We start from the raw sequence: 144,179 nt of genomic DNA, 5'->3' as shown, positions 1-144,179 counted from the left end.
CTCCTCCAAATGCAGCTGACACATGTGTCCTTCCACCCCTGAGAAATCAAGGCTCCAACGGGTGGATCGTTCTCGGACAACCTATCCCAGGATTCATTGTGCTTCAGTCACAAACAGATTTTCCAAAAGGTAATGGCGCCGACCAGTTAAAGTGACAAAACGCTTTAATTCAACCGAACAGCTGTAAAATACCAAGGGGCTTTAAAACTTTCACGTCGTGTCCAACTGTGGCTTTGTTGCTAGGTGACAGCAGTTAGTGACGCCTATCATAGAAATCCCTTGTAGACCAGACGTCTCATTTCAGCCTCTGCCTATCATGGCCCACAAAGGAGGCGGTCTTCATGGGCCGTGTCCTCCGAAGGGTCCAGGTATCATCTACTGGTCATAGTGAAGCTCCTCTCCTGTCATGGATGCTGGGTTTAGAAGAAGGCCTCCTGCTGCTCCTGATGGCTCATACATAATCATCAGATCTGGGATCAGGTTCCTTTGAACCCCTCTTAACCTCAGCCAGGGGAGGGCATGGAAAAAAATCGCTGAGTAAATATCAGTGGATATTAGCAATGGGGGCTTGTGTCTTATGCCACTTCAGGGGTCAGACCCGTGCATCTGCCTGCTGGGCAGAACAGCACGACAGAGTGCAGTGACTTTTGAACGTAAAGGCTGTAGAGCAAGAGCTGCAACTCCCAGCGAGAGAGAGAGAGAGAGAGAGAGAGAGAGAGAGAGAGAGAGAGAGAGAGACGAGAAAGGATATCATCTGTTCTTATTTTACCTTTTGTCAAGCAGCATGTGGAAAATGATCTTCACTGTGAGTTATTTGCAGAGCTGGATTCCGTGTTATTTCATTCCCTAGCAGAGACATAACAGAGAGGGTCTCCTCTTTCACGCAGGTGGTCCTCCGGTCTTGTTCAAGGGCGCTGTGTGCGCTGGGGAGGGGGTGGGAGGGTGCGCAGAGGGAGGGGGTGGGGGTGGGGGTGGGGGGACACACAGACAGATGCATGCGAATTTAGGTAATGGTGTAACATTTCAGAGCCTGCTTTCCTTGGCCACCACCATGTAAAGATAGTGTTAATTAATTTGTTTGCTTTGCTTTCAACCACTAACAAATGGAGGCCTGCATGTTTTTTTTTTGAGAAAGCCACTAGTATGCAAGGAACACAGTCTAAAACCAACATTTGTTGTACAAATTGCTCGCACATGTTCTTGGGAGAGGAAAAAGGATCCTTGTCATGACACTCCAGCGGAGATGTCCCGCTATTTTTTCTCGACTCGATGGGAAAACCTCGGTAGGAATATTTTAAGTTCGTCTCCAACATTCTGGTTTAGCAGTTAATTATCCGTACTCCAAACTTGTGGCTTTGCAGTTTTCATCAGACAGCTGACTTAAATATAAACTGGAACCCTAAACGCTGTACTTCTCTGTGTAAACTTCCTACTTATCCAGGAGGTTTTAAACGTCTCACCCCCTGACTCTCCTGCTCACCGACACTGATTCATTAATAAATGGATGTTTTTGGGATGCTAGTCTCACATGAGTCTGCTCCTGCTTCATGAATGAGCTCCCACTATCCGAGCAATGTTCCACCTGTCCGTTCATGCTGATGACTGAGGTGCGGTGTAATAACAGCATTAACAGCTCGACTCGCTCTGCAGGCCTGCGGTCTGTCGTTAGTGAGTGTGTATGCGTGATCATGATCCCGTCTGATGAGGGAACGGGCCCTCAGAGCGAGACTATTATTCTTACTACAACACAGAGCAGGAATCTACCCTCAAACAGATGTTAGGAGCCCTTTGTAGAGCCTTTGGCACCGAGCCCAACCCTACCTATCTGCACAGCTATTTACATGGCAATCCAGCTGCTCAGTCTCTCTCTCTGTCTCTCTTTTTCTCCCTCGCTTTTGCCTCTCACTCTGCCTCTATCTGTACATTCACATTCCACCTCTCCCCCTTCTCTCCCCTCGCCGTTTGAAATCAAATACTCGCTCTCGTATAAACTTTGATCAATCAAACATACTAATTTGTTTAGCTGAGGAGACAGTGACATACCGATGCGGGCTCAGTTACGCCGACATGAAAAAGGCCAGGCGTCCCGTATCTGAGAATATCTGAGTGCTGACGCAAGACTTTTCCCCTGCACTTTATATTTAGTCATTCTCTCTCACAGAGGAGCCAAATATATCCCAAAAGGTTCTTACCTGCTACTCTGACTTATTGTCCCCCTCTCGTCCAGGCAGATGTGGGAGAGGAGGATTTATAATGATAACTCTTCCTGGAATCAGAGTTTATATTTGCTTTCTCACCAATCTTAGAGTGAGATAAAAAATGCTTTGCCCTTTTTTATCTTTTAGCTATATGGCTCTTGATATGTGTATAGCAGGAGTAAAGCCATTTATAAGGTGAGTTTTTTAATTCAGAGTAACTCATCAATCAGGTTCAGAGAACTTACAGGCGAAGTGGTGAAGACTCAAACATTTTACTTCAATAAAAATAAACTTGTTTAAGTAAAAGTAAAAGTACCACATTGAGTTTTCCATCTGAGTAAAAGTAAGTACTTGCTTTTAAACATAGCCTACTGATAGTATTAAAGGTTAAAATAACTTGCTGAATTTAGCCGATTCTCTAATTCAACAGTAATATATCACGATGGAGTCTCGGCCTCTTCTGAATCTATTGTAAGTGCTTTCTTCACCAGTGATGCTGCTGCTGCAGGAGGCGGGGTCTAATGTTACCTGCCCACACTGATTGGATCGGTGGACTAATTCTGCTCTTGGTTACTTTTAAAAATATATTGTACATATGAAAAAACACTGTAACACAATACATTGTAAAAAATGTATGCAGTAGAAGGTACAGATATTTGCTGATATATAGTCGGTTAAAGTAATTGGGTAGTATTTATATAGATTACTTTTTGTATTGTACTAAGTCAATATATACACCACTGCTTACAGATGAGAGTTGGGTACCCAAACCTCACAAATAAAACAACATAAAAACGGCACAAACTTTCAAGAGCGAGTGCATCAGGACTTTAAGTTGTTGTAACTTGTTCAAGTGTTAAAGGAACAGTCGTTTTCACATAGCCACCAAATTGCCAAAATTATGAAAGGAGTGTTGTCATGTGGCCAAATGTTTCTGGCGTGTGGCGCACACAAAAAAACGTCCTAATGGGTCTATTTCTTTTTAATGCTTGGTGTAAATCTCACATGGGAAGAATAAAATAAAATATAAACCTTGGATGAGAAAAAGTCAGCAATTAGCTCATCATTTTTCTACAGTCTCTATGAACAGGAGCCAACTTCGGCTGTTGGAACCAGTGAGAGAAGTGAGGACAGATTACTCGACTTATTTAACAGCAACTCTTCAGCTCGGGCTCTGACACTTCACTGTTTTATTGTCATTGTCATTTAAATGCGGGGTTTTCCAGCTCATTAGCAGGCGGCATTAGTGGCAGCATTATCATAAAGCTGATAATTAGACAAACAACCTTCATTTAAAAGAAATTAAATCAAAGTCCGCCGGGGCCCTGAAGCTGGCCCGCTCGTCAGTAGAGGGTGCTGATGTTTTCCCCTCTCGGAGCCGCAGCCAACATCTCAGATTGCCTCAGAATGATGACATGTCACGCTATGACAAATGGAGATACATTAGTTAATTAAAGTGGAGTTCAGAGCGGGGTGACGCAGGTTGTCCTGTCTTTTTTTTTTTTGTTGCTTTCATTCTTTAACATTCCTCCGTGTCACGATGCAAGCGCAGAGCTGGGTCCAACTCGCTGACTCTCCTGGCGTGATTGGATGAGTTATTTCTCAGTTTCTGCAATCAAGGCCGCTTCAAGCTCCTGACGTCATTTTGCTGTTATCCCCCCCCCCCATTGTTGACTTAAGTGAACACCCAGATCTGGTATATTAGTGGAGGTAATGTACTGTCCAGAGTGATTTACAGTTTGGGGTGATCGTGTGGGCCTTTGCATGAGAATTCCTCAAGTTTGTTTACCAAATAGGATTAACAGGAGTCATGTCTTTCGCGTGCTCATTGACATTAAACAGTTCCTCCACCAGAGATGTTTTAAATGACTTAAAGTGATTTTTGGCAAATGGGAAAACACCAAACGAAATAATGGGGCCAGCGGGTTCACTGGTGATGATTTGTATTGGGAGGTAAAATGGAAAAGAAAGCACAAAAACCCACTGTTTTCATCTGAAGCCTTCGATGTCTCCGTCTTTGATGTTGTGGTTGTTAGGGCCGAGATCATCTCCCCGCTGCCAGAAACAAGGCTGGAGGCTGAGACAGGTGCACTGCGTTCATCACATCCTGATGGAGGAGACCGAGGGCCAAGATGTTGTTCTCAACATATTGGAAGTGTTTGTTAACAGATGGAGACATGTGCTGGCAAACGTTACCTCACTTTGTACAGGGAGAGGGGAGAGAAAAGGGATGGGGTGGAAAAGAAAATTTAATTTGCAATGGCACGAAAGACATCGACACATGAAGGAAGAGAAAGATAATGTCAGAAGAAGAGTTATTTGTTTTAATTTGCGTGTCTAGGATTTCAGGTGGAGATAATAAATAAAAGTTAGAATAAGCAGTAAAACCACTTTGTTTATAAATGTCAAATGTCAAACATAAAGTCAGAGAAAAAATGTTGTTTACAACCAGAAATCCAACCAAAATATTCCACCAAAATATTCAGCTACAAATTATGTGTGGCACCACAGGCAGGTTAAAGATTTTCCTTGAGGAAATCTTAAAAAAAAATCAAATGTCTCTCATAATTTTCAAGTATGTCTTTGTCACATATGTTCCTCCCTTGTCTGTTCCTCTATCTGTGTTTGTATCACAGCTTTACTTCTCTTGTAAGGTCATGCAGCTACAGCTGGCATCAATATGGCAGGGCCTTTTCTTTTTTTCTTCTGTCTAGTCCAGCGCTGGAAAGTTATATTCATAGGGCTAATCAGTTTAAAAGATAATGAAAACAGAGATTGTTTACAGAGATTAGGTCCTTGGAAATGGAGTAATCAGTGCTCCGAAAAGGGCACTGACAGCGGCGGGCTGGATTACTGTCTGTAGAAACCGAGCAACGCCGCTCTAACCCTCCATCTCTAACAGGCAGCTCTGCGAGCCCTGATGTCATCACAGATAGAAGATAGAGTACCTTATCCCACACTCCTCTCTGTTTGCTCCTCTTTGCTGGAATGAAATTACTCAACGTTTAACAGACGGGGCACCTGTCAGCCAGATGTGTTTGAGTAATGAACAAAGTATAGGATGAAGTAAGCGTTTTGACAAAAATGTCCAGAGAAAAATTAATCATTGGCTTAATTTCTTCTCAACCCCATTGTTTAATATGCTGCATGATTTATGTGGCAGTGGGTTGATTTATTTCATTTATTGCTGGATTTCTGTGCTGAAACTCAACACATGCTGAAATATTGGTAACGTTTCACACTTACATAAGCAAAGGGATTATAAACTTATTTTGACATAAACTCCAACAACTAGACAGCAACTTTTTCTGAGGGTGAGTTTTCATGTGTTGTTTGTTGGCCGAACGATTGGATCCCATTTTATTGATTGGACAGACCCATGGGGCCTTGGTTTAATTGGGGAGGGGGCCATGAAAGTAATTATCAGCATCTCAGATCTCATCCAGCGACAGGAACATATGTTTGGGATTTGGTCGTAAACCAGGTTGCCCCCCGTCACCAGCCAAACACAACTTGCATCCTTTTGCTAACTGGGCGCTCAGTGCACGTACATATGAAGTAACATGTCTCCAACGTCTCCAAAAGTGAGGGTCTAATGTTCCAAGGCTCAAGATTTCAAACAACATTTGGTTTTTCTTAACCCTTTCCTACAGAACAACCAAATATTGGAAACTCCATCCCTCCATCCTTATGTTTCTTGCCTCAATATGATGTTTGATTATTTAGATAATTTAGGAACAAGCACAAAAGGCTGTGTATCTGGTGGCTCTCTTCTCCCTGTGACTAACCATAAAGACTTTAGGGGAGGGATCCTTCTGGAGAGAAGAGGATGGGTGTGAATCTTTTGTCTCGGTCTGAGTCCACTCTTGGCCACAGCTTACTTGTCAGTTGAGCTGCCCAGCGAGGCAAACCCCCGGCCCTCCGCCTCTGACCAATGGCTCTGGTATCCTCAGCTCTGGCACTGTGATGTCCTGGGGGAATCTTTATTCTGATCAGAATACAAGGGCAGAAACCTCTGATTTGGTCCCACGATAAAGTCAAACAGAGACACCGTGGGACAGATCACCATAAAAATGTTGTTTGTCTTCAGAGATCCTTCTTTTACTGATCTCACTGTCCTATTTATTCCTGCAAGATACTTTTCTTTACTCGAACAAAGAGAACTTAACTGTTTTTCCTCTGTCAAAGCTACTGCTGTCACGTTTTCAACCATTTTGAGAAAGTGATGTAAGGGTTTGTAAAGCCCTGCATGTATTTCAGAGGTATCCATTAGTGTAATGCTGGCTCTTTGATTGTGAGGGAGACCCTGACAGTGTACTTGACAAACAGTCGGCTGATCCATTTCCTTCCCAAAGGAGAATGACAGGGGGCTGCCTTTGCAGCGAGTGGCCCCACTGTGCGCCTATAAGAGCTGAGAGATGGGTGGTCTGTCCATCAACGGCAGATTTGGGGTTAGGCCTGAGAAAAGCAGCTCACCCATATCAGTTTCAAAGAGTGAAACCCAAAGCGCCGGCCACTCTGCCCGCTGCAGCCTTACATGCACAAAGACACCTGTTGTTTGACTCTCATGCAAAGACTTAATCAATCTAGGTGTTTGCAGCCAAACAAACACAAATGCCATCTTGTATTCAGTTTTGTAGTGTTTCATGTGATTAAAAAAAACTGTACGTTCTGTTTTGCACTCAGCCAGTTGGAGTGATTGGATGCCAAAACACTGATTACACACAATTTTTAACATCAGGCCTCGGGCCCTCTAGTGTTTTGAAGCTATTTGAACCAGATATGATTTTCCAGTTACTCTCAGTCTGCAACATGAATGAGACAGTAATGCAGTGCTAAGCCGCAGGTGGCTTGTAGTAAGGCAGTAAATTTTCCAAGCAAGATGAACTTTCAGCCGTTCCGGACACGAGGATGAACGCACTGTCTTCAAACACAGGAACTCCCACAGAAAAAGAACCTCACAAAGGACAAGTCGAGGATGTGCCAAAGTTTAAAAAATGACAACAACTTAATGAGATGCACCGGCTGGATAAATTTTTCCATCTGAAATGATTTGGTCCCAACCAATTTTATTTTTCTCATAACACAGTGCGAGGCCAGTCTGAGGCGGCAAGCGAAGCCGAGCTGAGATGATGTTTGCTTGTTGCAATTGTAGAGACACTGCGAAGCCTGGCTCATGGCTACTTGTCTGTTTTACTTCATACTCGTTATGAGTAATTTCATTGATTATCTCTGGACAACACTGTCTGATCAGGTTCCTTGTCTGGGGAGCAGCAGAGTAGCATCGTCAGCTCTGAAGGCCAGAAATAAAATTCTAATTCAACAGTTTTGTAACAAATTGAACCCATATTTGATCATATTTGAATAAATTCTAATTGGTTTTACAATTTCATAGCATGAAATGCAAATCATGTTAAATAGGTTTTCAGCATCTGGTCTCTAAAATAATAAATAGTTTTTGTAAGTCAATTCTTTTTTCTTCTTCCATTAGAAACATTCCTCTCAATAAACAAGGTAAAATTTTGTGCACTTGGATCCAAATCTGTTTTCCCCTTTCTGGCTGCAAAGTATGGAGAGATTAAAACAAAGAGACAAAGCGTTTGAGACAAAATTCAAGTGTGAAGTTTTAATCGAGAGAAAATGAAAAAGTAAAATATCTGAGAATGTTGCATTTTTATGTTATTTTACATGAAGTAACCTTGATTTCACTCCCGCTGGCTGTATGTCTGATGCTATTTAATCCAGTAGTGGACAATTATAAGAGACTGATGATTGCTGAGGAAAGATGGGATTGGTTTCCAGTTAAATCTTTCCAGTAGAGGGGAGACAGATATGAATAGCTGTGGTAATTTGATGAGGCGCTGCCTCTCTTTGGGATAACACACTGAGAGGAGGCTTTGTTTACGTGCCAAAAGGATTTATGGAATCAAACAGAAGTTTTCATTTCCTTGTTTGAGTCGACATGCACAGGATTAGAGGGGGAAAAATGTGGGCAAAGATAAAAAGTAGTTATCAGACACACCGTGGTGAAACAAAGGCTCTTTGGTTACCTGCTGGTTATGCTCTGATTTTCCATTTCACTTTGAACAGTGTCTTTATGTTGCCCCTCCAGGTACGCAGATAATTCAAAAGGATTAGAGTGGAATTTAGCATCAAGAAATTAAAAAGTTGAATCATCTAAAATTCCTGCAGAAAGTTTGGTTAAGTCAATTTATTTGCAAGAAAACATAACACAGTACAGAGACAACTAACCGAAACAGATCACATTTAAAAAAACAATGACAAAACAACTCAAGATACATAATGAGCAAAATTAAGGTTGTTTTTCAAATGTAATAAATCATTTACCATGACAGGTTTGGTGAGAGAGAGTGAAACATGAATTCTGCCATAATAACAAGAACTTACTCAAAGTCTGCAGAACATAACTGATTACATATATTCACACTGCAGCAATAAAAGCTAGTTTCTAATTTCAGTGTTATATTCTAATGGAATATGATTTTTTATCTGAAGCAGAATTCTCTCACATGAATAAACGGGTGAAGTATTAAAAGGTAAACTGAATATATTTGTGATATACATTTTTTCCACTGTCAGTATACGATCAATACCACTCGCGGTTTTCCTGCAGAGTATGTGGATCATAAATTTGATGACATGACTGTTCCCCAAAACTGAAACCAAAATTTCCTGGTAGCTACCTGGTGGCTGTTTTCTGTATTATAATGTCATGATTGACGGCTGATACTGACTCGTGATTGGTTGAACCAGTGTATCCATGCTACCTCTCTACCATTGGTCTATTCCCCGATCGCTACTTACACAGATTCTTGTTTCACATGTACAAGATGGCAGCGTTCATATCCAGGATATTTGGCTTAATTTCTGGATAGTGGGACAAAGTGGAAACACGTTGTGCATCTTTATATAAAGTCCATGTGCTTGACATGTCGCTTTGACGCTTTGTTTGTTTGATTTAACAATTGAAATAAATATAGAGCAAGGTCAGCTGCTTCCCGTGTCTTCAGTTCTTGCACTAAGCTAACACTGTCCAGTAGCCAGTCAGATTGACAAATAGACTTTTAACATTATTGCGATTAAAAGGCAGAAACACCTGATGACACCAAGGTATAACTGAAGATTATTATTTTCATTATAGCAACAAGTCTTTTTTTTGTGAAGCACTTTGTAACCTTGTTCAGATAAGTGCTATACAAATAAAGTTCTTATTTTATTTTTTTGTATGGCTGTAGCTTCAGACCAGACATAAGAGCTGGTCTCATCTGACTCTCAGCAAGAAAGCAAAAAAAAAAGTATTTCATGCTTCATGTAGCAGGTTAGCTGTTTTCCTTTGCTTAGGCTAAGCTAAGATAAGCAGCTTCTGGCTTCAGCAACATATTTACCAAAGAGTGAGAGTGGTTTCAAAAATATCCTTTAATTCTCAGTATTTGCAAAATTGTCTGAGTACTAAAGTGCAACTTGACAGATGTGTGATTCTAGTCGGCAAATATCTGGGACTATTAAGTACTGGATGGCTGATTTAAACAGCTATGCCCTCTTGGCCCCCTCTCTGTGGTTAAAGGACTCATGTTCACATCTTTAGTCTATTTTACAATCCAGAGTTGGAATCAAACGCTCACTCTGACTGCCCTATGTGGTTTCAGGCGGCACAGTTTCAAATCCGTCAGTGGGAAAAGACAGCAGCCGGTTTCTTTGAACAAGTATTCACACTCTAATTTAAGGCACAGAGATGAGGTATGTTTTCTGCTTTTTGTGCGCTTGTGTGTATGTGTGCGCATTTGTTTTTTTTCCAAACTTGAAAAGGACGATCCAGTCCACAAGTGGTTTGGTCTTTCTCCGCCCTTTTTACATTCTAACAGTCTGACAACATCTCCCTTAAATCACCCTCTGATATCATCAACTTCCTTTTACGTTTCCAAAAAGTTAGAGCAAATCAATATCACGATGTACACAACGATATGAGACTCATCGCTGGCCAAAAACAGCCACTTCACAGACATAATATGGATCAATTGTCATGGTATTGGGTGTATTTTTGACTTTAAACATGCAGTTATTGGCTTTTGCGTGTGAGGCACAAGTGAGGTTATTAATTATCACAGTCTCTCAGCTCTAGTAAAGGCAGCAGCTGCATTTCATAGAGGACATGCAGTCTGTTTTATACATAAAGAGAGGGACAGAAATAGACCTTTGCTCTTCACAGTGATTTGTTACTCACAAACCATTTCATCAGAGAGCTGAAGTGATTAAAAGGTCAATATGAATGTTGATGCACCTGTGTCATTGATATTTTCCGTTTTTCTCTTAAATCAATCATTGTGTATAATATCTTTCCCAACCAGAACTCATTGTACTGACAGGTTACAACGATGAGACTGAATGTAAAGATGAACAACGCATCTCCACTTCCTCCCACTATCCAGAAACGAAGCCAAAATATCATGGATATAAACACTGCAGATTTGCGCTTTATCACTTAAGCATGGGAAAACAGCTAACCTGGTACATGAAAATAATTTAATTGCTTTCTTGACAAATAGATGAGATGATAACTTTCTGTTCTTCTGTCGATTAGCCTTGTGCAAGGACCAGAAAACATAAGTAGTATAAATATCCAAATATCCCAGATACAAATGCTGCCATCTTGCTCATTTGGAGCCTGTGCAGTAGGTTACACCACAGCATCGAGGTCCTGTCAATACATGCGCTGGACCAATCACACGTCACCGTTTGTATAGCATCAAATAATTTAACAAAACCAAACTTAGGAAAATGAACACAATGAAACAATGCAATCATTGTGAAAATGAACTCTGACAGCATCCAGGACCATGTTTCCACAAAGTGATGAAATATGACACTGAAGATCTGCTTGTTGTGAATCTGACATTTTCTTTTCTCTTGCTCACCAAATATCATGTCACCCACTTTAATGATGTGGTTCATAAGGCCATGGAAGTAATGAATTGTATTATAGCAGTTAGCTGGACATGATAATGATTGCAGCTTATGTTCAATTAATTCCACTGACTTTAAATCTTGTGTTATTGAGATTGGAAAGACTCCAACTCTTTAAATGTTAAGATTTCATCTTATCACAGTTCTGTGCACACATCCTCACGCAGAAAAATCCAAAGCTCGACAGGCCTTCCGCACAGTCGCCGTAACTACAGTCACCAATCGAAGGAGGGGTTTCAGTTTGCACTAAAGAGTGTGGGCGACTTTAACATGTTGTGTGCAGCAGGGGAAATAGGCCCGGTGGTCTCAGTTTTTGGTAATAAGTTCATTTCCTTCTGGTGAATTCAGTATCAGAACAACGGAGACAGAACACACACAGCGGCAGCTTCTTCGGAATATATGAGTATAACCTTTGAAGCGACTTGTGACAGTAGTTCATATATCTGGCAATGGTTTTGTCAGGTGGACAGACGTCCATAAACACATTCCAGAGGTCCAGACATAAGCCATTTTCCAGAGAAGGGGGAGAGTATTTGGTGTTAAAATCACAAACTTGTTTAGGTTTTGCCAAGCGATCGCTGCATTATGAAACTTTACATCTCTGACCCCGGGGTCTGGAAATGCCCACGTGGACACATGGCTTTTTCATTGTCCTCACAAAGCCTGTCTATTGTCTGAATCCTCTCCCTGTGTCTCAATCAGAGACTCTGACGCTGCTCTGCGGATGCACCTGGCCCATAAGGTTTCACTCATACGTCCTCCGCCTCGGAATATTAAAATGCTGACAAAAAGTTAAACTGAGGGGTGCTGTCATCTTTTAGCAGACTGCTCTGTGGTGCAATATTAGGTGCTATTGTCTGGACAGGCGACCTGTACGTTTTAAAAACTGAATAGTCGTTTTTGGGGGATATTATTCTTGCAGGTGATGAATGCAGGATTATTGGAACTGGGATGAGGAAGCGAGGTATATGAGGTCTGAAGGTGGCTCTGACTGTTGCTTTCTGTCTTTGCTCCCGTGTAGGGGCACAGACTCAGTGTAGGTCGGCCCAGTCATGAGCCTAACAGATGTGGCCGTCTCTCTGTTCCTCGTCCAGGCTGCCATGGCAGTCATTCAGTTATTCTCTGTCAGAGGTTCAGTGTGGGGAGTACAGGTTCTGGCTTTTTCTGTGCCCTCCCCAGTGTCTTATTCTGTCAGCATGACTGGATACTGGATAAAAACGGCCAGCAGCTGATGATGTCCAGGACTGATAAAGAGTATCTGCTTTCATTAAGGAAGACTCTATTAGCCAATGGTGTGAATGTAACATTCGTTCTTCAAGGCCAAGCCTCAAATAAATGAAGGGTTATCTATAGCTCTTTAATTGGAACCACCTTGACTCTCTCCCTCCATCCCTCCCCGTCTCTCTAGTGAGTGATTTCATGACTTTTGTCCATCGGCGTCACAAGAAACAGATGTGAACAGAGATTCCTGCTGGTTTCTGTTTTTGATCGAAAACCTGGTAGATGGTTGGATTGATGACATTTTGTTTGCCTGTGAACATGTTCTTCATTGGATTTATGGAGTGTCTCTCCGCTTTCAAAACACCTGCTGCGCCGGGGCAGATGTCAAATCAAAGTAGATACTCTCACGTCTCCAACATAAGAGAGCCAACCAAAAAACAAATATAGTGAAAGCATGCAAAATGGAAAAAATTACTTTCGGTTGACATTTGTGAATATTTTTTGATCATCTTAAAGCAGATCAATGTGTGTCACAGAAGATACATTAAAGCTGAAGGAGAAGCAGCTTTCACCATTAAAATGATGCCCTGTAAAAAGTATTATCGAGACAGTATGACATACAAGTACAACAAAACAGAGGGACAACACTGAAGCTTCAGTACAATGGAAGAATTTGAGGTAATTACTAGGTGCAACATCTTCTTAACAAGAGAAAGTTTAGGCGATCAGATGATTAGGTGTTTCAAAAGTGATCAATAAGTGCTAGTTAGGCATCCAATGGTGTCTGAGTGTTAGAAGCAGAGGTGCTTTCAGAACAGAAGAGTCTTTAAGAAGATAGAGAACCTGCTCTGATAGCATTTGGCAGCTTACTCCACTATTGGGTAACCATAAATGAGAACAGTCTGGACTGTAATTGCCTTATTTGCAGGGATGGACATGCCAAACAACATTCCTTGAATGATCCAGCAGATGCAACAGATAGAGAGCGATAGTTGGCCATCAAACATGACACCCAGGTTTCTTGAGACCTTGATCGGAGCAGGAGATGAAGAGACAATATTAATGTAGATATTGTGAGGTGATTGAGTGATTGTTTGGCCGGGATCACTAAGAGTTCAGCCTAGAGAGGTTTAGTAGAAGGTGATATTCTCTCGTCCATGTGGATGTCTGCAACAAGACAAGATTCAAACCAAGACCCAGGTACAGTTGGGTGTCGTCTGCATAGAGAAGTCATGTGAGGGGCTAATTGTACCATGGAAGTAGTTTATACTGTGAAGAGAGTTAGGCCCTTGCTATACAGATGAAGCAATGCATAATGATTTACTTTCATTTTAGCCATGTAACCTCAATAATATAATTACTCTAACACATAACAATGAAAGGAACACAACCATTCGATTAATTGCACTTGAACTTGTCAAGGATGAAATCAATTAATATTGGATGTGAGTGTTTTCTCTGATTTATGTTTAACCTGTGGTTAACCTGATAATTCTTAGAGCAGCTCTGGAAAGTAGAATGATCCTCTATTTTTCCCCCTGGCTTCACAGGCCTTGTCACTTCACATTAGCGCTAACAGTCAGCTGCACCCCGGCCCGCTCTCTCTGGCAATCAGCTCGAGAGTGAAACACCTGCTCATGTTAGGCAGTTTCCATGGAATAACGCAGTAATTCCATCAGGAATTGATTGGGATCGGGAAGAAAGGGGAAGAAGGGAAAACAAATATGCACATACACATACAGTAGACTCGATTGGAAAGAATGCCACTGTTTGTTTTCTCAAGCTAAGGAAAGACCTCTTTTTTTACTACAGGACATCTCGGAGGTTTTGAGATATGAGATGGTGTGCATGCACCATTTCAAAGTGAATTACACCCCCCACATTCCCTTGGTGCATTGCGAATAAAAGTGAGGCGTTATAGCTGCTTTCCACGGATATCTTTCTTTATGTCTGTGAAACAAAGTTAAAGTTCACATTTGAGCTTTAGCTCTATATTCAGATTTTTTTTAAAGCTACTTGCTGCATGGGATTCATACATATCCCAGAACGTTAAATCAAAAATGGTACATCGACAAGCAGAGCAAATTATACATGAAGCCTCTCAGCTCCTCTCACAACTCTATGTCTTTGTGGTATTTCCTGGATCATACTCTTAGCTGTTTTTGGAGGACATGATTCCTATTTAATTCCTCCCAAAGCCCAAAGAACTCCCTCCTTCTTCAGACACTTTTACGATCCAGCAGGATTTGTTCTGTTCCTCAGACACTAACTGTTTTTCGTCTGTGGTATCTTTATTGACACGCAAATATACACACACACGTCCATACGGTTCAGTCCTGCTCTCGGGTTTTAGCTGTTGCAGGAGCGTTTCATCAATGTTGCGTCTCAAATCTGTGGGAATGATTCTCACTCCTGCTCCCACTCCTTCCAGAGAGGAGGTGTTGGTATTCTTGCCAGGGTTCGAATATGCTACAAGGGAGACATGCTATCAAAGGGCTGGGGAGGATTTGGAGAGTGAAGAAGCACACCTCTTGGGCTCTGGAGATACACAACTCTTCACACATCCATCATAATGTCGTCCTTCCCCAAGCAGAAGCATCTCGCCCAAGCTGGATCTCTCTCTCTCCCTGAACATGCAATCGGAATTCCTTCCCTCCTTCACAACATTTCTCTCATAACCTTGTCCTGGGCGTGTGGTATTTAGTTAGATAAATTGTACTTCAGGGCAAACAACAGCCTCTAGTGGTTTGCCAGAAAACACAATTTGACATTTGACTGAAAAGTTGATACAAGCTCCATGCCTTTTCAGCAGTTACATGCAAAAAGAGATGCTCCAATGCATTGTAATTCAGTTTTCTGCTGATTTCTCCAATGCTTAGCATTTTCTATATCAAGCCCAGTGATACAATTCAACCTTTTCTGGAAGTGAAATGTAGATCCTGATGGAAAACGATGTGTGTGCTATGGAACTTTCCGTCTGATCGTGGAACAGGTCGTTTTGTTCCTCCTGCGCTTACTAGATGTTTACTTTGTCTCCTCTACCTGCTAAGACATGAGATATTGTCTCAGGAGCTGTCTCTCCTGAGCCTGCACACACACACACACACACACACACACACACACACACACATACACACACACGTGCACAAACAATTTCCCCCTGTGTTGATGGGTGAGCGAGAAAAACATTCCTCAGTCAGGAGGTGGAGGTGCCCTGAAGGACTGTGTGTGTGTGTGTGTGTGTGTGTGTGAGAGAGAGAGAGAGTGAGAGAGAGAGAAAGAGAGAGAGAAGAAAGAGAGGGAGAGAGACAAAGAAGCCATTTCACAGCAGTTTCCCTCCTGACAATACAGCGGACAAAATAAGTTGTAATCCCTCCTGTTGCATTGCAGGAGACACATTCACACACAAAATGTCATTCACAAACACACACAAACACACTGCAGAGCGAAGGCCAGGTGAATTACATCAGGAGTTGGGTATTACTTCAGGTGATGCCCTGTCATCTGCAGGGTGTTGGTGTTGTACGTGAAGCTATGCAGCGAACTCCAGGGAGAGGCATTTTGTGGAGGTGAAGGCAAAACAGCAGAGAAATAAGCATGTTGTCAAGGCAATATCAAGCAGGTTCCCTCACGCCTGCGACTGGCAGTGGGAGTATTTCTGAAAACCTCACCGCTGTTTCTGTACTTAAACACCTGTGACACATGATATGAGCAAAGCCTGGGAAAAGCATGGTTGTGGTTCCCTTGGGGAGGTTGGGGGAACAAGGGCGAGGATGTGTGTGAGGCCTGAAGAAGTGCGTGTTCCTGGGGTGTCTGCCATGCAGCCCGGTGTGTGGAGCTGAGGGCTGCCGGGGACTCCGGTGTGTGTGTTCAGCTGGACCTGCAGGATGTTTTTATAAGGGAGGCGATTACACACACACACACACACACACACACACACACACACACACACAGGTGCTTACAGCTTTAGTTGTAAGGGCACAGGGTTAGGTGGTGCACCATGCGTCACTGTGCAATATGTCGGTATGCGGTGCATAGGTCGGCCTCAGTGCAGCGGCGGGGCCTTTCCTGTAGCCCCTGTCTGATGTCTGCTTCATGGCAACCAGGCTCGTACCCCTTCTCCTCCGTGCTGTCAGTCTGTCAGAGGGCTTGTTCTAAAATGTGGAGGGTTGATGTGCCCCGCCAGGCCTCAGAGGGACCTCCACTCACACGTTTCCCACAGGAAGCAGCAGCAGCAGGAGGAGGAGGCCTGGCGCTTGCAGTCAGTTCTGTGTAGTTACAGTAACCGTCTGGCTATTCCCTGCCTGGAGGAATAAATAAATAAATAAAAGGAACTCCACTTCATAACATTTTAATTGGCTTTGGAGGCTTAGCTGTGGCTCGCCTGTGGTTAGCGCGGTCAGGCAAGTATGGAGTGCAGCAGCGAGTGGATGTTTTAAACTCTCAAACACACAAACGCTCTCTGAGAAACACGCACACACACACACGCACGCACGCACGCACGCACGCACGCACACACACACACACACACACACACACACACACACACACACACACACACACACACTCAGCAACTACACTCTCTGTCTCTCTCCAAAGAGAGTACCGGAGAGGTTGGCATTTCCTTTGACAAAACCACTTGTCAAAATCCAAACCATTCATTACACAGTGTTAGAATTACTGCACGTAGCAGCGAAACATCCCTGTGAACCCACCAATAGCCCAAACTTAACTTCCAAACAAGTCACATCAGACTGTAAACACACTGAGCTTGTTTCTGTCCAACCTCCCGTTCTGCTGCCTGTGTGTGTATATGTGTGTGTGTGTGCCGACTGCTTGTTTTGAAATGTTTTGATTTGAGGCTTTTGCGGTGTGTGTGGTTCCCTTGCTGCTTCGAGCTGCAGTGGATAAGATCCTGTCAGCATGAAGCCTGGCTGCGATGAAGCCTGCAAGTGGCATCTGATGATTTCATTACCTGCAGGAGCTTATAGGAGACGTGTGTCAGTGCTTGTGTGTGTGCATGTGCACCTGCATATGTGCCTGTGGTGTGTCTATTCCTCGTGTTTGGTTATAGCAGGGATTAAGTGGTGTTTCAGAGTGGCCCCTCAGTTCAGATGAGATGATATGAAGGTATGTACGAGAGGATGTCTTGTGTTTCTCCTGCGCAGACCTTCCCTGCAACTCTGACTGATAGAAAAGTCTCCAATTAGAGTCTGAGCCCATGTCACACATCTGCTGATCCCATCCACCCAGCTCCAGGAGTTTCCTACCTATTTATGAGAAAGCCATCCATCCGCCTTCACGCCTTCTAATCCCCCAGCCTCCATTATTCCTGGGAAATACACTGTCGCCATAGAAATAAGGAGCAAGAAACAGAAAAACAACACAACAGACAGGGAGGTGAAAAAAACTATAATGGGGGAAAGTGTAGAGGAAGAAAACAGGGAGTAAGACAGGAAACAATTGTGAAAATTCTCCAAAGCACTGGTAAAAAAATGTATACAAAAAGAAAGAAAAATGAAAAGAAAAAGGAATCAGCCATGAAAGTGTCAATGTGGAGTTTGTGACGCATTGTCGGTGCAGGGTTTGCCTGCTCAGGCGAATGGGTCTCAGGGGCTCTTTATTTTTGAAGCTTGACTGCAATTTGGATAAGAGAGCCAGAGGTCCCAGGGAAGGAGCCGCCAACCCTGACAAGCTGCTGGAGGAGCCCTGCACAGGGTCATCGAGCGAACCCCATCTGCTGGAAGACAACACACACACAAGCACCTTATACACGTGCACACACCCCTGCATGCATGCAACTTCATCAGTGGGTTATTGTCTTCTTTCCACCGCTGCTGCCAGCCTCTCCACTTGTTTCTGTCTTCTTCAGTCTCCTCCTCCACCTTAAAACAAAGTAAGACACTCACTGATTACCCTGACAAGAAATGTCTCAAATAATCTGTAGCCATAGAAACAAAAAATAATAGGAAAAGCACAAGGCTGTGAAAAAAATCTGAGCCCTGTAAGACAACAAAAATCTATTTTCCAATTATTTTCCTGTTCAAATGCGTTCAGATAAGACAGATTAATTTTCTCCGTACTGGTCCATACATGTGCTAATTTGACAGACTGCTGCTTGATATATTGTAATAAGGGAAGCGAGGGTGAGAGAGAGGAGCCTGACACCCCTGTTTTGATCGGGAGATTCCAGTTTAACTGCAAAGGTTAAGCTTGCGGAAGGCTGGCTGCTGACTGGTTGATGGGATTAGAGAATACATAATTGTTTGCCAGTCACATGTGTCATAAAAAGAGACGCCAAGCCCTTTGTAATGAGGATTATGTGTCTTTTCCATGGATTCATTTCCCCACTCTGTCACATTATCGTGCGCTTGGTGAGCTGTGACGGCCTGTGCATCTCTCCCATCCTGACTGTCTTTGTCTACTCGCGCACACGGGCCAACTACCTTGACTTTCCACTGTGCACTCGGAGACTTTAACGGGTCATTGTGGACACAGGGCACCACTGGCCAAAACCTGTAAAACTAGACAAGCATGTTTCATTGCACTACAAGGTGTGAACTAACAGAGTCCTAGTGTCTGGCAGCAGAGAGGATGGGAAGTGAATCCTTGGACCTTGACTAACCTCAGCAGATATTTCTCTGCGACTTTGCTTTCAGTCAGAAGTGGTTTATGAAACCTAATGTTTTGGTGTTTTATATGTGTTGGAGCGATGGAGGTCATTGACGTAGTCATCTTTGAAATGCCTGCGTGAAGCTGTTTATTGTTCAGTATATTAATTGACTTTGAGTGCTCCCACAGGCACAGTGAAGTCAAATGAAACAGCCACAGTTGTATAAATCCTTCATCATGAGGCGAATACAAAGGGACAAAAAAGAAACCGCAGGTTCAGGCTGTTTTCTTTTTTGGGTTTGTGCGCACAAGTCTGTCTGTGTGTGTGTGTGTGTGTGTGTGTGTGTGTGTGTGTGTGTGAGAAAGAAAAAATGGAATAGGCTGAGAGAATGAATTAGTGTGTTTCCATGAAAACCTTTTATATGCAGTCGATATGATTTTCACATTTTGTATTTAAAAAAAAGATTTCATGGCTGTTGGAATGAGATGAAGAAGGAGGTAGAGGGGGTCATCCACTAACCAGAAAGTTGGTAGTTTGATTCCCAGCACCTCCGGTCTGCATTACAAACTGTACTTCAGAATGCCCCAAAATGCTCCAAACAGCCAGAGTTCTGTTGAAGTGCTGACTGAATTTGTGTGTGAATGTGACTTATACTGTAAAACACGATGTGTAAATACGATCCACTTCCAATTTTAAAACACACACATTTTATTGTTAGCATGTTAAAACAAGTTAATCTTTGGTTCCACTTTCTAACAAGTAAACAGTTTATAAAGGCTTTATAATCTTTAAATAATTATTTCATTAACAATCAGTACCTCTTTATTTTCTACTTCATATATTAGGTAAATTAGATTATCATTATAATATATGGGTCATATCAAAGAACATGTTTTGGGTTGCCAGATAGCCTAACATTATTTTCTAGCGTCACCACCAGAATCCAGAACACAGATTTATTAAATAAATGCCTACAGTGCCCACTGTAGGCACTGTAGGCATTTATTATTGATGAATTGAAATGCCAGCTCAAAGAGTTTCAAGTACTAATAAGGTAATTGATCAATCAAGTGCGGACAAGCACAAAGCGGTGCTCCTGGAGGAAACAAGCTGTAAAACCTCTTCTTGTTTGTCCTTGTGTGGTTGTGGTTGTATTCGTTTTGGGGAAGACTGCACCAAGTCACAGTTTTTGCTTATATTGACCAATCTGTCAGGCGTAACCACAGCTTTAGACAGTGATACTCCATATTTGATTTACTTATCTTTGATTTTGTTCAATATAACAACTCTCTGCTGCTTTTACCTGTTGATTCCACTGTTTTCCTCCCTCTTTACTTTTGCTGCAAACTGTCTGTCTCCCTCTGCTAAGTCAATCACAGAGGACACAGATAATTCTGGATGTGTGTCTGTGTTTTGAACAAAGTGAACAAACTGTGAGTGTAAATGCACAGCGGTCAGTGGAGCATGCTGTGAAATAAAGCTTGGCTTAAGAGGAAACATTATGTCCTGCGCTGAAAAGAAAACGTCAGAAAATAAAGTTAAACATCACAGTAATGTTTCAGTTTTATAGCCTGTTTTGGTGTCACTCATGACTCTAATGTTTGAGTGAGACAATCAGCGTGCATGACGCTCAGAATTTGGATGTGCACATTTGTGTAATGAGTTTTCTTCATGGCAGGCATGCAGTTAAATTGTGGGAACCGGTGGAGAGAGCGAGTCCACACGGCCCATCAAGCTGTCTGAGGTGTTTTCAGGCCCAGCTGTCAGAGGCCTGCTGCTGGACAGACCTGACTGCTGCTGAACGCACCAGAGCTGCAGCAGTCATGGAAAAGAAAAGTGTGTCACTGATCTCTGAACAGTGATGACAGTCGAAACAGCTGGTTCCCTGAACAATCCTTTAACCGTTGTCAACTGGAAATTACTAAAATATGTGATGCTTGCTGTAATGTCATTTTAAACTCTTCCTAAAGTTCATCTCTCTCAGACTTTAGAGGGTGGACTTAAAGCCAGTGTGATCAACAATGAATCACATGACTATGCGTAATGTAAAAGAAACTGAAAAGATGACGCCCCAAAGATTTGTCCCCTGACTCCACAGTTCTCCTCAGCTCTAAGGCAGTGGTGTGCAGTGACTTTTACAGATAGGCATTCACCGTCTCAATGTGTGAGTCAGCTGTTTACTACACCAACAATAAAATAAAGACCAGACAACAACACGACAGTAATAATAAATCATCAATTCAGGGCCTGTCTCATGATTTTGTGCTGCCTGTCATTCTCCTGCATCTCCCTGCGCACTGCCTGACATCTTCATCATTAGTATTATAATTATTACTGTTATTATATTACTGTAAACTGACAGTAAACATAACCAATGTCCAGTAAAGTGATCATATGTGATATAGTGCAGAATATCATAGATATCAGTTCCCTGAATAAATATAAATGCCCTTTATCGCAGCCTTAAAGAAAGTTAAAAAATGAAATATCCCGGATCCGCACCATAATTGAATGTGTACTCTGCGGACCCATATTCCATCTTTCCACAAAGTTTTGTGGTAATCCGTCCTGTAGTTTTTGCATAAGCCTGCTAAATAACAAACAGACAAACGCACGTCAAAACATAACCTCCTCGGCGAGGTTATGACATTGCTCTGCTACATTAGCATTTATTCTGCGAACTTCTAACTTCTGATCTAGTCACACACCCTCTGTCTACATTTACACTGAACTATATCTTTAGGGAGCTGGGCTACTTCATTAAGACAAAAATCATCAATGCAGCAACAGGCAGTTCACTTAGCATCCAGAGACAATAGCCTACTATGACCACAAGAGAGCAGTAACTTACAAAAGGGACTCAAACGAGGCATATGAGAACCTTTACGGGAAGTAACGCTGTTCTGAGATGTAAGGAGTGATATCTCATCCACAGTATCGTTCTGATCGATTTTTTAGCTTTAGCTAGTCAGGCAATGCTCTATGATCTATAATGTCTGATGTCTCTAAATATTTAAAACGTCACTGTGCAACATGTGCCCAGGGCCAAGTGGTCAAGTTAGCATAGTTCTGCAATCGGCTGTTGGTGAGCACAACGGAGCTTAATGAAGAGTGAATATCAGATTTAATGCTATCTGCAGTATATCTCTACGTGATGTCATAAACACTGCTCGACAACAAGTTACACTAGTCAACAGAAAGTTGATAATATGTCGGTGTTAAAAGACAGATGTAACTGGTTTAAAGAGTAACTAAACTCGAGGCAGAAGGCTTTGACTACCCTTTTAAAAGTTTGAAGCCTGTTTCACCTCTGATCAATCAGCATCACTGACGTGAGGTGAGACCTGTGCTTTGTAATACCTGTAATTACATGCAGTGGTGACGTCACAGGGTCCTGAAGTACACCTGCAAGCTGAAACAGTAAACCACTGGAGGTTATAAAGAACAAGACTTTGAGGGGGTGTTAAGTTTCTCTTTAAAGATTAATTTGAAATGCTGTGTTGAGCACATGTTAATGCTGTCTTTGATTTCCTTTAGAGTTTGGACAGTATCTGCATGAGAATCATACAGATGTGTGTGTGGGTGTGCGTGCGTGTGTGTGTGTGTGTGTGTGCGGTCCTGCTAGTGTACTTCTCCAACACCCTGAAAAATGTAAAATGGCTCTCAGTGGAGCAGGCCTCCACACTGCCTACCACTCCATTACCAGCCGTGTTGCTTGACTCAGACCAATGTGCAAAACATCTGTGGAAAAGGCCTCATGCCTTTTCTTTAATAGAGTGTCCCCTTAGAAATGTTTTTCCTACTCTCCTCATTTTTATCAGAAGTATAGAAATACCCACCCATTCCTGTCATGTAAGATTGGGTCCCCTCCAAGTATGACATGATGGAGCTCATCTGGATTGAGTTAGGGTGGGGCACCCTGTGGAGATAGAGTCCACGGCATTGTCATAACTGAATCGATAAAGGCTTGTGAGGATGTTTGGGCTCGTTGTGCGCAACAAACACCCAATTCAGCAGGATGCCTAACGCTGTGTTCACGGGAAGTTGCTGTACCATGACGGTGCACCATTTTGCTTTTAGTGAGCGTCTGCCTTTCCCCTCCACCCCCGCCCCTGCATCTGTTTCTGGTATGTTACTTGTGAACCACATGTTGCAAAAATTTCAGCACCATTTATGTGCTTTCTGTTGCCACTCAGGCCGTAAAGCACAGATCATTCTGGCAGGAAGCTGCAGATTTGGTCGTCCCAGATAGTTACTACAAAATTACTCTCTTACATGATTGTGTCTTTCAGAACTAATTGAGTACCTTTATTTCTTATGTGAATATAAATGAACAGAGAAAAAGTCGAAAATGAGTGGACAAAAGAGAGAAACTCTACAGAAAGTCTTCCCTTCATAAAGTCCCCACCTCCTGTGTTCACACAGCAAACATGTTCCCTGGTCTTATCCAACAAAGCCAATAGAAACAGCTCATGAGCCATGTGCTGCAGCTCGTGTGCTAAGGTAATTCAGTTTAATTGGTTGCACATTACAGAAGCAAAATCTCTGATGAGAGTCTCTGTGAAGTCGTATCAAGTAATGAGAAGCAACAGAGATTGGTAAACAAAATATTAGTGAGGGATAAAAAGAGAGAAGTGATCAAAAGGAGAAAAGAATATGCGAAAAGTGACAGTGAGATTGAAATGCACTTTTCCATGAAATGTGACAAATATAATCATGTCAGGGATGAAAAGATGTGGTAACCCTAAACCTGGCTGCAGTAAATGGAAAAATTTGTTTTGTTAACCTGCTCTGCTCTGTGCTGCTCCGAGAAATGCATATATTGTAAGGTAAGTCCACTTCCATGCAGTGTGTGGTATACAGAGAGTACCAGTATTTGTTGGTACTCACTTTCTACAAGTGAGTTTCGGTGTTGGCTTTGCTATGAGGAGAGAAAAAGCTGGGTAGGAGACATAATTTTCTACAAAGTGATGAATCTGTATGATCATGTATTAAGTCATCATGTAGCAAAGACTGGGGTCATAATCAAGCATCAAGTCATATTTGGTTTCCCCAGCTTGTGTAATATTGTTCCACAACATTCATGTTCATTACAAACTTTAATGAAGACAAATTCTGCTCATATTCAGGTTCCTAATTGTATTTGGGTTATTACTTGAAAAGGTTTTAGAGCTCCAATGCTCAGAAAACTCATCACTTTCCTCATACAGTCCATTGCTGCAGCTCCTCATTTCAGCCTCCGTCTAAAACACTTGGTTTTAGGTCCTTTCCCACTCTGTTGTGATTGGTCAATTGCTTCCAGGACATGCCAGCATCTGCTCTCGCTTTACCTTGGTTGTTTTTTCTTTGGAATAGACATCATTTCTTGCACAATCTTTTCAAAGTCCTCGTAGACATGTTAATGTGGTGCTGATTAATCTTTAAGTAATTTGTTATTTGAGAAATCTATGAAGTATAACTCATCAAGACACTCCACATTCCTCATTTCAATGACTGATCTTCTCCCTGTAAATTGACATGTAGAGTAAATTCGTGACTTTATTCTCAAAATCTGCAGATTTCTTTTTTTCAAAATATTCCACCATATCCCTCAAACTGAATATAGCAGGAAAATGATGCATGGAAGACAGAGTGTACCTGTATCAGGTGTCCTGTGAAGGCTGAAAGAAGAAGAATGCTGTTAGTGTCTGTGATTCATTGGTCAGCCTTTTCCTGGCTCAGACACCGTTGTTTCCACTTGTCCTAGTGCTGCATCTGTAAATCACATGTCAAATTCATTTTTTTTAATAACATTTTTCCAATGAATTAGTTAATTATGAAAAAAAAATTTCATTATCCATAATCTCCCAATCCCAATCACTCACAGTAGAGTTGAATTTGCATAATGAAAGGTGATTTGTGAGACACCTTTATTCACAGCATTTTCATACTTCTGCCACTGGGAGCTTTTTCCTCTCCAAACCCCCTGGAGGCTATTTAGGGCAGACTTTAGTCCTTGTAACCATTTATGCAAGAACGTGTAATAGCATAGTTGAAATAGGTGATACAAGTCGTGTTTGATTATGTAAGATATGTTCTAATTAGAGCCATCAGGCTTGTTTTCCAGTCCTTCTTGAGCAAGTCAAACACTCAGCCCAGGACCCATCAGGTCGGTTCTCCCAGCCACTCTTTGATGCCAGCGCAGAGCAATCAGACTAATTGGCCATGGCAACACTGATGAAACATTTCAGAAGGAGAGAAGGAGAAAAACACAGGCTTGGAAAACTGAATCAATATCATTAATCACGGGCAGGAATCTGCTATTAATGGTGTCTGTTTTCTATTAGGGGCCGAACACAGACGTTAGGCGTGCGCAGGGATGAGGGTTATCTGGGCGGTGCTGCAACCCCAGCTGTCCTCGACATGACCAGACACAAAAGTTCACAGCAGAGTGTGGACCAGAGTTCACAGCACCCTCTGTCACCCACGAAAAACAAACAGCCTCGTCTCTATCAGTCAAGGTTACAGTGGTTACAAAGCTGCAGGTGCAACAAAACTGAGAATGTCAGTCAGACAACTTACATAACCGATGTGTATGATTTGATATTTCTTTGCTGTATTATATGTATCAGGAGGAGTTGCAGATATTATGTGTGTCCTCTTATTCTTTAGACACAGCACAAGTGTCGTCTCTGAAGGACAGAAGATATGAGTGTCTATCAATTTCCAAACATGAATTGTCATCCTTCCCTTGAGCAAGGTTGTCTGGACAGCTGTCACTGTTGCTCTTTTCTTCTTGACTTCTACTAAACTTACATTGACTCAGTTACAACAGTAACAAATTGTAAACCCAACACAGATGTTATAACCATCAAACATCATACAAATCAAAGCAAAAGTCCAACATTTACTTTCTTGTTTAGCTCTGATTTTGGTCTCCACCATCTCATGAGATAAACATCAGGCTCTGAAGCTGTTTAAAGGCTCTGTCTAATCTGTTTACTTAAAAATATTTTTAAAAAAGCTCTGTGGAACTGAGAAGATCTGCAGCATTTGATGATAATCATCTATGGTTTTGTCTTAACAATCATCTTTCACATACAAGAAGTTAAGAGATCCATATAATTATGAAAATATTAATAACAGCAGCTTTACTATAATTTCACAGTGTTAACTTGAGAGTGATGATTTTTTTTATTTAAGATATAATATGTAACAGTTCTTAATTGAAATGATGATGTTTTAAATATTTTGTTGACATGTGTTCTAACATTGTCCAAAATACTTTCAATGATTTTCAAACCTAGAGAAATACCCAATTTGGTTTTGGGTCATTTTTGGTCACCTTTTATTTGTGTCATGTCTGCCTTACCTGTGGCTTTGCCCATCTCTACAATAACTTCCGGGGCAAACAACATACGAGGAAGCAAAAACACACAGCTAGCCAGGAAGGTAGTCGACTGTGTTTTCCTCCCACTGTTTGTATTGGTCACTTGTAATTGAATACGATTATTCATTGCCGTTTGCTGGTAACAGGAATAAAACTTAAACATACCTTTAATGTACCTAATTCATATTTTTTCATTGGCAATAGTGGTAAAGACAACAAGTCCCACGTTCCCACACTGCTTCGGGATGTCATCAAACTAGGTCTTTCTTTATTGTTTTGATTGAGAGACGCCTAGTGGTCAAAGTTTCATATTGTATGTTAAAAAGAGATTCTAAATAAAGAAACACTGGGTCTTGTATTAGAGCATAATGACATGAACATGAAAGATCTACTGAGCACTGCTCTGAGCCAGGTAACATGAAAGGCCCTTTCACAAGCCGTTAAGACTTTATGAGAGTGCTTCAGAAAGGAGGCCTGGCCTCCAGTGACACATATGGACCATAGTGGCTGTCCCATCAGCAGCCATTTATCCACCAGTAAAAGGACCCTGCTTAACCAGAGAGAACTATGAGAGAACTACTACGAGTGGAAAATTTGTTATGCTAATGTGCTGAGAGACGGCCGGGAGAAGGGTGTATAGTTGCAGAGGATAAATAGTTAGGCTGCCGTCCCAGCTCATAGCTTCAGCACTGGTGCACTGAGGCAGTGCGTGCATGTTACTTGCCAGAGGGAGGGAAGAGCAAGTGAGGTACACAGGAGCAGTATGAAGCATACCCCTCCTCCCTCTCAGCCACTTTCTCTTTCCCTCTCCTCCCTTTGCAATCCCCGACTTTGATGTAGCACTGCTGCTTATGCCATATTTTTCTTGGCTATTGAATCCAAATGGAAAATACAATGTAACAAAGTTCTCGTCGCTGCCCAAGTGCATAGATTTAACTTTTTATGTGACTTTAAAGGATGGAAGAACTATTTAGAGGTGACACTGGCACTCTAATTCCCCCCTAATCCTTAACCCAACACAGAGCTCTTTTGCGAATGAGAAGTCTCTTCCACACTCCATTTAATGCTCGAGCTCTCCTTTGTATGTAGGTAGTGACATCATCACTACAGGACGTGTCCATTATCAGCCACCTGATGACATGTGGGCAAGTTGTATTTGTTGTCATGGAGACAGAAACACTGCTATACATATATATATATATATATATATATATGTATAGCAGTGTTTCTATATATATATGTATATAATGCATATCTCTATCTTCATAGTAACATCCCCTGGCAGTGTGATTTTATATGGATTTTTCACAAATGTATGGATTCTCCATCGGGTAACACTATAACTAATGTCAAAAATCAGCTGTATATTAACAGAAGCAAAACTACAGTAGTACCAATCTTATTAGTCTAAGCTCACTCCAAGCCAGACATTCAACAGTTGCTCATAATATTAATTTCACATGACTATCCAAGAGAAACATGTTTCCACCCGTCCAGCTAACGTTTCCCATCGATGAATCATACACACATTAAGAAGTATTTGTGTTTGCACTCTATCGACAGCGATTACTTATGTTGTCAAGTTTAAAAAAGTCTCTAGAATGGCATGCTATAGTAGGTGTTGGGGTCTTTGCAGGTGTAGTCTGCTTTCTGTGGGAGTAAATGTATCTGTGTCTGGGAACAATGGGATTTTACCGACTGGATGAAGATTTACAGTCACGCTGAGAAACAAAGGACCCCAACTAAGGTTCTGTTTGGACCCACGAGATCTCTTTCCAGGCAGCTGTCAGCCTGGCTGGTGGCTCCTGACAGCAGTGGGACTATAACACTGGATCCAGCACAGGGGAGACAAAGTCATCTGCCAGGGTTTACATGACACTGCCAATGGAAAGATGGAGTGTTTAAAATACATCAGTGGAAAGAGCTTCAATGAAACCAGCTTTCCCCTGCTGATAAAAGAAGCTGTTGACAAAAAAATCTCTTTGCACTTACTGAAAGAATGGGATTAACTGACTTTCTCATTCATTAGCATTCCTGAGCCAATGTAAGTCAATTACTGATTAAATTAATTCTAACAACAGCAATCATTCATGCTCTGATACACCTTTTCATCTTTACACAGTTTCAACTGGACCAGCGGCTTGGTAGTATGGCCACTTTCATCTCGACTTAGATACGTCAAGAACCACCTGATAAATTGTCATGAAATTTATTCTCAGATAGCATACAGATCTGGACCACTTAAGGCAGCGATGCGGCACTTCTGACCTTCTTGTGGTCCGGACAAAATGGTTCGGCAAAGTGTAATCTGGATGTGAACCTACAGTGGGCCATGTGGTACGGCACAAATGCTGTACATAGGTAATATTTGGCTTTTACGAGTATCGTAATGATACCGGTGGTTAATCCCTGGTGTTTCTTCAAACACTACCATTAGGATGGCATCTATTCAGTGAATTGATATGAAATTCATTCCCTTCTGGATGAACTTAAATAACTTTTCATCGGGTTTAAAAATATTTTTCCAAAACTCTAATACTGTTCTCCAAAACTACTATACAAAAACTAGAAAAACTAACCCATCAGCATACTTTGTACTTTGTGTTCAGTGTTTCAAGTAAATTCTACTAACACAACAGCATGTTAGCTAGTTAAAGAATGAATGCTCATGCATACCATGGTCATCTTGTATGGTGAATATTACACCAGCTAAACATCATCATGTTAGAATTGTCATTGTGAGTATGTTGATGTTAGCACTTAAAGCACCACCACTGTATATAAAGATGGACGATGCGTCTTCACAACCTCCCACCATCCAGAGGTGAGCCAAGATACCCTGCATACCAATGCCGCCATCTTGCGCATGTGAAGCCACAGTCTGTGCAGTGGTTTTTCGAAGATTGAGCTGCTGTGGTGAGGTCCCGTTGATACATGCACTCGACCAATCATGAATCTCATCCGTCAACTGTTTACTAATGAAATCAACTTACTAACTTTTTTGGTTTAATCCATTTCTCATCGGCTAACATGGTGAAGGCGGGGCTTAGGATCCAAACTGCAGCCAACCACCAGGTGACGAACAAGACACTTCAGCTTTACTTTTCGGGGGCAGTCATGTCGTCCATCCTTATATACAGTCTCAGTTGTAGCCTCACACAGCTGAATGCGTGACAGACTTTTTGTTTGATTTCTCCACGGCTTTCATTTTCTGAAAAACCCATCTACCTGAATGCACTTGCCTTTTTTTTCAAGGGTAGAAAAAGTCCCAGCAGTCAAAAATTGCACCAAATGAATCCAAGTTGTTGTTTGTATTGGCAATGGGCACGTTTTTGTTAGTGTTCGTTTACATGATCACAACTGATTACACAATGTCAGCCCTCAGGCGTCAGGCATCATCATACAAATTGGGATTCAATTTCATTACAGGACTAACAGCTTGTGAGACACATGGTTTATGTATTATTTTCTATTTTTATAAGCACTGTCAGCTAATGAAGTGCTTTTGCTGGCACATGTGCCCTGTTTCTATGGCTGCTTGTCTATCTGTCTGTCTGTCTGTCTGTCTGTCTGTCTGACTGTCTGCACTTCAAAGGCCTGTATGTATCAGCCCAGGTTTCTTGGGGGTGCAGACAAGGTCAACAACATGTGCTATGACTACCAACCAGACCCCTGCGGCTTCAGACTGCATCTGTTGCATTCCTTGCAAAACAGAGCAAAACCCGGTCACCCCGTTTGTTTTGGTAACCTGGAGCACGAAAACACATTAGTGCCTACATCAGGGGGCTTTAAATGCAGAGGTTGGGATTCCATAATGTGGTTTACAACCAACTCAGTGACTGTGCAACATTTGGTTGCCTCTGGCTGTCTCACTAACACAATAAGCCCCTTTCCATCCCTGTACCTGGAAGCTCTGTTTACCATCTCGTCTACTCCTCACTCTTATTACTGCTCAGCCTTTTTCTCCATCTCTCTCCCACCCACATTTCATCTCCCCCTATTCTATTCATCCCACTCTTGCAGTCTGCCTCTCTAACTCTCTGCCCCTGTGTATTAAACTGGAGCATGGAAACAGATTCCCTTAAGTACCTGCTCTGGAATCTCCTCCGCGATGATAACTCCAGACCCTTTCCATGCAGAACTGGGAAAACAGTCAACCCAAACTTGAATTTTCAGAGGGAAAGAGAAAAAATCCAAGCCATTAAAATGTTTTTGCAACCTTTTGAAATGTAAATTACTGTCATTGATGGGGTCACCTCTTCACTCAAGGCATTCGTCAGAATATTTATGAGCATGTAATCTTGGAAAGCATTCATTTGTGTATGGTTCAAATGGGGGTGCTCATAAATTACCGTAAGCTGCCGTAGCAAGAGACAGATGAGCTGTTGTCACCCAGATTTTCTTTATGCCACATTACTGCTCTGTCAGAGCTCAGGTCTTTGCATGATCTGGCTTTGATAGAGTTGCACACATCTGGTCACAGAGTTTTTGGTGCTGACACTTTTTCCTCTCAACAACCAAAGCCATCCCCTGAGGGGAAATGTGCAACAATGCAAAATAAAGAACAGGTACAAAATAAGATTATTGCTAAGTGCCACCTGGATTTCCCATTATTTCCTTTTAAACAGTAAGCAGTACGTCTTTAAAGTTTATTTATGCTGAAATAACTCCATGTTGTTAATCCTGAGATCGAGTGACTGATATATAGTGGTCATTAAATGTGTGTATATAGGCACAGGCGTGTGTAATCATGAGGATGAGTGACAGATGCCGAAGGCGGAAGAAGACTGTTCCCATGTGAAGCTGACGTGGTTGCATCAGCAGGACTGGATCATCTGAACCAAATGAAGCCTTCCACTGTCTACCTCGGCCTATTCCCTACTGCACCATCAGTGAGTAATCTGTTTTCTGAGGCAGTATGGGAAAAAGGAATGTTCACATATTTGTGCTCTGGTTATTGCTGTTATGTGTTCTCACTACTTGCTCTATCTCGATAAAAAGTTGGAGAGAAAATAATTGTATTTCTCCATCACGGACTTTAATCCATCACCTGCAGCCAAACATCCTAATGCGTGGGGGTTGCACTCGTTGCTACATTTTCCTTCTGTGTGGTTCTTTGTATGTTGTGACTGCGTCTTTGTTGCATGGAAAGAGTGCGCAGATAAGCGTCCTTCGGGGACACTGAAGGCTGGAGTACAATACAAGGCAAACAGCATCTAATCCTGTGAAATGATAGACTTTCCAGCTGCCATCTATGTCCACTGCTCTCTTCTCCCCGGCCTCTGTTTGTATCTCACCAGCAGCACCTAACAACCACTTCCTTTTCACTCAGTAAAATAACACATATTGATACATGGGGTGATGAAAATGAGTTTATTAAGTAAGAGGACTGTCTTTTGTCCTCCCTATCTCTGATTAGACAAGGCTAAACTCTGGATCAGATTTTCCACAAGGTATTTTCAGTGGAAAAGAGGTGGTTTAGTTTAGACAGAGCTCAGAGTTTCAGCTTTCAAAGCGGCTCTTGAAAGCGACAAAGCTGCTACAATTACCCTTTGATGTTCCACACCAAATATTATCATGTGGTTAGACACAATGTAGGACTTTATCACTTAGCAAAATGCAATTAGTCTGTTGGATGACAAGTGCAGAGATTGAGAACAATGACACCGATGAAACATGTTTTCAGATGAGATCCTGTTGGAATCAAGGCAATGAAAAGAGCTCTGTGCAGGTTTTCATTGTGATTCAGGAATCGCCCACGAGTGCATGACTCGCACACGGCGTAATGAAATGCCTTTAATGAAACGCACACAGTCCTCCTCCGTGGCGTGGCCATTGAAATTTCCATGATTGCTGAAGACACACAGGTCTCCACCCTTGAGCAGATTTATTTTCACACATGCTGGGTGAGGTGTCTGCAATTCCTCCCCGCCCTGTCATTGTTTGTTCTGCTGTTAAATGTGAATATGAGCAGAAGCCAGGCAGAAATATAAAGCCTCATTTAAGGGCTTCTCCTGCTCCGCCGAGTGCCGTTTGCTGATGTCACACTGGCCAGCAGCTTTCCAGACGTCTGCAGTCCGCTGTGTCCATCAGTGGGGTGAGAACCAGACCTTGAGGCTCTGTAGTCTTCCTCACACTCAGACCATTTGGCTGCATGATGTAAAAAATGCAGAAAAGGCATGCATAATTCTCCCTGGTTCCAACATTACTTATTCATACATGCATATTGCACCACGAGAAGTTTCTAGTTACTTTCTTGGTGCAATGCATTGGTGTTAATATGTTAATGATAGAATACATTAAGTCTTTTTCTGCCTTGTGTTAAGTTAAATTGCAAATGACGTGTGAGACTGTGCTCTGTAAAGTCATAGCTGTGTTTTCTTGCACTGGTCTGTCTCTCTAATTACTCCTGTGCTTGTGTCTGATTTTTGCACACATACCTTTTGTTTAAATGTGGGCAACTCGTGCAGTGACTCTTTGATCACCTGGACACACACCAATAGAAATATGTGACATTGAATGCAGACTTTCCAATATGTGCTCCATATTGACTTCAAACGGATGTACACACGATGAATTCCCTGTCCAGACACTGAAGCATGCAGGGAATGAAATGGAAATCCTATCAAAGTCAATGTTGCATCATTGTGCCGTATTGCAAAAAATAGACGTACAAAAACAAGCAATATATCCACTCCCTTTCCTCACACACACACACACACAAACACACAAACACACACACACATACACACATACACACACACATTCACATGCACACCTCCCCAAATGAATCACCCTCCCAAGTGCTTAGCATCATCAGCTTTCCCTGAACCAACCGTGACTGCAGAGCACAATTGCGTGACATGAGAGTCTCAGGGGTCAAATGAAATGCACACTCAAAGTGCCACTTCATCTTCAAGGCATAACAGTGAGCAGCAGCCCAAGTGCAAACTCAAATAACATTGGATTGCATCTGCCATTGTGCTCTCGCTGGTTAAAAACCCTGCATGGTGGTGCAGTGTAAACTTGGTTACTTTTGCACTATTCCGCAGCCACGCATGACTTCTCTTCAAACGGGCTCTGCTCCAGCCCCACTGTCTGTTTGCAGACTACCACCAGGGCGGCATGGAATGCCTCCAACACTCTAGACTTACACACACATACACACACACGCACCTCTTAGACGAGGATTCTGCCTCGACCTGCTGATATGAGCTGTTTGTGTTTTATTTTTACACGGGGTAAATGTTTTGATTAAAAGGCCGTTACTATTTTGCTAGTCACAATGGCTTTGTAGTGGAGGGGTTTGCTGCCGTGCTGATGGATGGATAGCCGCTCCCTGCCTCTAGTGAGCGGTTGAATGAGAGAGGAGCTGTCATCGCCCGGCTGCCGACACTGAGGCCTGAAGAGAAAGGAAGGAGGGGGGGGGGGCAAAGAGAGCAGGAGCTGGATGGAGAGTCAGCGGCTGACGATGTGAGGTGGGAGAAGATGTCAGGGAAAGGAGTAGGCCAACAGACAGAGGGGAGAGAACACATGTGATGGAGGAGAGGAGGTCAGTGTTAGGTGCTGATCACCTCACACCCCTGTCCCAGAAGAGGGTCTGCATTACGTAAAGAGGAGTGGGGGTGTACAGTGAAGCACACTGAACCTCTCTAAGCAGCGTGTGATGGACAGGCCTGCTGGGCTGTCGGAGTCCACGGTTAAATGCTAGAGTGACTCGCAGGTCCCTTGACATGATGAAAGGTTTCACAGGTTTCAGTAATGGGGAGACGATAACAGTGGTTTCTATGCAATGTGTTGGACGGCCACGTCAGAGGATGACGCCGTGCCATAAATCTGCAGAACAAATGAAGTGAACTTGTGAAACAGCATCTCTCTGAAGGGTTGGGGGGAGAAATTGATGTGTTTCATTATAAATGAGAGTTGTTCTTTAGCAGAAATCGGTGCTGATAGTGACATCAGATGTGTTGGTCCTCCTAGAATAAAATCAGTGTCTCTCTTTTGTTCCTATTAAACAGAAAGGAGAGTTATGTTGAGACAAACCAAATTGGAAACCTTGATGTTCAACACTCATTAGATGCAGGTATCAAAACTAGTGCTGGCCTTTAGTTGTATTATGTTTAACTTTAAGATTGAAAGCTGATTAGATGATTGTTTGAGATGGAAAGTACGCACATCATTGAGTTTTGCAATCTCACACTGCCTTCTACTGGTGGTGTCAGCACAGTGCATGCATTGTTGATTTTGTTTGTCCCAGAGGTGAACACAGACACAAGAATAGTGCTCAGAGAACTGAGAAATTTAAATTCACAAGATTATTCACTTATTTGGATCTACACCAAATCAAACACTCATAGATATCAGTCCCCTAAATATGATATATATATGTATATATGAAAATGTTACAAAAAATTTGAAAACTGTAATGAAATCTACGTAGTGACATCCCAACATAGTTGAACGCTCCTCCAAATAAAATGATAACACATGACCACAACACTGTGGCACTGAGAACAAGAAGCTGGAACAGGCAGTGGCTGCAGTACAATGTCATCAGTTGGTCCTCGAGTATCATTAGCTTTGGTGTTCAGAGGAGGTAGTATGGAGACTGGGGGGACAACAGGATAAACAGACTATTGAGAAGGCTGGTGGAACCTGACACCCTGCTGGCAGGAACACATGATCTTTTTTACCTCCGCTGTGATGAGCTGATGCATGGAGCACCTGCAGCCTCCAACTCAGACCTCGAAGGTGTGACAGAAAGCCATTGTGCAAATATCAATCACAGCTTCAGCCCTCTCCGACCAAACAGCCTCACCCGGAGTCTGACAGGGAACAGGAGCCGCTGATACTGGAGATACAAACACTGCTTTGCACTGCAATACACAGCTCATGTGCAGAACACTGTCGTTAACACATCTCTGTCCAATACATTGATGGAAACGTCATTTTTTCTTGTGAACGCGATATCTCAATAATGCCTTGCAGGATTTTCTTCAAATTTGATAAACACGCTCATTTGGACTCGAAGATTAGAGTCGGTTGGTCAAATGTCACTGGAACCTTACAGAACAATTTTTGGTCTTGTGAAGGGAACATCGCAGTAACACCTTGAGGGAATGTCTTCAGGTTTGGTACAACCGTTCACGTGGCCTCCACAATAACCTGATTCGATTCAGGGTCACGGTGACCTCATTTTCTTGTTAACGTGATATATCAGGAACACTAGAAGGGAATTTCATTACATCTTTGCCTCTTGAACATAAAGTCTTAAGAATGTCTGGAGAAAGTCCTTTCAAATTCAGCACAAATGTTTACTTAGACTCACAGATGAACTGATTAGGTCTGGGTGGTCAAATGTCAGGGTCACAGCAGCCTTACAAAACATGTTTTTGTCTTCTTCATATCTGAAGTCTACCTTTAGGAGATGTCTTCAAAATTGCCCAGTCTTCAGTTTAACTCAAAAATGAATTTATCTTATTTCAAGAGTCAAATGTCAAAGGTGACAGTGTCCTCGTATGAGTCTGAAGAAATTGTATATAACTTCTGTGATGTATTTCTAGTTTAAAATAATGTACAAATGACAATTGTGATGTCAGTGATACTACTACTGTTGCTTTACACATCTTCACTAGAGTACAGATGGGTCATATAAAGTCCTGTAATGTCAAAGTGCTGAATTTGTCACTTGTGTGGTAACTACTTTCTCTTCTTTTCTTTTTAAATTCTATTTTCCTCTGGTGTATCGAGTTACTGTTTGTTGCTGCAGAACCATGAACCCATAGAATCTGAAGAGTTTATTTGAATCCACTCAAATCTGAACGTTTTTGCCAGCAATCTGTGGAAATTGAGGAGGTCCGGGATGTACGTCTGTGCTAAATTATCACATTAAACTCAAATGCAAAACAACCCCAGATGATGTCATTGACTGAGCGACAGGGTGAACTTTATTCTTTATGTTAAAGAGCTGATTAACTGCAGCAGCGTTCCAGGCTCACTTTAAAAGAATTCTGACCTAATTTAGCTCTTGGGAGGTCAAAACAATTATGCAATGTCTTGTTTGTGTGTGTGGCCTGCAGAGGTTTTGCAGAGAAATATGCAGCTGGTCATGTAACCTACACATCAAGCGCACGAGTAAACAAGAGCTCTTAATTGAAAAAATAGCTCTGTTAAAATTAAATCAATCCCTGGTTCAGGTCCAGTTGGTGACCTATGTTGCTCATCAGCTCTTATTCATATTGAATCAATATCATAAATATCTTGTACGACTGAAATATTATGTGACAAGAAAATCTTCATGTGACTCTTCTGTGGGTGTTTTCCTGCATTTTCAAATCACTCACCTGCTTTTTGTCTTTTCCTGCCAAGTTTCAGTGTCACCTGTGTCACACTGTGTCACATTACTAGTTAATCAAGCTATTCCTGCTTTTCTTGTTGAGTTTGTGTCTAACTTCTTACTTGCTCCTTGTCCTTGCTAAGATGACTGACATGACTTGCGTGCATTTGAAGTGAATGTAATGATTAGATATTGTTTCCTATGGGCTGGAGCATGTAGGACTCATGTGACTATAGCCTCACTTCGGAGGCTGAAGCTTTCGCCATTATTTGTAGGGTTTGTGTTTCAATCCCTAGCTCCCCCTGACACCAATAGACAACCATTCCTCCAAACCCCCAATTACTCCCTCCTTCCCTCCCATCGTCCATCCATCCATATTTCTAATGGCTCTAATCTAAACAGTAGTGTATGTGATATTTTATATATTGAGCTCTTTTGCTTTATTTAGATTTTCAAAGTTCTTCCCTCTTTTTCTGACTTTATATTCTCTATAAGACATTCCTCTTATTGCATTGCCAAGCTGAGTTCAATAAAACTTGAAACTGAACTGAAACAATGCTTTGAAAAAATGGAGTGGAGAGTACAGATATATGCTGATATACATCATGGGAAAAAATACCTAAAAAAGAAACATTTTTCTTGTATCTGCACTTTACTAAAGTACAGTAACTGCTCACAATAGAGAATTCACATCTTATAGAAACACACATAATTGAATTGATTGAACAGGATTTTTCTTGTTTAATAATTGCATCACATTGTTGTCAATAAACCAAACTCTACAGTCAATACTTAATAAATAATATTATAATAATATATATAATGATAAATCCATAACATTAAAAGTCTTCTTGCTTTCACACTGTAATAAAATCACTCATAATAAATTACTCATCGTGTCCCACCAGGAGGGCGGTCTATTTGCGGTCAGTGCGGTGAATCGCTCCCAGAAGCGGCTGACGGATGAATCCCAGGCCTGGCAGTCGATGTCAGATGCGCGCGGCGGTGAGATGGAACATGGCTCTGTCCAGAGGTCTGAGATGCTGTCAGAGGGTTTTCTCCTGGATTCCTGTGCTTATCATCGCCTCCGTGGTGCTGTGGTCTTACTACGCCTACGTCTTTGAGCTTTGTCTGTGTAAGTGCGCGAAGCTGCGGGTGTCTGTTGGACGTTGTTGTGGTTTTACAGTGGACGCCGCATCTTGCCGCACAGCAGTGTTGACATACAACTACGTTGTAGACAGCGGGGGGCTAGCTAAGCAGGCGGAAGTGAAGTCCAGGGTGTGTGCTCGTAAATGCTTTATCGTGAGCTTTAGCTTTTTGAAAGTGACCCTATCGTCACCGCTGTTATGTCGGCGTTGACTGTTTATTCATAGAAAGGCCGGTTGTTTGGTTTCTGAGCCTTTAAATCTAGCTAGTCGTGTTAGCCACTAAATGTTGTTCTCTTTTGAATAAACTATTGTTAACAAAGACACATAGCTTCGCTGTATCTTGTCTCGGACATCTACCCCGTGCCTTTACCTTGTCATGTGCTTGGTTTCTTACAGTTACATTAACCAACACAGTGGAAAAAGGTGAGACACTCGCTATTTGTGCTTCAAGCTCAGAAGGAAGTTGACAACCAGTGAACTTTTATGCTGCAGTGACATATGTGTGCATGATTGTGACTGGTGTTTTATTGCTTGCAGTGGTCTATCTACTGGTATTTCATGTTTGCTTCGTGATGTTCTCCTGGACCTACTGGAAGTCCATCTTTACCCCTCCTGCTTCACCATGCAAAAAGGTAGCCTGGACTAAATGTGATTTAGCTGTTGAGCAGTGAGTAAAGTCTGTATGTGCTGTTTATCATGGTTAAATATTTGCTGCTCTAGTTCCAGCTCTCGTACTCGGACAAGCAACGATACGAGATGGAGGAGAGGCCGGACGCTCAGAAGCAAATCCTGGTTGAAATTGCTAAGAAACTGCCCATCTTCACCCGAGCGCAATCCGGAGGTAGACTATCCCGTCCAATGGTCTATATTTTACTGCCACATTATTCACTTTTCTGTCATATCTCCAAACCACTGGGGTCACAGGGCAGGTGCATTAGCAACAGTCTGTTATTTTGCACGTAATCTGTGTTCAATGAAAGCAAGTAGGAGAGAACAATTAGCTTTGTGTGAGTGTATGTGCCTGTGTCCCTGAGCATCCCCATCCAGAGTAATCAGTCAATGTATCTCTTTCATTAGCGCTGATTGCTAAGACCAAGATTGAGGCTGCAGGAAGTAAGTGGAGGGTAAGCTCAGCTCAAATGTCATTCTTTCAACTGACCATCCTCTTGTCTCCAGCTATCAGGTTCTGCGACCGCTGCCAGGTACTGAAGCCTGACCGCTGTCACCACTGCTCGGTTTGTGAAACGTAAGTCACCCTCTCCTCCCCAATCCACTTGCTGAGAGAGATTAGCCCAGGCAATGAGATATTTGTTGGCCAGGGACTTCTGTGATAATTAGAAGGTGTTGCTTTGCTCACATGCAATCTCTGAGAAAGAATATTCCTATTCCTTCCATCAATCAGAACAATCAGAGTGGTTTACCAAAAGGAATTAGCAGACACTGTAAAGATGGATCAGTTGAAAGTCAAAATGAAAGAAGAGATTTTTGATGTGCAAAATTGTATCGAGATATTAGTCCTTAGCATTTTTGAACCAGTGTTTAATGTTTTTCTTTTATAGATGCGTTCTGAAGATGGACCACCACTGTCCCTGGTAAGAACTGAGCCTGTATTTCTTTCTTATGATTAGAGCTGGGCAATATGACCCAAAATTATACCTAAACAAAAATGTTCATATCAGTTGATCATGATGTTTATCAAAATAAATGTCACATTTTAATATATATTAAGTTTAAAGACTGATTATTGCTCCTGGGTGAAGGTTGTGGGTTTAAGCTCTTTTTTATGATCAGAGAATGACAAATACTTTGAAAAAAATCTAAACATTTTAAAAATTGTTGCATAAACATTATATATATGATGTATTGGACTTTTGTTATATTGCTATGTATGAAAATTATAATGCGATAATTATTTATATTTTTGTATTGCTCAGCCCTAGTTAGGATATATTCATGTATTAACTTTGCTCTGACACCAAACTTAATTTGTCTTTCAGGGTTAACAACTGTGTGGGCTTTTCCAACTACAAGTTTTTCCTGCTCTTCCTCTCCTACTCCATGGTGTACTGTGTATTCATTGCAGCGACAGTCTTTCAGTATTTCCTCAAATTCTGGGGGGTGAGTGTCATTAGTCTCATGCTCAGCATCAGATAAAGCAATCATATGACACATTGTGGTTGTACATGATCACCACGATGGCACTTGCACAAGAACAGACAACAACTTCACACTCTGTCATGAGTTACACCCTTTTTATTTATTTTTTTAAAAACAACCATTTTCTCAAGTTTTTACTTGTGTGTCTCTCCTTCAGGGGGACTTGCCAAACAGGCCCGCAAAGTTCCATGTCCTCTTCCTAATGTTTGTGGCGCTCATGTTTTTCGTCAGTCTCATGTTTCTCTTTGGCTACCACTGTTGGTTGGTGGCCAAGAACAGATCAACTCTAGGTGAGGGTTAACATATTTACCTGAATTAAGGTCTTTAGATTCTGCTGAGTAAGTTGTTCACATGTGAATTATCTGCTGAAGCTCTCTTTTTGTTGTTTGTTCTTTGTAAAAGCAGATGAGGAGAATTGAAGCATTCAAACATAATGTGACCCACGGTTGTTTCTCCTTTTTCTAGAGGCCTTCTCAGCTCCAGTTTTTGTCAATGGACCAGACAGAAATGGTTTTAATGTCAGCATACGCAAAAACCTGCTGCAGGTATTTGGAGAGGATCGGAGACTGTGGTTCATCCCTGTCTTCACAAGGTGAGCTAAGATGCATAATCACCTGATTCTCCTTTCCCTTCTCATTTTTCATTTGGTATCCACTTGTACTTTAGACTTACTTTATGAGTGAACAGAAATATATAAAAATATCAGATAAAATAAAAAATGCCCATAATAATTAAAACCATCAAAACAGTGTTGGCACTAATGAACTAGATGTAGACTGAGGTGTTGGTCATAGCTGTTTAACTAACCTCCATATTCTTTTGCACAATGTACATGGCAGCCAAGGGAACGGCCACTACTTCCCCTTGAAGAATCGGAGTTCTGAATCCCAGAATCCCCTATTAGCTAGTGAGGACATGTGGGAGGAGTCAGATGATGGCTCTGAGGAAGTAAGCTTGGGTGAGTCACTTTAAATTTGCCATATCTTCTTCTTCCACACACTTGTTTTAATACCTGTAATACAAATACTTACTAAACACACGTTATTGCTCATTCAAGTCATAAGGTTGAACAGTATTTGCAATATCAACCAGGACGTGTGCCTGAACCAAATTTGTCAGTAGCATCTGAGTCTGAAGAGAGTTTGACCTCTGTAAATTTGACAGTTAAATGTTTTACTACAAGATATTATCCATTCAAAATATGGAAGATTGCTGAGCGGTCTTGACTCACCATAGACAGTATGAAACAAAATGCATTTCCTGATTAAACAAGTGCTGCCATGATTTTGATCGAGTAGAATCCAGATTAAATAATTCATCAAGCAAGAACGTGTAAATAATTGCTCTGTTTTTATATCATTGTACATTCTGTAGTGGTTTAGGATCTCTGATGATCGAAAACGGAAGACATGACTTTATCATTACCTGCTAAGATATTTGAACATGAAGAGTTTACTTCACTTATTAAGTGAATTGAATGTTCTACACTAGTCAAACCAAACATCTGCACAGTGAGCTGTGTAACAGTTAGCCTCGTTTAGACTCCAACAATAACATTCTGCTACCACCTGGTGGTTAACTACTAAATGAGCTGAATCAGTGACAAACAAGCTCTGAAAGAAAATAATCATTTACATGCTGAAATTTCTTGTGTCTCATTCCAGTTGATGACCAAGACCCCTCTGTTACCATAGAGATGGAGGAATAGTTATTCAACAAAAGGACGATTTACACTGGTACGGAGCATGTAGATATACAGTATATTGTGCACTGTACCACATGGTAAATGCATTCCAAATGATATGGATGCACAACACTGGAAAAAACAAAAATCTGACGAGGTCTAAATGAGTGGATAAAACTGTCCGTGGCCACTCGTACCTTGGTTATTTTGCAAAATGAAGAACAGAGGAACTCACTGGATGAATGGATCACCTCTGCTCTCCTGTCTGGAAACACATCAGTTTGATTCAGAGAAAAAAAAACATCTCGTCAAATATTACCTCGCATACAAGAAGGCATCTGTTGATCATCATAGGTTGTATATTTGCCTTTGTTCATCTCAAGGCTCCGGCCTCTGTTAATTAGGAAGCTTCTGTCCGACACTGTGATGTTTTATATGCCCCTGTTTCAGTGTTGAGCTGAGTTTACAGTGTTGTACCTTAGAGTTTGATCTGTGCAGGGACCTCACACCCTTGATGCTCCAGAGGTCTCTTGTTGTGACTTAGTTATCATATCTATACCAGTTTGGGTCTTGCGGAATAAAATGTTAATTGATTATCTTTTCAATGAACATAAACATATTAGAATACCTGACCTAACCTGCGCCTTATAACTATTTTTATTCCTGTGTTTTGGGAGTTTCTCTTCTCCTAAGAATGTATCCAGCTTCCTGCTCGTTAGTACATTGTGCCATTTTAGGCACCTATTTTCAGAATACATGTTTTTCATCATTAATAATTGAGTTGTGATCCCATTATCAATGTCTGATCACACCAGTGATGGTAATTAAAACACAACAATCTTATATCTGTTGCTTTATACATGAGTGTTGTTAAAAACATGATATTCACCACTAAATGCTAACTAAAAAAAAGTACAGAATTTTTATGTTGAAGTCTACGATGAACATAAAAACATACAAATCTTTTTCAAATAAAAATGTCATAATCTTATTTTCTAGTATATCAGTCATCCCTGTGTAAGATAACACTTCTATGTGGAGGCAAAGTGATGAGAAAGTAAAGTGAAAATAGTTTTAATCACACAGGGGAGGATATAGATTCTCCTGTTTTCTTTTTCTTAATTTTAATCTTTTTAAACATGCAGTTTACTGTACATATATAAATGATAACTGACACTCATCCACTGGCTGGCAGAGGTCAGTGATGTTCTGTTTTCTTTTTTACTCCCTGTGTTTATCTATTTGGAATATTTAATACCGTTGTAACAGATTCTTCTCATCAAGGCCATTGGGCTCATGGACATGACCACTGTACTCGGTTGACAACCATTTCTGTAAGTGAGTGAGTCGGGCCTTTATCAAACCTTGATGCTGTTTGATTTTTAATCTTTAACTGTGCTGGGTAAGCCAAATGAAATGCTGCTCATGTCTGAGAAATAGATTGAGTAAAACTGTTTGTCATTCTGTGCATGTGTAAAACATTAGGATGTGGCTGTTGAGTGCTTCATGTCGTCTTGTGTCTATTTATTGTTCTAATGTTCAGTTTTTTTTTCCTGTTTATTGATTCTGAACTGCTGCGGGCGGTGTCTGTTTATTTTGCTCTATCAATTGATACTTTTAAGCAATGTGCTTTAATCTGATAGTACGATATTTATCAAAAACAAAATGATAACATTATTTCCATTATGCAAACGTCAGTATTGCTTAAGCACACCTGGTCCCTTTTTGAATTGTCTTTGGAGTATGTGAATGTGGTACTTCCCCTTTTAAACACCTGAATCACCAGAAATACTGACACTGATTCTTTTTCTGTTCCGTTAACAAATATAAATTCTTTATTGATCCATCACTTGTTGTAACATGCAAAATAAAATGATCCAAGTTGAAATGTATTTTTCTTTTTTAATCATGAGTATACACCGCAAAAAAACAAGCAAAATAAATACAATCGCTATCAATTTTGTATCAATCTGGGAACTTTGAAGATCACGTTGCAGTATTTGGCACAACGAGGAGAACACGGGGAATATTTGAATAGATGTCAAAACCGGTCGCTGACCATGTTCCTCAGGTTTAGTCGGTGCCAAAATACCGCTGCCCAAAATGTGTCGGAGCCACTTGATGAACCTCTGTGGTCAAAATGGTGATGTCTGGGAACTCCTGGATTATAGATTTGGCTCCTAAAGGAATAATAAAGTAACATATGAGTTTTCAAACCATTACTACAATATGTAAGAATTAGTAATCGGTTGTTGAAATTGTAGGAAATTTAAAGAAACCTTCTATTGTTCGTCTTTTTTCTGAAAATGAGAAAATACTCATAATGGATGTCATGCTCATGTCTAAAGGATTTCTACCAGGTGACATTATTCTCTCAACATGCAAACACTGCAGTGACCACTAGGAGGCTTTTGATAGATACATATCTGAACACCTCATTTGTTCGATCTCAGTAAAGTCTGTGGGATTAATAAAATCAACAAACTTCATCCTCTTAAGAGAATAAAAGGACTTAGAAAACGTATGGTTACATGAACATCAGATTTCAATATGGTGTTAAAATGGAAAGTTGGTCTCGGTGGCAGTAATGGAAAGGTCAAGGGCTTAAAAATCCCTCTCTGGGAAACCATAAATATCCACATTAAATGTCATCGTATTCTCGTCTATAGTTAACAAAGAGACAACTACCAAAGTCCACAAATTACTACATAATATTACATTCAAATCATTAAAGAAGGATTTTCTCAGGAAAATGATTTTTATTTAAAAACAAAAGTAAAACTACAAGTGCACTCTGAGGGCGCATACCTCCACCTAACTTCCTGTTAAAGAAAGTGGATAAAAAAAACTCTGTAAGCTGTTTTTCTTTTTCTGGATCTGCTAAAAAAGATGAATGGGTTCTTCCTCGGGTAATGCTCAATGTAAGATAATGGGCATAAATAAAAGTTAATTGTTAGTTGATGAGCTGCAGTTGCAGTGTGTTGCTTGGGTTTGTTTACCATGAGGTGTGGAGAAGAGGCTGAGGAGGATAATGTGTCTGGGCTGAACTCCATGCTCTATCAACACCCTCACTGCTTCAATCACCGTGTTCCCTGTACCTGCAGACAGAGAAAATTCAAGGTTCGAAATTTGAATCACGTTCCACCTTTTATACTCGATAACTTGTCATTACATTTACACTAATAACAAAAAACTTTCAGACTCCTTTTACAATAGATTAGGTTAATGAAAAAAGGATTAAATGCAAAACTTTCCAAATTAAAAATCTGACTGCCTGCAACTGATGCATTATGTTAGCATCAGAAAAAATACACTTGTGTGCTGCTGGATCTGCCCATTAGTCTAGGCACTTGGCAGGCTTTCATTTCTGACCTTGTTAGCACACGTCACTGTAACCCATCATTCCATCATTCTGTCATTATAAAACACACCTTCAAACTGGCATGGTTGCAATCATATTCTTTCAGAAACCGAGAGCAGAAAAATACTGCTTTTTGACATTGGGAAGCCAGGGCTATTAGGATACTATTTTTGTTGGCTTTTATTATGCTATTCAGCAGCTTGGTGGCTATCTACCAGGCAGTGTATAATTTCCCCCATGAGAGCTATAATTATCAGAACATTGTGAATGGACCTCTATCATGTGGAAATGCAGAGTCGGTGTGAAGGTCAACTCAACGGCGATTTCTCAAAATGAATAAATACATGGAAATGTTTTTACATTTGCACAAAAATGGAGCTCTCTTGACATTTACAAGCAACTGAAGGAGATAAACTGGAGTCATCAGCAGGATAAACTGAGCGCAGCCCTCTGTTACTTACTGAGAATGGGATACATGAGCAGCACCTTTCTTCTGTACACATCTGGTGGGAACTTGGCATAGTAGACCTTGGCTTTCTGTGTCTCTTCATCGCTCTGGATGAGGATCTTGCCAATGCGGATGGAGCGGCAGCAGTCCCGAAGACCCTGCTCCATGGCCTCACCTGTGGGCAGACACAGAGAATACAACTGGGATCAAAATGTTGGCCATTCAAATATATATGTGTTGTTTGGATCAAATTATACAGTGACATTTTTTCATCAGAACTGATTTGACTCTGACTAGTCCCGTGGCAGTATGGTGGTAGTTTATGCCCAAAACCAGCCAGATAGGAATCAGGGTCAAAGATACTGTATGTTATCCTGATAATTGATCGATGGTACAGTTCTGTAAAACCCAATTAGAAATCCTGACATGATGCACATCAACCCATGTGGACATGTGGTAAGATGCCACGGCTGTCAGGACTTGAATAGAAAACAATACGTGCAAGTATTTTTTTAAAGATATTTTGGGGCACTATGGTCTCTGTTGATGTTGAACCAAACCTGTGGCTGCTGAAGAGGACTTACACCTCAGCACATGGGGCGTCTGATTAACCAGGTGAACTATGGGGCTCCTGTGCAAGTGTTTCAACTTGTATCATGTTGCCATTGTCAGGGATTTCAACATTGATACGCAAGCAGCACAGCCAGCCATTGGAAAAAAATACCCAGCTAACGCATCACAGGGCCTGCATATTTTAATGAGTTTGCCTTTCCGATTGCAAATGTAGTGAATCGTTGTGAAGGAGAAGGCTTCTTGTGTGTTTTAGCCAACAGAGTCTATAAATAGATAAGATAAGATAATCCTTCATTAGTTCCACTAAGGGGATATTTGTCGTAAAGGGGAGAGTAAAAATAGAAACTCAGTAAAGGTAGAAAATAATGAAACATATAATAGAAACACAATGAAATATAATAAAACATTTAAATTACATATGCAATTTAGAACAAATACAGTGTAAAAGGATTGCGATTATGTGATACTGAGATACTAGAACATGGGTATTGGACAGTTAGGTTAGTTAGACCTGAGTGAGTTTGTTGTGTAGTTCCAGAATAAATAAAAAAATATGTATTATTTATTATTATTTCAGAATCATTAGACATTATTTTATTTATTCATTGGCCTGAGACCTTGACAGCATTGACTATTTGAGTTAGTTTGTTTTGTAGTGAAGTCTACATTGATTTTTTTTTTTTATATTTATTTGCTATTTGCTAATCACTGAAGACATCTATCCTCTCTCTTCCCTGCAGTTCCTTCCCCTACCACAGAATTGTATGGGTCTTATTCCCCATGTAACATGCTTCTGTTATATCACTTAGTATTCTAATAATCTATAAGTTTCACTGAGATAAAAGATCTGACTGCTGATAAAAAGTATTTAAGTGTCAGCGCTCACAATAGCCAAGTCTTGTGATTAAGTGCAGAGCCGAATGTACAGCATGACTATACAGTTGGTATAAATCACATATGCATGGAGATAGACTTTATTATACCCTTATAGAAGAAACGGTTTAACTCACCACTCCTCATTATGCTGACTCCACAGTTGCCTCTTTCAAACTTGACACCTTCATACTTGTACCCTGTGGGGAAAAATACAGTTCACAAACGTCGCTGTTCTGAACAAGACCACTCAGTCATAGAAAATGCTGAAGGTAGACTGCTTAATGGTTGCAGACCTGCATTTATGTATCCATTTACATTATTGCATTCAGTCTGCTCTGTCAAGAATGGTTCAGAAGAACCAGATTCTGAGTCCAACCTTTAAACCACTGACTTGTTGTTAGAGGGACATCCTCACCTGTGGGTGTGGTCACAGTGCACTCTGAGTAGGGGAGCTGATTCAAGCCCTCTTCAACTACCAGTCTGATCTGTTGAAAAAAAAAAGCGAGAAGCTTATTATAAATGTATAAATACATATTTACACTGTGAAGTAATGAAGAGTGATCTTACCAGACGGTCGGCACAAAACACGAAATCTCCTCTGCTGGTTGTCCTGAAAATACAATTATTAGCATGATAATATCAGTTTAGGATACTGACCAACATTGAACATGGCTCCAATACTATAGATCTCATTTCTCTCTTAATTTAAAATCTTTACCGTACAGTGGGGAACTAACTAAGCCTTTAATTTTAATATCCTAATGCACTGATGTATAATAGAAATACTCATTGAATGTGGCAGGGGCATCAGACTGATATTTATGAGTGTGTGCAATTCTGTGCAGAGCCAAATAAAATGAATTTAAATGTGGTTTCATAAGGGGACTGTCCTTGTCGGGTGTATGCACTCTACTGAGGGCCATTAGTCAAATTTACTTTACCCTTATTTTGTCCAAACGTTTTGACTGTATCACAATGCTGATAGTTCGCTAGTTTACACTTCCCGTTGTATCAGGTCTTTGTTTTAGATATGTTGTGCTCTTACAATCAAATATTAAAACCCATCACATGTAAATGTCAAAATTCAGCCGGATGAATCTGGCATTTTTGCAAACCCTGCAGCTTCCCCTGGAAACTGAAAGAGGAAGAAAAGAGTTTCTGTGGGTTCGACCACTGTTGGTCTGCAGAGTGTGAGCTTATAGTAAAGTAGGTGTTATTGTTAATCAGTCAATACCCTGAATGATCTGTGCTGTTGAATCATTAGGCAGCGATGACGCATCAGAGTGATCATGGTGAGACTGGTGCATCATGACTTCACCCAACATAAATTTAACTCTAGAAGACCTTCTACTATACAGTTATATGAGATCTGACTTAATGACACTTAAGTTGTTTTTAAGCTTGAATGTTTTCTTCAATTTTAACTTTGTTTATCTTTTAATTACATGCTTCCTAAAATAAACCTAGATTATATGATTCGTTTGGCTTTTGTGACTAGTTGAGGGAAGTATACAGTTATTAATTTTTCTTCTGCTTAACCATCATATTCATATTGAGGATCTTTTTTGTAGAGACCATAAACTCACAGATAAGATTCACATCTCTACATGAGCACTTTGAAGATTGGACTTCAAACCGAACTGCTGAACTGATTTCTGAACAGATAGCAACACTTTGAATGCGCACACGTGACTTGTTGTGGTCTCGATGTGAGCTTGGAAGATTGGGGACTCACTTGTCTCTGATTATTGTCTGTAATTCTCGGATCTGGTCGTTGAGAGGGAGCAGTTTGAGCTGAGGTCCCAGGTTTTCCTGACTGTGCGGTTCGGTGACATCGCCGGGCTCAGCGCCGCTCGGCACCGCGGGGACACTGCTGCTGCTGTTGCTGTTGTTGTTGTTGTTAGCGAACCGGACCTGCTTCACCGGGTGGTCCTGGCCACTGGTGACACTGTTCATTGGCTGGTTGTGGCACGGCATCCTGCAAAGGAGATCAGCGAGGCTGAGAGGGCCCAGACAGCTTTTCCTGACCGAGCGACCCACTTACCAACACTTTATCTGACAAAGACGAGCGGCCACACAACGTGTTCAGACTTTAGCTCTGACCCTTGTTTTACAGTGAGATGTATCCGGCTCACGCTAACAACACTCGGACACTGGCCATAAGTAGCACACTCACTAACCTCCAGACACCCAGCGACGTCGTGTTAAACCACACCAGCTCTAGATCCCCCCCCCCCTGGAGTGGAGCAGCTACTAGCCTGCTAGCTTGCTAGCCTTGAAAGTGACAGCCCATTGGTGACGTCCCGGATGTGACGTAGCCGGCGTGCTGACTTACCGCCTTCCTCCTTCGTCCAACATGGCGCCGATGTTGGCATCGCTGAAATGCGGCTTTCACTTCCAAAGACGAAAACTTGCGCTTCTCCTTCGACAGACGAGCTCGTACCACGTTTGGAATAAAAGCAGCAGCGTGAAGGGCACCGAGCACAAGCACCACAGCGGCTGCGCGGTGAGTGGAGGGCCGCTGGGAGGCGGGTTGTCCGGAGAGGACACGGTGTTTTTGGGGGGCGACCATAGGCGACACAGTCACCACGCAAGGGCAGAGATGGGACAGTAGTGGAAACTAACTTTGAGAGAAGTTCTGTGTTGTGCTTCTGTCACAGTCTGTCGTCTGTTCGCAAGAGGGGCTGTGAGGTGGAATGTGAGGACAGTGTCAGTGGAGTTAGCCGGGACTGTTAGCATGTCACCTCGCTATAATGGTACCTGGTAGCGTTGTTTGGGTAAACCTCGCTACAAGGGTTCGACGACATAACGTACGATGACACGATCTGTTTTTAACGTATGACGTCATGTCAAGTGATTGTTGTTCGTGTCAGAGCTCCTGGGAGAGTTTCCCATGTTCATGTGAGTGGTCCCAGTCACGTGTGGACTGAGGGGGTCAGGGATGTTAGATAAGTGACAGACACCGAGGAGCCAATATCACTGCTGATGTAACTCGTCACGCGATCACTGATTATTGATTGTTCAACAAACACTCGTTTCCTGTTTTTTAGGCACATTTAGCCCAAAAATATATGACATCGTGCTTCGGCCAACTCCAAAATGTTCACTGTTTGTTGAAACTATTTTCATATGGTGCAGATTTACCTTCACGTTCATTATGAAGACTGTTATATCTAAATAAAACATTTCGTATAATTATCAAAATAGATGAAGCAACATTATTTTCTTCATGTCTAGAAACTCAAGACTGATTTCTGCTTCTGAGTGAAGGTTGTGGTTTTAACAACAAATGTTTGCAAAACAGAAAAAACACTGAGTTGAATCAGTGATGTCTTATAACTTATTCCCATAATCATTATATTAATATATAGTGAACATTTGTGATATTGCCGTTGATGAAATTTTGTTGCAATAATAATTGATGTAAATTTATTGCCCAGGTGAACTGAGGTGAACTTTGTAAACGGGCAACTCTCTTATACAGTTACATTAACTAAAGTTATAAACAACTGAGGCGACCGACCGAAAAATTATCTGCAACTATTTTAATAATTGATTAATAATTTCTGTACATTTTCTACTGAAATACTGATAATATCCCACATTGTGTAATTCCAGTCTTTGAGGTGTTATGTTTTGCTTTTTTGTCACATATCATTGTTAAATAGTATTTTTGTGTAGTTGAGATTTGATGCTCCAAAGCTGTACTGAGTAATTGATAAATTTTACCCAATTTTATGTGTTTTTGAAGTCTTACTACAAATGTAGCTGCTGTGCAAGTTAAGTTTCGGTCCTGCATGCTTATCTTTAACCGTCCATGGTGTATTATCAAGCAGCAGCAGTTTGGAGTTGTTTTTGTCATTCATAAACAGTGACAGAGATGAAATAGGTTTTTCAGAGCTTCACAAAATATGGTAACAACCACAAGCTTTGGAAATATTTTTGAAATTTGTGAAATGTTGTGACCTTCTGTTGCCTGCTCTGATTTAATGTGGGTTAAAGTTAATTATGTTGATCACATACTCATCTTCTGCTCTGCTCATATGTTTGTGCAGTACGTCGCTAACCTTTGCATGAACTTTGAACTGTGACTTTGGTGACATTTAACTGTAATGACGTCTTCAAATGCTCTTAGAGAAGAAACATTTGACTTTGTTTGCATCTGAATCAAATGCTTTTATTGTGTATTTGACCTTTTGGTATATTATCTGTTAATTCTGATCTTTCAGTTGGGTTTAAGTGTTTGTGATTTTTATAACACATTCATTAGAGCACATCCCTCTGCCAAGGCACCTGTTTAATTCAAGCTGCACTGAATAGCACAAACTCACAGATATGAGTAGCCTAAATATCCCTGTTTTTTTTCATCAAGATTCATGAATTATTTCCTGAGAAATTGTTGAAAATGTAAAAAAATGCACTGTTTCTCAATGTTAAGAAACGAAAATCTTGATTCCCCCTCCAACACCTAGTCGGTTCTTTCTTTACCCATCACCCACTCAGTCACCAAGTTTCATGGAAATTTGTTCAGAAAAACAAAGACATAGACATGGGAGAAAAATGTACTTTCTTGGTGGAGGTAAAAATTGCAGTAGAAACTTCAGTTAAATGAACCATCTCCTGTGTTTCAGCTGAGTTCCCCCCTACACTCACGAACAGCGACATGGAACACAAACAGAAGCGAAAACAGTCGTCGGATTTTGGAGGCAGCAAAAGTAAGTATTTGTGAGGATGATTGTGAATCAGTGTTTGTTATTAAAATCCAGCCAAGAATAACATGGTATGTTGTTTGCACAGCATTTGCAGGTGACTGAGAAACGGACATGTTGGCATGGAAATGCGGGGGGAGGGCTGAATGCTGATCCAAAAAATGTGGTGAGAACATATCCTCTTTTAGGATTAGATTATTGAAAATGACTTTGATGAAATGATTTTTTGGGAGTTGTTCTTCACATGCACACTTAAATTAAGAGCACATATGAACTGAAAATAACGCAGTGGACACGACAGTGGATTTGAAGTATTATGAAAATTTCAAAAATGCTGACAAATGTTATTCTCAAGATTCCAAAGCTAAAAGAGGTGTCTTTCCATGTTGAGCAATCCGGTGTTTTTCAGTCTTGGGTTTAGGGAGTTATCTGGGAAGTTTGTTCTGCTGAAGGAAATATATAAGATATATAAGGCTGATATATATCTGTGTACAGTATGTATTCATATATTCTCATTAAAGAATTTTGTAGGGTTGAAGTGCTTTATAATGTCTCAATGACTGTCTCATGGCAGAAGTTTTAGACCTCGATTTAACACCAATTATGTTCTTTGATAAGATTAGTCTGTCTACACATAATGAACAACTTTAACTTTAAAAGGCAACATTTGCTATTTTTACAAATTAACAACTGAAATCTCTTATTCACATTCTTAAGAGTATTAAGCGTTTTTCTTTAAAAGCTGCATCAGACTTAAAATAAACTATCACTGAGTAAGACAGCCTTTTTTATTTATTAACTGGCCTTCAACACATATGGTACATAAACCTTCAGTGGTTCACTCAGCTGCTAATGTTTGTCTTCTCTTTGCAGTGAAATGCTTAGCTTGATTGTCTGTGGTTAAAGGCAGGTTTTGGGCACAGTTTCACAGTTATATGATAAGAGGTGCTGCCTTATAGCAGTGCTGTAACATGATGCCACCATATTGTGTGGATTAGAGTAATTACTGCATATTCGTTGGCCTGTGCAGAGTCCCCATGGCAGGTGTGCGGTAGAGTTTGGGTAAACAGCCATGTTGGCACCATTGGGCTCTCAACCTCAGCTGAGATGACAGCTCAGGTGTCTCTCAGGACTTGTAGTGTCACTCTGGATACCCATGTCCACCTGGAGTCTGCTGTCGTAGCTTCTCCTGGATCCCCCCGAGGGAATCTCATTGACATTTGATGTACCAGGTGTCTGCCCAGAGAGCCATGTTTAGGTGATTGCAACTGTCACGCTGAACACAAAATGCAAGTTAGTTGTGATAATTAGTGAACATAAGGAAGGTTAGAAAATAAACATTAGAGTAAATAGCCTCCTGATCTCTGCTTTACAGGACAAATGAGTGGATCAAACTTGGGGGACTATGATCTCATCACATACTAGTCTTTTGTTTTCTTCTCTACAGCTGAAGGAGGTGAATTCAGCCAAGATCCTGTCGGCAATGTTCTCTTATGTGTGGCCAAAGGACAGACCTGACCTGCGGGCCCGTGTTGCCATTTCTCTGGGCCTGCTCGTTGGAACCAAGGTAAGGTTATCGTCAGCAACATGGGTATCAGAGATGTACTTTCCTTTTGTACTTCTTTGTTGGTTTTTGTTGTATAATGTCAATCTGCTACTCCAATCAGTGCTAAGTAGTTTTATTCATCCATATCCTGTAGGGCTGTCAACGAATATTCTAAATTTGAATATATATTCGAATATTTAAAAAAAACGAATATTCGATTGTGAAAATTAATATTCGACTTTGGAAAAAAAACACATCAGCGGCTGTTTTGTGAGTGGGCGCACTGCATGACAGGTCAGGCCACAGGAGTTGCACTTGGACAGCGTCACTCACTGCTGGTGAAAGTGAGATGCGACCACGGTTTCCAAGCGGGTGGATACAAATTTGGGCTGTTTTCGGATTGGTTCGGCGGGGTTTTGTAGCCGAAACACGGGCACTTCAGATCCTTCTTCCTGCGACCCGCTGTTCAGCAGGCAGCAGTCTCACTCACTCACTCACTCACTCACTCACTCACTCACTCACATACACACACACTACAGCTCTGGCTGACGTGCCCCCTAAACCTGCAACATACACTCCCACTACCTTCAGCTCACCTCACCCACAGAGACCTGTTATTACCTTTACAGACTATGGTTATTACCGACCGTTATTAACAGATTGTTTATTTAAATCAGTATGCGCATTGTACATAGAGAGAGAGAGAGGGGCGAGAGACGGAGCGGTCTTTTTTTTATGGGAACTGAGAGAAAAAATACCTATACAATTAGTTATGCCTCGTATTAGTTTGTCCTCCTGTTATTGACATAATGCACATTGCGCATGTGTTTTTTTAAAGCAAATATTCGAACGTCATTTTGGAGCAATTTTGACAGCCCTAATATCCTGCAGTTGCAGATATTGAAATTTTTAGTCCAGCCACTTAACACTGAAGATGACCTTGGTTTATATTTATATTTTTTTAACACTTCTGCTGTTTTACCTTCACACTGAAATAAAAAATAATTGCAGTCAATGTTGTCTTTGATTACATAAGACTCAAATTTCCAAATACAACTTGGTAAAACCGAAAAAACTTAGTTGGACTCAAATTCTCTTCTCTGTTTCTTTGAGCTACATCATAATGTGTAAATAAGGACAAGAGGAATACTGCAAATACTCATAACACAATAATAGCACTGATCTGAATGATGTAAAATGAATAGTAAAGCAGAAAGAAATCACAACCCCCCCCACCCATAATACCATATTGCTCACATCTGTGTTTATGACGTTGATGATGGTTGATGGTTTTGACAGTGTTACAGAAATGTGGACAATGTGTGAAATTATTGTAGACAGTGCAGTTATTATCTCCAGCATTTGTGATGTGATGCATAATGGAAGAAGTTTTCATGAATTTTTCCATGCGAAGAGATGTCGTGCAGTCAGGTAAACAACACACACAGTCATAATAAGAATAATAGATTGTCGAAGTGGCTGCCGAGGTTATGGAAATAAATTCACAACCCTCATCTTCTTTTTTAGCTTTAGTATTTTGTTAGTCCTTAGTGTCAAGAACAAAGAAAGAATATGAGGGTTCTCCATCGAAGTCTGAGGTTTGAAATTTGTCCAATAATTCCAGAGATCTCTGTCTGTCTTGGCGCTCGCATATCTCGAGAGGTGTTCATCTTCTCTTCACACACTTATTGGAAGTCGCTTTGGATGAAAGCATCAGCTAAATGATATGTAATGTAATGTAATGGACATGCAATGTGTTCAGTATCAGTAAACGTGTAAGAAAAATCTGTAGAATTTTATTTGAAGTAAATTCCAACCACAGTTAAGTAGTGTTGCATTTTCTCAAGCAGCATGACTGCTCACTATAATTATACTGTGTCAAAAACACTGTGCATTAAAAACAGATACTATTTTTTTTAATAATGAACTGCCAGCATCAATCAGTGCATAATGTATCTCCTCTTCCTTTGTTGATGGTCTCAAATTTACACCCTGGAAAACAATCATACTCTCTCAGCTCCTCAATAAGCATGTCCTGCTGCCCTCAGCATGGCTCCCTCTAGTGTATTTCTACCATTTTCCTGCTTGGCTGTGGTAAGACTCAATTTCTCCAGTTTGCCTGTTTGAGACAAAGCCACCAGCGGTGTAGAGGCAATTTTTAAATCAGCTAAATAATTATGTGGTTTGCAGCGCATCACCCCTCCGCACTCCACATTATCAGTGACATTTTCATTCCAAATAACTGATTATGTAGAAGCTCTTGTTTTTGTTGGCCTCAAACGTTGCCCTCTCCGTCGGTGTGTCATGCTATAGGATGAAGCTAATTCATGACAGCGTGGAGCCTCTTCTCCATTACTTGACACAATATCTCTCCTATGAGAAGACATATCTCTAGGTACAGATTGGCATGGTGTCGATTTAATCTGTGGTGTTGAACGGTAATGGATTAAAATAGAGCACATCCAACCTTATTGTGTGATAGTGGTAAAATTGAGGTATTGAGTTGTTGTTTTTTGCCATGCTCCGTTGTCTTGGTAGCAAAGTGGCAGGAGTTTTTTCCTCTTGAAGGGTTCCTATTGTTTGTCCATTGTATAATACCCATGTGTATAGAGCAAGATCCCTGGAGATGTTGCCTCTGCAGTACTGGTAACTGGTGCATTATTCGGTGCCTTTTTATACAGTCCTAGCAAGGTCGACGTGCTTTCCCTGAACTCTTGTTTTTATCTAATTATTTCAACTGTTTTTGTCAGAATTATATCCTGCAGAATTTGACAGGGATAATGGAACAAAAAGAAAAGTTTAAAAAAAAAAGCTCTCCCGTGTGTAAGGGGTTGAGAGGTTCAGATGAAATGGGTTTCAGATGAAAATGCTTTGGTGTGCTGCTGTGTTCTCTGGCTGCCCTAATGCACTGCAGACTGCCTATCCTGAGTCACACAGCTGTCCCTGTGCTTTTAATTAGCCCTAATAACCATTTCAATTCCATTAGCAGGAAGCACCAGCAGAGCTAGTCGGGAAGAATCAGCACTTGCACAGCATACCATACATTTAGGCAGTGAATCCTACACAACCTATTCAGGTGCATTCCAGGATCCGTATGAATGCATATATGTGCAGAACATACATGCACATACATAATGTAATGTACAGAGGACTAATGGCAAAAAATGGCTCTGGACTATATTTAGCATGTATCTATCTAAGGGGCTATTTGGAACTATTTGCCCTCTCTCTTTTTCTTCTCGTCCTCCCGTCTGAATGTGTCTTCCTTCCCTCTCTGCCTCCCCAGGTCACCAATGTGACGGTGCCCTTCATGTTTAAGTATGCAGTGGACGAGCTTAACCAGATGTCGGGACACATGCTGAACCTGAATGACGCGCCAAGCACAGTGGCTACCATGGCAACGGCCGTGCTGATTGGCTGTGAGTCCCAGACTTGTATTTCACTGGCAGGTGCCGCGCTCATCAGAGGGGACTGTGGGACGGCCTGTTATCTACAGGATGACCTTTCCGAACACATTCATATCAATGCCACTCCGCAATCTCTGCCTCCCCCTCACATTATTTACATTATGTGCTCTGCTCAGTCTGAGTTCACTTCTATTAATCCTCACGGCCCTCTCTTGAATGCTGATGACTTTTCAGTATGATACCCATGTGCTCCTCAGGCAAACAGAGCTGGATACATTTTCAAAGCAGTGGGGAAGAAATTACTAATATCCTTTTGAAAGTGGCCAAGAGGCCAGGGATATTTCTTTCACTTCTTCCCTTTAGAGTGACTCCCTTTCAAGGCTGAGATGCAAGAGTGTGAATTTGAATGATTAGAGGATTTTTTTTCTCTGAGTTGCTGATGAAAAGCAAAAATAAAAAATGATATTGTGAACCTGACACCCTCTGCAAGTCACTCCGGCCTTGAGTGAGATCAGCTTGGATGCAATGTACACTTAGCCCTGTAGCCACTTATTTTAATGAGCCCATTTAGGTCTTGCACATTAATGCTGTGTGTGGAATAACTGGAGCACAGGAACAGGACCCCAGACAGACAAATTAGGATGACTAGAAAGAATGAAGGGGATGCTTTTAAAGAAAGAAATTGTAATTTTTTGGTCCTTCGTTGCGACATTCGGGGCCTGGTACTTTAAGCCGGTGGTGCCGAGGGTAATTCTGATGAAAAGGTTGTATAGTACTCATCCTACCTTGTCAGATGTGGACACATTGTTTATTAGATTAGCAATACTATTTAACGCCACATTACAGCCCTATGAAGACCGGCAGACAAAGCAATTATTAACCTGACTCCTGGTCTCAGCAGAAAAGTCGTGTATTTACACAGCTCTGTGAAATCACCACAAAAAGGCCATATGTCATTTAAACACAGACTAAAATTAATTTCTGACAGCCATGCTCGCCATCTGCTTATTTAACAGTTTGAAAAATGAAAGAAATCAAATAAGAGTAATTTCTTGGATTTGATTAAATTGGTGTTATCATTTAATTGAAACTCCCATGTAGATTCTTTAAAAAAACTCAAATTTTACAATAATAAAAAACACTTTATGGGAAGACTGTGTGGCATCTACCCTCATCAGTGCTGATCAGCCAGAGAGTGTGTGTTGACGCAGACAGTGGTGAAATCAAGCCTATTCATTGACAGCTCATTGTCACATCTTATCATGGCGCTCTTACAAACTCCTCCCACTCTTGTAGTATTCTACTAAAGCATGTTGCCTGCTCTCTGCCTCACAAACACTCACCAACACTACATGTGCATAGATTTCCTTACCTCAGTCTGCACTGTGCTGGTCTGCCACAGTAGCAAGGCTTTAGACAGCATCCTGCTCTGTAATTACAGAGGCTTGGAGAGGCTGCTGCTGTAGCACTGCAGGGCTTGCAGACCTGAGATGATGTGGAAAAACTGCCCCCCGCCACCTCAAATATGCTTTTACTGTAGAGCATGTGACAAACCTCACAATATTCTATCTCAATATTCTGTGTTACATCTTACAGGACCGTGAAGATTTGGGTCAGATTCTTATTTTGCTGCTCCATAACACTCGTGTCGGTTTGGGATGGGGATACATTTTCACCAGATAGCACCCAGCCGCGCTGCTTTTCACAGCTGTTGTGCTAAACTCCCGTTCTCCTCTGCTATCCCAGATGGCGTGTCACGGGCTTGTGCGGCCCTCTTCAACGAGCTGAGGAACACTGTGTTCGGCAAGGTGGCCCAGAGCTCCATCCGACGCATCGCCAAGAACGTCTTCCTCCACTTGCACAATCTGGATCTGGGTTTCCATCTCAGCCGACAGACAGGAGCACTTTCCAAGGCCATCGACCGTGGCACAAGAGGCATCTCCTTCGTTCTCAGTGCGCTCGTCTTTAACCTAGGGCCCACGGTCTTCGAGATGGGCCTCGTCAGTGCCATTTTGGTGAGTTCAAGTGTGAAACTGACCCACAGATGTTTGTAGTCATTTGCTCTGGCCATCAAGTTATTGTAGGATACTACCAGAAACACTGCTTACAATTTCCTGGCTCTTCATTTTGCTGTTACCGTTTCAGTCGTTAACGTTAGAACAGGACCGTCCATCACCTTGACACTCTTTAAAGCAGATTGTCCAGAAATTAATTATGGGAATATCATCTCATTTGCATTCTAAATGGAATATGAATCCCCATGAACTTTTGGTGGCAACACAGAGCCCATTAGTGCCAATGATGAATCCCGAAGCTTTGTAGCAGCTTAATGTCCTCCTGCAGAGTATGCCCTAAACAGATGCCCCCTCCTTGGCCAGCACTGCAAGAATAGCTCTTCTATAGCTTCCTGCTATTATTCCACTCTGGACCATAATGTCAGCTTGCCTGTAATGAGGCCAGACTGCATTGCCCAAATAGCTAAAGCATTAGCACGATTACTTCTTGTAGTTTCTCGTCCATTTGTAACACTCAATTTCATAGTGGAATGATCAAAAACAGTGCGCTCTCAGAATACCTTGTGACGCCAGCAATGGAGCCTGATGGTCTGATGCTGCCGCTCCAGTTTTTATCACGAAGCTGTTGAGTCATAGCTTGTAAAATATGCTTTGTCTGAACTGTGCTTTTCTCTTCTGTAGTATTACAAGTGTGGTGGGCAGTTTGCAGCAGTGGCCTTGGGTACCTTATCATCATACACCCTGTTCACCATTCTCATCACTCAGTGGAGGTAACAATGAGGATGTTTGTGCTTTTCCTATAACTTCCTGTAATTCTCTTGATTGTCTAAGTTGTTGTGTTTGGAAAGTGAAGTTCAGCTCCTTATATACTTGGTTAATGTTCTAAAATCTCCAGAGGGCATGTGGTGACAGAGAAAACCTCCTCAGGGGTTGTCTACATTTTAGCTGACTCAGATCTGCAGGACATTTTCAAGGTTGCAGTGCCTGTCAATTGCCTGAACTCATTGACACACTCTGAAATGTCTAACCATGAAATTGAACTTAAAATTGAGCTCCTATAATGCTACTTAGAAATCTGCAAGCAGGTCCTGACTGCCATCTCAAAAACAGCACCAGGGTAGTTGTAGAAATGATGGACAAGGTGGTTGAGTGTCGACACAAACAAGGGTCACAGGTTTAAGAAAAACAAATCAGTTTGTAAAATTAAGCTCAATGCTACTCTGCATCATTTACTAACTATGATACATTCTCTCTAGACTTTTACAGCACATTATTCAATGCTCTCTTCTTCACACTGTCTTAATACACAATTAGCTTTTAAAAGTGCTTTACTTAATGGTTTACTTCAGTTAAACCAGTTCAGCTCCTGAAGTCTCTTTAGGCCTGTGTTTTCAAAATGTTTTGTAAAGTGTGATACAAATAAAGTCAGGTTGAGCTATACACTCTCTAAGGGAAAGAGAGACACCAAAGTCACATTTGTTATCGAAGGAAATAACAGACATTGAAATAACAGACAACATAATGTACAGGGATCTACTATAATTCTCTTTAATTCGCTATTATTTGGTAACCAGTGTCACTGTCTCTAAAAACAGAATGTGACAAATTACTATGACTTTAATATTCAAACATACAATGTACATAATTGTTTAATCACATTTGAGCGGGGCTGAGCAGTCCTCCAACCAGAAGGTTAGCCGTTCGATCCCAGTCTTCTCCATCTTTATTCCTAAGTGTCCTCGGGCAAAATACTGAATCGATTTGAAAATACGGAATTGCCCCTAATAGAAAAAAGTGCTGCCCATAGATGCACTGTATGAATGTGTGTGAATGGCAATAAACTGTACTGAGTAGAAAAGAGCTATATAAATACAGACCATTCATTACCAGTTGTGTACCTTTTTCCACATCCCCTCTGAATTCACCATTGATACTGCCTCATCATCTGCCATTTGTACAGAATGTTTATCATGAGCAAGACATGTGATGTGTGCATCTGTCTCTGCACACAGGACTCGCTTCCGGATAGAGATGAACAAAGCTGACAATGAAGCGGGCAATGCAGCTATAGACTCCCTTCTTAACTATGAGACTGTGAAGGTGAGATCCAACCCCCCCACGTGTACACACACACTTCCACCCTCCTTTCAAACTGTCCCTTTTACCTCCTCATCGCTTGTATTTTTTTTTTACTGTCCACGTAAGCCAAAACATTGATTTGAAGAAATATTTACTTGTCTGTGTTAATAGTATTTCCCTGAAAAGTTTCACACACACACACACACACACTGTCGAAACAAGGACAAATAGTCTTTCAAATTCAGTTTTTAAACATCTCTGAGTGAGAGGAGTGACAGGCATGGCTGAGAGGGTAGAAAGTCACATTCAACTCTTCTATTGCTTTACTTAGAGATGGTTATTGTATTTCCTTTTAGTTGTTATAGAGCAGTCTCACACCAGCCCAGGTAGAAAGGTTGGTCATGGAACATTTTGTGATGGAGTGACTTAGCATTACAGTTTTATTTGCTGCTTGCATTTTGTTGGTTTTATCTGAACAAAGTCAGAAACATGTTTGTAATATTGCCCTTCTCCTGCTTACATAATCTGGGTTACATATTTACTATCACATAGCACAAAGAGAAGCAGTATATCATCACAACTGAGAAGTTGAATGTATTATTTTGTATTGAAAAATTAAGATCAACCACATATTTGCTAATTTATCCTGTTGTTTACATTTACTATGCGCATATTTCTCTCTCGTTCTTGTCCTTGTTCTCAGTGGGGAAGTGTCCACCTGTCATTCCTATTGCTAAAAAACAATGAGACATTTATTAACAACATCAACAGACGACTCTCTGGACTATTTTCTGTTTAGACAGTGACCACAAATGGTTTCCCTCTATCATAGTTTTGACCTGGAAAAGAATGTCTTTGAATCAAAATGTCTGCAGAGGGTTTACTTTGCTAGGCAAGGTAATCCTAAATCTTAACCTTCTGCTGTTTAGAAGTCTCTTTCGAGGTAACCCTCATTGTAGACGAAACATAATCAGCATCCAGTTTCGGCTGCTTTGTTTATCGTTCCAGATATATTTTGGTATCTGTGCTGTTTTCTTTGCCGTTTTTTTTTTGCATCCTGTTTTTCTTAACGTTTTTGTTCTGTGTTATTTTGTGTCATCTGTGTCAATGCGGCCGGATTTAGCATCACTCTGAGCTGTGAGTGTGCATATGTAATTAGATCTCCGCCCACTCAGAAATCCGTTCCACTTTCACAAAGGGCTGTAAGAGAACCTGAACGCAGTGCCTTGCACTGCTTCGGTTCGTTCTCCATGTGCTACTTTCCTTCCCTTCTCCATATCTTGCTCTGGTTCCCTGCATTTCCCTATATGTAAATCAGTGACAAGCCGGTAGCAGCACAGCATCACTGCCGTTAGCTAGAGAAGCAAATCGCCCACTTAACGAGCAGAGAAACAATAGTGCAAACTAAACAAACAGCAATATTAGGTAATTGGCAGCAGAGTTGAGGAGGGTGGTTGTTATGATCATGCTGCGGTTTTTATGGGCTGAATTTAAAATATGTGCTTGTGGCTGATTCATGAAGCTTTCTCTCTGATTGAGGGCTAAATGTCTTAATCAAAATTAGTGTGTGATGTGCTCTGTGGATAGATGTCTGTCTAAACTGCTACAGATCCTGCTACAGTGATTATTTAACTTTCAAGTGTGTTTTGCTTTCCTTATTATTATATCTGCCTAATATTTTATAAACTTCTGTTTGGCCATGAGCGCTATCCTCTGCCAAACCTTCAGAGCTGCAGCCTGCTCAGTGATGCAGACTCTGGATTTTTGTTTCATCGCCCTCCACGTCCTTTAAGATCAGTGGGGAGGAGATGAAGATACAGAGACATGAAAAAGTGCTTTAGAGGCCAACTGAGACCCAGACTACGCCCATAGGGGTCACTGAGAACAAATGCGGCCTTGAGGCAGGCTGTGCTTAAGTGTCCATCTGCCTGACACTGCTCTCCATGCTTCCTTAACCTTTAACCTTAACCATATTTTGTATCTCTCCCTCTTTCTCTTTCAACTTACACTTTCTCTCCTTTTGTAAATCCTTCTGCGGTCTTCTTGCCCTGTGCTCCCTGCTCTCCTCCTTCCCTCCATGTTTCTCATCTCTACTGCAGTACTTCAACAATGAGAAATATGAAGCTGAAAGATATGATAGATTCCTGAAGATTTATGAGTCATCCTCTTTAAAAACCACATCCACGCTCGCCATGCTCAACTTTGGCCAGAGTGCCATCTTCAGTGTCGGCCTCACTGCCATCATGCTGCTGGCCAGCAACAGCATCGCAGCAGGTGAGTGGGTTTGGGGTAATTTTGGGAAAACGCTCCATTAACATTTGCAAACCTTTAAAAAACATTTGATTCCATCCAAGTTACCTCTTCATGGCCATTTTCTGCGTCTACAGGACAAAATGTCTATTAGGGAAGAAATTAAATTAGTAATAAACCCATATTGCATGGTTATGATGCTGAAATTTAAATTTACTGGAGTGGACTCATAGCATTTGTTATCTTCTTCAATAACCTGAAAGAAGGAGGTTTTTGAGACAATTTTTTTTAGATCATGTACCCAGTGATAAATACAGGAACAGAGCTACATCACTCTATAAGTTGTTCTGTCGCTGTCATGCAGGTACGATGACCGTGGGAGACCTGGTGATGGTGAACGGTCTGCTCTTCCAGCTCTCGCTCCCTCTCAACTTCTTGGGCACAGTGTACAGAGAGACCAGACAGGCTCTGATAGACATGAACACTCTTTTCACTCTGCTCAGCATTGACACCAGGATCAAGGTACTGTCTCGGCCAGACATGCTCAAATCCACACTGTGGCAGTGATTCGCAAAATGTTTTGTGTCCTTTTTTTTCTTCCTCTAACAAAATAGACCAGAGGAAAAGACCTTGTACATACTGGACAGTGAATATTGTGTCCAATATAAATTTGATGAAGCCTTGAAATGCATCAGTGGTTAGTTTTTTAACACAGCACAGAGTTACTCTTCCAGCTGCATGACATGGATAACTTAACTGCATGGGTTTTAAAAAATTATAGGTTGTAGTCAAATCTAGTAATTACGTGCGTGATGTGACTCAGGTGCTTCCTCATCGATTGCCACGTGTAGTGAACTGGCTGCATGAGAGATATAATTAAGATATTCTGGATATGACGGATTGCAGAGGAGCTGTGAATGGCACATTTTTGTATTGAGTATTTACTTAATCAGTAGAAATTTCAATTGGTGCACTATTCCTTTTTAATGGTTTCTTAGAGTGTACCAGTTCCATTGTGTTAGTCATCAATCACAGTGAGGTTTTACAGATAACTACAGACTGTTTTAGTTGTGTGGTTTATTTCATTTTTCCACTGATCTTGGTGCAGATAATCTTTTCAGTCAGTGATGGCTCCTCTAAACAGAGTAATGAGCTCTGTCAGGTTGACGAAGGAAGAGAGAAACTTTTCCAATTGTTCTGTTTTGAGTTGTTTTTGTCAAATGTCTTGGGTTTCGCTTTTTGCCTGTTTCGTTAGTATTTTTGCTATGAACAATGCATGTTTTTTCAGTATTGACTTATCTGTTATTTCCATCTTTTAATGAATTAATCACTGGGTCTATGAAATACATGTACTTATTGTGATTTATCTGAGCCCAAGGTGACACATTTGTTTTCTTTATACACTCAACAGTCCTGGATGCCTATTAAATAGTGAGTTTGCGGTCATATATGTTCATATATTGTAAATATAGGTGGAACTCATGTCCCCACTTGCTCCCACTATCCAGACATTAGGCCAAAATATCCCTTATACACATGCTGCCATCTCCAGCCTTTGGAGTCAGTAGCAAACTAAATAATTAAACCCAAATCTACAAGAAAAATTAACAGGTGGTCAAACATCCAGCTAGTTAAAATGACAGCAGCCATCTTTGAGAAAAATCAATATAATGTGTACTTTTTTCTAGTTAGGTCCATGTCCCATACTCTAACATGGAGGATTTATGACATATACTACAGCCAGCCAGCAGGGGGGCGATCATAAAGCTTTAACTTCACTTTTCGGGTACTGACTTGTTGGTATAACCTGCCTATTTATAAAGTCACCCAGAAAATACAAAGTTATATTCAAACATATAAAACAGGTGTTTATTCAGTGTGATAGATATCAGTTGTTATTTTGAGACCTTTTTAATTTCATTCATCTCTGTTTTTTGAACATAACGACCCATCTTGTGCCAGAAGAACGCACACACTAATGTGCACCTGCTGCTTAACAGTGTAAATGTCATTGGAATTACAGTCTGGAAAACACATCTGTCCAGTTATTCTATAACATGTTATTTTTCATCAGTAATTCTCCTCTCTATTATGATTCCCTGTGGAATGGCACTGCCCAGCAGGCCATTACTGTCTGAATGCTTTGGTTATTTTTGTAGAACATGTGTGCCTATTATGTAGATGTCAAATAATTTCATTAAGTTTTTTCATCTGTCTATATTAAGCGACTGTGAGTTTCTCTATTAATTGGCTGAGATGGATAATGGGTGATTATGTTGCCATTAGGTAGAATAGAACCAGAACAGAACAGGCTTCTACTCTCTGGGTAAGGCCGGGTTTTATTCACTGCTGACCTTGGCTACATCTCAGCACTGTAGCTCAGCTCAGTATGTTCCCAAAGTTTTCAAGCCTATTGATCCTTCAGTCGCTGTGAAGGGCACGGTGTGAAGGTTCAGATGGTCTTTTGAAACGACCTCTTGAATATGATGTGAATGTCTCTGCTTTAAACAGCCTGTGTAGGCTCTGTGCTCCACTATTATCCCTCTTTACAAGGTGTTGGAGTAGCGTTGCATCATGCTGGGCCTTCTCTGCCACTGGCTGTTCTGTATCAATCTCCTCTGTTTCTGTTTCATCGTCTTAACCCTCTGATGGTTTGCCCCAGGAGAGGGATCTCGCCCCGGCTATAGCCGTCACACCGCAGGAGGCCACTATCCGATTTGAAGACGTATATTTTGAATACCTGGAGGGTCAGAAAGTGTTGAACGGAGTGTCCTTTGACGTGCCTGCTGGGAAGAAGGTGGCCATCGTTGGTGGCAGCGGGTCTGGGTAGGTAGGCTTTCATAGAAATACACTGACTGTTAAACCTTTAGCCAGTGTGTCATCTCATTTGTATGTGCAGTCAGTCATATCATCAGATATCATCAGTAGACTGTGGGGGTACAGCTCACAGGCAGATTGGTGCTGACGATTGATTCCCCGTCTGGTTGCAGAAAGAGCACCATTGTGCGCCTGTTGTTCCGCTTCTTTGAGCCCCAGCGGGGGAACATCTACATAGCTGGACAGAATATCCGAGACGTCAGCCTCGACAGCCTGAGGAAGGCTTTGGGGGTCGTACCTCAGGTATGAGACACACAAACACAATCAAATAATTGATTTGATAGTAATTTATTATAATCAAATTGATTGCCATTCTTCACCACAAATGAAATGTACATTTGAGAGTAATAATTGATGATTATATAAAACAAAGTGGCAGCTAAGAACATGTAACATTAACCGTTAACAGCAGCATTAGAAATAAACTGAATTCCATTAAGTTTTCACTGCAGTGAGCTCGGAGGCTGATCTGAACAGATGGTACATGAACAGTATTTTTGTCATTTGCGTTCTGTCTCTTCCTCCCTCCTGCCCTGGTCTTAGTAACTGCAGTCCTCTGTTTCGGTCGCTGCTGCAATAAAAACATTCTCTGAAGCCTAGTTTTTTCCCCTCTAACTGCGTTGTTGTCAGGACGCCGTTCTGTTCCACAACAACATCTTCTACAACCTGCAGTACGGCAACATCAACGCTACACCAGAGGACGTTTATCAAGTGGCACGTCTAGCAGGCATCCATGACGCTATCCTCCGGATGCCCCATGGCTATAACACCCAGGTTGGGGAGCGGGGCCTCAAGCTGTCAGGTTTGCTGCACCATTCTGACTTCTGTTAAAATATGGTCTCTCAGCACAAGCAGTTGAAAGAGCTGTGTGTTTTGTGCATCTCCCTGGATGGTTCACTAAGCTGGAAAAAACAACAACAAACAAACAAAAAAATACAGCTGTTATCTGAATAACTGGCTACTAGTAGTTTTATTCCAACATAGAAATTCAGGACAATATCTCTATAATTGTGATTATTGATTATTATATTCATGAAAGATTAATTTATCTTGTCAATTGCTTCATTACTAATTGATTCTGTAAAATGACAGAAATCTGTCAAAGCCAGTTCAACTGGTTCAACATAAACAACATACCACAAGTAAATTATTAATTATTGATTTAAAGGTCCAGTGTGTAAGATTTGGGCGAAAGGCATCTATTGGCAGACATTTAATGTAGAATAATCCTCATGATGTTTTCACTAGTTCGTTTCATCCAAATTGTATGAATTGTAGTTTTCTTTACCCCAGAAAAGCTCCTTTATATTTAAATACTTAATATTTACATGGAGGGGGTCCTGTCTACGGAGGCCGCCATGTTTTTTACATTAGTCCAGACTGGACAAACTAAACACCTTTTGAGTTTTTATGACAACTGAAGCTACCACAGGTTCTTTTTCATGTTTGGAAGGAGAGGGTGAGGTGAGGGGTGTTCAGCTGCAACAATCAACTTCAACACTAGATATCACAAAATTCTACACACTGTACCTATAATGATTTATCTCAATAGTTGCTGATTAATGAGTTTTTCTAGTCCTGGGTTGCTTTACTGTAAAATGCTGAATTATATTCTAATTTTAATAACTGGTTTTAGCTGTTAAACTTAATCACATTCATGACTTGTGTTACCTGCTCATTATTATATGACAGAAATGTTCCAACACAGAATTTTTTCATGTTATTATTGATCGTAAGGGATTGAGTTTAAGATATTTTGATATTTGAGGCTTTCAGTTTTGCTGTCTGAGAGCAACTGAAAGCAGATTTCTGTGCAGGTATTATGATTCTATGCAAATCCATAGATTCAGTAGCAGTTTCTCCTGCTGCATAGGACATACTGTATATTGAGAAAAGTACTTTACAGGATTTCTTCTGTGAGGAACATTAGCATAATAAACAGGGGGGTTGCAAGACACTGCCATGATTTAAGTTTGCACAGATCAAAATGATGTTCAAGTTCCTGCATAAATATTAATTTGAAAATTTATAAGGGAATACAGGATTTGACATAGTTTTGAAACTGTGATCATGAGCTGTTGTTAGTTAAAATGTATCTAATTATTAAATGTGACATAACACCATGATGGGACTTAAGGGTTCATCTCTAGCAGCACTTTCATTTTTTCATTGTCTTCCTCTATGTAGTGTATGAACTTGGCATGTTGCCTTACAGTTATATTTATCCTTATTTGATATGCAGCGATAACACAAGACTGTGTAGTATTTGGCTCCTAGCATCACTCTGCAACTCATTTAGCCCATGTAAACACACTGTGAGCACTTTCACTCAACATTCAAGACGCAATTACTGGCAGCACAGATTTCTTTCTGCGAGTTAGTGAGTGAGTGAACGGACAAAATAAAGACATGAATAACTTCTCATTAATTCTGCCGCTGTACGTGACAGCTACCAGTGAGTTTTTGAGACGGGGGGAGGAGGTGTTCAGGGAGGTGGGCAGTCTGGGCTGTTAGGCTCCTCACTTCCTTCATTGTTGTTCTCCACTGGCAGCAATATTCATCTGCTGAACGCTGCTTACTTCCAAGAGGCCTCACACAGCTCATGTGCAATAAAGGCTGAGTCAAGCTTTTGCATCCTGCTGATTTTCTTCACAGTTAAATTATAGTGGCTTCTACCACTTTGAAGCCTGTAGCATTAGGTTTGTCAAAGTATTGGCTGCAAATTTAAAGTGCTTATCTGATGGGTACTGCCAGAGACCTGCTGTATATTCACGTCTTTAAAACTTTTTGCCTTAAGCCTTCTTTGCTTTTATTGATGATGTCTGTCGCGTTGTTTCAGGAGGGGAGAAGCAACGTGTCGCCATCGCCCGCGCAATTCTAAAGAATCCACCCATTCTCCTGTACGACGAAGCAACGTCTTCCCTCGACTCTATCACAGAAGAGGTGGGCCTGACAGTGCACAGCACATACACACTAAAATGCAGGCCTGCCTTCATGACTTACCATTAAATGCCCGTTCTCTGCTGCATGTACAGTTTGACACCTCAACAGACCCTGCATACACTTGTATCAGAACAAACACCCACTCACTCACCTGCTGTAGGTACACAATAAGTAGCTCACTCCAGCATCGCATACCTGCTGGAGCATATGCCCCCCCACTCAACGCACGCACGCACGCACACACACACGCACGCACACACACACACACGCACGCACACACACACATTCTCTTCTGCCACCTGCCACTGTTTTCTGAAACTTAATCTCCAGCTCAGCTTAAACTCCAGTCATTGTAAATGTTACATTTAATAAGAAAGTTCAGCGTGTCCTCACTGAACTTCACGAAAAAGAGCGGGGCAGTAGACGTGGCTGTTAATTGAGATTTTCTCATCACTATGTTTTTAGATTATCATATGTAAACACGGGGTAGAAACACATATGAAGGTGGATGTTGCCGAGCAACTTTGTGTTGACTTAGCCGCTTCTTCAAATCAAAGTTTGAGAGTACATTTCATATATATCCTGTCATTCATGCATTTCTTTTCTTATTATTTTTGCAGACCAATGTTATTGCAAACCTGGGGAACTATTTTTCTTTGGATTAGGGGATACTCTTGTTAACCAAGTGATTATTATATTTATCTTATGTCTTGCAGAACATCCTGAATTCAATGAAGGAGATGGTAAGGGACAGAACATCAGTGTTCATCGCCCACAGGCTCTCCACAATTGTAGACGCGGATGAGATTATAGTGCTCAACGAGGTAAGAACTCATCCGTTTATTTTTTACTCGATCTTGTACCTTTCCCTGATTAACATTTCCAGCTGTAATGTCAATTTTATAAAAGCAAATTATAGGAAGGTTCAGAGTTTCAGAGTAAAAACACGCTCAGTGTTAATTGCAAGTCCAATTAGAGGATTTTGCATTGAAGGGAGAGGTGATGGACTGCACTCTGTATGACCCTCAGCACACTGGATGTGCCAGCAACAAGTAGCCTCTGTTTTTGCCACTCATTTATTTTCAGTTACCTTTCTTCAGTGTACATGATGAAAACATGCTTTGTTTAGCTTTTCTCATTAACTTCAACAACAACAGGGCACTGTTAGTTGAAGTGAATGTATTATTTTCTCCATAAGGGCTCATTAAAGCAGTCAGACTCAACTGGCTGTTTTGGTCAGATGGCGTGTCTTGTTTTTCTCGGTGACTAATAATGTATGGGCCAGCTTCCCAGACGCTGATGAGGCATTATCCAGGGCTAAACATGTCCTTCATTGGAGATCGTCATTCAAATACCTCGTCTATACAGTTTTTAAATGGATGTGTTTAAGTCAGACTAGAGGTGCCAGAGAGACAAAGATGGGATTTAAAAAAATGTGGAAACAATAAATCTCTGTGCTGTATCAGACAAATCCCCAAGTGAAGAGGAAAATGCTGCAGCATGTTAAGGGCTGGGCTTTGAGATGCTTTAACACACAAAGAGATGGAGTAAAGCCACTTATCATCTAGACGTCAGGAGGTAATGTGAAATGTAACAGCGGTGAAGTGACATTTCCACCAGTGCCAGAGTCAGATAGAATAAAATGAGGAGAGCTTTCTTTTGAACTGCGGCGAGTGAGCATGTGTTGTTCCATGTTTCTAGAGTCAGATGGCTGGGATCAGAGGGTCGCGGTGAGGAGGCATGTTTGCGTGTGATGTCGCCATGCCGTTTGCTGGTGTCACCAGCAGAGGACTGCCTGGAGAGCTCATTAAAATAACGAGCGGAAGCAGTCACGTGCCTGTCTTGGGTGCACTAAAGATGATGCCAACACCTCTGCATGCTCATGGGAGGTGGGGGACGAGGGTGCCTTCATTTGTGTTTGGCTGTGTGGGTGGGATGTGTGTTTGTTGCGTGTAGATGAACGCGTGTGTCTGTGAGGCCGTGTTTTTGCGAGAGAAATGCAACAGTTGTTGGGGAGGCGGCAGGCATTCTAGGTGGGGGGGCAACTCTGCGCAGAGAATGTGGTCAGTGTTGTGTGGTCAGAAAGATATGCTAACTATAGGACGTAGTGTGCGGGGCCCCTTCGTTTTCACTTCACGTCATCGGCCATTTTTCTGCTAATTTGTCTCTTTTTTCCCCCCAATGATTTTCTCACTCTCCTCTTTTTCTCTGCCAGGGTAAAGTGGCCGAGCGTGGTGACCACCTCTCCCTCCTCAGCACCCCCGGCAGCTTGTACGCAGACCTGTGGAACACCCAGAACAGCAAAATCCTGAACAGTACCAAGAACTCGCCCGAGCCGAAGGCTGAGCGCCTGTCCCAGAAGGAAGAGGAGAGGAGAAAATTGCAGGAGGAGATCGTCAACAGTGTGAAGGGCTGTGGGAACTGCTCCTGTTGAGAGAAGCTGCCACCTCCGTGTCTCTTCGTCCCTCACAGATGGCCTATGCTGGAATCCCTGGTCTGTGCGGTATTATGAGGGGGGGGGCTACGTCCCTGCTACCCACTCCCAACTCCAGCCAAGCCTCCACCCATGTGACCATCCCGCCCCCTCCTCGTGTGAGTAAAGGCCACTGCTCGCCAAAGTGAAGGAGGAGGAGCAGAACAGAGAACAAGTGTGTTTAGCGCTGGCTGGTGTCCAGACAACGAGCTTTTATGCCAGTTGCCTCAGCTGAAGCCAAGCATAAGAGACCTTGTATATCACATACGTGTGTGTAAGACATCTGCTAGTCAACATGGTTGCCCCCCTTTCCTCCTCATTTTTGACATCAGGTTTATTGACATCTTCCATTGCACTGGAAACGGACGAGAGTACACGTAATGATGTACATATGCCTTGATTTGTATTAATTACATTTTTAAATTATTTTCAAAATAAATGGAACCTATAGTTTTCTTTTTATATTGAGGATGTGTATATATAGAAATGTGCTCTGCAATCGGGTTAGAACGTGGAATAACAAAGATTGTTTGAATAACACAGTTTCATGAAGCTGATAACTCAGCGCAATTTAGTCATAATGCACATTGCCCATGATGTTGTTCTAAAAATACCAAATTTGGCAGATAATCAAGTCTTGTAGACAAATCACATCATAATATGGATGTTTGCACTCGTGAACATGAAAAACAGCTCCCCAGTGAATTAGCAATATGTCACAGTCAAATTCATGTAAATATACCACTCTGAGAATAACAAGTGGAACCTCTAATAAATCATGAATGGTTTTCACCAGACTGGAGCCACATTAAGAGGCAACGACTTGAAAGCCTCCTCTCAGAACATTCCACAGTCATATCATTTAGCCTAGGCAGACAGGCCGCCTCTAAAGAAAAGTTATGTTTGAGATTGTAACTGTGCTAAGACAGCGTTCTGGATTGTTTCATCAGAATACAAAGACTTCTTCTTGAAGGTAAAATGTAAATGTTAATATTTAAACACTGAAAAGACACATTTGTCCTCATTTTCTGAGGGCTGTTTTGGCTGCGATAAGCACATTTTGTTAGGAACCTTGCTATGGTGTTGTATCTATCATCTGAAAATGTTTATTTGGGAGTTAAATAATAAACACAATGTAAAACCTGTGTCATTGTGTTGACCATGTGAGTTCACTGCAGACACAATAATAAATGTTGGCATTTGGCTAAATAACAAGGTTTCCACATGGTTTCATTCTGATCAGGATTTGTTGATTTCATGATATGATAAATCCATTTCATTAAACGAAAGATGTCAAAGATAACAAGGAAGCTTTAATGCCTCTAATTGGATTGGTTCCTAACATTAGGGACAGAGCCCATCTAAGGGCCTAGAACAGTGATGAACAAACTACAAATAAAGATTTATGCCATTAACAGTTATGACGTTTATCTTTGCTTGTTGATACTTAAAGCAACAGTTACATTTTTGGAAATTTGCTTATATGTTACTAACATGTAATGGGTTCTTCTCTGACTGAATCCTTCCGAGTTCTGTGGTAAACGGTCCCACAAACTAACAAAGAATGATTAAAAACCTCCTTAGTGGAAGTTAAATGTTGTATCTGATATGAGCTGAATGTTTGTTCACATTTATTATATACATTTATTTATGTCCCATTTACCTGACAAGTTTTTCTTCAAACAGCTGTTCATAAATCTCTGAACTGCTGCAAATTGTCTGTTTTCGGGTCATGAGTCAAAAATGTTGTGAAACACTGTGTAGGCAATCTTGGCAGTATTAGAGTTACTGGGTTTGTGCATAAATATAAGAAAACTTAACTTTTTGTGTATTTAATTCATCGATTTTTTAAAGAGAGAAGAGTCATAGATGACACAATAGCAACTCATCCGCCATGTTTGAAAACTGAGGGAGAGATAGACAAACCAAAATTTCTCAATTTGTCATTTGGATCCAGCTAATCTTCAGATTATGTTCAAAACACCTAATTAACCATAATTGATATTAAAAAAAAGTGGAACCCATCAAAGTCATCAGCTAACTGGTCTAGATTAACTAGGTAACAGATTATTGATCTGTCCTCCTGATACAGGTCAGAGTATTTTGTTGTAGATGCTGAAGCTTTAACTCCGTGAACAGAGCAGTGATCCTCGCTCGCTCTCGTCTTGTTCTCCGTGGACAGAATGACAGTGGAGCCTCCTGGAGAACCCCTGCAGCTCCCTGGATCCTCCTCTGGGACCAGACACATTAGACAGTACTCCCTGCAGAGGCAGGATTATACTTGAAACCGACAATGACAAAAATCATTGAGAGAACGTGACAGAGCGGACCCTGCTGCGCTGCATAGTTCACTTTGGGCCTCCACCACCAGCACCTCCTGAGGACGTCACACATCATAGATGAAAGCAGACTTTGATAAGGGCCTGCTTAAAAGGAGAAACTGGATGATGCCTGGTTGGAAGGGTCTCCTTTCATGCTTCAGATGTCCAGGCAGATGAGTTGATGTTAATGGCTTCTTTCTAATCTAACCTATGAAGAGATTATGAGCCTATTCATTAGTGACTCCCAACAATGTATAGCTGCTGCCCCTAACAGGTTATTCACTAATTATTCAGGGAGAAGAATTCACTATGATCTGCTTGGCTTCAGAGAGAGAGAGATATTATCAAGATATTTTTTTTCCCTCATCTTTGCTGAGGCGTAGCTTTGTGTGAGTGTTTGATACGGTCAAGGACACAACGCTCCAAAGTTTTTAAGTTGCTGAGCAATCTGTGACAGATTGAAGGGTGTTTGCTTCGTGGCTTTTTATGTTATTTTTTTAAACTGAATCACAAAATCTGTTGTTTAGTGACCCCTGATTGTTCTGTATGGCATGCATGTGTTTAGTGCTATCGTGAGATGTTTCTCAGCATATCCTCAGGAGGTAATAATGAAGCCATCTCCCTGTTTACCATGCATTATTCTGCAGGTGCGAGGGAAGACAGGCACACAAAGGCCTCTAATACGTCCTTAATATGGACCGCAGCAGGAGGCAGTAATGTAAACATAATGTAAACCACAAACTCCTACTGAAGCGTGGATTTTCAAAGAACATTCTGCTTATGTGCAGATGGGATAATGTCTTGCTTTCTTGCTGCAACCGCTATCTCTATCTGTACGTGGCTACATCATATCGTGTTTGCTGTTATAAATGCAAAACTGGCATTTTTGTTCCCACGAAAACTCTGCAGCTCCTGGTGATGAGAGGGGTCTGGCTTCTGTGGCCTGCTGCAGGAGTCCACCACACTCTCTTTTCATCATGCAGAGTAGACTGAGACTCAGTGCGATTCTCTCTCCCCCCCTGCACCAGACAATCAGCTCACTCCCATTCCACTACAATAGAACTAGTGTGTGGCCAAGGGCGTCTACGCCTTGATAAATATGCATCGATGCCTCAGAGAAGGTGTAGTTATTTCCACCGTTTTGTGTGGGAGTGTAAATTTATGTACGTAATCCCTGTGTACTATATCAATGCTCCTGGTCTAAATGAGAGTGAATATTCACACATGCATGCACACACACGACTAATGCTTATAAAGTCAATAAATGCAGAAATAGTTGGCATTAACATCTCTGCAGTGTGCTGCAGAGGATGCATCCTCTGAGCAGAGTCTGGATGATCCAGGCTGCACATGTGGTATGTAAGGTGTACAGTATCCTCGCTGCAGATACTAAATTCATGAATCTCTTTTGAATTTGAATGTGTTTTAAAATCAGGCGAACGTTAACCCTAGCCCTAACCCTTTTTAAAGCAGCTCTGCCCCGTCCAGCCATGAATCTCTGTAGGTGTCCTCTGGCAGAGACGTTCGGCTTAGATCTATAAGTCCTGTGAGTTCCAAGACGTGGCCACCAAGGATCAGACATATTGTTCCATCACATCCCCCAGATGCTCAGTCAGATTTAGATCTTGGGAATTTGAAGACAAAGGCAACACTTCCTCAAACTACTCCTGAATATTTTTTTGCGGCATGCAGGGCATCAGGAAGTACTGTTGACATGAAGGGGTGCACTGCCAGTGTTAAGGTGGTACGTGTCGTCCACATGATATTTGGACCCTGTGTTACCAGCAGAACATTACCCACACAGCATCACTCTGCCCCTGCAAGCTTGTCTTTTTTCCCGTAGTGCATCCTGGTGACTTCTCTTCCCCAATGCACCTAGGGTCCACGGTTTAAGGAGAAAATGTGAATCATCAGACCAGGCCACTTTCTTTCTTTGCTCCAGTTCTGACACCCTCCTGCCCATCAGGCAATTTCCATCAGTGGAAGGGGACAGCAGGGGCACTCCATCCAGTCTGTCAAGCCTTGTACTCAGCAAGCTGTGATGCATTGTGTGTTCTGACAACTTTCTATCATAGCCAGCAATTACTTTTTAAAGCTGTGTGATCTCGCTTTTTGGGATTGGAGCACATGGGCAGCCTTTGATCCCCATGTGCATAAATTATTCTGTGGATCCCACAACCCTGTCGCTGGTTAAACGATTACCCTTCCTTGGACCATTTTTATCAGCTTCTAACCACTGCATACTGACCTGGATGTCTTGCCGTCAAAATGTGACCCTTGTCATAATCTTTCTGATTCTTTTTTTCCTGCTTCCCACACGTCAACATGAAAAATTATTGTTCAGTTACTGAATAATGTACAGTATGCCACCCGTTGACCGAGCTATTGTACCAAGATAATCAGTGTTATTCACGTCACCTTTAAGAGTTTTTAACGTCGTGGCTGATTGATCTTAAAATGTTAGAACGTCATGGTTTCACATGGAATTGTGAAATAATTGTGCAAAATGGCACAGGCAGTAATGGATAGAGACAGAAACCTACTTAAGGAGAGAATCCCCTGAAGAACAGAAACTCTAGCAAAGTCCCAAGTTTCTCATCTGAGCTCCAACTCAGAGCATCGAGACTTGAAGTGGTGATGTCATCAGGTCGACTGACAGTGAATTCCCGACTGAAACTGTGAATATTAAAAATTTCAGTCTGTGAATCTGACGATGTTCCAAAAAAATCAAAATGGCTGCAATCAAAGAGCCACACATGAGTTTTTCCATTATTCAGTGTAAACAGAGCAGCTCACTGGTTTGTGCCCTGGTGACATCACCATCATTACCATCTGTTCCTCTGTTGTTCAGCTTCAAAATTTAACTGTAAATCGTTTTTTAACAGAAATAACTCATAGGGCTTATTTTTTAATCATGGGTTCACTTTAAAATCGAACCCCTCAAATAATTTCTTGAACTGTTTTTGTCATTGGAATTTTTACTTCCCAGTAATGTAACTGATCTTAAAAAGAAGTTGGAAAGAACTTGTATCATAATACTTTTTACAATCTATGTGTGTCAGGTGTGTATGATGCTTTAAAAATTCCAGAACTGATCATAATACTTTAAACCCAGATCAAATACCTGAGGGTGAGTCACTGTTGAGGAGGATTTGTGGTCATGCCCTGCTATTCACTGGTGTTTAAGATGTTTTGATGTGCTCACATGAATCAGTGTGAACCTGCATGTGTATGTCTCAGGTCAGCTTTTTGAATCAAGCTCTCCACATCTCACACGGAGCTGACAAATCAGACCAAATGGCCCCTTCTCAGGCAGTTTGTTCAAGCATAGTGATGCTAACACAAAGATGGATGCATGCAGGTTACAACTGTCATAATCTTCTTGGAGATTTCACAATGACTGTCAGACCTGGTGAGCATCAAAGCGTGAAATTTCAACATTTTCATTCCGCACTCGACCTTCACTGTCTTTAATTTTACATGGTCTTGAATGCCAGAGTCAGCTCCTGTGGATTCACTTTTTTTTTTATCTTATTTTTTATTTAGTAACTTTTCAGGGGCTCAACCTGAAAAATTGTATTTCATCATAATCTAAAACATTGTATCAGTCTCTGTCAGTCAGCGTATGTTCCTGTCATCCTGTACTGGCTTCTAATACTTTACGGTGCATATATTCGACCACCTTAACTCAACATTTTCACAATCATGCTGAATTTCTGTCAGTACAAAAACTGAAACTTTGATGCCAAGTTGTTTTGTCAATGCACTGACCCAGTTATCTGTACTGCATTGATGGTCTTGTTTTAAAACTTGGTTATTGAGACGGACTTAAAATCAGGGAGGGCTTAAGCAAAATGAATATATGCAATATATAAATATGTGTACAGAATATATTATTCACGTTGTCAGCACTGTTACATGAGAGTTTTTGTTTTCCAATGTAATATTTAGAAGAACAAACACAATCCTGCCTACCAGAAAATTCTCCAATATCCCACACATTTGCAAAAAAAGAATTTCAACCTGTCACACTTCAAGCTGTGACAGCTGTGGACAGCTGTTTGGGTGTTGCATTAAGAGAGCTTGTTCGAAAAGCAGTTTCTCTCAAACACAGAATTGCAATCAGTTCATCATCTGTTGATCACCGCATATACCCTGTAATATTAATCTAATATTAACATATATATGCCATGTAAATATTATCATATATAGCAATATATATTTTTAATATCTTCAGACACACACATTTATATATATATGTTCAAATATTTGATACATTTTCATTTAAAGGGAATATTTGCATATATATGACATACAGAGGTTATATCCCCAGAGGTGTAAAGTTGGAATCTTAACTTACTGTAGACACACAGAAAACTTGGTATAGACCTATATACATCATAAAGAAACATTATGATGTCTTATTAATCTGTGTTTCGGGATAGATACTTAATATGATATAAATCATGAATAGCTGCAATCTTCAGAGAGAGGCAAACCTTTAAGCCTCTTAATTCAAACTTTTCGACTCTATGTATAAAAGTGTTTATTGAAGCCTTTATATGTGCAACATTTAAGCTTCAGTATATTTTGATATATGACCTCTGTTTACAGGAGAGATGTGAAGAAACTCAGCGATTATACTGTCTGTTCTGAGTTTTTGCTCTGAACGTTCGGTGATATGTAAAAATATGAATAATATAAGAATATAGGTTGATTTATTGATGAGTCAATAGACTAAGAATTGACCTGCAACATTTTATATGACTGTTGAATCATCTATATCATTTTGTAAGATAATGTTCTCGAAACCACACATGGCGTCTTACAATGTGACAGTTTGTCAAAGTGAAAAACAAACATTCATGGACAATGACTCAAAACATCAGATGAAATAAGCAATTATTGGGAAATGTTTAATCAATAGCCCATTAATTTAGAATCTAAGTTGTTTTTATTTGTGTACTGTCAACTAATCAATTCACTAATTGATTTTAGACTCTTACGTCTAGAGTCGAAAAAATTTTAACAAATGACAGAAAATGTATTATCAATTAATCATTTCAGTTATTTTTATGAAGCAAACAAACATTCGCGGGCTCCAGCTTCTTCTGTGAAGCTTTCATGCTTTTCCTTGTCACATATGATACTGTTTGTAGAGTGTCTGTTGATCTGAGCAAAGAAGCAATTCTCATTTGTCATCATGAGCTTTGTGTGAAATCATATTATTTATCACTATATAGCAATAATGAAAAATAACATTGACTGTACGTCTCAGAAATTGAAGCTCCATGTTTAGCTTGTTTGTGAGCAGCCCGGCCTTCTGTGGACTCATCTATTCAGCCTGAGGTAGTTTTACAGGACATAACAGTTGACCCTGACCTCAAAAATCGATTTATCTGATATAATATCATTTATAACAAAGGTTCAATGTATAGCCTATATATATAAATAAATAAATATATATATACATCGACATTGCTTTTGTGTTGTGCAAGGACACATAATTGAGTGTAACACATAATTTACCTCCGAAGTTTGTCATAAAGAAGAGTGAAACTGTCACTCAGGAGCAAAAAGTCTTAAACCTTAACATTTTATTACAATTATTGATATTTACTGATATGACTATTTGTATTGATATCAGGGGCTGATCCAGGAAGAGGTCCAGAGGTCACCGGCCCTAACTGAAATATGATCGGTCCCTGAAGTGCTTCGATCCTGTCAGTAGTCTTTGAAACAACAACAACAACAACAACAACAACAACAACAACAAACTAGTCACCTTCTAACAATACTAACAATAAACAAGAACAATTTTTATTTTTTCCAAATAAATTCAACGATGTGTTTGAATCTGAGCTATGGAGTTAACGGTAAACAATGAATGACTTAAATGTGCACCTCACTGAGTCTGGAATTGTGCACTGATGTTGGGCATAATTGGCCCCTCTGTGTTAATCTTGGCCCCCCCGAGTGACAAAAATCCTGCTTGATGTAGTTTTTGGCCATATCATCCAGACCTGTACGGTTTCTAAGTCATGTTGAGATAGACAGAGAGAGAGGGAGAGAGAGACTCAGGTCTATCCAAATCTCGCTTCCAGTCCGGTAAGTGTTATGAGTGGGCCTATCATCCAGCACAGGCTTACATGAGTAGCCTATTCATTATTCATGTCATTGCAGTTGCCCTGTTATGATACAGTCCTATTTGGAGAGCACCACCTGATTTGCTCAGCGCGTCCGTCAAAGCAGTGCGTGGCCCTGCGTCGGGCTGGCTGTGCGCGCTCATAGGTCGGACCGAGAAGAATCGGAGGGGGAGCAGGCGGAGAAGTACGCGCCTCCGAGACTGCGCGCTGCAAAGGAGGGGGAGAGGTCCAGCTGCAAAAAAAAAAAAGAAAAAAAAAAAGAAAATACGCCGTGACAATGGCAACATCAAGCCACTCGTAAAGAAGGTAGCAACCAGGGGAAGGGGCGCCGCGCGTCGGGAGTGTTGGAGCAGAGGCGACGGCCCCTGTTTGTCCACAGAGAAGCGGCGACGTTAGGACATGCTGGCTGCCGCTCCTGCCGCCGCCGCCGCCGCCGCTGCTGCTGCCCTGTAGCACGTTTCCTGGAATACCGATTCTACCGTCATTGTAAATGGAGCGGCGAGGGAGAGGAGAGTCGCGCTGTCTCCATCATTGAGAGGCGCGTCCACCTGCTATCACCGGAGGAGGAGGCCCGGGCTGCTGCTGCTGCTGCTGCTGCTGCTGCTGCTCCTGCTCCTGCTGCTGCTGCTGCTGCTGCTGCTGCTGCTGCTGGGGAGGGTGGGTGGGGGGACCATGCAGGGGAAGTACTCGCATTTCGGGGGAAAGACGCATCTCTGAGCCGGTCCAGAAAAGCAGCGGAGAAGGATCCCATTGCGACGAGGGGGAAAAAAACGCTGCTCGGGCGCATACGCTCTGGAGGTAGGCAGTGGAAACGTTATTATGCTGCTATTAGACATTAGGTAGGCTATGCACATGACAGCCTGGTTTATATATTTATATACACACACACACGCTGATTTATATGTCTGCATCGCCTGATTTTGATGTGATCGGACATTTTTATTCTAAGGGACGAGCGCACCAAGCATGCGGTGTTGTAGTGGCAGCTCTGCCTCCTTGGGACAGCTGTCGTAGCCCACATTCACCCGCCTCTGCTCCATCGATTACCCACTCCCTGCGAAAAATACCCCCACTCGTTTAAAGCGGTGACCTTATTCGCTTTAGGCTCACTAAAGCAACACACATACACATGCCACGTGCGGTCGTTCGCATTGGAGCCAGCTCCCTCGCGCTGTGTGTGTGTGTTTTGGAGACAAACAGTGATGGCCTGCGGACGTCATTTTGAATCTACGTTATGCATCCCGAGCAGTGCCCCCGAAATGAATAAGGGGGGGGGGGGGTAATCTATAGTCCACACCGATGAATGATTCATGAATGGGCTCTTGAAACCCAATGGGATAACACATCATCTTACAGCTAGGCCCCTCCGCTGTGATATGGCGAATAAATCATTCATAGACGATTTAGGGGCACAAATTCTTAAAATTGGCCTAAACATCACGACGCACAGGTGCACCAGGGCGTGAGTGAATGCCTGCACTGTGGGGTCAGTGGATCAGTGGCTTACTGTGTCTGTGAAGACGCCTCATGACAGATGTTTGCTGGATGTCCCAGGCAGCCACACTGCCAGTCAGACAAGCCATGGAGGAAATAATGAGCTGCAGCCCATAATAACAGCCCCTCTGCACCGGTGCTTTAGTGGAGGTGTTAGAATAAGTTGTTCACTTTGTTTTTAATACGACTTTAATTGGATTCAATTTTTTAACAAGTGAGAAATGTGCCAGGCTGATGTTTATTGGAATCGCTCTCAAGATGGGATTTTCAAATAAGATCTTGGTGAATTTATTGCCGCAATTAATGATCTGCACAGCTAACAGTCATTGACTTGACACGACTTGGTTGGATTTATGCTTTTAAGTGTTTCTAGCCTCTTTGACCTGTTGTTTACCCAGCATGCACTACGTACTTGTCATAAAGATCAAATGTTATGTGAGAATGACCTGTTCAGGGGCCAGTTATACAGAGCTGCTTTAATGCCTGTTTCTGCCCTCTCTCTGCCTAATGTGAAGACAGCAGTGGAAACCAGATGGAAGGCCATGCATTGATTGAGTCAAAGAGAGCCTATAAGATGGCCAAATTGAGTTGACACGTTGATGTGGGTGTCATTATCATGTGTGACGGCACAGTGCGCCATTAGGCCCCAGGCTACATGACGTGTGGACGGGGCGCGGGCCTCCTTGCTCTGGCTGCCTGGTCTTGTTTGAAGATCACAGATGCAGAAACTAACAGGAGCTATCATATCTAACTGTGGCTTCATTCAGTGATGTGCCACCAAGCGGGCCACGGAGGATTGTCTCTGCAGCGTTTGCCATTCACGTCTCCTCCCGATCAGTGTCAGTGCCCTCACTAAAGTGTCATTCTATGTTCAGTTTAAATTGGGTGAGAAATTGAGCCCAATGATACATTTCAACAACGTGGCTCTGTTCCACAGGAGCAAGGACAGCGCTGGCAGGTTTTCTGAAAATGTGTTTAAAATGCTATCTGAGCGTTATGTTGCAGCAATAAAACCAGCAGCTTGTGTACATAGTCTCTTATCTACCCCTGCCCATGTGTACACTGTGGCTTCTCCTCTGTTTCAGCCTTAGGCACATGTGTTGGGCCTCTACTTCCACGTCTGCCGAATGGGAGAGAGTCTCAATTATACACAATGAACTGATCAATCATCTGTTATTCTTATGTGGGTGATCAATGTTTTACACATAAAGCAGAATAAAGAGGAGAAACAACTATCTGGATATAATACTGCTAGATCGAAAACATTTATAGTGTGTGGCAAATCATTTTTCAGTGATGTGGTGCTCCTGCGCTGCCTTCAGTACGTCTTTTGACTCAAAAACGGCAGAATACAGGCAAGAACATCTTGTTAGGCATACTGAAAAGGGCTTTTTCTTGCCTACATGGAGCCCTGCTGTGTTTTATGTCTGGAGTGCTGCAGTTTTCCCTGCACATTGTATTGTTTTACAGTACGGGAGCACCTTAGCTCTTTTGCAGTCTATGTAGAAACATGCTGAGCCCATCAGGACCGACTATATGTTTAAGCACTGTGTTTATGTCAGGCCACTGCACAGCAGAGGCCTGCTGCGTCGACCCCGGCCCTGAGTTTGGGCTGTGACATGCCGGATGTGGCCCAGCGGAGGCAGTCTTTTGCTGTGCCTCTGCTGCTGAGGTCTGTAATTAAAGGCAGAGGTAAGACCAGGGGAGAAGGCTGGGCTCTGATTGCTTTTCATGGCCGCGAGGAGAGAGCTGCAGCGTGTCCTGAGGGACTGAGGCGCTGCTGAGCTCTTTGCTGTCTGCTCTGCCCCCCAGACGGGAGCTGTTCCAGGAAGACACACACATTTGTACTCATACGCCACTGGCATACTCATGCGCACACACGTAAACCTACTCAGACACATCCTGCTGCACACACATACACACACACACACACACACACACACACACACACACACACATATATATACACACACACACAAAAACACACAGACACAGTGGCTGAGCGAGGCAAAAAAAAAATCATATCGGTAGCTAACAGGCAAACTGTGCTAATCTACTTTAAAGAATGCCCCGCTTATGAAATATGTGTCAGTACGAGGCGTGAGGCAAAACTGTCACAGCGCAGTCATGTAATGAATTAAAAAACAGTGCAATCAGGAAGACATTAAGGCCCTCTGCCTGGATCGGCTGCTGGTCGGCATTGACGGAGCAGAGGCTGCCTGTGGTTGTCTTGGACCAGCGCTCTGCAGGGGGAGCTGTGCCGTCCCCCCTCCCTCCCTCCCTCCCACCCTCAGCAGCAGCCAAAGGGTTGAGGGCTGCTCTGCACTCTGAGGGCCTGGCAAACATGGACATGCTCACATATAGGATCTGGGTGGGCCCCAGTGTTTTAAAAAAAATGTTATTGTGTGTGTTTGTGTGTGTGTGTGTGTATGTGTGTCTTCTTTCTGTGAATTAATTCATGACAGCTGACTGGTTAAAGTACACTGAGGGTTTTAAATCATCACACCCCTTACAAGTCCTATCAGAGAGAATCCTGCAGGAGACAGAAGCAAGAGCACTTTGAGGATAGCAGGTTTAAATAAATAGAGAGAGAGAGAGAGAGAGAGAGAGAAAGAAAGAGAGAGAGAAGCAGTTGGATGCTATTTGAATGCCAAGTCCAGCCTCATTTTAGTTTTTTTGTTTTTTTGCAGCGTGTTCATGAATTAGTTCTGCCAGGATGATTAAAGTAATGCATCAGGATTTCTGCCATTAACAAATAAAAGTCCAATTAAACTGGGGGTCTATTAAACCACTTTCCACGTTGCCTTCTTGATCTCAACATGTAGGCTGGTGGCCACTGGGACCAGGAGCATGCGGGCCTGACGTTCATAGCTCATTTCCTGCTCCCCCTTCAGACCCTTATATTGCAGATGGATAGACAATGTGAAATTTCCCCTGTTCTGATCACACTCCCCCAAGCCCCCTTCTGTTTAACTCGCGGGACTCCTGAAACGGATAGTGAGATGTGATGCTTGGAAATTTGAGAAGGAGGTGGGGATTTAATGCTGTGGACACAGGTGCACTGACGTGAACGGTGTGAAAGTGGAATATTCACAACATGACTCGGGAGGGAGGAGGCTATATGACGGGGCTGGATTTTAATTGGTTTCACACAGTGTGCTCCCATGTTTTGTTCCTTTTGTAATGGCACACACAGTGGCAATAACTGCTCTGATTTTGTTATATAATAACACTAATAGATTCATTGCCCCTTGTCTAATTTGAACATGTTTTTTTTTCCAATTCTTGTTGGAGCTGGGTTAGCCGCATATCCGTGTTACGCTGGACGTGAGTACCGGCAGGGCCCTGAATGCTGAAATAATAAGCCACCTTCATTAGCCTTATCTTTGATTTGGTGGATGCGAAAAGGGGGGGAGGGATGAAAAAAACGGGGGTTGATGATGAGAAAATGAAGAAAAACATAGGGTTGGTCGGTCTGTGAGAAAGGAAAAAACAGAGAGGCTGCAGAGGAGAGGGGGGTTGAACATGGTGGGAAGATTAGAGGAAGGCTTGGAGGGACGGAGAGAGAGCGAGGGGACAGAAATAAGGGAGAGACATAGTTACGAGTGGTGGTGGGGGTTCAGGGTGCGTCCTCCCAACACAGCCAGCTGGAACAAACAAACGGCCGTGAGATAGACAGTGTTGTTTCTAATAGGAGAGAAGCTGGCTGTGCCCTGGATGTTTCTCTGCACCTTTCATTTTCTAAATGCTGTTTTGTCTGTTCACCACTTAACAAGCCACCAGTGCCTCAGAAAGGAGCCGTGCTTTATCTGCTGCTGTACATAATTACCAGCCATTCACGACAGGCTTGTTTGCTATTCTAAACAATGTTGTGAATTTATGTACAAATAAGAGACAGGCTATATTTTGCTGTAAATCTTTGCACGGGGCACAACAAGTTAAGTGTTCAAAATGCATTGCAAGCGCTTTGGTCTGAGATTTGTTGTAATTGAGTTGATTTTATGCCAAAAATTTAAACGTAACTTCGGCCGCTATGGGGCCTCTCAACCAAATCAATAACAAAACCCCTAGTTTGATGACGCTGCAACGGGATCATACAGCGATGAATAATCATGATGTGTTACGAGTGACCAATTCAAACAGTGGAGGAAAAAAAAATAGATAACTGGCTAACTGGCTAGCAGTGTTGAAGGTATAGTAGAGGCGGGCAAAAGCTATGGGTAAAGCAAATATGACCACATTAAAGGCGAACAAAAGAAAACACCCTCTTACCTCATTAAACTGGGTATTTCTTTCTTTGGATTTGTCAGCATACAAGTTAAAGAAATATATAACAAAATTGTTGTTGATTATTTGAGGTTTAAATGACGGAGTGCTTCATTTGATATCTTTAGTTGTGCTGCTGTTGTTTGTAACATTTATTCAGTGGAATTATATTTCATCGTGTGTTGCAGTTGATGTAGGGAGCCGAATGACAAAAGCCTGTTGAGCAGATGCAATAGTTTTTCTGTCAGATACAGTGAGCTGACGAATAGCACTTTACTTTCTATTTACTGTCGCACGCCAGAGGCAAAACATAATCCATGCATGACACATCTAAGCAGAAGTCAAATGAAAAATGTTTTTGAATATCTTAACACAGAGAATGTGAATTGAATTGCATACATGAATTTCAAGTTGGATTTGACCCTGTTCTGTTGGATGATGTTGCTGATGATACAACAGCATGACTGCTATTCTACTACGGGTAATAATTATAATCATTCACAGCTAGTGGTCCTTGTCACAGGAGTGGGGCACAATGGAAATAATAATTAGGACTTCTTATTTCAGATGCATTGCAGAAGAGTGTATCAAGTGTGTGCCGCCACTCTTTGACTTCTAGGATGTACAGCTGTGTGTATACTTGCTTGTTTCCCTGTGTGCGTTAGCTCCGGCACGCCACACTGATCATTTCTCCTGGCTCTGGGGTTTTTTCAGCTTTGTGACTCCTGTTTTTTCCCCTCATAAAAACACACACAGTCCCCCCCACACACATGCACACAATTATATTTAACACCATGATAGTGACCCAGTCTCTGCTGTCATTTAACAAGTCACTAATTGTAGCATAAAGCGCATGAAGGGCCAGGATGCCGGTTTTTATTCTGAGCTCGTCCCTGACAGCAACAATCAGAGACATACCGAAGCTCTGACGCACGTTTTTGCAACTCTCCACATGCTCCTCTTACCCCAATTCCCCAAGTCATCATTTAATGACACTGAAGCCCACATGCATCACAGTTTAGCCAGTAAAGCACTTTCCAGGAGGAGTCATATGTGCACCTGAGCATAACCTCAGCAGAGGCAGAGGCAGTGTTGTGCACCAACACAAACCCTCAAAGATTCCTTTTGGTCATTGAAATGTTTATTGGATTTTCAATGATAACAGTAATTCCCTTAAATGCAGGGTTGGTGATACAGGTACTGGTTCTGGTGAAGACATTGTGAGACATATATATATAGAGAGTGAGAAGTGGGGAATTCATTTGATAATAGAGCGAGGGAGAGTACTGTATTCAGTCACTGGCGATCTGAAGCAAGTTTTCATCAATCCTCATATGGATTCAAAAGAGCTCGCAGGGGATTGTCTCATCGTCCATGTTCCCTTTCAATCTGTTGATTGAAAGATGAGGTCTCCACCATGGCATTTATCCAGTCTTTCAGGTCTGGTGACACAACACTTTCCAGCATTTTAACATAATGCTGGAGGCTGTAACCAAACCTACCATAAAAACAAATAACAAAATATTCCTGTTGATACAATTTGGTATTTGAGATCTTCAAAGATGACTTTTAATCATTAAATTAAACTGCTGCAATTAAGAACATCTGGATCTGCTGAATACATTAAGTACTTTCTGTTTTATGAGTCGGTCAGTTAGTATTTATCTTTTTTTATGAACAAGGTACCACATTTACTTTCTAATTTGTGTTAGTATTATTGATGCCCTTCCAAAAAATAAAGACAAAGGATCCTTTTGTACTTCAATGCTGTAACAACATAGGTATTCCATCTATTAAAGCTTTTTGACCTCTCTTACCTTTTCTAGTACTCAGTAATGTGTTCACCACAGAGTATTAAATACTGTTGAGTATTAAAGACTGCTGCTGGATGCTTGATCAGAGTCTTTTTTATCATGCAGCTCCTGATTACAATCATGATTTAATTAATTTTATACTTAATTTCATCTAGTTTATTAATTTCATTGATTGAGAAAACAACTGTCCAACAACTATAATGATTAATAATTAATTTTTGATGCAAAATTGGCTCCATATTCTGGTACTTACATTGTCTTTGTTTTATTTGATAATAAACTGAATATGTTGAGGGTTTTTTCGTTATAACAGAAAAGAAAATATGTCACCTTGGAATGTGGGAAAGTTTCACATTCAGACATTTTACTGACCACAGTTATTTAATCAGTCAAGAAAATAATTAGCAGATTATTAATCGATAATGTAAATTACTCCTGGTTGCATTCTTGTTAAATTAGAATTAAAGTTAGGAATTAGTACAAAAAATCTTCAAACGACAGCCATGCTATGGAGCTGCAGATATTTTCATCCTTTGTTTGTTAGTTAGTTTCGGCAAAACGTGGTGGAAGGATGTGTGATGGGTCAGGAAAGAACCCATTCAGTTTTGGTGTGGATCAGGGGAAGGATTCAGGATTTTCTTTTTTCTCCTTTAACATTATGAGATTTTGCAAACTTTTCATGGATTTCTCAGAGAACAAGTCATGAATTTTGATGTAAACAATCTGGCTTCCCCATGGAATTAATAAAGTCATGGGATTGTCATCGCAGCAGGTACACTAATGACATAATAAAAAGACATATTAGAAAAATAAAAACATGAGAAGACATTTTACAAGAAAAAATAACAAAAACCTAGAAGACATATGAAAAATAAAAAATAAAACAGAAAAGACATAATTTTTAAATTAAAATCTATAGGGGGGCAGATATTTATGAGTGTGTGCAAATGGATACAGATCCAAATAAAAATGTGGATTCATATGGGAACAGACATGGAAGTATATGCACTAACTACTACTGACGACCGACTTGAAAGACCTGAATAAGTATCACGTCATTATAAGGGACAAGTATTCGCACCTATTTCGCATTAAAAGCAACATTCCCCTACAATAGTGAATGTGTGATATGTGTGTATTAGTAGCACTGTGCATATCTATAGTGTCCAGTAATCTTTCCTCCAGTGTGATCTCTGCTGTCTCTATTTCTTCTTTGATACAGTAGGGCTAAATACTTTGCGAGCATCACAACACCAGGTATTTCTCCTTTTATATTCAAATGAGCTTGTATATAACCTGCTCCTTTGAGATCAGTCTGTGAGCTGTGTATACAGTATGCTTATGTATGAGTGGGCCTTTTTGCCTTTTGTGCTCACTATTTGGGGATTTGCTTATGGTTTATTTATGCAGGTAAACTCCATTGAGAGAGACTCCTTGTCAGGGGAGCGCTAGTGTACAGCCTGCATGCATACTTAATAGCCATATGATCTAATAGGTTTAAAACTCACTATCAAAGATGTATGCTGCTGCAGTGTTCTTGCTACAGTGATGAGGCCTCTGGAGGTGCGGTATGTGTTGCGCTCTGTGTGTATGTTTGCTTGTACATATGTATGATCTGTTTTAGGGGCGACCAGTGTCCAGAGGATTCCTCTGTGCTGACTGTTACTCCCGAGGCACATGGAGTCTACCTGGACTTAGTGACCTGACAGAACATTAGCAATAACAAACACCCGTCTGTCTCTCTCCCTCTTATACTCTTACAAATCTGCCCACAACTATTGAGACTCCACGTGAATGTAGTGACAGTCTGCCAAGCGCTCGGAAATATGGATGCGCACGTACGCACGTGCACATGCTTATTCGGCCCCCCTGAGCTTCCCTGTGGGTATTAAAAGCTTGTTTTTGCATATGTGCATAAGTCAGCCCCATGTTCATATAATAAAACAATTATTTTTCTCTCATCTTACACTGTACAGAAATGATAAAGAGTTATTTGGATAACACCAAGTACCTACAAGGAACAGATATTCAGAGGACAAAGGCACCATTGTCGAGAGAGGAGTAAAAAATTTTGTAGCAATTTACACTTTGACTCCATCTCTGGGGGCTTTAGGAAATGTTAATTTAAGTTCCTATTATAAAATGTATTTAAGTCAGTCTAAGAATTAATTCTATTATTCCAGGAGGCAGCTGGGGCTTCTGTATCCGTCGAGACGGTTTGCTGCTCCCTCCTGAGACCTGTGGGTTTTCCCATCACTTTTAAAATCAATTACCTTCCTGCCTCCCTCGCCTCTCCAACTCTCACTAAGTACTCTCCTCATATTCTTCATTAGAAAACCCACCACTTCACCTATAGCTCACTATGAACACCTCAACTGGAACGCTGTGTGTTTTAAGTGTTCATGGCACATTGGAGTGCCTCGCTCTGATTTATTGTGTCTTACACGGTTGGTGTATTGCTGTGGGCTTTTCGCAGATTGTGCCCAGCCAACTTTTTCGCAGTATCCAGACATCGATGCTGCCTCAGATATAAATAGGAGCACAATCTGCGGTTGGGTAAGACCTGTTAGCCCTATGTGACACTAAAGCCACAACAAAGACCCTGCTGTACTGCTGCTGAGGAGCGGCTGCAGCCCTTGGGAGAGATCATGTTATTTTCCCTCGTGCGCCATCTCACAAACATCTCACCGCACTAACTGAGGGGAACAAGCATAGATGGGCTTGACGGCTGCTTCCTATTTTAGTCATCGGCAGGTAGGCGGATGAGTTGAACTGCGGAGGATCTCTGTGCAGCGAAGTCTTCGTCTAATTAGTTTGTCTAATTATGTCTTTGTGCTGGAAATTTCTCAAATTAGTGGTATCGTGCAGAATGTGAGCATGCTCATTATGGTTGTCATGAGAATTGTTGCGGTGGTTGGAGAGGAGAAGAGAAAGGGAGTGGGGTGTCATTGGTACCAGAAGCTCTCCGCGGTCCAAATTCCTTTATCAAATACATATATCCTGTAATGGGAACCGTGGTGCTGCAGCTTCGTCCGAGGAAAATGTTACCTTTGCCTGCGAAACACTTGAGGCCCCTCCTCTTCCTCTTTGTGCAGGGGAGTACACCTGTTTGTGGCAGACTACAAAAAGGTCCCCTTTGATTTCCCCTCCTTGTATGTCAGGTGCAAGCATGTCACAGCATCAGGCATGTACATGTCTCACGCAGAGACACTTTTTGATTTTCCCTCCCTTGTGAGGTGCCTCAGCATCAGGGATGAAACAACCCCCCCCCCTCCTCGCTGTCACCAACGACTTTGAGCTGGACACCAAGTCTCCTGGATCTCCTGCCAGCAACCTGACCATTTCCTTCCCTCCTCTTCATGGGCTTCTCCCCTTTCTTTCCCTCTCTCCCCCTCCTATTTCCTTCCCTATTATCCCTACCTCTCTCTCTCTCTCTCTCTCTCTCCCCCTCTCCCTCTCCTTCCCCCACTCCTGGGCCTACAGTAATTGGTATTCCGAGTGGCAGCTGGGATCCATACAAACACAGCAGACAGAGGGAGAGAGAGAGAAAGAGAGAGTGAGAGAAGCAGTGTGTGTGTGTGTGTGTGTGTGAGAGAGAGAGAGAAGCAGTGTGTGTGAGTGTGTGTGTGTGTGAGAGAGAGAGAGAGAGAGAGAGAGAGACATAGAGGCATGGAGAAAGAGAAAGCCAGCAAGTCAATACGCTGGTTCATTAGAGCACTGAGTCACAGTGGCCGCTGCCTCGTTTGTTTGTGTTTGTCCAATACTCTGTCTTAAGCAGAGCCCACCGCCTCTGTCTGCTCACACTGGCAAACCTGACAGCAACACACCCCAGGTCGCCTGGTCGCCTGTGATATGAGCTTTTCTGTGCCTGTGAGTATTTGGACATAATGAAATAATTATAAAATCAAAGATTTGGATTTAAGCAAAGCGAGGCCTGTTCTCATGACTCTCACCGACACAAGTCCAAGTTCAAGATAAGAGCGGGGGAGTGAACATCGGCGTACTGTATATTTGCTCGCCTGTATATGATTCAATAGCTGCACTGTGATTGAATTATTTCCATGACTGATTATATGTCAACAAATGTGATATTTTTGACTGGATTAACTGAGGTGTTGATGAGACACGGGGCGTCAAAAAATAGCAGGTCTGATTATGGCAGCGGATGTAAAGAAAACAGGCCAGTTCTCTGAAATGGAATTTAGAGACGAGAAAAAAAAATGAGAGGCTCCATTAGGAAACAAAAATAGGATTCTGCAGTTATTGAAAATATGAAAGTGGATGTTCCAAAAAACAAGAGGGAGGAGTGTTCACCGGTCATGGCGAGCTGAGAGCAGACCACTTGTCAGGATATTGAAAGAGAGAGAGAGGGAGACAGAGAGGTGAAGAGAAATGTCTGAAATGACCTGTTTCTCTCTTCATGGCCTGTTTATTTTGGAGGAAATAGTGATATGACGGTGGCTTGTTGTCTGGCCTCGGCCGCTGGCTCCAGGGCCCTCATGGTGCACGGTGACCTCTCATTACCACAGCTTGAAGGAGCGTGAAGCGGAGGAGATCACTCCAAAGGGCAGCTGTGTAGATGCGCCTAACCTTTTAAACCATCAGAATACGTCAACCATACAAATAACTCATTAACCTTATCCATTTAAATGAAAAGCTCCTACTTTTATCCCACACCCCAATCTTCTCTCCGGTATTAGATTTGTTTAATTGGCCATTGCAGATGATGAAAATGGCATGTGGTGTGGTTAAGGCAAACCATACAGTGGAGCATTTGGGATTTGGTCCCCTTTGGCCCAGACACTTAACAAAAGCGGTGTGAGACTTGGGGGGGAGGGAGAGGAGAAATAAAAAGGGTTGTGGAAGTGATAATATGTTTGCATGTGTGTGGGTCTGTTGTTTAGGAAGTGTCCTCCGGCTCTGCACAGAAGCACAGGAGGGCATTGATTTGAGGAGCTCAATAGCTCAGGCCTTTTAATCACCTCGCGCAGAGGCTGCATTGTCCCGCAGGCTGGAGAATATACACTGCTAATACCCCTGTGCATATGCACACAGCCACTGGCTCCCAGGCTACTGCAGCCCCTCACAGACCCACACGGCCACTAATCAATAGGCCTGATTACCTACAGGGAGCCACACTGAGCTTTGTTCTCATTTGTCTGCAGAAAAGCTTGCGCCCCTTCGCAAACATCCTGCCAACTTCTCCCTGTCGTTTGGACGCAGTACGGTAACGTTGACGGACTGTGACTGTGAAATGTGACCTGCTGCACTCACACCGGGATCTTACCCTGGGTGTTAAATGACTACATGCCTGTTCCGTGCATCTAAAACAATTGTGCTGTTCTGACCCAGTTGTACAGAAAACATTTAGACTTACACATCAGGCTGCTAAAAATGGACATTTTCTCTCACTCCTCTGTTTTGCACTCTTCCCTCGCTCCCTGCCTCAATCTGTCTCTCTGCCTGCTTGGCTGTCATATCTCTTTATACTGTTTAGAAATGCTGTACATTGTGTTACAGGGTTTGTGACTGATAGCCTGCCAATTTCAGCTGTGGCACATCATAGATGCTAACCCCCTCCCTCCCGAACACAGAGAGACACACATTAAAGCCGTGACAGTGTGCTCCTTTTACTGCTCTCACTGATTCCATACCCCCTGATTAAGTGTTTCACTGGGAAGCTGCGTTTTACTTATTCTTGGCAAAAGAAACTCCGGTGGCACAGTGGCCGACCCTGCGACGTTCAGGAAACTGAACTGAAACTTCCTCCCGGGGGGGGGGGGGGAGGGGGGGGGGGGGGGGGGGGGCAGTTTGTGTGTTGTAGACGTGCCGCGGCTTCACATGAGCAATTGATGAGAATTATTGTTCGCTCTCATCTGAGATTCTGAAGCCATTTATACTTCCATCTGCACAGCCCATCAATAAGCCTGTAAGCTGGGTTTCAAAAACTAATAACATCAATGACTTTAAAAGGGAAAACAAATATCAAAGGGAGGTGGTGTATTAGCCAGCAGAGATTGTGGATGAATATTGAGATTTGAGTTTGTCATCGGTCTGAAGGGCAGAGTGAGTCTGCTGTTCCGTCCCATGCCCTCATCATTATTACCTCCCTAATATACAAACACACTGTACTCACACTCAGTCTGACTGACACCCTTCTCTGCAGCATTCCCTCTCCTTTTTACTCGTGCCCTCCCTTCCCTGTGCCTTCATGCTCTCTCTCTATCTCTTTCTCCCTTTTTTCTCTGTGCATCGCCTTTCTTCTCCTTCTGTCCTCTGCTACCCCCCCTCCATCCGCCCCGCCTGCCCCTGTCCTTTGGTTTTGAAGCCAAGTAAAGGAATAGCCTTCTGAAGTAACGGGAAAATAATTTGTGGCTCCGAGAACAAAGGGAAGTCTTTACTGTGAGAGTAATGGAATGGGTTTCGTGATGTGGATGAAAACATGACTTCATTTTACAGGCTCATTTAGGAAACACAAACAAAGAAGTGACAAAAGATTATGATTTAAAGAGGGAGAAAAAACAAAAACAGTTCCGATACAATTGATCTCATCTCAGGATCATTACAGAAATAGCAAAGACAAATTAAAAAAATCTTATTATGTATAACTTTATTAATGTTTTTGTATGTTGGTGAGGCTTGCAGTCTAGTACAAGTTTGCATCCGAATTGCAACAACTGCAAATTTGGGACTACAATGCATTCTTTAAAAGCACCATGTGCGATCTATTATGGTCACGTATTGACGGAAAATTCTTCAAAGCCCTCGACAGACCTCCATGCCCACTTATTGAGCTGTTATCAATGAGCTGCTTTTGTCTTGGCTCAAGAGACTGTGGATGTATTAGCAGGACATTTATTGTGCTAGAAAAGATGGAATTGGGGGAGCCAGGGATGCTGCGGATCTGTCGGCCAGACTCTCTCGCTCCTTAGTCTCCTCCACAGATATTTTGTGCTCTTTGACGTCTCAAACTGCAGATTTCTGGCGGCTCCTTGTCGCACAAAGTTGTTTTGTTTTGTCACCACTGCTTTTCTACATGATGGAGCCTAGGAGAACACCGTAGTAAAGAACTGTCGTCTTTTTCTGCACTACATAAGATGAGTCAAGATGCCAAATGGAAAAGACAAAGAAACTTTTACAGCTGAAATGTCTTTGCTTTCAAAACGTCCCTCCATTATACCATTGAATACATGAGTGAGTGACCTGTCAGTGTAAGTAACATGAAAGCACGCGATTAAATCGTCTAACCCACCTAAAAAAGATGAGCAATTATTTCCAAAGAAAGTGAAGAAGTGTGCACAAATAGGATTGAATGACCACGTACGGTTTATTGTTGGTTGGCTCTTTGGTGCATTCTGCAAACCTTTAGGGAATGACTGAGTTGTTTTTCATCGAAGAGATAGAAAAGTGGTATTTCTGGACACTCATGGAAAAACTGGACACACTGACTGAGGAGTCACTTTGGATTTAACCAGCACTCCCTGTGTTCTTTGTTCCACAACCTTGTAGAGGTCAGGGGGAAATGGCTGAAATCATTTTCAGACTTGTGACCTGTTCAGAATGATAATATTTTATTCACCTACTTGTTGCTAAATTTTCCTGATGTTTTAGTTCTGGGCAGGTTCTGAGAGTGTTGCTTTCAGACATGCAGTGAATTGTGGACATTTTCCTGAGGGGCTTTGTTGAAGACGTTTCTAACATGTGACAGATGAAATGAAACATCAGTACAAATATCTCAGGTTGAAACGGTGTCATACACAAAGAAGACGCAAGAGAAGCTGTCAACTTGGAAAGACAACGAGTTTCAAGAGCTTTTGGGGATAAGGTCTGACGGCCTGTTGTTGATATTCCGCATCTAAAATGTGATTTCTGCAGTGAAATGTATTCATCATGTTCTGACTCCTATGCTCTACCCAGACCTCTGGTTGTGAACATGTCTGACCTGCTCAATCTCTTGCTGTGTTTTTCACATCTACAAGGCAAACATTTTGTTTTGTGTTGAGTTCATGTCTGAAAATATCTTTAGAGATTTTAACCTAAAACAAAGTGTTGACAAGAGCGATGGTGGTTATTGTTGGTAAAACCCAAAGCACAGTTCGGGGATGATTGACTCTCTCAATCGCTGCCCACAGTCACAGGTTTTGCTGTTGCTAAGTTTTTTTTTGAACTTTGAAGAGAGTCAGACCACCTGTTTCTTCATGGTTTCAGTCATTAAGCTAAGCTGAACTGAGCTAATTGCCATCTGGCTGTTTTGTCCATGTTTCAGGGCGACAACGTGTTAACTCAACCTCATTATTATGTAGAAGAATCACAATGTGATCTGTTAGGTACAAGGTAGATATGTACATATTCCTGTTTCCTCTGACAATAGCATGATCATTAAAAAACAAAGAAAGACTATTATGGTATTAGTATTGTGTGTTGTGATTGGTTTACCATGTATTGTTCATTTAGATCATGTATTATTGCTTGATTTTAATGGCAATGGCTTTTAACCAGGACCCTGACCTCAGTTGACCGAGGATCAGGGGGAGTCACAGCGATAGAATCAACTCCTAACTTCTTGCAGCGGCATGTTTAGTTGACAACAACAGAGGTAGGCTGTCTGACACCTTTACAGATCCCATGTGAAATAGAAGAAACACAACAAAATGCAGGTGCAAACAGTAGATGAATAAACAAGCTCCACCTTATCAGTGGAAAAATGTACTGTGAACAAAAAATGCTTTATCCAAGACAATCACACATAATGAACGGTTCTCAAAGTGAGATACTAGCTACATAGCTTGCAATATTACCAAGGAAAGATATCTTAAAAGTTGCAAAATGCATCAATAATAATGATAATGCATCTGTCCCACTGACTTTTTTATTTACAGACAATATCCCTTCTTGAAACATTTGCAGTTCAGTGACTGATATTAAACGAACCAATATCACCTCCACAGATTGATTGTGTTATTTCATGTTATGAAACACCTCTAAATTAAATGCTTATCAGACAAATGTGGAAGCAGCAAACTTGATGCCACAGAATAATCAGTGCAGCTGCAGAGTCAAGCAGCAGCTTCTCCTATATATCTGTGAAAGGCTGAAATGTTTTGCCAACTGATATTGGTCGGACTCTATACGATTAACACATTATATTAAATCAATTTGTGAGACAGCTGCACTGCTTATTTACACTTGTTTTGGTAAAATTAATGTATTATACTTTACATTATTTTAAATTGCAGGTGTAAAGAAATTCAGTGTAGATTTTATCTTCTCCTTTTAAACGTTGTACCAATTTTGAGTCCCACACAGATCTCTTTGTAGTACGTATAACTTATTTACGGGTGGGCGATTGAAGCAAACCTTTAACAAATTAGTGTTCAAGTGAAAAATCCCTCTAGTTGCTGTCTGAAGCAGTCTGAAGCAGAGGACAACATAAGATGACGATGTTTTAGATGGATGGTTCAACACAATAGCCCACTGTTTGTTTCCCATTTCAATGTCAGTCGACATAGTTTCTATTCAGGTGACGACAAAAATTGTTCCTTAACCTTGACCTAAGTTTTTATCTGTACCCAAAACATAATCATAAACCAAACCTTAACAGAAGTAATATTAGATCAGAAAACAAATATCATAATTTTTTGTCTTGGATTTTCTGAAATGACACTGATAAAGGATGTTGCTTCTGATGAGCGAGTCACATCAGAAAGATTCACAGAGGTAATGAATAGTGCTCTCCAGTGTGCAAGCCCTCTCATCTGTACATCCAGTCCAACCTCCAACCTCTTCTTCTGTTAACGATGTTTCTGTAATTCACATTCACTGCGGCCTCTAAAGGTTGCTAATGATAAAGTCTAACTAATGACCTGCTTACAGGAAAGTCTCCACTTTACTATTTAGAAAATTCTTTATCTTTGAAAACAAGACTATTTTTCCCAATTAGTTCATGAAATGTTGAAATGGAGATGCATGATTTCCTTTGTGTTGCACTATTTGTATTAAAACCTACTGGAATAACTTGAGTTAACCAGCAAATGCTAACATCAGCAAACTCACACGGAATACGTGTTGTTAAGGCGGTCAAGAGATTAAGCTGTTCCTGTCCTCGAAGGTCCTGGAGGAGCATTCAGAGGCATCCTCCATCCCAGCTGTCATTTTCTCCACATCTCTCTTTCACCGTCTCTGAGCTTGAGGTTGCCTGTGAGGTTGCCTGTGCATAAAGACATTAATCACAGGCCCATAGGTAATAAACACCATTTGATGGTCATTAGAAAACAGTTCTATTACAGAGGTTACAGTGTCTAGCAGTTAACCTTCTCCTCCGTGATGTATAGAAGCGTGAGGTTTTTTTGCAGGGGGAGGGGAGGGGAACATCCTCACCTAGCCTGGAATGTCCCCTTCAGCAGCAGCTTCTGAATCGTTGTGCAATCATTGGGCAACCTTTTGTTTCCCTCCCCTAATGCTCCTGCACCACCACCCCCACCCTCCCAGCCACCACCTCCCTCCATCATTCCCTTCCTCCCCCTTTTGTCCCTCCCCCCTGTCATCAGAAATGTGCCCTGCATAAGTGGAGGCAGCTGCTTAAGTGCTGAGAGAGGGAGGAGAAGGGGAGAGTAGAAGTGGAGCGAGCGAGGTGAGGGCCAAGCGGAGAGAAAGAGAGAATCTGACTCACAGTCAGATTTGCTCTCCCTCCCTGAATGCTGCAGCATCTACTCCTCCCATTCCACTCAAGGTCTCTCTCTTTTTTCTCTCTCCTTTTACACACACACACACGTGTGCTCATGTGCACATGCATGCTCTACCACGAGCATACATAAGCTGGATTTAGTGTTTTCCTTCAGGTTTCTGGGTTGTTAAAAAATAATTTTCTATTGTGCTGCCATGGCGCATTATTGACTGGCGAGACTTTATTGTTGTCTTGTTTTTTTTTGTGTGATGAAATTTTAATGCTAACCCTCATAATTAGGGTGACTGTATTTGATGCGGCAACCAACCTTATCTCTGTTGTGATTCAGTGTTGCCGATGGTATTCACCAGGAAACTGATGCAATAACATACAGTTAGAATAGCGACAATTGTCTCTGTCAATAAAATGTCAGAGGAAAAGTCTCTGGAGCTTAAGGGCAATTTGCCGATGTTTTGTACCTGTGTCTTTAGTGCTCTTGTGGCAGTGGGCTTCATGGCTAAAAGCACACTCCCCTGTAGTGGAATTACATAGCGCCGGTGATGCCAGCAAAAGCCCAGGGCTTTTATCAGCTGTCATTCACGCAGGAGAAGCTGGATACAGGCATCAAGGCCAGCTCTACTTGGAACAGGACAAAAGCCTAATACTGGACTGTAATTGTCAGGGAAAAAATGGCGTTGAGCAAGGTCAGAGAGGTGCTGTGATGAAGTCTGTGTGCTGTTCCAATGACAAACCTCCACACTGGCCTTGATTTGAATCAAAGAATATGCTGATATTAATCTCACATCCATAACATCAGTTGGTTGAAAATGTGGGGAAATGTTGTTTTTATATCCTCATACATGCTTGTAAATTATTAGGCATGTCTATGTCCTGGTCTATAACAATAGAAATGACAGCTATATGTAAAATTTTTAAAAGTAATATCTCAGTTTACTTATTTTGATCCATAGGACTACTTACTTATTAGTAGCCTTGTTCATTCTGTAGTAATCATCCTTTTGGAAATTACAGAGCAACAGAGAAACATCTTTAAGACATCTTTTTTCCCATCCTCTGTTGTCCTACTAATCAAATAATTGAAGTCTACTACTACTACTAGGTTAACTTTTCTATTGTATTCATTGTTTTTTATCTCACGTATTCTAGCCCATGGTAGAGGAATTTCATGTGTGTATGTGTATTTGTATGTATGTTTGGATATATGTATGTATGTATGCCTGTGTGGATGAACTGTCTTTGTCTTGCTCTTTTTTACCCCATTTTATTAAACCAGGAGCTCTGATCCAAGCCAAAGACACATTTTCATTTTTATTCTATTCTAATCTATTCTATTCTATTCTATTCTATTCTATTCAATTCTATTTCAATAATACTTCATTATTATCATGTTGTTGAAAGAGATGTTCATCCTTTCACACTAAAATCAATCAACATTATAGTCAGTGCGTCACATATAAGTCAAGACATGACTGATATTTTTATGGAAGTCTTTTTTCTTTTTCTCATAAATATTAATGATTAGGCACAGGCCTATAGGTCAGTGTGGGCTGTGAGGTTCCTCCATCAGATCACGAAGAAGGAAAAGTCATGAAGCAGATGGAGAAAAATAAATGTGCATTTATCTATTTTGTCATCATTTTAGAAGCTAAGACCTATGACATACAGTCGTACACCTCTAAAGTACAAAGATTTTTTTCATTCAGGGATTAATTGTAAGAACATAAATAAACATAAATTCAATATTAAAAAATATGGGATCCTCACAAACAGTCTTTTTCCTTATAACTGGGTAGGGACCTAAATGCAAAAATGCAAGTGTAAACTCCAGGTACCCATGGGTGTGGCCCAAATATATCGGTGACCAGAGATGAGTGCTGCAGAGTCTGGGTTGGGGGAGCCTGCCACAGGATGAATACATTGTTAGTTTGGAATAAATTATCAGCAAGGCAGCCTCAATAATGGCCAATCAAATCAGCTCCTCTTATCCCATTCAAAAGCAGACGATAATTCCCTGATGAGGCCTGGGGACGGTTCAGGTTGGATTCTCCTATGAGGAATATGCAGCAAGCCAAAATGCACTTTCATGGACAGATGTATGTCTGTCGTCTTGTGATTACTAAAGTGATTCATAAGCAGTCTGCACTATGCTGTCATAATATTCTGGTTGTGAGCTTAGATCTTCATTAGCTGTTGTATCACAGCAGCTCCTCTTCCTCATGTCCATATAGATAATACACATCGACAGCACTCACACACCATTACCCTAGCACACACTCAGTGCACCCATATGCTATTTGAAAGCAGTTACCTGTTAGACTGCTGCAGTTCTCCTGATTGTATATCTGCTATTCCCCAAACATGCTTGATATATACGGTATTGTTGTTTTAGATAAACATAAAAATAATATAAAGGGATTTGATTTAGAAAAACATGCCCTCAAGTCTTCGGTTGAGTTCAGGATCTAATGCTGTTAGTATTTTGCACAGTATGAACTTTGGTAGAATACCTCATCATTCAGGCGTGTTACAAAGGGCACTGCTTTGTGTATTTTTTTTCACCTCACTGCAAAAGGGTTCATGGTTCTTGGTTTGAATCCAGATTCAGTCAGGGTCTTTCTGCATGGAATTTGCACTAACCCAAAGACAAGCAGAGTGGGTTTAGGTCAATTGGAGACTCTTTGTGCATTCTCACTCCTGATAGTCCAAACCAAGGTTCATGTCTTTGTTACTCTGTTTACATTTGATAGCATAATAAAGAACTTTGTATGACATGCGTACTTCCTGTCATCACCACCATCTTGCTTTACTTGACAATGATTAGTTTGTAGACTGCTTCTTTTTCTGTTGTTTTATTCTGTCCGAACTATCCCAATCCCAGTTATCACATTGCAAACAAATCAAACTGGTTCAGTTAAAGGTCGAGACCAAACAGGGTAGGAATGAAAGCGCCTTAATTGAACGTAGGTTGGTTTGTGAGAGTCATTGTATGATGGCCTTGGCATCTGCTGGGCCTCCTCTCGCTCCAGGAGCGACCCTTACATGATAAGTGACATTGATTATAATGGATTTGATTATAGACAATATTATGCACACACAAGACCGTCACCACTTTTCTGTCATTATAGTAGTTTGATAAGTGCGTATTAATCTAAAGGTTTGTGTGAAGACCTAATGTACAAACAATAAAACGTGTTTAAGGTCATTTGTGCCTCTAACCGTCTAATGCCATGAAAATTTTAACAATTTTAACAAATAGTAAAATAATAGCGTCATCAGATATACAAGTGCAATTTCATGCCAGAATAGCTGCCAATATTCATCACATGTAGACGTCTCTCTCTACTCAGGAGTATATTTTCTGAGGTGTTACAGCTGAAGGTAACTGGTCAGAGCTCTTTATGTTGGTCATCACTGACCTGTGATGGTGTGAGTCTAAATAGTGACACTGACTGGCTGCAAAGATGCTTCTGGATAAACTCGTGATCATGCTTGTATTCCTCTCTCTGTGTTTTGTGTCATTTTTTCTGTGGCAGTTTCTCTCTCACACACGAACCTGCTCACACGCCCCCAATTTTATCCACATTGCGATGGACTCGTGCCCAGCTTTGATTTAAAATATAATTTGCCATTTTGGACTCCAACCTGTGGCAGAATTAAGACGTCTTGGACCACATTATGAAGCTGCGTGCTCAGGACACTGATGCAGTCGTTAATTTCAATTTCTAAAGTCTAATGCTGAGGGAAGCTACAGTCTTCAGGATAAAATACACCAGTCACATGGTATTTATACGATAACTCAGGTGTTTAAAGTCAGGGATATATAATGTTTCAGTTTAATATTTAACATCATATAAAAATGAATGGTACACGAAGAAATGATTCCTTTCCGAATTTGATTTTGACATTTTTGGGGTATTTTCCATGGCTTGATATGTGGATGTTTTTGTATCAGGCTCGGATCACTCTCTGAAGTTATTCGTCATGACTTGAATCATTTGTCCTAGTTTATATAACTGCTTGTGAGGTGACTGTGGAAGTTTTGATCTCAATAAGTTCAAGTAAATCCTGTTTTTATATTTCTTGTTTTTGATGTCTGTCAGTGAGCTAGCGCCTCACAAGAATAGGTGAGCGTTTGCTCTCAGTTTTTTTGGCAGATAAGTCATAAACATAATGGAAAGAAGGGAGAGAATGGAAGGTTAATAAAAAGAAATTAGCAAAGACAAATCGCTTAACATATCTAATTTGCAAAAGAACTTGCTGGCAGCAAAGTTTCTACAGGTGTATCAGGGATAAGACGATTTTATTTAACTACTTCTGATTTGGTATTTTTTATCAGCAGAGAAAGAGAGAGCATGAATTCCACAACTTACTGAATATATTTAGAATCTGTATTCACATGCACATTATAACATGATTGAGTAAAACAAGATCATTGTAATTGTTTCATTAAAGCCTTGAAATTAAGAGACGGAAAAAGGAGGGTCATTATTGTTTAGACAATTTCCTGCTGTCTCTCTAAAAAGCCAGTTACTCCTACTCTGCCTGTATCGGCACCAATGTATAGCAAACCAGGTTTTAACTTCATGTACAGAATTATTGCTCTTACAGAGGTTTGACAAAGCTCTACACATGGTGACAGTAATTTACAAGATTGACAAGTAATCTGGGTTAATCGTGTTATTCCTGCCTTAATTTGACTAACATGAGCCTGGATAACAGTTGAGGTAATTGTGGTATCTCTTTAATCTGGTTATAATGATAATGGAAGGAGGCTGAGGAGGTGCAATTATACCTGCTACCCTACATTTTGACATTAGAAATAATCAGAGAAAAAAATAATAATGTAACAACAGAAAAGCCAGCTGGAAGTGCACTCAGAAGGACTTGCAGCTAATGACAAATGATGTGAAGAAAAATGCGAGCCGTCTCCTTGACTTTCTTTACCCTGGGTGTATTTCTCTTTTAAGGGCTCATCAGCAGCACTGCTGTTATGTTGCAGGACCTCTGTTATTTGGGATATGGGAGTCTATCCGTGCTGTTACTGGGGGAGCGTCTCTGAATGGCTGCCCTGGGCATTGAGCAATACGAGGCTCAGAGTGAGCTGCAGCGAGCAGTGCTGGAGAAACAGCCACCCTCTTATTCAGCCCTTGGCCTGTGCTCCAGAACATTGTGTGTACATCTGTAATCTTACCTACCCCTTGGGCTCAGAGAAGACCCCCCACCCCCTCCACCTTCTCCTTCTTCCTCTCTCTCTCTGCCACCACCACCACGTTCTCTTTTGCTCCCAGCCCTCATGTCCATATTCTTTCTCTCCCTCTCACTCAGTTGCTCTCATCATCACGTCAATCCCTTTTTCTCTTACACAAAGATATAGTCAAGCAAATACACCCACGCACTTTCTCACATTGACACCCATACACAAACACACCAAGGGCCTTGAAGATACATCCATGTGTGAAGATCACAGTCGTAATGCGTTGCAGCCGCTACAGGCAGCTCACTTTTTCTATTAATTAAAATGAGACATGATGTAAATAAAATACAAAATTCTCCATTTTGGGGTCATCTGCGGCTTTTCCGCTCACTGCTGTGCGAGGCCTGTCCTGATTTTTACACACACACACACACACATTTATAAATATACACGTGTAGAAAAAGCTGCCGTTTTTTAGCAGAAATTGAACTGGAGTTGTGAGTGTTTAAATATACATGAAGGAGAGGGCTACATGAATGCGATCCTGTCCTGGATGGTGAGCAGATATGAGCTGTGTCATGTGTCTGCGCTTTTGACTGCTCTTTGCGGGGCTTTCATCAGCCTCTGCCTCTGTCACTGAGACGTTCCCCGCACCCTCCCTGCTCCCAGCTCCACTTTACACACTGTAACAAGGCATTCATACTCTCTCTCTCTCTGTGTTGCCTCGACTGTTTTGCCGCACCACTACATTGCAGTTCAAGTGTAAGAGCCTGCATGTGTCAGTGAATGTGAATGTGTTCAGCTCTTTGTTGTGCACTGTGAACTCATGTGTGTGTGTGTGTGTGCTTGTGTGTATCGTACACATATTATTCACCAACTGTCTTTTAAGGATTAAAAGCATATTTCATTATTGTTCGTTGTTTTTCCTCTGACGTACGTACATGCTGTACAAGTTGATCGACTTGCAGGGACCAGGAAAGCTTCTGCATTGACATGTTGTGATAATCCATGTGATACATTGTCGATCGCTGGTTAATATGTGCGGCTGTTTCCTTGGGGATTAGACGTGGTTGTCATACTCCACTTCAAGACACCATGAGCTCATGCTACTGCCTGAACTTTAATAAATCTTTATTGTTTTCATTATATTAGCCATCAATCATCCTTTGATGCAATTACTGTACCATGCATGTATTTTTTTCATTTCAGAATATCTTACTGTTAACAATTTGTCCCGTTTCTACGTGTTTACCTCTAATGGAAGGCATTCTAAAACACATATCTTAAGCCCCACAGAGTTCAAAACAACAGGACTGTATTTTTCTTCCATGTCTTTTTCTTTTCTCTGACAGCAGCAGCTTTCACAATTGAATTTGAATGCCATGCTTTTAGCGCCGGGGTTGTTTGATTATCCACAGACAGGGAGCTGTGCTGGATTCCATTCCTTTCATCATGCTTTAACCAGTGTGAGCTGGCTCCCCTGTCGTATTTTATGAGAGGTGATTTTTGTGCCTCTCCTTTATGTAGATGATTTTGGCTGCCTCTCCCCAGTCTAGTCTTCAAGACGTGGATATTGGTTTTGACAAGAGAGCTAACCCTGCTACCTTCGCTCTCACCAGGCTGTCTTCCTGACTGCTCCACTGGGCTGGATATTCTGGGCCATATGCTAATGCGAATTACGTTTAGTGAAAGGGAGGATGCAGCTACAGGTGTTTTCAGAATGAGGCTTCATGACACAAATATTACACCAGGCTGGAAACCGCATTGACCCTTCACATTATTCCCATGTGAGTGACTTTGTGTACTGCCACTGAGCCATATATGGTCTTTGTGTGCAGTAATGCTTGTGGTTAATATCCACATCAGACGACAGGTGTCCAATGTATTCATCCAAATATGTGAATTACAGGTTGGCGCAGTGCCTCAGTGGAATCATGGCTGTCATTTACATGATTCGCTCCTTAAAGTGATACATTTTCATACTTCCTTTGCTTACAGCCACTGCATGTGCACACATACACTATGCAGGGCTTGTTTCTATTACATACAGCCCCAGGAACATGCACATCTCCCTCATGTGTTTACACATGAGGCACCAATGGCTGAATGTTAAGTTAGTGAAAGGGAATAATGAGCAATGTTAATGGGGCATTTCTGGTCTAGGTTCAGCTGTGCCAATGCACAAACCTGTTTAAAGCCAAATATACGAATTTTCTTTTTACCACTGTGCATTAAAGCCTACATTGGGCTATTTTTATGGATGGATATACTCCCGTCTGTTTAAAAAAAAAAAAAAATCTCCATCCAGACAAATACACAAAAATTACTTCAAACGCTCAAACAAGCATGCCGGGCCAGTAGGGGGCGATTAAGTCAACATCAACAAATACCACAGAAGAACGCTGTTGTCTAACACTGGGCGGGGCAGACGCCTGTGATTGTGGTGGAGTGAAGCTAAATTTAGCTGCAAACTTGTAATTAGACCCAGCAGTGATAACCAAACATAGAGATATATAGCCACCATTGTTGTTTCTAGTGCACACTTATTACACAAAGCAATAGTGCGCATCTGTGAAAAAACCTGTCACGTCATTATGGTCTGTTATACATGTACACATGGATACAAACAATCTAGGGTTTTTGAAAATCTGTACTTTGAAATACATTCGTAAAAATCTCAAACAAGCCACATTAGTGTAGACCAGGTGTAAATCTACTTGTAGAGCTCAGTGACTGAACTGAACTGCTGTTGCTTCCGTGCTACTTTAATTCAGACAGCATTGTTGAAGAATAGACTGCATTCACACAGGAGGGTGATCATGTTGCTGTTGATGCCGAAGCTTGAACTATGAAGTCAGTCATACAGCGTGTGGTAATCATGCCTCTCTTTCGCTCTCCCTCTCTTCTGTTTCACTGACTAAGTCGAGGGCTTTGCATGATTGCCTGGATGAGTGTTCCCCCTCAACGCTGCATTGCTATTGTCCACTTGTCCCTCCTTCATCTGTGTAATTGTATGCACCAAGTTTCATCTGCAAATCCCAGCTACTGGCAGGTTGTCTGCTCCTGCAGAGCCGGGCATTCTGGAAAGCCATCGGCTGAGGGCTGTTGTTTTTTCTTAATCTGGCAAACATCACGAACGATGACACAAAGAGGAGCTAGGTAGGTCGGGCTTCTCCCTGCTTCTCCATTTGAAGAGATTGGGGAAAAAAGGCAGACGGCATTTGTCTCTCCTCTCTCCGCAGTTAAACAGATAGAGTAGCTGTGTAGAATAAAGGAGATGCTTCTCTCTCTATCGCACTCCATCAGCATTATTTAGCAGACCTGCCAGTTGCTTTGTACAGCACCTCTCCTTGCCAAGTAGGCGACTGGCGGACGACCAGGGGCTAGTGACAACAGGCTACAGTGGAAAGCAAGGAGGGCTGTGTGGATGAGCCAAGTCTATTCATTCCCCTAGGCCGCTGAGTGAAGCACAGAACTCTATCTGCTCTCACTGCGGAGAACACTTTATGCTACACTGGAAATGATCATAAACCTGGCCTATCTTTTCTAATCAGAGTAGTAATGCCACAGAGTGCAGTGTTGTAACATTAATGGCTTTATAATGATTGTGGATACCCATATCCCTTAACCCTGCAGTTAAAAGGATTATGTTAACCACGAGGCTTCGAGAATGTTACGTGTAGTAGTATGCAGCCTACTGTCCTGGACGTGAATCACACGTGTCACAGAGGCTGTTAATAAATACATATTGTGTTTGTCGTCCCCAGCCACACTTCCATCAACCCTCCTCACTGAACCTATGGAAACATCAGCACTCGGCGGTTGGAAACAGAAAAGTGATTTTTTTCTGCTGTGTGTCACAGATGGTGGGAAAGCCTTTGTAATGCTAATATAATATCACACTGTGTCGGCCTAGCTCTGCAGTTTGCTCTGTGCACCAAGCAGCCTGGCTGTGGAGTGATTTACCCAGTATGGAGAGAAAAAGACCTCCCTCGGTTCACAGTGAAAAGGCTGTGTGGTTGGCGGGTCCTGCCGCTTGGCCTGCTGTGACCGGGCCTGCCTTGACTTCATTGATTCTGTGGTGCGTCCAGTGCTGCGTCCTGTTAATTAACTCTGTCTCAGAACATTTGTCCACTGTGTAAGCTTAGGAAAAAAGGATATTACCGAGAGGATATAGGAAGCATATAGTGGGTTATTATTCAGAAGTCAAGGCAAAGAATCTGCGGAAAAGAAAGATAATCTGCATTTCGTACAGCATTCATATTCACACAAATGCTTTCATTCTCCCGTGCAAAGCAGGTGTTGGCAGTAAAAAGGCACCTGAATACCTAATATTGTGCCTCTTAACACCACTGTTATGCCACCTCCCAACACACGAGCCAATGGCAGGCCACTTCCTCCGGCGTGAACCAATGACTTTGTGCCTCCTGCCGTGGAAGCGAGTCAGCTGCCAGAGGGGCGGAGACAGGGACATTGATGTCTTTCTCTCGTTGCGCCACGTCACATTGTTGTCTATTCGATTTCCAGCCCTCATCCCTGGTATTTGAATCACAAGGGGGAGTGTTTCATATCCTTGCTGGGAGAAGAAGGGGGATCTTGTCTATCTGAAAGAGCATGCTGGATTAAGGGGGTTATTTCCCCAGAGGGGGGGATATGAGAGTGAGTGTCACTCAGACAGCACTCACTCTCACACTGCCTCTGCCTCTGCATGTTGCCAGGGAGCCCCAGCTTTGACTTCTTCCCCTTTCCTCCCCTTTCTCTCCTTCATCGTGTAATCCTTGGGGTTTTTTTTTGTTTTGCTTTCTCTCCCTCTCCTCTTCCTCTCGTCTCTTATACATCCGCTTTCATTGTCCTCCATCTCGTCACACTTCCTTCCCTCTTCCCCTGCTGGTTAAATGCTGCCCTACAGGGGATGGAGAATTGCTTGGTTCGAAGTATGGTTGTTATTCCAATCACACCTCCGATACAGCGAGGGTCCAGTAAAATACAGAATAATTGGCAGGTTCCAGCAGCTTCAGCCAGCCATTCTATTCTAATATGTAAGTTGTGTACGTGTGTGTGTGTGTGTGTGTGTGTGTGTGCGTAGCTGTGATGAGAAGTGGTTATTGTGGGTGCAGCATTCAGAGGTCATTCCATTAATTACTAGCTCTTGTGTTACGTGCATGTTCTCACATTCTGTTTGTCAGTCTGTGTAGCCATGTTGTGTACGTGCTGACAAAACGTAGGACAAATCGCTGCTGATGTAATAATTGAACTCACATTTTCACTGTTTCGTGAAACCAGCCAATCTCATTGATACATGTAGAGTAGTTGAAATTTGGCTGCTGATGTTTATTTTTTCATCTCGCTCAATATTTAGCCTGCTTCTGCGTCATAACTCACAAACACTATTGTGTCTGTGTTATTATTGTGATTCTATATTTCACACAGCAGGGTAATGGTTTCAAACGGAGCAGGTGTTTGGAAAACACACACGTAATTAGCTGAGGGTCACACGGGTTCAGAGGGCAGAGGGCAGAGGTCGCATGTGTTCACCCCTCTGAGAGTCCCTGACTGATATGGCTCCGGGGGTGACCACTGATACACATCAATGGAGTCAAGCAGGGTAGCTAATCAAGCATGTGGGGTGTGGAACTGGGGAAAAAAACAGTGCTATCTGCTGGCAAACACATTGACACACAGACTTAATGGTACGTGTCTCCCATAGGTGCACTGCTCTATTGATTAGCCATTGATGGCCGTTGTAGCCACCACTGATATTGAGTGTGATTTTACTTTTTTTTCTTGTCTCAGCCGTTATTGGCTGCCGTGGAGGCCAGCACCATAGCGACCATCATCACTTTTTGTTCTGATGCCCTTTCCCTGTGATCCAGCCTCACCTTGAACGGCTTCTCATTTTGATTGACTCTAACTTTAAGTTCTTCCACAAACAGAAAAGTGCAGCATGCACACACTCACACACACATGCGTGTGCGCAGTATATACACAATATTGAACATAAACACACGCCTGCAAGGTGAAAGTCAGACTTTCTGATAACTGTCAAAGACACAACCGGAGCCAAATGCCTCCACATGTTCATTTAAAGTAAGGAACACACATCCACACAGACTCACACATTCTGAGGAAAAGAAAAGCGGTGCCCCTGAAAATTGCATAAATGTCAATTATTCTGGAGCGTATGCGAGAGAGGTAGAACAAAGTGGTGGTAATAAAAAATATTGATCACTTCAACACATAATGTGTCTGACAGGCATTGTTGGGGCAGAAACAGGCATTGACTGAGTGCCTTGGCAAGCCTGTAAACCTGCAGGACATTATGACACTATTCACACTGATCACTGCGGAGTAGTTGTACCCCGCCCCCCCCCCCACACACACACACACACACAAACACCCACCCACCCATCCAGATTTAGATTCGGCAAAGCGAACGAAGCGTAGCTCTAATAAATGCACCTGTTGGAATTATGATAATTATGTATCTGATGGCTGACCTTTCTTCACTGCTGCAGTCGAGATTATTTGATGCATGTGACGTGTGTATGTGTGAGTGGCTTTGTGTGTATCAGGCAGGAGTTTGTAGGGTTGGTCATGATCAGTAGTTTTGGCTCAGTGTGTCTGGGGGGTGGATGCATCTTCTGTATTTATCCGCACTTACTCATACATCAGCATCTTTTTAACTGTACTGAGTGGGAGCACTGTGTGTGTGTGTGTGTGTGTGTGAGCTTGTGTGCATAGGCTCATTAAATACGCAATCGTTTCATAAGACTAACCCTTCATGAGCAGTGGATGGACCAAACATAGATTTGCTAGCAAATGAATCTGTAATGTGAAAGTTTATGGCCTCTGTGTGTGTGTGTGTGTGTGTGTGTGTTTGTGTGGGTGTATGTTTTGTGTTAAAATAATGTATGAACCTACAGTGCATTTCCAATATCTGCGATCAAATAATTTAGCTTTACATGCCTCACCCAGATTTCCTCATGCTCTGGGTGTTCTTGGCTTGTTATAGCAACCTCAGGCAAGTTAAGATGTATTTTTGTTAATGTTATCACATTCACTGGGTACTACCGTGTACTTTCATGTACCATGAGAAGATTTCTGTACATGGGAGCAGGATATATCCATGTGTTAGTGAGGATGCCATTGCTTCTGTCTCATTAGCGGCAGTGCTGAGGCCCTGAGCTGCTTCCCGTGCTCCATTGGGATGGCTGATGAGGCCTGACTATGTGACCTTTAACAACCTAATCAACTTTTAACACCTCGCCTACTGCCTGCCTTATTGCCATTCTTCTCTCTGCCATTCACCTAGAATTTTTTTTTTTCATTTAGGCAGGAGCCTTGTTTTGACTGATCATCTGTACAGGTATGAATGAAGCAGCATTGTGAACACATGCTGCAGCAGCACCAGCAGCAGCAGCCTCTGGAGGCACACAGTGATGTATTGTAATCGTCTGTCTCTCTTCTCGTTCTTGACCTTCCCTCCGCTTAGTTCTCTCCTCTTATCTCTCTCTGTCCTCTTCTCCTCGCTGCTGAAGAGCTCAGCCTGTGCAATGATAAACAGAGAAACAGACACAGTTTTCAGTTATCAGTTAGCATATAGCAATTTAAAAGTCAGATGTCATGCAGCATGTTTCTGCACTGGATAAGAAAACTACATGAATGGATTATTCAATACATGTTGTACCCTCTTGTATAATGTATTTAGTTATAGGCCTGTATTTAACCAACTTAGTCCCATTGTATGTAAAGATAACTTTAGAATTACTAATTCATCTATTTATTTCATGATGATAAACACTAATAACAAACATCACCATGCTACGGCATAGTTACGGCATCTTCAATCTTCTTTGTCTGAACAGCTGCAGCAGTTGATAATAAATATTGATAAATTATATAAATGCACTGCAGGGGCATCATTTATAATCTTTTATACATTTTATGTTTAAAGCACCAGTGTCTCACAGTTTTGACAAGGTACTGCAAAGAAAAATTTCATTTTCATCAGAATGAAATGAAATGATTAATAGCCAAACAAAACACAGACCTGAATTGGAGGATTAACATGTAATAAAAAGTCCTAAAGTATAATCATAATGATGCAATTACACCAACACCTGTGAAATAGGGCTATAAAATTTAATGCAGTTTCATGTAATTGTTACTCTTTGCCATTAATACTGTCATTATGAAGAGACAGCACCAAAGATGTAATTTAATTCAGCACAAATTATTCAATACTCTCCAGTCCAATCCAATTACATCTTCAAAAAATTATATTATATGTGTTGTTATCGTATTATATCTTGTTTTGACTTGTTAGCTGGTGGACTGGAGACATAAGCTGCACTTTGTTTGCTACCAGTTTTTGTTATGACATTTAATGTTTCAAAAAAATATATTTTGTAACTTGGGGAAAAAAGATTTTTAGTTTGAACTCAATAAATGTTCCTACATACATTTTACAAGTGTCAATCCAAGCTCACAAGCTATTTCTCATTTAATTTAATTTTGCTTTATCTTTATCCTAATTCTACCAACCAATAGTCAGGACTAAACAATCCAAATTGTGCTTGAAAATGAGATCAGCATAGAAAGGCTGTTTCTTTTGTCTTAATGGTCATATAGGGATTATTTTTCCATATGTACTGGAGAATCCTTGAGGTTGAAGGTTTATTGTTGATCTTGGCTGCAGCTTTAAGAGAATAAGGAGGAAATTTAGATTTTTCCTCTTATCACATGACCAAAATTCTTCATTTGCATCGTGTGTGATTCACAAGACAAACACCATTGATCCAGTTCATATCAATATTCCAAGACCATTAAAAAGATCACCACAAATGAGGTGGTGAAATGCTCCTTTAATTAGACATTAAACTGAGAAAATGTCAACAGATTTATGCTGAAAGATAAATGAAAGGAGGTGAGAGAGTCGTCTCTGAAACCACATACTGAGCTGATTAAATCCTGAGAGGAGTGTCACTCACATACTATATCTCAGCAGCACTACGATCCCATCAAGAGCAAAACACTAATAGGCCGAGCAGCCTCCTGAGAAAAAGACTCTGATATAAGAGGCCGGCACCTTCACTCTGCGGCAGACATGAGGTCTTGGAGGTAACAGTGGTTACAATTGTTCCAGTCTGGATCTGCAGGTTGTGCTGATAACAATCCAGCTCTATAATCCCGATACATACTGAATCTTAACCTATTAGATGCTTCCGGGGCTCTTCAGCCGCCTGTGATTGACGATGATTATCTCAAGCAGATTCCATATCTCTGCCATCACAGGACCATGTCAGGGATTTCAGGTGTGGAGGTTTGATCAAATACAGCAGCAAACATCTGGCAGAGAAGGTGTGCAGTACCAGGGGCAGATGTAGAAGGCTCTGTTGAATTAAGATATACAGATAAGGATGTCTTTCTCTTGTCATAGGTCAGAGACAAAATCATTGAGATTTGTCTTCTGCTGTGATATTACCTGACAAGTAATCGTCATGACCGAGTCAGTCAATTGCTATAATCATGTGTGTATATTGAAATGGGTCTGTGATAATGTTGAACCCCAGCTCGACAATTTGCCTCAGCTCCAGGGAAATGTACAATGTCGGTTAACTTATTATTTATTTATTTATTTATTTTCTCAACTTGCCCAGCACCAAACAGCAGCAGTTAATGAAAAGGTGGTGGATGAACAGGGCTGGTTTGGATTCGGTGCCTAATCTCTAACCGATTCATCACATTTCGACAGACAGAGACCAGCTGGTCTGGAACCAAGAACCATTTAGGTCAGGGTCTGGGACGAATGTGACTAATAAGACCCACCAAAGCTGTAGGCGGCTTTTTTTAATCAAAATGTTTAAAATCATTATTAATATAATTAGAAGCCAATGTAGGCTTGCAAAAAAATCCAGGGGTAAAATGTTAGGTATTTGATGCAGGTTATCACTGCAACATATCAACTCAATAAGGTAACAAATAATATATAAGCATGTGTTTTATAGGTTGTTTCGCTGCCCTCAAGTGGCCAAAACTATTAAGACAGGTTTAAGTTTGTGTTTTACATGAGTAGAGGTCAGTCTGATGTATTCCTGACATATGACTTCTTTAGATATAACACATTTACATAGAAAAAGCTGTAATAACCAGTCCTACCTACAACTGCTGAAGGGATGCAAAGGGGTTTGATGTGATCTGCTAGAGAGCGCTGCATCTTTGTCGTTGGCTTGGTGAGTCAGAAGAGGAGAGCTCTGTTGTAAGTGTTGAACTGTCCTGACCTGATGAGCTGTCACTCTTTATGTTTGTGAGAGAGAAAAGAGAGTTAATGTCTCTTCTGCAGCATTGACAGTACAAAGACATAAAAGCAGTAGAGGGCTACGCGAGAGCTCTGTGGTCCACCGATCAATTAACAAGAGAATCTCAACAATTAGTCGCTGACGAGGACGGAGAAACAAATTAAGTGGCGTGATGGATCAGTGGGCAGCACTGTTGTCTGATCTCAAGACAGCAGAGGTCTATTTTGGGGAGTCCCCTCTCCATTATAGTACTGTCCTTAAATCTGCAGCTTGTCTGTGGGTGTTGAAGAAATGACCCTCCTCAAAACAGTAGAAGTAGAATTCAGAGACCTGCGCATGTGTAAATTGTGCTTGACATAAAAGAAATGTTCTCAGGATCTCGGAACTTCATATTTGCTGTGTAGTTTTCAGTGGAGGTTTTCCTCTCAGATAGAGAAATTCAGATAATTCTGCTCCATAATATTTATAACTTCTAGTGCAGTGTCCATTCAAAACATGCCTATATGAAATGGGTTTATTTTTTGGCTTGTGGTTTTGCTGCCTGCAGCCTTTGCAAACAACTTCACCCTGTGCTTCCTCAGGTTCTGCGCAATACACCTGTGATGAAAAGGTTTGCGTCATGGTTCAGGAGAAAATAGACACCCAAGCTGTGGCTAGTCACGGTTAGCAGGAGCAGTGAAACACACAGTGGTTCAGGGGAAAATAAATATCAAAGATGCGACTACTTGCCCTCAGAATCACAGTTAAAGGCACGCCTGTTTTCAGACATGAACTTTGGAGAACGTCCGCACAATGAACAGCGCAGCAGGAGATTCTCAACTGAGACGTGTTCACAACAACACGGAAATCTCCCGATAGTTTAGATAAGCGGTGGCGCAGAGGCAGGACAGAGGAGTTTTTGTTGACAGCACAGTGACACTGGCATCAGCCCTTATCACCAAAAAGGTCTCTTGACGTCTTCTTTGCTGTCTTTTTTTGTGATGGCAATCCTTTTTTATCTTGAGATATTTGTATTCTTTTTGTCTCTTTTTCATTTTTGGGTCTTGTATGTTAGAGAAGTCATCAACATTTGCTCACTGTGAATTCCGACATGCTCCTGAGTTTTTACTAGGGGGCTGGCAGGAGAAACTCTACTCAGACAGGCCCTCCGGAGGATGCGTAGGGCAGTCTAAATAAGCCTTTTAGTCATTTGCTTTGACATAACTACATGGTTTTGGAGTGGAGCTACTGGTATGGCGGTTAGTATAGCGAACTTAAAGTTTAATTCTCAATTGGAGAGTGGCACTGTCCCTGCTGGTCATCTGATCGTGCCTGCATTCATCACGGGAGGTGAAAACACCTGTTCCTGTAGTTTACCCGAGGACGTAGACACGTTGCCACGCCCACACTGACTGCAATGTGCTGTTTGCCTCTTAATTCAAATGTTATTAATTCTAAACATATCATACCAAATTTGACCAATAACATTCCACGTGTGAAGCCGATAAGATGAAGTATTCTTGAGATATGTGTTCCACAGACAGACATGCAATATGAATGTATATTATTATTACTGGGTACCTGTACCATGTATTTGATGTGGGCCTCTCTGTCCTGTACTGCTGCAAGTTCACAAGCTGAAGAGTGCGTGTGAGGCAGATTACTTAGTCTATCTGCAGCCAAACGGTGAACCTGCTCTGAAACCCTACACCTGTGCTGAAAAGCGGAGTCGCCATTTCAGCGCTGTCGGTTTGGACCAGTGTTCCCTGTGGCGCTATGCCCTCTTCTAGAGTTCGTCTGTTGGGGATCTTTTCCCTGGCCCCTGACTGTCTCCCTACGTTGACACAATGAGCCTTTTGTACCTACATATGCCACTGCTGTGAGACCTTGCTTAGTATTTTCAACTATTGTACACAATCCCACTCGAGCCATCCCTCCTGTGGCCGCTTCATTGGAGAGAAATACAATCGAATGGAAGAGAAATGCAGTCAAACGAGGACCAGGGAAGAGGCTTGCAGGAATTTGATTGTGGTGCTGATAAGTTCCATATAGCGCGAGTAAACATGTTCTTATCTTGTTATCCAGCTTGCACATTAACACATGGTGTGTGGAGGAGGGTTTAAAAGGATAAATCAAATCCTAATCACTTTGTTTGGCTTTTCCCACTCTCTGCTCTTTGTCTCTGTTTCTGTTCCTCACCGTGCAAAGAACCCGGTGCACATGCAAGAACAATAGAGGGGTCAGAAGTATGAGCCATTTCCCTACACCTGCTGAATGCTCCAGAAATGAGTGCACAGTGATTACGTGCCCTAATGTGTGGTGTTTAAAGAGCGGTTTCCTGCAGCAGAGTTAAATGGTGGTGCCCTCTGTGAAGTATTAATGATGTGGATGGATGAATCAGGTCGGCGCAAACCCGTTGATGGCAGCCGCGGCGCTCTCTTAAAGCTGCACCCAGACATCAGGCTTAACCGCTTGGCAAATTGGACATGCTTGTTGGCTGTAGCTCCAATTTATGTGCACTCTCTATTGCAGTAAGTCCATCTTCATTATTGAAATGGCCTCTCGTCAGGTCTTGACAGTGGTGGAGATGGTGAGGGGAGGGGGAAGCATACAGGAGAAACGTGAATAATGTGGAAAATAAACACATTTGAGGCGCTGGAGCTGGCTGGCGGGAGGGGGTGTTGGGAGTGTTGTGAAATTCCCGGCTTTCGTTCTCTCCTCATGTGATTGTGTGTGCAGCTTCTGCCAGTGGATGCTGATGCTGTGAATCCTCAGCCTTGGGGCTTTGTCTAACACACATGGAATTGTGCATAAACGCACACACACACACACACACACACACACACACACACACACACACGCACACACACATGCAGAGACCTTGCACATCCACAAGCAGCTCTAGGCGCTGAGCTCTGGCAGGACCTCTGTAGCCTGACCAGCATCCCAGCTGTGTGTTGTGTCACTGCCACTTCGGTGACACACTGCTCAGTGGCTACAGCCTATTTTTAATAGGGTGCTGCTGTGACTGTTATTTCTCTGAGTCCTTGGGATTGTTGCATCGATGAGGCCGGGCTCAGCTCATCTGGGTCAGCCATTTCAGGAGGAGGTATCCAATTCCAGTTTATGCTTTGTCAAAATAGATGTCTTTATTGCCAGATGTAGACTTTTGGTTTCTCAGTGTGTTGAAATGGTACAACATGACCTCAGAAACCATCGCTCAGTCAGGCTCCGGCTTTAGGAGTAATAGCGCCTCTCTGTGAGGAGAAGAGCAGGTTCCGGCTGGGTCTATCTACAGGGTCCCTGTACCTGCTGCACACATGAGCAGATGTGATGGCTCATGAGGTAATTACCCACTGAGCCGGTGTGTCTGCAACTATAAGCTGAAGCAGGGGCTCCCTTCAGGTATAGCTCTCCCGCTCAGGTCAGCAAGCAGCTAATGACATTTAGAAACAATAGGATGAAAGAGATGGCAGTTGTTTGTAGTCAGCCGCACACTACCTTTGTCTTATTGTCTTCCGTCTGTCTTAATCTCCCAGCAACCCCTTTCACACCACAAGGAGATCATGTTATTAGATCCCCCTCCCCTGGCTCATTTGTCATCCTGCAGCACCACTCCTTCAGAAAAGGACTGCAGCAGCCGAAAGAAAGAAAACAATATTAACAGGCGGGAGGCCACAGCATCAAATCTTCATCATTTACTGGCCCGTAGTCGCTCGTAGCGTCATTATTCTTTCAGGAATCACACTTGTTTAATATGCTTTGCCTTTCCTGTGCCACCCCACCCAATTTCAACAGGCTGACAAACTTCAACCCCTCTTCTCTCTCTCAGCCTTTCTAACGCATTGCTTTGTATTACATTGTACCTAGTGCACCGCATCCTGCCACATATGCACTCCATCATACCCACCCCCACTTTCACCATCACTCGCTACAGTAAAACTATTGTTAGTGTTCACAGTTTGCTGTCACCGCCTCAGTCACATCTCTTTAATCTCTCTTCTTTGAGCCGGGTTGGTTTTCATGCTGCCGAGGCGCACAGAAGGGAGGGAGTCGGCTAATTACAATAAACAAATATGCTCAGAGCTGCCTATGTAAGGTTCGCATAGGTTAACAACTCTGCTATAAATGTTAAATGAAGCTTAAAATAGGATAGTATGGCATACAGTTTCCATAGTGATCTGGGCTGTGATTCTTTGTGTACTCTCTTGGTTGACAAAGTTTAAATTAATTTTAGACACAAATCTGTGATACACAGGAGAAATTAGTGATTGTTAGTGCCACGAGGGCTCGTTTGATGGCTCTGTCATGTCTGGAGCTTTTTCTACTTTTACTGCAACAGTGTGTTTGTCTGTGTCTACTGTTGTGTCTTTGTTGTAATGAAATCTAACTCTGTTAATGTTATTCTGGATTTGACATGTGGAAGTCACCCATTAACGATTCCCTTCGTGCTCACGTCTCTTCTCTCTCTCCCCCTGTCTCCTCTGTTTCTCTCTGGCTCTCTCTTTCAACAGGTGGGACAGTCAAAATGATGCGTAGGAGGTGCAGCGTTGAGTCGTATTGATGGATGTGTTAACAGACAGCAGTCTCACATTGATTGTGAAGACTTCAGAACCAGAGAATGCAAACGTATTGGAGAACACAGGTGAAAACTGTTCACTTTTTCGAATATGTATACATGTATTTGATTGATCATAAGCTTGATGTTAAATCCATATAAGGTATTTTTAAATTAACCCAAATTGTTAATTTTTCTTTTTAATTCTTTGAAAATTTGCTTTGAGACTCAGTTGTTGACCTAAGAGAAAATTATTTTAATCAATAATTCATTATTATAAATTAAAGCTTTAAACTTTGAAACTGCAATTTGAAGTAGGTGTCTTGAATTAGCTTTTCTCTCTCAGTTTTTAAGCTCTTTGACAAGATACAGGACAAGGTGAAACACATACTGTCTTTTTGTTTTAAAATGAAAAGTGGAAAAGAAACATTGGATGAAGCATTTACGCTTTTGTTAATCCTCTCTCCTTTCACATCTCAGAAATCTACCTTTTAGCATAAAAAAGGTGAAACTGGGAAAGAGGATGCTGCAATTAATTCTTTCCCATACGCTCACTCATGTTTATTAGCACTGACAAATTAAGGTTTTAATTTAAGATAAAATAAGATTTATTCATCTCAAACCAGGGATTTTCACTTGTTACAGCAGCAGATAGTCAAAATGAGGTAGAGAATAAATATGAATAAAGAATAAAATTAAATAAAAATATTGAGAATATGTTTATACTTTTAATTATTAAAGATATATTTACTTGAGTAAAGTGCAATGTCACAGGATGAAAGTTTGAAGATGTACACTGTATTTGTGAATTATTTAGCTTATATTGAAATAAACTTACATATGTATATGTATATATAGGCTGTTATTAGTATATAGACAGGTGTGTAACACAATATCAATATGAGTATAAAATGGTTTGCACTTTATATATTAAATGGGAATAATTACAATGAAGTGTACTAAGTACTATGTACATATTATTACTATATAAAGATCATTTAGTCAGATTTATTTAAACGTTTTTTAAGTTGTGGAAGATGCCTTCTGTGAAATCTCAGTATGCATCTTAATATCTCCATGATGTAAGCGTCTTGGGTAAAAAAGTTCCATTCACTGGACTAAAATCCTCACTGTTTCCAAGACTCATTCAACCACTTACCTCTGCCAAGCAACACTGATCTTTATATGAGGGGTATCTCAGTGTTTCAGCTCTGGTCAGGCTCAGTGGGGACTGACTGGTTCCCAATGTGAGAATCACACAGATTATCCACCAGCACTAGTCTGGTCCTAGAGAGGCACTGAGAGGGAAAGAGAGAGAGGGAGGAGGATGGAGAATGAGAGCAGGAGAAAGGAGAACGGTGAACGCAGCGCCATTGAGCAGGAACAGGGCAGCTCTCTGAGGAGGATGGCCATGAATCATGCTGCAGTTACTCACCACTTATTATGAACATCCTGTACAGGCTGGATTGATTCTACCCCCCCACCACCACCGCTGCTGCGGCCATTCACAAATTGTCATATAGTGAAGAGGGAGCAAAAGGTAGCGAGCGGCTTCTGTGGTCGGCCCACCAGCTGGATGAATGAATGCACTGGGTGGCTGATCTGTAGAATGGCTAGCTCGGCATTTTTCCACTGAAAAAGCCTCCATGTAACAGGGATGGGGAGCAGGGAAGTTGGAAGGGAAGGAGATAGTGACCAGAAGAAGAGAGGAAGAGAGGATGGAGAGGGGATGGGAATGAGGAATGATTTCAGAAAGCCATTAAGGAGAAAGAGGCTACTGTCAGCTGTTTTAATTTGCACTGTACTTTATATTATGATAATTGAGCTTTTTTATTCTGTCCGCCAAATGGAGTGGAAATATGGATTTTATCATATTAGTAGCAGAGGCAGATCATAGACATTTTCTTACAGTGTTGTTTCTATATTTGTCTTATTTTTATATAGTGATGACAGGAAAAAGTATGAGTATATGTGTGTAAGTGCATGTGTGGCTGTGAGTGCATGTGTGGCATCTGACACACTAATAGATAAGGCCACAGATGCCAACTTGTCTCTCTCCTCATGTCCATGACCATGTCCCTCCACATGGACTCGTCTCCCTGCAGGCACCTCCCTGCAGGTGCCGCCTGGCACAGGGCAGCTCGAGCTTACCTCAGGTGGGTGGAGCCCTGACTATCTTGCTGGAGAATGGGGGTGGGTTGGGGGGAGGGGGTGAGAGCTCTGAGCGCTAACTGGTCTGGTCTGGGCTAGTTTGGCTGTGGTCGAGCTGTCTAGCATGGCTGGACTTGGCAGAGCTGGGGATCAGCAGATCACCGCCACCTGCCAGCAGCTGGGGTCCTTCCATATGTTCACTGGTGGATGTCCATGCCAGCTTGCATGAGCTGTGTCACATCCAGACTCGCTTTCTATTCAAGAAGCTCTTCTTCTGATAACACACGTATAAAACTTGAATCATGTTAGAGTGATCTCAAAGTCAATCAATCAATCAAATTTTATTTGTAAAGCTCATATTCATAAATCTGAATTTGTCTCATAGGGCTTAACAAGGTGCGACATCCTCTGCCTATGAAGCCTGTTTTCTATTTATTAGTATATGAGCAGCTTTTTCTGTATGCTAAGATATTGAAATCTGGCAGCAGTGAGAGTTTTGGATGTTTATCTTGTTTACATTTGCCAGCATAGATGCAGTAGTGACATTATGCTGTACTGTATCAGTTAATATGAGGCTGCCGATGTACCTTTGACCTCTAATGTCAAACTCAATTTGTCAGCTACAGTCATCGCTATAAAAGCTAGTGTGTGTGTGTGTTTGTGTTTGTGGTTGTGTACCTGTCTGACTGACTGATCTGTGGCACATTCTGAACAGCTGAAGAGCTAATGGTCCAGCTGGAGACAGATGGCCTCTCGATAACACTATACCCCCCAGCCAATACTCGCACTCTATCTCACTCACACACACACACACACACACACGGCAGAAAAATGTAATGCACGCACACATGGGATAGGATAGATTGTTAATCCATTATAAACCCTGAGGAAACACATTTCTCAATATGAGTTTAATGTTTCACAGCAATTTTGAACAATCTTTTGGCAACATTACGTGGCAGCTTAGATTTCATGCAAGCATAGGGGAGAAAAGAGGTTAACTTCTCCCAATTTTTGTTATTTCTCTTACTCCATCTGTGTACTTGTTTTTTTTGTAGAGTTAATGAAAGAAAAATTATAATTTCTTTATATTTGTCTTATGTGGGTACTGGTAGATTTAAAGTACTCTTTTGCAGACTGTTTGCATATAATACCAAAATTTAATTAATTATTTGTAACTGCAGTCTTGCGATGTTTACACTAAGAGCCACACAATACAGTGTAGCAGGTGATGTATTACCAAATGTAGAATAGGATATCTGTCAGTGTGTCAGTAACATGCTTTTGCTTGGAGGTCATTTTGGCTCGCAGACTGAACTGAACTGATGGCAACCGCCTCGCAGTGTTGCTTCTGCAGCCTCTGACAAGTTGCTGCTGTAACAGTTTCCTGAGAGGAAGAGGGAAGGTTTTTTTCATTAGGGATGACAGTAGCAAAGTTCTCTGCTTCAAGTAGGCGTTCTAGTTGCACCACTGCGTCTTTAGGCCACAAAACCCACAGAGACACGCTCTCAGAAATTTAATTACCTCGTCAAATCACTCTGGAGTCATAGCCATGTTCAGAGATCTACTCACCACCAATACAGCCATGTTGAATCCTTTTGTTAAAGCTGTCCTTCCCTCAAGAATGTTTCATTACCTCAGCGATGATTAGGCACCTTCATTCTAAAATGGGCAACTAACGTTGCTAGTTAACCTCAGTGAACATATTAACTGCTGTGGTTTGTTTTTCATTTTTTTTCTGGCATGGTTTTAAAGAATACAAGTGAGGCAGCAGCTTGGGACTGTAGCGGGAGGCAGGTGTAGATGATATTGGTTATACAGTCTCCAACATATGGGGCTGTCGTGTCCCATGTGTACGTACCTGCCTCCTCTGCTGTCATCTAATTATGCAGAGCAAACAAAGCTATCTGCCTGCTGCTACAAGCCCACTTCTGTGGGTTTTGATTGTTACTCATCACATGGACGTCTTCAACTGATTAAAACACCGTCACAATTGACCTCACTTTTAGCCATCACTGCTTGTTGCTGGAAATCTGTGTACATTTGTGGCATCTTGTTGCTTAAGAGAAGAGTTGCATCTGCAGTTGTACAGATGAAAAGCTAAAAAGAGGGGGAGGTAAAGCAATATGACTGCATTACTTTAATCTCCCATACTGCTCTTGTGTTGGTGAGGAAAAATATATAATACCGCAGTGCTGCTGTATATTGATTTCATCAAGCAGATGATATCTTTACTTAACATTATTTTTAGTTAGCTATACTTTCGAAGTGACTTGTCCAACTCTCTCCATGGATGGGAACTTAATTTAACACAAAATTCAAACCATTACTATATTTATTGATAAATCTGTTATACAATGGAATGACATTGATCACTTTTATCTTTATCTCTCACATATAAAGAATGCAGCAGGAGATTGTCCAGATCAGACACGTGCACAACAATGAGATAAGCTCTGGAGCTTTCAGGCGAGGGGTGGGGCGCTGGATTGGCCCGATCACCAAAATCTCTTACATCACGTTGTCTTTCCAAGTTGTCATTTTCTTCAGCATCTTCTGTGTGAATATTTTTTTTTAATAATCTTTTGATTTCATCACATTTGTGTCTGTATCATTTTAGAAACGTCATCAATGCTCCCTGCTTGCTGTGAATTCTCTGGACAATATCCTGCCATATTCTCACAAGGGCTCACTTGGACATTCTCCAGGAGGCTGGCAGGTCCAGAGAGGGTTCGCAACAACTGACTCATGTTTTTACATACAGCCCCTCTGAAAAATGTCTAATATTCAGAGTTCAGTTCATGTCTGAAAGCAGCTTTACAATCATGTGGATGAGGCCCACTTTTGTTTCTGAGATTGCTGCAGTGCTGCGCCTCTTAGCGCATGATAAAGCTAATTATTTTGAATGTTGCTGAATTTCTAGCAGCTCTTTATCACTTTCACATGTTAACAGGATGTGTGAGATTAAATTCATGGGTAATTCTCTTTCTTTTTATGTGTGGTCTGGTCTGTGGTCTGTAATTATATAGAACTTTTCTAGTCTTAGATGACCACTCAACACGCTATTCAACACAGTTTTGTTATCTACCCTTTCACATACATCAGCCAGTGCTGGCACAGGCGTCAGGGGCAAGGAGAATGTGGCTTGAATCACCTAATTTATGCTTAGTTGACGAACTGCTCTACGTCCTGAGCCACAGCTAATTTGGGGGGAGTTTATAATGGCTGTGTTAGATCTTGCCCAGTCTCGACTTTTACATCTGAAAATCTAACTGTAATGGGTAAGAAGTTGTCATTACCCAACTTGACATTGCTAATACCTCTTACTGAATCTAATACCAAAACTGACTTATTAATGTTTAAAGCTGGCATCACAAAATGGCACATTCAGCTCTGGGGGGTTAATTTACTGTAATTGCATCTCAGCAGCCCAGAAGAAATGTCAGTGTAACTACAGAACAATGTCATTTAACTTTTGACTTATGGTTCAAAGACTTGAAAGAATTGAAATCTTTTCTTTTTTTCCCCCCACAGGGGTATGTGAGCAGAGTGGTGATCTGAGTCTGTGCGGACTCGTCGATGCTGCTCTCCCTCCATCCTCACCCCGACCTGCTGCAGAGACGTCACAGCGGGCCTGTCCAACACAACAGAGGACCACACCTCCACCGCCAACCCTGCCCCTGCCCATTGGCACTGATCCCTCTCTTGGCCTGACAGCAGCCCCCTGCCCTTCCTCCGATGACTCTCCCACTGTAGTCCCACAAATTCACCACCCTCCTACTCCCACTTCCCTTCCCACCCCGGCTGTAAACTCCTGGGGCTCAGTGGGAGACACCCAGAAGACTCCGCATCCACTCCCCATTGCCCTCCCTCTATCAGCTACAATGATGGAGCCCGGCACTGTGTCTGTCCTGACAGAGGAGTGTCTTCTTCAGCCTTCACGCACCTGCCTTGGCTGCTTCATTGAAACTTGTGATGCTACTGACCCCAATTCCATCCAGAACCCACCGCTTGACCCTAACACTAACCCAGACACAGAGACTGGGCTAAGTGTAAGGATAGGGGATGTAAGCCGAGAGGACTTCTCAGACATTAACAACATCAGCATCCAGTGCCTGAGTCATGCAGGAGAGACAGTGAGTCACTATGGAGAACAGCTCCTCTCTGACCAGCTACTAAGCTTTCCTCTGCCGAAAGCCCCAGGTGAGGGCAAGAGAGCGGATGGAAACAAAACAACAGAGGATTGTGATGATGCAGAGGATGATGCAACAGCTAAGAACTTGTATGAGGGACTGTTACTGGACAAAGTGAGCGGAGAGGAGGTTCTGTTGGCTAATGCCGGCCAGGACTGGGGCTACTTTGAGTCTTTCATCAGCGAGAGTAAGATGGAACTGCTGGACCTTTGTTCTAAGAATGAACTGTCAGTCAACCTCTTCTCTGAGGAAGACGTCGACAACCTCTTTGATGATGAAGATGATGATTCCACTTTAAGCAGTGATGTCTGTTCGCTGAAGATTCGTTATGAGTCTTTCCAGGACAACATGAGGGAGAAAACAAATGTGCTCCAGGAGGAGACACAGTTCAACTTCTTCCCCAGTGTCCTGGCTAACTGTGCCAAGAAAGAGGAAGGAGTGGGCGTCCTGAGGAGGAGTGCTGAGGAGCTGCAGCCCAAAACTGATGAGCTCATCCTGGAGACCGGACAGGAAAGAAAAGCTGGGGACTGCAGTGGTAGGAGCCCTCTTGACGGCTCCCAAGGCTCACCCATGTCTACTCCCAAAGTTAATTACTTAATGGATTTCAATTCCACGGAGGAGTCGGGAGAATTCAGTGATGACAGCTCCTGCACAGGCTCCTCCTCAGACACTCTGCAGGAGGGCAAATTTAAAAAAGGCCACTCAAAAAGATTCCTCAGCCCCTCCAACCCACTAAACTACGGCTTACGCTCCAAGAGAAAGGTTAGATACAGCGATGATTACTTATATGATGTTGACTCGCTCGAGAGTGAGAAGAATGCTGAGAAAAAGGAAAAAGTTCCTGCTGGTCAGAAAGAGGAGGAGGATGTGGACTGGTGCCCCAAAAAGCGACGGAAATCCTGTCGTAAGGAACCACCCGTTGTCATCAAGTACATCATTATCAACAGGTTTAAAGGAGAGAGACTCATGTCAGTGAAACTGGGAAAGTTAGACCCTTTGGATGCGACTGTGAGCTTAAACACAGACACAGTAAGCAAATATGAGAAACTGGCTCCTCTGAAGGATTTCTGGCAAGAGAGGCAAAGAGAGAGACAGGAACAGCTTAAGCTGGCTGCCAGAGATAAAAAACAACGCAGTTTTCATCTAAATGGACGCCATCATCGCCCTTTTAATTCTAGTCATCCCAAAAGGAAATACAAGATTGCAAACAGGCTTAAGGTTCAGAGGATTCATGCTGTGGAACAATCAGCAACAGCACAGGGCTCCGCTCTCTCTGATCAGGGCCAGGGAGGTGTCACTAAAGCGGAGGCCACCCCCATGGTAGGGGGAATAATAGCAGCTCCAGGCCTCCCAGTCACATTAGACACGAGCTCCATCACGCACACAGTCACAGCCAAGAGCCGCTCCCAGGAGAGGGAGGAGAGGGAGGGGAGGAGACTGGGAGGAAATAAAACAGTCAGGATAAGGAAATTCAAAAGCGAAGCAAGGCTGAGGAGCAAGAAAATGAAAGAGGCAGAAGGAGAGGAGGGGAGGAGTGTGACAAATGAAACGGATGCCTGTGTAGCTGCAGCACAGATTGAGAACCCAACTGCTGGGTTAGAAGAGGCAGGCATTAGCTCAACTACAGTCAAACCCCATTTTTCTGACAATACCACCCCTGCTCACAGATCTGAGGAGAAATTCTCCTTTGTTACGTCCACCTGCTCTGCTGATAAAGCTCCTTCCTCAGAGGAGGTGGAGGCGGGTGTCCCTGTCATCCCGGGAGGCTACCTGCAGACCCTGTTAGATGCTACAGACTCTTCTGGCGGAGCAGCTATCTCATATTTCCCCCAGCAGTCCTCTAGGCAACAGTATCCTCTGGGGCTATCCCTAGAGGAGAAACAGTTTTCTTCTCTGCAGCTCGCTCAGAGCTGCGTCCTCTCGCCTCCTTCTGAGTCCGAGCTCCAGCAGTCCCCCCAGAACTGCCCCAGCTTCCCCCAGATGTGGCACCAGCAGCTCTGCGCAAGTCACAGCCAGAGCTTTGGGCCAGAGACCCCTGAGACTCCCATCTTACCCAACAACTTTGCAGGTGCTGTGCCCCTGAACGACAACCTGCCAGTGTCTAACTACAGCCAGCTGAGCCCTGAGGCGGACAGGCTGCTTTATGACAAGAGCTACCTGACTGAGGCTGGGCTGCAGCCCGGGGCAGATGTGCAAGTGTCTCAGTCTGCCTGTGTGGATGGCCAGGTGCAATACCAGAGAGGGTCCTTGTGCACAGACAATGGTAGGCTCGTCAGCTATGACTCAGTGGGCTCTCTGTCAGCCTCCTCTAGCAATTACAGCTCCCTCAGCCTCAAGTCTTGTGAGCGAGAGGGTGAGGAGGAGGGCCGAGACAGCTTCTTAGCTCATTGCAGTCCGAAAGTGGTGATTCAGCAGAGTGTGGATGCCCTTACCCCACTCAGGGAGTCCTCAGACCTACTGGATATCTCCAACTTTACCCCTGACAAATTTAGACACTCATCACTGTCAGAACTGTCCCCTCCTGAGACCCCCAACCTGTCCCCGCAGGTGGTGGGGCGTGAGATGAAGATAGCTGGGAATGTTGGAGAATACCAGGATGTTAATGATATGACCATGGACTGCAATAGGGAAGTAAAGTGGAACTGTGATGTTATACAGCAACAAGAGCACACAGCAAATGCATACACGGTGGAAGACAGCCAGTTTCCACTGCACAACTTCAACAATCAGAATGTGTTATGTTTAGATAAAAAGGAGCTGGGTGTTACAGAATTTGATGAACAGACTGGTGAGATGCTGCCTGGAGCGAAAAGCATAAAGTCTAAGAGGAAAGGCAATTGCAAACAGACAGCTGCAGGACAGAGCCCAAAGAAAGTCCGGGCTCCCAGAGCTCCCAAGTCAGAAAAGGTTAAGACGCCCAAACAGAACTCACGTTCCACTAAAAAGATAAAGGCCATGTTAGAGGGTAAGGCAGCAAAGAACCAGGCAGGCGGTTGTGCCACAGGCCTGACTGACAGTAGCACCACTGGGGACTGGTCTGGCACCGGCTGGTCAGAAAGCAACAATCTGGTGGGGGATGACCAGAGAGAATTCGAGGAGCCCTCCAATATCCTGTCCAACATTGTCTCTGGCATGGCTGAGGTCCAAAGGTTCATGATGGCCTCCATTGAGCCACTGTGGAATCCCATGTCGGAGTCCTGTATGCCCTCCGAGGCCAATAGCCTCAACCTAAAGACCCTAAAAATCTTGGCAGGCACAGAGGCGGACCTGAAGAAAAAAGGAGCTGTGCTCACAGGGGCTGGGAGAGGCAGAAAGGCTGGGGGAAAGGGAGGAAAAAACCAGGCCAAATTCAACCCCTCTCATCCCTTATTCCCTCAGCTAGCACTGGGCTGTAACATGTTTGATAAACCCAACTTTATTAACCCCGGGCCTGCGCACAAAAAGCTGTACCGCCACAAGACCAGTGCAAAGTTCCCTCGGATTGAGACACTGAAGGGGAAGCGAGGTGAGAGAGACCCAAATAAGGACTTAGCACTGATCACCTCTTTTGAGAAACTGAGGTAATATTTTGTTATCAGCTGCTGTTGCACCCCCTCTCACTTTCCCCCCACTACCTGCTCAGCCCTCCCTCCCAAGCATACCTACACTGACGCTATGCCAGAGCTGCATGAGTACTACGTTCCCCCTGACTACTCCCAATTCCTTTTAACCCCCCCCCGAAGATGAAATTAATATCTGCATGAAAAACTTCTTGTACTTTGCAAACTACCTATTGAGTGATTGTGTCAAGCTTGATTGAGATTTGAAACGACCATGGCTGCATTTTTCTTGCTTTTGTTGTTTCTGCTTTGTTTGTTCTTCTTATAGTCGTTTTTGTTTTATTTTTGTCTGAAAAAAAAAAGAATAAGCCTTGAAAACAGTTCTGTCGCCTTTTTGAGGAATTTTGTTTTTGTATTTTCTCAGCAGAACTAGCTCCCCTGAATTATGTATTTATTCCCCCCTTTTCCCTAAAGATGTAGCTATATACACAAATGCATTGAGTGACATCTACGCACCCCTCCTCATCTGTTTTTGTATGCAGAATATGGATGTCCTGTTGTTGCTGTCCTTCATACACTGCCTGGCTCATTTCAAGAGGGAAACCTACAATTAATGAGCCGTATTTAAGCCCAAGACATCTTGAAAACGCAAGATGGGACCATTTTGTATTGACGACATATCAGACAATGTTTATTTCCCTCAAAGTTGGAATGACTCCCCATTTTTTCCTTTTTTTCTTTTTCTTCTGGGGTTTAGAGGACCTGGTTATCTAAATTTACATTTTTACGCCTTGCAAATTCATAAAAGCTCCACCCTCAGAGTATTTTTGTCAATGTTGTTGTACAGGGACATGCAATATTTGCAAAAAAAGATGATTATAATCTTAAAATCAATGTGCCAAAAGTAACAATGCTGTGTAAATGACCTCTTATATATGTGTGAATATTGGCTGTTCCTCTTTTCTATCCATTGGAATATTGGCTGCTCGGGTTGGAGACTCCTTACAGAGACTTGCCACTACAGGAATTCTTTATTTGGGACTTTTCTCTCTCCGATGAAAGGCACCAACAGCTGGCAGTGGTACACCACCACTCACTAAACCAAATCAGAAAGACTCTGAATTCTCCTCGTTTCCCCCACTTTGTTTGCCAAATTCAATTTACCTCAACATCGCCTGGCACTGAGAAGCAACAAAAGAGAGGCAAAGGGGAGATGTGCTCTGAAGGCTACTGTAGAGGAAGAAGATGAAAAAAGAGATGTTCAAATGAGCTTTCTCTGGACCAAGGAGAGTGTAGTGCAGATGTTTGAGGGTAAGCAAGGAAATTATTTGTCATTTGTCAGAGGCAGTGCCTCACTGAATACCTATTTTGTACTGGAAATTCAAGGTGGTTTATTACTCATTGAGATTCTGATGCACGCATCAGTCATGAATGGATATTACATTGTTGCAGTTAAATTTAATGTGAATGTGAAAGCAGTTTTCAGTACAAATGGAATCAGTAATCTTGTAAATGAAGGAAAGCATGTCTTTAGCTCCACTTGGAAATCTTACTTCTATCTTACCTGAAACGGTAATATAAACAGTAATTTTCCTTGACATTCTCATCTAATTTATTTCTTAACGCTGCCATACTCAGTAAGTTGTTTCTCTAGTTATTTTGGACCATTTTGTCTCATAATGTCTACGTTCAACTTAATTTTGAAGGTACTTTTCGTTTCTGTCTTGTCTTTATCATAATCTCTAATTTGGCAGAAAATATTTTCAAAATCAAGGCCAAATAAGGGCACAAACTGAAAATAAAAAATCTATGTGTACGATCTGATCCAGTGTATTCCCACGCAATTAATATGAATTACTCGGGGGTCGTTCACCTCCACACTGCCCAGAAATAAATCAAACATAAAACAGAGTTTACAATCATGTTTAATCTGCTGTAAAAGTGTTTTTATAAAATAAATACATTCACCTGGTTTTACAAGTAAATACTTAACAGGCTAATATTTTATCTTTGAAAGTTAAGTATTATTTAAAAAATAAAGCAGTTTAACATGAGCCTGCATGGAGATATGCAGACAAATTGAAGCTTGATTTAAAAACGGGCCTTGTCACACTGGATATGGTAATTCTGATGCACACGTGACGGTAACTGATTGCCTGCATATGGCAGGATTCATAATCAATCTTTCTCTGTCTCTCCTTTCTCTCTTCTCTGCCATGATCCTTTGTTTCTTTTCTCCAGTGTATCAGGGTTAGGACCAAGACAAGCTGCTGATGGGAAGCTCCATGGGCTGCAAGCCCATTTAGTCTGCCTTCTCTCATTTCTGCCTATTGTCAAATTGAATGTACTTCTCTGAGTTCATAGTTATTTCTCTTTGTTTGTTTTCAAAATGTGCCACTGTTGAGCTGCCTCATGTTAATGGTGCTAAGAAAGCTGACAATTATTTTGGTTCTTTCCTTTTTTCTCTTTTTTTGTCTTTGGTTTTTTTTGTTTTCCCAGAGTTAACAAAAAAAGAAATGCAAAATAGATTAGGTACCTAACCCTCTTTATGAATGTATATTATACTGTTATGTTTGATGTATTCACTTCATGATTCTTTGACAATGATTGGAATTACTTTTGCTCTTTTCATTAAAAGATTACCGAGCTTTATATATACTGTCTAGAGTTGTTACCAGAAGGAATCTTAATGAACTCTTGACACTACAAAATCTTGTATATTTTTTGTGTGCCAATTTGTAACATATTTTGTAAGTGTATATTTTTCTTAGAAAGTGCTGTGAAGTATTTGTGTGTGTGAGTAACCTTTTATGCGCCTCTGTGGGCAGTGGAAAGGATATACAATGACAAGTTTCTGGTTTTAAAAACCAAAATATGAAAGTATCAACAGAAAACTAGAAATATTTACATTTTGTTGGGAGTTTTGTAATAAGACCATGATCTTGTTGTGAGAGTGTTGTGTTACTGTGCAAAACACAAATAAGCAAAGAAAAAAAAACATGAAAACTCTGAAAAAAAATATAATTTGTGAACAATTTGCTGTTTTATAGATTTTCATGTAAATTATTTGAGTATTATTTTGTTTTTTGTTTTGTTGTAACTGTTGCAAAGGTTTTAAATATTTGTGATCAAGCCTGTATGGTGATAATGTAATATTGGTAACTTGCTGAGTTTTGTAATAATGTTTATGGAGTAAATATACAAATTAAAATAAGATTTTGAATGCTGCTTTCTGAAGAGAGTTGGGTTGTGTTTTTTACCGCCCACGACTTGCTGTAGCCAGTAACTACAGCATGAAATCTCCATACTATTAGCTTCTTTGAAAACAAATTTTATCCATTCGAAATAACAATTAATCCTACAAAATGATAAATTAATATGACAAACAGCTAACTGAGATGTCTGGAGTGAAGTGTAAGTGGCACATCATACCCTCCCTCTACCACAGTAATAGGAATAGGGAAGAATATAATCTTCTGTATTCAGTGCTTGGTCTTTTCACAAAACGTGTAAACATAAATACAACCAACAATTCCAATTAGCCTGTCCCTATTTGTTACACTAGAAGACTCTTCGACGAAAGGCATTTTACTTTCTGCACAAGTCTGGCTTTGGCTCATGTTATTTTAATGTCATGTCTAATTAGCACTCAGGGCCTGGCATTGCTGGAGTGACTGCTCATCCATAACTCTGAGCTGGGCTGCAGTGGTCCACACTGCAACTCATTCTGGCATGTTTAATTGGAGCTGGAGATACTGTCTCAGACCATAAACAGATCCTGTGATGTATGCCTCCAAATTTGTCAGGTGGTATTAGCATTGTTTTTGTTCTTTAGTCACCCATAGCAGATAAGGGAGCAGGCAAATTATAAGATGGATCGTCTGCTGCGATGGATGAGTTGCACCTGTGGTTATTATGTTTGTTCCGAGTTGTTTTGTTGGTGTGTGCGTTCACGTTGCATAAAGAGTCATAGGCGACTCTCTCAGTAGAACAGTTGTTTATACATTTCTTTTTTATCATTACTGAGAAAATTCTAAAGTAACACTACAATAGAATCAATACATCTATATATGCAGCGTTTTGTAAAGTAGGCACATAGCTACTTATTGAGTCAAATCACGAGAAACTAACACAATTACTCAAACACAATTTGTTCGCTGGGTTATTCAAAGAAAAAACATGTACTTATACACCAAGCTTTTCAGGCAAATGTGATGTGTAAAACGTGGTAATATTGAACTGCAGTAATCCTCGATAAATCCTTAGAACAATAGCTTTAAGGCACTACTGAGGTTTTCAACCCCTGCCCATTAGCCTCTTGTGGTTTCACTGAAAGGTTTTCTATTCCTGGGTGTTAATTAAATTGCAGAATTAAGTCATTTTCATGAAAACGTCTCTGTGATTGCTGTAGCTGTAATATTTTTGCAGGTTTGGTTTAAAAAACGGCCTCTGAGCAGATGCCCCCCAGCAGCTCAGGGGTCACGACTGTGTCTCTGCTGACATGCTGATGTATCAATACTGTCCCACCTCCGCCCACTCAAACTTCCAGGGCCTGCTATAGGCCTGTGGGGTTTCTACCTCTAAAAATCTATAGTTCCAATATTTTTGTTCATTTTATTTCAGAGTTATAATATAATTTCGGAATTCTACAGACGAGTTGGATGTTGTGACCTAGTTTGAATTGAACATTTGTTTGTGTGAGAATATACAATACTATGTGATAGTGTTATTGTAAATTAAAATGTATATCCCTATTTAGTTCATTTTAATTTAATATGTCATTACAAATACAATATGTCACATGCTGTATTGTACATTTGCCACTCTCAGATACAGATACAGCTACCTCCTTTGTCCTGACCTTAATTATTTGAACAAAAATATTATCCTGAATTTCTATTCTCATAAAAATCTTTGTTCTTAAATAGCACAATTTATTTCTGGAACATTTCTTTTCATTGTTGTAACTATCTGTTTCAGTTTAAGTTTGAGGAAACATTCATTTTGCACTGAACTTTCATTTAAACTAATGTTACCTCGTGATTTTATGAGAGATAGATTTGCAGGTGTAGCATTTTATTTTATACATTTTAGGATGATCTCCAAAAATTGTGCCAAACATTTTGGGGGTTAATCAAGAATATACCTGACACATTTGTTTTATTTTATTTTTTACCTGTTCATGACCATACAAGCAGAGGAAGATGCTTTAAATGAAGTGCATCTCCTCTGAAGACAAAGCAGCGGAAATCAATTCATTTAACGATGTGGTGTGAGAGTGTGAGAGCAAATAAAACATTGACGGTAGGGAAATAGTCTTAATTTGAGTGTAGCTATAGAACTTCTTCCTTTGCCATCAGATATGTGTATCATATATTTCTTCTATGCCGTTATCATAGGTATATTTAATCCAATTTTGACCATACTGGATTACAAATGGTCAGAAACTGACTAAATACTACTTTGATAATGATATAATTGGCTCCTTTATAATACTAATATAGTTGCTGCAGTTTATGATGTGACATAAATCATCGGATGCTACTGAACACCAGGGCAGATTATGTGCATAAGACAGATGGTATTGTTAAAACCATGAAACGATGATGTATGTTGGCCATTTAAGGATACTGGTGTTCACAGATATTTGTCTTCCAGCCTGATACTGCAGAAGGTTGGAGTATTTATATTTGCAACCGCATCGTGGCGCTACAGCCGAGCGGAGTCGCTCCGTCCAAAACAAACATCCTTTTCTTTCTGACGCTGTTCTGGTGCGGGACTCAGGTTTTGCTTCCCTGCGTGAGGTCTATCAGGTAGACACAGCGACGCAGCTCGGCCCGCCTCCTTCGCTGTGATTGGCTGCCGCTCAGACAGCTCAGCCTGAATTCGTGCGCCAGGATTGGTGCCGTGCCCGTGTCTGCCTGCCAGACTGAACCCGGGGGAGAGTGCGTGTGGACTTCGTCAGTTTCCGGAAGATCATTGTAGCTTTTCGAAAAGAAAGAAAATGGAATCCTGAAATCGCACGTAGCTCAACATTCGAGCGTTTTTCAGAGAGTGGCAGAGGAACGACTGGGCTGTACGATCACATCCGAACATCAGTGAACAGGTAGTGTATCGATGACAGAGCTGTATTCACCCTGATGGCCTTTATTTTCATCCGCTAGCTACTTTTAGCTATTTGCTCTGCTAACGCACTGCCCGTAACGTCACTAATTGACATCGTTTGCTAAGTTAGCTTGCGGTGATGCTAACTGTTGTGTATTTTTAATGACACCCTCGTGTTCTAGTTGGAACTGTTCAATGATTGTCTCCTGACATCAGCTATATTTGGGATGATGTGTGTTTACGGCAAGGTAATGTTACCGGGGACTCTCATCAAGAAGTTACTAGCTAAGCTATCGTTAGCTTACATTGGGTATCTCGTTGGTAGTGAATGAGGTTAGCCACTCGGCTAGGAGATAACATTGGAGCTAACTCACTGTAGCGGACTGTAAGCCTTACACCGTTGGGTTTGTTTGGTCATTTAATAAGCCTGTTTAAAGACGCGTATCACTTCGGTTTTATTAGATATTACATCAAATATAGGTCTCACGTACAGTCAGCCATATTTAAAGATGACAGTGCTAGCAACCGTGTACGATGCTAATGCCCTGCTAGCTAACGCAGGCTAAGCTAGATGATGCCATTTTGTTTTTATCCCGACTTTGACCAATACTGTTTTCCAATGTGATACTGAAACACTCTCTGTGTGAAACTATTCACTTTAATCGTGACTATTAAACAGCCACATGTTTTACCACGGCAGGGAGAAGTCCACTGTATGATACTGTAAACACAGCGTCTCAGATACCCAGTGTTGCACATTCTAAGTTTTTGGTTTCCTGGTTAATCAGTGGATTTTAAACGTGTTAACATTAGTTACCGGTTTGATTTCTCCCTCTGATTCTGTGTTGGAATGTGATGCTAGGTTTTGACCAGAGTTTGTCTCCCTGGCTGATGGTAGAGCACATTAACAGATGTTAAATTAAAAATAAAGTGTATTTGGTTACGATTTCCTTTTGTGCATGCTTAAATGGAAGGAGTCAAAGTAGTGTAGCTAAATTTGAATAGATGCAGAGTCAATTATACTCGTTGCATCTGTCCATTGTTGATATACAGCTGTTTTTGTTTCTGATGCAGCAGCTGGATCTTGCTGAAGATTGGAGAACATCCCTCGATCTCCCTCCCTTCTGAGTCAATGGAGGGGTCTGACAGCTCAGAGCAGAGTGGCAGTGACCAGTCGGAGTCACAGCGCAGAAGGCAGCTGGACCGCCTGGACAGAGAGGAGGCCTTCTATCAGTTCGTCAACAATCTCAGTGATGAGGACTATCGGCTCATGAGAGACAACAATCTCTTGGGAACCCCAGGTAATAAGCATTTAATATAATTGCACTTGTAATGTTAATGAAAGTAAACTTAGGGTTAGGGGTGACATTGCTTGATTTTTAAGCAACTCAAAAGGTAATTAGTGTTATTTAGAAATAGGTAGGTATTGCCATTCATTTCTTAGTAGCAATTCAGAGGGAATTAAAATGAAACAAAGTCAGGTTGCAGAATCCTGCCAGAATGTTTCAACATCTGTCCTACATAGAAGTTTCACTTATATCTCAGTTACTTTAAACACATAAATCCTCATCATTATTTCTTATCTTTTGTCTATGTTAGTCCAAAGTTCAGAATTTTAATTGGTTGCTAAAGATTTGTCAAAAAGTGCTGTATAATACAGGTTTAAACAAACTTTTATCATTGTGTTAATACTCTCTCACTTATTCAAGGTTTTTATTTGAACTCAGTGTCTAGTATGTTCTCTTTAAATGTCGTCTAGCTGGCCTAATAAGTAGGCTACAGTTCCCAGAGATGTGCTGCATGAGTGTACAGGCCTGATTTGCAAAAATAATTAATATCAACATTCAATTTTTTGATAGAATCAATGTTCTCCTTTCATATTCTCACAATTCATACATGCACAGTAGAAAGAGAAGTTACAATAACAGCAAATAATTATAATAATAACAATATTAATTTATTAGCAAGCACAGATACCTATAATTTTGGATTTGTCACTGCTCAAAATGCAAAAGCCTACGGACTACTGAGGACACCCAATTCGTTTCTATCCCAGGGCAGTGGGAGGGAGAATGTAAGTTTGGAACGTCCTTTAGCGGAGCACCCTGCAAGGAGAGGGCATTGAATGGACAGTGGCATGTCCTGGTAAGTCTGGAGGTTTTCAGTATTGTCCTGTTAATGTGTTTAAAACCAAACAGATCTATGGGCCAATATATCACAGAAATTTAATAATGGCTCTTTTTTTTTTTTTGTTGTTGACATATTTTATATTTTTGCTTTTGATTTTACCATAGTTCTCCTACCTGCCAGATATATAGCTGAACAGTTTCAATCCACCGATTTGAACACTTTCTGTGTATCAGAACATGTGTGTTCTCATTGTAGGAACTACAGCTGTCAATTCTTGCCACCTGGGTGAAAAACAATGCAGGTGCATTGTTTTTCACCCAGAAACTGCTGGCAGTCAGAGTTGTGAAGAGGAATAAAACACTTGATAAACTCCAAGAAAGGAACTTGTGGAACGCTGAAAGTCTTTTTTTCTTTCTTTAATACCAGACTTTGGTCCTGTTTTGTAATGTTTCTTTAAGGAGAGGTAACGGAGGATGAGCTGTTCAATAGACTTCAGCAAATCAAAGATGGTCCAGACCAGCAGAATAACAACACCCCTAGTACTGAAACTGGAGAAGAGCCGGTTGGTAAGTTTGAAATCTTTCTTTTTTGACTGTGATTTACTGTCACGATCAGATATGATTTCTCACTTGTTATTTCTGCTGTTTCAGTACAACCAGAAAGCTCAGAGGATCCTGCCGGTGGAGATAGTCTCCTGGACTGGCTGAACACAGTGAGACGCACAGGAAATACAACCAGAACTGGACATCGTGGAAACCAGTCATGGCGAGCAGTAAGCCAGACCAACCCAAACAGTGGCGATTTTCGTTTCAGCCTTGAAATCAGCGTGAACCGTAACCTGGCTGAACAACAGGCAGCTGCCGAAGGGGAGCAAGAGTCTTTAGAGGGTCAAGAAGTAGTGGCAAATGCTGAACCTCAGGTCCCAATGGAGACAGAAGTGGTGGAAGAACCAGTTGTAGAGGAGTTGGCTGTCATAGTGGAACCAGAGCCTGAGCTAGAAGAGGTTGTTTCACAAGAGATTTTAGAAGAATCTCCCAGCTCACCTGCTGCCTTGCCAGTACAACCCCCTCTTTCTCTCTCTCCGCGCAGAGGTCAAAGGAGACCCCGAAGCCGCAGTCCAGAACCACGCAGGACAAGGGCACGTACAGCCAGGAGCCGTTCCCCTCTGAGCTTGGACCAGCTCGATGGACTCCCTAATCCACGTCCGGCTCTCAACTCTCAAGTCCCCACCCCTGCCACCAGTTCTCCCCCTCTGCCTCAAGTAGAGGGCAGTTCACGGACTCGACAGCATGTTCTTTCCAGGCAAAGCACAGCTGACATTGATGTTCAGCCATATAGGGCAAGTGCAGAACCTGTCCCAGAGGTCCAAAATGTCGAATCTCAGGAAGGAGAGGCTCCTGGGGGAGAGGGTGGTGCAGCAGGACGGCGCCCACCTACTATTATGCTAGATCTCCAGGTGCGTCGTGTGCGTCCAGGCGAATATCGGCAAAGAGACAGCATTGCCAGTCGTACCCGCTCACGTTCCCAGAACTCAAACAACACATTTCTTTATGAGAGTGAGCGTGGCGGATTTCGTAGGACTTTCTCACGCTCTGAGCGTGCTGGTGTGAGGACCTACGTCAGCACTATTCGCATCCCTATTCGAAGAATCTCTGATGCAGGTTTGGGAGAGGCAACCTCAATGGCTCTCCAGTCTATGATTAGACAGATTATGACTGGTTTTGGTGAACTTGGCTACCTCATGGATTCGGACTCTGACTCTTCAGATTCAAACCGTGGAGCCAGCACACCTACGGATCTGGGTGAAACCCTCAACAACCCAGAAGCTACTCCCGCTGCTGTTTTGGCTCCTGCTGCTGCTGATGTTGATGAGCCGCCTGCAGCTGCTGGAGTCAGAGCAAGGACAGTTGAGACTGATATGGTTGAGGGACTTGCCACGGGTCCGCCAGCATCTGGTGGCAGGGCTCGACCTCGACCAGCTATCAGCCTAGAGGAGCCGAGCTCACTGCCCTTCCTGCGGCTCGCCCACTTCTTCCTTCTGAATGATGATGATGAGGACCAGCCCCAGGGGCTGACAAAAGAGCAGATTGACAACCTCTCCATGCGCAACTTTGGCGAGAATGATGCCTTGAAAACTTGCAGCGTCTGCATAACAGAGTATGCAGAAGGTAACAAGCTACGTAAACTACCCTGCTCTCATGAGTATCATGTGCACTGCATTGATCGCTGGCTCTCTGAAAACTCAACTTGCCCCATCTGCCGTAGGGCTGTCCTGGTGTCAGCCAACCGCGAGAGTGTGGTGTAGCTCACAACAGACTGCAGGCCTTTTGCCTCAACCTAAATAATCTAATATCCCATGTCCATGAGAGGCTCTTGAGGAAATGTGTCTCCACTGTTGAAATGTATTTCCTTCATACCATTTGTGAGTTTGATCATAATGCAGATGCAGGTTTGATACGGGGTGCTCCACGTAGTGACATCGGGACATTTTCACTCTCTAGTAAGACTATTATTAATGCAGTCCAAAGTTAGACACAAGCAATGCATGCTGTTTGAATCGACCTGTAGTGACCAAGCAGTTTTTTGCACTGCGCCAAACCATGCGCACAAGCAGATCTGTATCAAATAAAGAATCCCCTGGTTTTAAATGCTGCACACCTGCAGGTAGTTCAGGCACTTCAAATCCTTTTGTATTAGCTCCTAAATGGCGCCTTTATATACCATAAATTGGGTATTGGTACAAGTCATAGTTACATCAGTTCAAAGTATTAGCTGTAAATAAGCTTGTATAAATAATTTTGAATCATACTTTGTATCATTGAATTGGTTTTGGAATGTAAATTATGTCATGAAGATTAGGATAGTGTTGGCCTCAGTTACTCAACCACAACATCTAAATTTGGTGTTAAACAAACAGGTGATATCGGTGTACACATCAGAATTATTTAGAGATTGTGATGTCCAAAGGGTGTAGGACATGAATTGGTTTGACATCTACAGTGTGACTTGTTCTCTCTCTTTCTGTTTTTCGTTCACATGAAAGAAACTAATATTTTGGGAGTGGCTTATATCATGAAAATTCTGTGTGACTTGTATTGATAAAAAAACATTGTTGTATAATAATAAAGGGAAAGTTAATTTCAGCTAGATTACTGTTGCAAAGCACAAGTTTAATTTGGGATCACAACATATTCCGGATCATTAAATGATTGAGTAGTATTCATGCCAGATAGGTACGTCTCTATATTGGTAGTAGATACTGGATTTGAAATCAAGTTGTTGGCATGTGAATTCCCCCATCTCAAAGATATACTGGCATGACATATGAGAAGTTTAAATATAGTTGCCTTTGCTTTTTTGCCCCTTGTGTAAAAGGACCTTTACTTTTTAAATGTACGATTTTACAATCATTTTTTGCCGACATCCATTCACTTCTTTTCTAAATCTTAATTTTGCCACAAACAGGGATTGTCTTTATGAATGATCTGTTCTCCACAGCTTTTGTTTTTGGCAGAGTGAAACAAACTGAAATGTAGACCTGTCTCCTCAACTCTGCCTCGTACAGGTGACGAGTTATTAATTATTAATTAATTATTTTAAAGTTTCGGAGGGGTGTTCAAAGTCTGAATTGTCTGTCTGTCTTATTCCATTTGAAAGTCAGGACGCTTGGCTCACTGTCCTTTCCCTCTGCCTCATGAGCAGATGCTCCATATCAGTGTGCAATACATGCAAAAGTGAAAGTAGTGGATTACAAGCGATGATATAAATGTATGCTATTCTTAAAAAATCTTGTTAATGGCTAAAAATCTTAAATGAGGACTTATTAAAATGTATTGAAGTTCATTTTATTTTATGTAGAAGTTCTGTAGGTTTTAATAGCACTGTTGAACAGGAACACTGGCTGAAGGAAGAAAAGTGCATCACTATTAATGCCACCCTGTCATGTTTCTCGTTTCACTGTTTGATGTCTATTCCACAATTATTACCTCCCTTGTCGGGACAAAGTTTGAACACAAGACATTGTCATTGTTCAAAACCATAAACATGTAAATGAAATGTATGTTCCCCCTCAGGCCATGCTTTAGTTCTGGCCTTGTTCTGTGACCCACCCAGTGCAGTATGTTAACTGGGTGTTAAAAGACACTAACCGCTGAATTAAAGTTGTTATGCTACAAACTTTCCGTCATGCATCCTGTCCTCTTACTATGCTGATGGATAATTTCATGCTGCATCCAGATTATTTGGTGTTACTTCCACCATGTACAGTAAATTAAACAGTTTACATCTTTTTTTTTTTAAATTTCCCTGTTTATTTTTCTGCCAAATAATATTTTGACTTTTTCAATATTACATGGTCCTTTAAAACGGATCCAAAATAGAATATCTGGTGTTGGTGTTACAACTCATGATCATTTAATACACTGCCCACTACAGAAAATAAGCTGCTATAACTTCTCCTTCTTGAAATGACCATAGTGTAGGACTTGGAATGTTCTAGTCGCAGGAATTTATTATAATATTCATAATTAAGCTTTTAATTAGTGCATTATCACCTGAAACTAAAACATTTTGATTTTGTTACCTTATAATAAGCTCTTTGTATCTACCCTTTGAGTGTGTCTTCCTCCACAGACTGCACCATCTTGCACTACTATTATCTACAAGATTCTAGATTGGGGCCTATACAACATTTTGAAGTCACTGGACACCACCACAGGTTCTCCTACATGCTTGGAAAAGCTGGGCCTCTCCACATCAGTAGATATCCCTAAATCCTACACAATTTTTAAAGTTTCTGAATTTATTTCAGGTTTTGTTTTTGTGGACATTGTCATAAAGGTTTTTTTTCTTTTCATCGTAAAAGTTGGTGATAACCGATAACTTTATGTGTAGACTTGCTTTTTCTGTCCTTTCTTTTACATAAATGAGAAATAGAATGAAAGAACCAGAAATCTATAGTTCATTACACCTTCACAACAATCCCATTACAATACTAAAACCTAATTTCATTAAAAAAAACTTCTACAATAGTTTTTAAAAAACCCGAGCACCACCAGGCTTCACTAAACAGCTGTACTGGATTTGTCAAAATTTTTTATATAAGTATAAAAATTGATTTACTTGCATGAACCAGAAACTGTCAAGTTCTTCAATTAGAATGACCATTAAACAACAATCATGTTATTGTAAGGAATGCATAGATCACATGTAAGTTAACATTGGTCAACAGTACAATGAAAAGTGCATTATTACAAGAAGTACATATACAAAAACATAACAAGGCAAAAAAAGACCTCAATAGAAAATAAAAGCAATCAAATAAAATACTGCAATACTACATACATCAAGGGATGTAAGTGTAAAACCAAAGTAATAAGGGAAGTCTGTATAAGAATGTGAATATAGAAGTTATTGCACATTTTAAAATTCACAGCTAATTCAGAGTTAGGATGTGGACAGAAACTAAAGGGCTCATGGTTTTCCAGAGTCAGTAAAACAGTGGAAACACAGGATTGTTCAGAGGCCTGGTGATAAGACAGACCCTGAGGAGTCAGACATGTATTAGAACTCGGTCCTGTGTTTGCAGTGCGCACAGTCGGAGCTCCAGCCGCTGCTCCGCTGCTCCGCTGCACTGTGCCCGGACACAGGTCACAGTTCACCGCGGAACAAACAAGGAAGTGTGTCGGTGAGCTCCAGGCTGAAGATGACTCTCCGAGCTGTGGCGAACCGTCTGTCGCTTTTTCACAGGAGCCGTGTCACGGTAAATAACATCAAGTGCTTATTTAACCAGCAGCTCACATTTTCTGTTTCCTCGATCTTTGGTCTGTCGGCGGAGTTTGTCCGGACAGACTCAAACAACCCGCACTTAGAGAAACCGAAACCAGCTGAACCATCCACTCATTTCACCTCGTCTGTTTCTTTTCAGATTTTATTTGTGCACGAATCCGCTGCAAGTCTGCGTCAGTTTTAACAATCCGCAAAACCGCATATATTTCAGGTTCTCACAGCATGCAGTACACCACCACACCACACAGCGGTGCTGCTGATACGGAAATACAATCACTACCTGTTTTTCTTTTATTTCTAAAAGCGTCAGCATGAATGAAAGATGAAATGACTTCCTCACATCTTTCAGGTTGCGTCCATTCAAACAGCAGGAGGTGTGAAATTCAAGAGAACCTCTCCAGTTCAACTGAGTCACCTGGATCATCTGGTTCTCACAGTGAAAAGTGTCCCAGACACCATCAGCTTCTACACCTCTGTCCTCGGCATGGATGTCATCACTTTCAAGGTTTGACAGGGGCTTTGCACATGACACATATATTGAGAATAATAATAATTATAATAATAAAAATAGCAAATGTGTCTCCATCGTTTAAATGGTTTTCAAAGTCCCTTTATTGAGACATAATCAGAAAGACAAAATAACTTTTTTCATATCATCCCTCAAACACAAAACAAATTAGAAATTAATAATCCCACTTTTGAAATGTATTGTTGTAATAATAGTAGTATTAACCTAGTCATAAAGTATTGCTAATTAATGGGAGGATTATGAACTACCCATCAAGCACTCATTAGATTCATAACAGTAGTTATCCAGTAAATATATCAAGCTTGTAAATAGATTTCCCCAGGGGGTATTTACTTTTTCAGCAATTCCCTTATCTGTAGAAAAAGGAGAAGAGAAACTGGAGATTCCCATTTAGTCAATATCAGACATCTGGCCTGTGACAAAAGCTTTAAAGTTTACTCTCGAGAAGAAAGCTGCCAAGATATTTACTTCTTAACGGAGAACAATGATTTCACATCATTTTGTCCTGCTGCTCATAAGTTACTGGTCCTTTACCGACTGTGTTTGAGGAAAATAATTCACATCATTGTCCTTGTATCCAAGGAAGAATTTGTGGATGCTCGCTTGATTGTGAGAAAAAAGTCCACTAGGTGGCAGGCTTTGATTAAAAATCAGCCATTCAGTCTCATGCTGTAAGAGGGAGCTTGAGTAATCAAACTCTTCTCAACACCCTGTCATCTCATGTCATCTCTGCATTTGAAGGGAAACCGTAAGGCTCTGGGTTTTGGGCAGCAGAAGTTTAACCTTCACCAGCTGGGTCAGGAGTTCGAGCCAAAAGCCAAACATCCAACCTCGGGCTCTGCGGACCTGTGCCTCATCACCAACACCCCTCTGGCTACAGTAGCTGCACATTTGAAGGTACGTCACCCAATAACTACAGACTGTTTAGAATTTATGTTGTCAACACTAATGCTGTGAGGAAGTTAAGACCAAATCCACATGACGTCTATGTCACATTTCTGTATTGTGCTCAGTCAGTTTGTTTCTCTTCTCCTCTGCAGGTTTGTGGAGTGGAAATAGAGGAAGGTCCAGTGGGGAGAAGTGGGGCTGTGGGGCCCATCACCTCCCTGTACTTCAGAGATCCAGACCACAACCTCATTGAAGTGTCAAACTATAACCAGGCAACATCAGAGGGGTCGTCATGAGACGATGACCATGTGAAAATCCATCCAAACACTGAACAAACTCCCCTTTGGTTTTGAGACCAAAATGACTGTAGTTCTTAACACATGTACACAATTACTGGAGATGATAACATCAGTAGACTGTGCAGACACACAGTTAATGTGTATTTCTACTAATGTGTGTAAAAAAGGGCTGTTTGATTTTTACAAAGTAAATCGGCTGAAAACAAAAGGCTCCTGTACTTATTATTTCTGCTTTTTTTGACACAATTTTTTTAACTCTTATTTTTATTAGCATTTGACCCGAATAATTCAATAAACATTTTACAAAACGACAGAAGGAGCAAACAAAACATTCACATAAATAAGCTTCTGTCATTTTGTGTGATTCGATAAATAGTGGTTTGGTTTGCTGGTGTGTGCTGGATTTAAAACATATATTTTTTATTATTTAGTTTTCTCATAAGCAACAAGAACAAGCACTATTGTACAGTTGACCTCAATCTGCATTTCGTTGGATATACAGTGGAAAATAAGCCTAAATTAATCAATTAGTAAAATAA

The 144,179-nt window shown here is 41.7% G+C and overlaps 6 protein-coding genes across 9 annotated transcripts; 5 read left to right on the top strand and 1 right to left on the bottom strand.

Moving 5' to 3' along the window:
• Positions 1–37,648: 37,648 nt before the first annotated feature.
• zdhhc15b (zinc finger DHHC-type palmitoyltransferase 15b) lies at positions 37,649–43,596 on the top strand. Its single transcript, XM_020081560.2, has 11 exons — positions 37,649–37,854; positions 38,264–38,290; positions 38,405–38,499; positions 38,588–38,708; positions 39,044–39,113; positions 39,427–39,459; positions 39,865–39,985; positions 40,182–40,314; positions 40,490–40,616; positions 40,864–40,982; positions 41,689–43,596. Exons 1-11 carry the CDS (start codon positions 37,683–37,685, stop codon positions 41,730–41,732), a joined length of 1,062 nt encoding a protein of 353 aa, XP_019937119.1. The 5' UTR covers positions 37,649–37,682; the 3' UTR covers positions 41,733–43,596.
• Positions 43,513–49,284, bottom strand: uprt (uracil phosphoribosyltransferase (FUR1) homolog (S. cerevisiae)). 2 transcript variants are annotated; one of them, XM_020081581.2, is made up of 8 exons: positions 49,147–49,284; positions 48,702–48,944; positions 47,534–47,576; positions 47,382–47,451; positions 47,101–47,163; positions 45,531–45,692; positions 44,708–44,806; positions 43,513–43,888 (listed from the first exon to the last, which is right to left on the bottom strand). In XM_020081581.2, the coding sequence occupies exons 2-8, from the start codon at positions 48,941–48,943 to the stop codon at positions 43,782–43,784; spliced, it is 786 nt and encodes a 261-aa protein (XP_019937140.1). In that variant the 5' UTR covers position 48,944; positions 49,147–49,284; the 3' UTR covers positions 43,513–43,781. The 2 variants fall into 2 exon arrangements, with proteins under 2 accessions (XP_019937140.1, XP_019937131.1); XM_020081572.2 differs by lacking the exon at positions 49,147–49,284 and having other exon boundaries at positions 48,702–49,005.
• On the top strand, positions 49,267–72,477 carry abcb7 (ATP-binding cassette, sub-family B (MDR/TAP), member 7). The gene is made up of 16 exons (XM_020081547.2): positions 49,267–49,472; positions 51,598–51,681; positions 51,764–51,841; positions 53,123–53,242; positions 56,508–56,640; positions 58,375–58,643; positions 59,325–59,413; positions 60,656–60,743; positions 62,822–62,996; positions 63,337–63,494; positions 65,635–65,798; positions 65,963–66,092; positions 66,480–66,651; positions 68,689–68,792; positions 69,509–69,616; positions 71,008–72,477. Exons 1-16 carry the CDS (start codon positions 49,323–49,325, stop codon positions 71,224–71,226), a joined length of 2,241 nt encoding a protein of 746 aa, XP_019937106.1. The 5' UTR covers positions 49,267–49,322; the 3' UTR covers positions 71,227–72,477.
• Positions 72,478–79,676: 7,199 nt separating this feature from the next.
• On the top strand, positions 79,677–131,139 carry nexmifb (neurite extension and migration factor b). 2 transcript variants are annotated; one of them, XR_011244061.1, is made up of 4 exons: positions 79,677–80,530; positions 117,976–118,106; positions 123,705–129,213; positions 130,144–131,139. XR_011244061.1 is itself a non-coding variant. In XM_069531712.1 (3 exons), the coding sequence occupies exons 2-3, from the start codon at positions 118,025–118,027 to the stop codon at positions 127,925–127,927; spliced, it is 4,305 nt and encodes a 1,434-aa protein (XP_069387813.1). In that variant the 5' UTR covers positions 79,677–80,530; positions 117,976–118,024; the 3' UTR covers positions 127,928–131,139. The 2 variants fall into 2 exon arrangements, 1 of the variants encoding a protein (XP_069387813.1); XM_069531712.1 differs by having other exon boundaries at positions 123,705–131,139.
• Positions 131,140–133,797: 2,658 nt separating this feature from the next.
• Positions 133,798–140,318, top strand: rlim (ring finger protein, LIM domain interacting). 2 transcript variants are annotated; one of them, XM_020089335.2, is made up of 4 exons: positions 133,798–134,008; positions 135,082–135,308; positions 136,596–136,703; positions 136,788–140,318. In XM_020089335.2, the coding sequence occupies exons 2-4, from the start codon at positions 135,140–135,142 to the stop codon at positions 138,440–138,442; spliced, it is 1,932 nt and encodes a 643-aa protein (XP_019944894.1). In that variant the 5' UTR covers positions 133,798–134,008; positions 135,082–135,139; the 3' UTR covers positions 138,443–140,318. The 2 variants fall into 2 exon arrangements, with proteins under 2 accessions (XP_019944894.1, XP_019944895.1); XM_020089336.2 differs by having other exon boundaries at positions 133,858–134,008; positions 135,085–135,308.
• A 1,248-nt stretch (positions 140,319–141,566) lies between these two features.
• glod5 (glyoxalase domain containing 5) lies at positions 141,567–143,848 on the top strand. The gene is made up of 4 exons (XM_020088983.2): positions 141,567–141,898; positions 142,274–142,429; positions 143,195–143,350; positions 143,494–143,848. Exons 1-4 carry the CDS (start codon positions 141,842–141,844, stop codon positions 143,635–143,637), a joined length of 513 nt encoding a protein of 170 aa, XP_019944542.1. The 5' UTR covers positions 141,567–141,841; the 3' UTR covers positions 143,638–143,848.
• Positions 143,849–144,179: the final 331 nt, after the last annotated feature.

This window comes from Paralichthys olivaceus, chromosome 9 (assembly GCF_024713975.1).
Source record: "Paralichthys olivaceus isolate ysfri-2021 chromosome 9, ASM2471397v2, whole genome shotgun sequence".
NCBI classification, from domain to species: domain Eukaryota; kingdom Metazoa; phylum Chordata; class Actinopteri; order Pleuronectiformes; family Paralichthyidae; genus Paralichthys; species Paralichthys olivaceus.
This window is presented reverse-complemented; position numbering and strand designations above follow the sequence as displayed.

Bases quoted from the DNA above. Each gene is read 5' to 3' on its own strand.
- zdhhc15b (XM_020081560.2), top strand. From the start codon at position 37,683: ATGAATCCCAGGCCTGGCAGTCGATGTCAGATGCGCGCGGCGGTGAGA. The intron at 38,500-38,587 runs GTAGCCTGGACT...TTGCTGCTCTAG, and splicing joins CTGCTTCACCATGCAAAAAG to TTCCAGCTCTCGTACTCGGA. The intron at 39,460-39,864 runs GTAAGAACTGAG...TTTGTCTTTCAG, and splicing joins ATGGACCACCACTGTCCCTG to GGTTAACAACTGTGTGGGCT.
- uprt (XM_020081581.2), bottom strand. From the start codon at position 48,943: ATGCCGTGCCACAACCAGCCAATGAACAGTGTCACCAGTGGCCAGGAC. The intron at 47,164-47,381 runs GTGAGGATGTCC...TTTTCCCCACAG, and splicing joins CACTGTGACCACACCCACAG to GGTACAAGTATGAAGGTGTC. The intron at 43,889-44,707 runs GTAAACAAACCC...TTATTCCTTTAG, and splicing joins CCTCTTCTCCACACCTCATG to GAGCCAAATCTATAATCCAG.
- abcb7 (XM_020081547.2), top strand. From the start codon at position 49,323: ATGGCGCCGATGTTGGCATCGCTGAAATGCGGCTTTCACTTCCAAAGA. The intron at 60,744-62,821 runs GTGAGATCCAAC...TCTCTACTGCAG, and splicing joins TTAACTATGAGACTGTGAAG to TACTTCAACAATGAGAAATA. The intron at 69,617-71,007 runs GTAAGAACTCAT...TTTCTCTGCCAG, and splicing joins AGATTATAGTGCTCAACGAG to GGTAAAGTGGCCGAGCGTGG.
- nexmifb (XM_069531712.1), top strand. From the start codon at position 118,025: ATGGATGTGTTAACAGACAGCAGTCTCACATTGATTGTGAAGACTTCA. The intron at 118,107-123,704 runs GTGAAAACTGTT...TTCCCCCCACAG, and splicing joins AAACGTATTGGAGAACACAG to GGGTATGTGAGCAGAGTGGT.
- rlim (XM_020089335.2), top strand. From the start codon at position 135,140: ATGGAGGGGTCTGACAGCTCAGAGCAGAGTGGCAGTGACCAGTCGGAG. The intron at 135,309-136,595 runs GTAATAAGCATT...TGTTTCTTTAAG, and splicing joins CAATCTCTTGGGAACCCCAG to GAGAGGTAACGGAGGATGAG. The intron at 136,704-136,787 runs GTAAGTTTGAAA...CTGCTGTTTCAG, and splicing joins AACTGGAGAAGAGCCGGTTG to TACAACCAGAAAGCTCAGAG.
- glod5 (XM_020088983.2), top strand. From the start codon at position 141,842: ATGACTCTCCGAGCTGTGGCGAACCGTCTGTCGCTTTTTCACAGGAGC. The intron at 141,899-142,273 runs GTAAATAACATC...CACATCTTTCAG, and splicing joins TTCACAGGAGCCGTGTCACG to GTTGCGTCCATTCAAACAGC. The intron at 142,430-143,194 runs GTTTGACAGGGG...CTGCATTTGAAG, and splicing joins TGGATGTCATCACTTTCAAG to GGAAACCGTAAGGCTCTGGG.